This window comes from Dromiciops gliroides, chromosome 1 (assembly GCF_019393635.1).
Source record: "Dromiciops gliroides isolate mDroGli1 chromosome 1, mDroGli1.pri, whole genome shotgun sequence".
Lineage (NCBI taxonomy): Eukaryota > Metazoa > Chordata > Mammalia > Microbiotheria > Microbiotheriidae > Dromiciops > Dromiciops gliroides.
This window is the reverse complement of record NC_057861.1, coordinates 49,291,630-49,402,912: the sequence shown is the minus strand read 5'-3', so window position 1 is coordinate 49,402,912 and position 111,283 is coordinate 49,291,630. Positions and strand designations below refer to the sequence as shown.

The following is a 111,283-nucleotide window of genomic DNA, read 5'->3' as shown; positions in this document are numbered from 1 at the left end:
AACTTCCTACCTGGGAACCCAATCTGAGAAAAAATGAAAATAACCCAAGGTCAAACTACTTGGAAATTACACCAACTAATGTGGAACTGAGGGAACGAGCTTCCCAGAGCTCAGAGCTGGGAGACAAGTCTGAATCACAACAGAGACCAGACAATAAAAGCCTTCAGGAAAGGGTCGATCTGTAATTTTCAGTATCACCAAATGTTTTGAACCAGAAGGGTACTCAGAGAGCATCTCGGCAAGCCCCCCCACCACCCTAGTTTTGCCACACCAATACAAAGGCTGTGAGTTGCCCAAGGGCATCTAGTTAATAAGTGGAAGGACTAAGCAGGTCTTCCAACATCAAAGTCAAATTGTGTCATACACCTCCTATTAAATTGTATGTGATTTAAGGGCAGATATTGTGGGTTTTTTTCATCTTTGTATTCCCCTCATAGAGTACACAGCAGGTACTTAATAAGTGCTTATTGCATTGAAATTTGTTCTGTGGGGCAGCTAGGTGGCACTGTGGATAGAGCACTAGCCCTGGAGCCAGGAGTACCTGAGTTCAAATCCGGCCTCAGACATTTAACACTTACTAGCTGTGTGACCCTGGGCAAGTCACTTAACCCCAATTGCCTCACTAAAAAAAAAAATTTGTTCTGTTGGCTGTTTCCTGAAAGCTACAGCCATAAACTGGACCTAGGATACTCTGTACTGGGCCTGGCACAAGTACCCTATTAACTGAGAGCTGCTAGGTTGGCCCCAATGGCTCTGTACCTCAAAGGCTTCTAATTCTGAGGAAACACATGACCCCAAGTCCAGTGTTCTTTTCACTACAGAAAAAAGAGAAGTAGATTACTTACAGTAGAGACCTCCTCCCTAACACACACATACACATACACACACAGATTTTGGGGGGAAATCTGGCTTTGTTTTGGTTACCCCTCCAATCACTGTCCCCAAACAATGCTCTACATTAGTTCCCCAACATGGATAAGAAAGAAATAATGGGAATCCTGGAAGGGGAGACATCACTTCCTCTTAGAGTTTGTAATAGAAGCAGTATGGAGGTAATAGTAGCCAATCTGTTAGTCTTTTTCATTTTATTGGATTGTTTAATCCATTCACATTTAAAGTTATGAAAAAAATTAAGTTATGAAAGCTATGTTTTATAGTTTCCTCTATTTGTCTCTAATATTGATGTTTTTAATTAAAATTTCCCCTCTTCTGCTGTAAACACAATGTTGTGTTCCTTCAGTTACTTTACCTTAATCATTCTTAAAGTGGCCTCATTTCCACTGGTTCTCTTCCCTTCACCCCTGATTCCCTTCTCTCATTTGTTATCCCTTTCCCTTTATAGTTTAGCTTATAAATTCCTTTTTTCCCCTCCTTTTTCTCAGGTCATATAATTCTTCCCCCACCCACCTACTCCCCCCCACACCTCAATCAAGTAAATTCCCCTTTCCTTTCTTCTCCATCAACTAGTACTGTTTATTAGCTTTATAAATTTCATTTTTGTGCCCCTTTCCAAAATGTTTTTCATTCTCTTCATTATCCATCCTTTGTTTTTGCCTACTTTATACCCTCATTCTTTGATTCATGACCTTATAATTATATGGTGTTTCTCTTTTATCTGTATTCCTCATTCAATCAAAATTTCTAAGGTATCCATTATAGGTTTTCCTTTTTGGGCAGTTTCTACCACAGCCCCATGGATACCCCTTTTCATTGTTCTTCACATTCAGAACAATGCCCCATGGGAGAGCCCCTCCCCATCACATCCCTGATTATGCAGCCCATCACTGATTTATACCTTCCCCCCATTTGCCTCAAAATCTCCTCCCTAGATTAATGCTCTACTACTCACCTAGGTGCCAGTTGTCCCCTGGAGTTCAACTCCCCTTTTTCCAAGATAGGGCAAATAGACTTTTCAAGCACCGTATTCCCTAATCCAAACCCCACACAAGGTTCCCATCTCCCTTCACTGATATCCCTCTTCACCCAAAGGAGCATTTATCAGTGAACCCTCCTCTCAGCACTAGAGCAAGACTTCTTTCCTTTCTTCCTCTTTTCAATCCTTTCCTCCTCCTCCTTACCTACTCCCCTGTAGTCTCTTCTCTTTCTGAGACCTTCTTTCCTCATTGTTAGCCCTCAATATCACCCTTCTATGTCACACATTCTGCTCTGTCCACCTACTCCCGTCCCCACTTTCAAGTACTCTCCAATGTTGTAATCTAGTCCTACAAAAACAAAACAAACAAAAAAAACATTGATTCACCTGTAGGCAGGATGTCACCAGGCTCTGTCCATACTGCCTCACCTCTTCATGGTTACCTCCATCAGCTTTAAACCTTCACCAGTCTTTTTATGTAGATTTAGAAAGAAGTCTCTTACTGGTTTTTGTTTTCACTTTGTTCCTGTCCTTGGTTAATGCATTTTTCACTCTTCCTACATTTCTGTTGTTTGGAGGTATTGAAGAAGCAAATAATCTCTTCAGTTCTGGTTTTCTTTCTAAAAATGCTTCAAATGACTCTTTATTATAGAATGCCCATCTTTTTGCATGTATGGTTAGACTCAGATTTGCAGAGCTTCATTCTGAACTCCAGTGCCCTTTGAAATATATCATTCCATCTCTTCCTATGTTTTCTAGTAGGTGAAGGGTAGTCTTGCATTATTCAAATGTTCTTTCTTTTTTATTTGAAAGTTTTTCTCCTGATGGCTTGCAGAACTCGTTTCTTAAAAAAAAAATTTTTTTTAAAAGAACGTGTTTCTGAATTAAATTGTTAAATTTAACTACTGTTTGTCTTTAAAATTTGCAGCCTTGGCTTTGTTTTTTTTTTCTTTCTTTCTGGAGATTATCTGTGAATTATTTCCATTGGAATTTCATTTTTATGTTTAGAAGGTTTTGGGCAGTTCTCTTCTATTATAGTGTTAAGGTTTCTGTCCTATTGTATTCTTCTGAGAGACCTGGTGAACCAACAAGTAGGTTGTCTCTGTGCTTCCTAGTCTTTAAGTTTAGCGCATTTTTTCTGATAATAAGCACATTTCTCATAATATTTTTTCTGTTCTCTTCTTCTATGTAGTTCTATGCTTCTATGTGTTTGCATTTCCAATCTATTGTTCTCTCTTTGTTTCTTTGGTGAGGCTTGCCATCACAGATTCAAGTTTTTTTTATTCTGCTCATTATTTTTGCTGTTCAGGACATAGATTCTACTCTCATAATTTTCATTTCTCTTTTAAACCACTCAGGGGGCAGCTAGGTGGCACAGTGGACAAAGCACCGGCCCTGGACTCAGGAGGACCTGAGTTCAAATCCAGCCTCAGACACTTAACACTTACTAGCTGTGTGACCCTGGGCAAGTCACTTAACCCCAATTGCCTCACTAAAAAAAAAAAAAAAAAGGAAACCACTCAGGAACAGCATGTTGTGGCTCCACGTTCTCCTTAAATTCCATGAGATCCTCTGTACTAAACACAATGCCTAGCACATAGTAGGTACTTGATAAATTCTTGACTTAACCTGTCAGTATTATTGTGAAGAAAACAGAGTGATATAGATTGGACACTAATACAATTAGCTGGATTCATAAAAAGTTATGTGGTTGGATGCAAGGAGCAGTCATTAATGATCCGATGTCAATGTGGCAGGTCATTTCCAATGGAGGACCTCAGGCATCTAGACTATTTTAAATTTTTATCAATGATTTGGATAAAAGCATAGTTGGAATAGTCATAAAACTTGCAGATGACACAAAACTTGGAAAAATAGCTAATAAATTGGATGATATGGTGAGGATCCAGAAAAGATACCAAAAGGCTGGAGCCAAGGGCCAGTGCATCGGTCAAATCTTAACAGCGGAAATTCAATAGAGATAAATAGACTATCTTATGCTTGGATTTTTAAAAAAAATCACATTCCCAAGGACAATATGGTTAGACAGTCATTTGTCTCAAAAAAAAGATCTAGTAGTTTCAGGGGACAGCAAACTCAACAGGAATTTACAGTGAGATATCATAGCCAAGAAGACTAATGCAACCTTGGACCTTAATGAAAGGCAGGACTTCCAGGGACAAGGGGGCGCTCTGCCTCATTTGTGCTTCAGTCAGTCAGTAAACATATATTTATTAAGCACTTACTATGTGCCAGGTATTGTGGTAAGTGCTGGAGATACAAAGAAAGGTAAAAACATGGTTCCTACCCTCAGGGGCTCAAATTATAAAGGGGGGAAGGAGTAGTGGAGAAACAACATGGAAAAAAATGTACATCTAAGATGTATATAGTATAGGTGACAGATTGGGGTGGGGGGTAAGTTAAGGCTTCCTACACAAAGTCCTGGGTCTTGAAGGAAGCCAGTAGGCAGAGGTGAGGAGGGAGAGCATTCTACCCATTAGAGGACAGATACAAAGTCATCTCCACAGATGGAGGGTAGAGTGAGAGGAATAGCATGAAGGCCAGTGTTATTAACTCACAGAGGACATGGAGGGAAATAAGGTGCATCAGGGCTAGAAAGGTAGGAAGGGGCCAGATTGTGAAGAGCTTTAAAAACCAGAGGATTTTATATTTGATTCTGGAAATGATAGGGATTAAAACTTTAAAAATTAAACACTGCTAGATGAATAGGGAGTGACAAGATGAGACCTATAAAATTAAAGGTTGGAAGTGACCAAAAGACAGACACATTGAAATGTGAAAGGAAATGCTTTCAGATGAAAAGAAAACAAAGGGTCAGAGGCTGCAAGTGAAGAGTCTGACAAGAAAATGAACTTGACTCAAGGCACAGACCACTTCAATGTCTTTGTCTTCCAGCTACTTAGCTGCATTATGACCAACTGGGGAAGTCAAAGGGATGCTCATCAATTGGGGAATGGCTGAACAAGTTGTGGTATGTGACTGTGATGGAGTACAATCGTATTTTCAGAAATTACATCCTTTGACCCAGTGGTACCACTGCTATGTCTGTATCCCAAAGAGATCATAGAAGAGGGAAAAGGACCCACATGTACAAAAATATTTATAGCAGCTCTCTTTGTGGTGGCGAAGAATTGGAAATCAAGAGACTGCCCATCATTTGGGGAATAGCTAAACAAGTTGTGGTATATGAATGTAATGGAATACTATTGTGCCGTAAGAAACAATGAACAGGAAGATTTCAGAGAAACCTGTAAGAACTCACATGAACTGATGATGACTGAGCGGAGCAGAACCAGGAGAACATTGTACACAATAACAGCAACATTGTTTGATAAAGAACTGGTGATAGACTTGGCTTTTCTCAGCAGTGCAACGATCCAAAACAATTTCAAAGAACTCATGATAGAAAATGTTCTCAACACCCAGAAAAAAGAACTATGGATTATGAATGCAGATTGAACCATACTGTTTCTACTTTGGGGCTGTTTTTTTTTCATTCTTTCTTGTGTTTTTTCCCTTGTGCTCTGATTCTTCTTTCACAATACGATTAATGCAGAAATATGTTTAATATGATTGTACATAAATAACCTATATCAAATTGCTTTCCATTTTGAGGAGGAGGGAGGGACAGAAGGGTGGGAAAAAATTTGGAACTAAAAATGCTACAAAAACAAATGTTGAAAACTATCCTTACATGTAACTGGAAAATAATAAAATACTTTTATTAAATAAAAAAACTTAATTTAATTTAATAAAAGAAAAGAAATGACAAGGAAGGTGGCTTCAGAAAAACACAGCAAGACCTATATGAACTTATGCAAAGTGAAGCAAGAAGAACTGAGAGATCATTATGCACAATAACAGCAAGGTTGCAATGATGATCAACTGTGAAAGATTTGATTACTCTGATCAATACAATGATCCAAGATGATTCCAAAGGACTCATGATGAAAAATATGCTAGCCACCTCCAGAGAGAAAACTGATGAACTCTTGAGTGCAAATTGAAGTATAATTTCCTTACTCTATTTTTTATTTTTTGGCTTTGGGTTGTTTGGTTTTTTGTTTTTTGTTTTTGTTGGTTGGTTTTTTGGGGTTTTTTGTATTTGGCTAATATGGAAATGTTTTGCATTATTTTATGTGTGTAATTGATATATTGTTTGCCTTCTCAGTGGGTGGGAGGGAGGAAGAGAATCTGGGGGGAAGGTAACTTGTCCATGACTGATACCACACCCCAAGGCAAACTTGAACTTCATGAGGATTCTCTGTGGCAAAAACATCAAAACCTTGTAATTCTAAGGTTGTAAGTTGTATTGGTCACACATGTTCCCCCCATGGAGACTTGTTACCATTGGGCTATAAGTGTCTATGCTTCTTTACCATAGATTTTACATGATATGGGGCACTGTTTTGTTTGGCCTTAGAGACAAGAACTAGGAATGATGAAAAGAAACTACAAAGAGGAGAATTTAGGCTTACAGTCAGGAAAGCTTCCTAACAATTAGTGCTGTCCCATGGTGGAATAGGGTTCCTTTAGAGGTGGTGGGTCTCCAACTAAGAGGTCTTCAAACAGAATCTCAATTCCCACTTGTCAGATCCTCACCATTATGGATTGGATGAGATGTTTGGTGATGTCCCTCCCAACTCTCAAATACTGCAATATAGTGTCTTCCCTCTGAACTTATCTTCCCATGACTAATATGGTAATGTTTTACATAATTGCACATGTATAACCTATACTGATTGCTTGCAACCTTGGAGAGGGGGAGGGGAGGGAGGGAGGGAATGAGAGAGGGATAGAATTTGGAACTCAAAACTTTAAATAAATAAATAAACTTATCTTCCCAGAAGAAAAACTCAAGCTGTCAAAAAATTGAAAAAGTGAAAACTTAGGGACAACCATTGAAAATTGGGAAAATCAAACTGATTCTACTTCGTTGTTGATTTCATTTTGTATCACTGTCGACATTTTTGTAACTAAGTCATGTTTCATTTGTCTCAGAGTTTGGAAATTCATCTTTCCTCTAAACCACTCGCTATCTCTGAGTTAAGTTTAGAAGTCCAGTTCTCCTGCTAATCACTGTTCTATTCTTGCCTGCATCCTTAGAGGATACAGGTGGACACCAGGGAGTCTGGTCTGTTATCCAAGATAGTCTGGTCCACTGTTGCTAAACTGTCCTTGCAGGTGGACTCAAACAATGAACAATTCTCAGTGACAGGTTGGAAGGAGGGGTTGTTGCTGGCCCCTCATTCCCAATTTCCACCCAATCATATTATCCCTCACACCTGTGATGCTATAAGCTTTGTAACCAATCATACTGTATCTCCCATCTATGATGTTTGCCTTCTATTCTGAACTCTCCTCCTTTTGTCCATAAAAGAGAACTGTCCCTCTCATTCAGGGTTTTAACTTTTCAGGGGAGGCAGGGACTGTTTAATGGCAAATTCGCAGTTTGTCAATAAATTGATTGTGCTTAGAACTTTGTGCCTCAGTTTACCTTGATTCCAATCCTACCATCACCTTGCAGGACTTCCTAACAGTGAAGCTTCAGGCTTGAACCAGCAAGAAACTAGGAAAAATCTCCTTGAGGGGAGTGGTAACCTATGGGCAGTATGGCAGTGCCCTGGGAAGCAGGGGGAATTTAATCTGAAGTACCTCCCTCCAAACTACTTGGGAAACCATGAAATCCATGACGAATGCAAAATTCCTTCCCCTGAAATGCACATTTCATCCTTCCCAAGACATATGGTTGGGGAGGAGTTGGAGGGGAGAGAACACTTACAATAACTGTTATGCCTTCCCTTACTCCCTGATTCGGTTCTCTGTATCTCTTCATGTGCTATTTTGTTATCATTTTTAGAAGATGTGCACTCCTTCTGGAGGTGCCTGCCACAGATTTCTAGCAAGGTCTTTGCTTCTAACCTCTGACAGCTATGACTGATACTGTGACACAAGACCAAGAAATTTCCTAGGATTCTAAGACTGGGAAAGTTCTAAGCCTCTCCCCTACCAAAGGATACAATAATTTGGGGATGGGCGTGGGGAGGAATAGAGCAGAGGACAGTAGGGTTTGGGAGAGGGAAATCAAGGCAGGAATGGGGGCCAGATAGAGGCTGAAGGCCCCCCAGGGTATGGTGGAAAGGGTAACTTACCCTGCCCAGCCTCAAACTAGTCATGGGGAGGATGAAGGCTAACAGTGACCTGACAAATCAGGTCTGTAGGCAGCTGTACCCAGAGGGCTTGGGCCTCCTGGTCCTGAACTCAATGCCCAGCTGTTTTCTCCTTCTGTGCCTCTCTCCCCGGGCTGGAAAGGTAGGAAAAGCCAAGAAAGATAGGTGTGGTCAGGCAACCAGTCAATGCCAGTCTGGGTTAGGACTCTCCTCCCCCACCCTCTAGGGGAGTAGTTTCCAGACTATTTGACTGCATATGCCTATCAGAAAAACATTTTTGAGCATGGAATTTGTAGCAATATCTATATTCTTTATAAATGATATGTATATTGTTTTGGTTGTTCAGTCATGTCTGACTCTTTGTGATCCCATTGGGGGTTTTCTTGGCAAAGATACTGGAGTAGTTTGCTATTTCCTTTTCCAGCTCATTTTACAGATGAGGAAACTGAGGCAAACAGGATTAAGTGACTTGCCCAGGGTCACCCAGCCAATAAGTGTCTGCAGCTGAATTTGAACTCAGGTCTTCCTGCTCCGGGCCTGGCATTCTACCTACTGCACCACCTAGCTGTATTGCTACTGTACTTATAATCATATACATTAGAAAGCCTACACAAAAGTTGAAATGAAAAAGGATAAGATAAAGATGAAATAATCTGTGAACCTATAATCAATAGGAAGCCACGGAAATTTATTAAGTAGGGGGATTACATGGATAGACCTATATGCTTTAGGAAAACCATTTTGGCAGTGGTCTGGAGGAATGACTGCAGGCAGGAACACCAATTAGGAAGCTATTGCAATAGTCCAGGCAAAAGGTAAAGAGAACGGGAACTTAGGAGGTGTCTCTGCTAATCATGAAAAGGGAACAGATGATAAAGAGGTGTTATGGAGATAAAAATGCTAAGATCTGGCAACCAGACTTATATGTGGGGTCAAGGGGAGCAAGGAGTCAAGGATGACTCTGGGGTTATGAGAAGCTGGGTTACCAGAAGGATAGAGTAGTTCTCAACAGGGATATGGAAATCTGGAAGGTATGAGAAGTTTTGGTTCTGGGGGGGAAAGATGATGTAAAGGTATCTGTGGTGTAGAGATCCATCCATGCTTGCTCATCCTTCATGAGTCACCCTGTCCCACCCAAGATGAAAAGGGAGGTGGGGCACTGACTCACAGGTCAGTGCTCCCTAGCACAGAGCCCAGCCCTCCTAGGGGAGCCTACTACAACCATGAGTTAATGGGGGAGGAGGAATGGAATTTTCCCAATGGCCCTATACAAAATGCTACTTGGGGTACTCAGGTTGTAACTACCTGGGACACCATATCCCAGCTCAGAAGGTGAGAGGCGCCTTTGATGCTCCCTTCTGTATAGGGATGAACTACTTCTTGTCTAACTTTCCCAAGTCGCCCAAAGGCACAGTACAGTCAAGACCTGTTCACTAGCTGGTAAAGCAAGACCCAGACAAGCCACCTCCTGACCACACCACTACCAGGCATGTCTCAGTTCACAGCAACATTCATACATCTGGCGATTGAAATCTATGGTGACACAAAACATTGTGTGAATCTTCTCATTACTCACTTTCATCTGTGGACTGACCTCACTGTTATTTGGTCTGGGTTCATCCTCCAATGGTTAGCACCCCCTCCTACTCTCCCTATACCTAATTCTTTTCTTTTTTTTTTCTTTTTTTTTTCTTTTTTTTTTTTAGTGAGGCAATTGGGGTTAAGTGACTTGCCCAGGGTCACACAGCTAGTAAGTGTCAAGTGTCTGAAGCCAGACTTGAACTCAGGTACTCCTGAATCCAGGGCCGGTGCTCCATCCACTGCGCTACCTAGCTGCCCCCCCCCATACCTAATTCTGAACCTATACCTGCCAAAGGATGAACTCCCTTTTCTAATCTCAGTTGTCCACCCTCTCATTCCCATTCCTCTCCAGTGTCCCACTCCAGATCTATCTGACCTTTCCACTGTGCCCTCTGGAATGCCTGATCCATCATTAGCAAACATCCTTATACCACTTCCTCTCTTGTTCCTACATTCTGACAGTCATGATAACTGGCTCCCTCCTCCTGATATTGTATTCCTGGATTCCCTCTCCAGTAATGGTTGCATTTTCATTCATCCCCCACCCACCCACAACCCCCTCAAGGATTAATTGGTCCTTGCTAATCAGTACTACTCATACTCTCCTTCTACCATCTTTCACAACCTCTCACCCTTTGAAGTTCATTTATTCCATATGTGTCATTCAATACAGATTCTGGCACTATTATCTGCTGACCCTCAAAACATCATATCGCCTTCTCTCTCTCCCTCTCTTTCTCCCTCCCCCTCCCCCCCTCTCTCTCCCTCCCTCCCCTCCCTCCTCCCCCCCTCTCTCCCTCCCTCTCCTCCCTCCTCCCCCCCCTCTCTCCCCCCTCCCCCAATGACTTTGGTGCTTGCTCAGAGTTTTCTTCTCTGTCCCAAATCCTTCCATCATCCTAGGGAACTTCAATATGCATAATGACATTGCCTTTAAATACCCTAACTTCCCAGTTCTTCAATGACCATTCCACTTCAGCTCTATTGATTTTGCACTCATCCACATGTTCCACTCCCTTGATCCCATCCTCTCCTATCCTCTCCACTAGATCAGTTTCACCATTATCTCCACTCTCTTTAGTTTTCAATGTCTTCCTATCCACTGGTTCCTGCCCTGCTGCATGCAGACTTGCCTAAGTCTCCCCATCCTTAACAAATCCTTACTAGATGCTGCCCAGTTTCCCTGCTGTCTGCTTCCCATTCTCAGCCAGATACCTTGAAAAAGCTGTCGACAATCAGTGCTTTCACTTCCTCTCTCTCCTCTAAAGCCTCAGCACGCTGGCTTCTGCCCTCAACATTCAACTAACATTGCTTTCTTCAGAATTACCAAAGATCTCCCAAGAATAGCTAAAAATAGCATTTACTTAGCGTTTCGAGGTTTGCAAAGTACTTTACAACTATTATCTCATTTTATCCTCACAACTCTTTGATGTAGATACCATTATTCCCCATCGCATGGACAAGGAAACTGAGGTTGAAAGAGGTTAAGAGACTTGTCCAGGGTCATGCAGCTAGTGTCTGAGACAGAACTGGAACCCAGTTCTTCCTAACTCTGCCTCTACTCAATCCTTATCCTGGTTACTCCTGCAGATTTCACACTTTGGACTGGCTTCTCTGAGACACTCTCTCTTTGGCTTCATGAACCTACACTCTGTGGGTTTGCTCCTTTCTCAGTGTTTTGTTTTGTTTTGGGGGGCTGGTTCTTCATTCACATCATGATCCCTGTATATATCCCACAAGGCTCTCTCCAACCTAGGTTCTCTTCTCTTTTCCCTCTATACTCTCTCATTCAGTAATCTTATTAGCTCCTATGGATTTGGTTATTATCTCCAGTCAAGGGATTCCAGTATTTATATATCCAAGCCCTAATCTCTCTCCTGAATTCTACTCTCACATCATTTGGACATTTCAAACTTAATGACTGTTGGTGTTCAGTCATTTTCAGTCATGTATGACTCTTTGTGACCCCATTGGGGGTCTTCTTGGCAAAGATAATGCAGTAGTTTGCTATTTCTTTTCCTAGCTCTTTTTTTGTTTTTTTTTGCAGGGCAATGGGGGTTAAGTGACTTGCCCAGGGTCACACAGCTAGTAAGTGTCAAGTGTCTGAGACTGGATTTGAACTCAGGTACTCAGGAATCCAGGGCCAGTGCTTTATCCACTGCGCCACCTAGCTGCCCCCTCTAGCTCATTTTACAGATGAGAAAAATAAGGCAAACAGGGTTAAGTGACTTGCCCAGGGTTGCACAGCTAGTAAGTGTCTGAGGCAAGATTTGAACTCAAGAAAATGAGTCTTCCTGATGCCAGGCTTGGCACTCTATCCACTGTGCCACCTACTTTTGCTTCTACACAGGTACATTTGAGTCTTCAGGAGAAATGGTTTCCAATAGTAAGATGAAGAAGGTGGCTTGAAATCACTGCCCAGAGTGTCAAAGCAAATAGAGTGCTAAACCCAAAGTCAAGAAAACCTGGGATCAAATCCAGTCTCAGACACTGGCTGTGTGACTGTGGGCAAGTCACTTCAGCTGTTTGCCTCATTTCCTTAACTGTAAAATGGAAATGATAATAGCACCTACCTTGCAGGGTTGTTGTGAGGATTAAATAACATTTGTAAAAAGTGCATAAGAAGGGGCAGCTAGATGGTGCAGTGGATAGAGCACCGGCCCTGGATTCAGGAGGACCTGAGTTCAAATCCGGACTCAGAAACTTAACACTGACTAGCTGTGTGACCCATGGCAAGTCACTTAACCCCAACAGCCTCACCAAAAAAAAAAAAAAAAGTGCATAAGAGTGGATAGAGCACCATCCCTAGACCATTGAGTTCAGGACCAGGAGGCCCTAAGTTCAAATATGACTTCAGACACTTACTAGCTGTGTAACCCTGGGCAAGTCACTTAACCCCAATTGCCTTCCCACAAAAGCACATAAGACAGTAGGTGCTATATAAATGCTTATTCCTCTTCCCCACTACTATGTCTTTAAAAGCCACAAGACAACAATCAGAGGCAGCTCACTCCCAATTGTGCATATGCAGAAGGCTACCCCAAAGTCTCTCTCATCTTCTATCTGTATCCTCAATCTTGTCTTTCTTCCTCAATGTGAATAGAAAAAGCCAAAGAACTTAATCAAACATATAGATTAAAGCGAGTGAAAATTAAAATACAACATGTGGTTTGGCTCTTTTAGGAGGCTGAGCACAAACTTCTGCCCTTGCTGCTGCCAAAGTTTGGGGTTTCTCCTTTCCCCAGAAAGGCAGTGTGCTAAGTTTGATATCACCAGACCCAAGTTCGAATCCTGGTTCTGCCACAAACTACCCGTGTGAGCTGGAACAAGTCATTTTTAATCTCACTGGGCCTCATCTGTAAAATGAGGGGGTTGGATTCTATAACCCAGAAGGTTCCAATGCTCTGTGTTTCTTTTCTATGTCCTCCCTCTCTGCTCAGAGCAGAGACAGATGTACTGAAAGGCCTTTGTAGAAAAGTGCTGTGAAGTACTTTGGGCCTCAGTTATCACAGGAAGAGATTCTATACCACATTCCACACCATCCCACCTCCTGGCTGATAGCTAGGAGAAACCTCTTATCCAGAAAATTCCTCCAGCAACCCTAGGGGCAGATACCTGAGTCTTTCCTCAGTGTCCCAGGTATTCCAAGAGTAGAAGCCCAGCACTGAGGGGGAAAAAAAGCATTACTTTTTTTTTTCTTTTTCTTTCTTTTTTTCTTAAAGGTCCTCGCAGGGAACCAAACCTGGCAGTTGTCTTTCATGGTGGACTTGACTTTATTCTGGGCAGCTGAGTGGTGCCATGGTGTACCAGGTTTGGAATCAGGAAGTCTCAAGTTCCTGAGTTCAAATCTGGCCTCAGACGTGTCCTAACTGTGTAACCTTGGGCAAGTCATTTCACCCTGTTTGCCTCAGTTTCCTCATTTATAAAATGAGCTGAAGAAGGACATGGCAAACCCCTACAGTATCTCTGCCAAGAAAATTCCCCAAGAGTAGGGTCATGAATAGTTGGGCATGACTGAACAACAAGAACAAAAGATTTTATTCTTCATTTCTCTCTTTAGTGCCTAAAAGATCCATAAAAATGCAGGAGTGAAAAAAACAGGCCAAAACAGAATAGTTTTTCAGATAAAGATTATATTCATAATATAAAATGTGAAGGTCTGCACAGTACCTTGCATGGTTTTCAGACTGGGGCTACTTCCATTCATATGGGTACAATTCTAACTCAGGCTTCAGTGAGCTTATGTCTGTTTTTATTTATTTACTTGTTTATCTATTTATCTATTTATTTTTACGGGGCAATGAGGGTTAAGTACTTGCCCAGGGTTACACAGCTAGTAAGTGTCAAGTGTCTAAGGCTGGATTTGAACTTAGGTCCTCCTGAATCCAGGGACAGTGCTTTATCCACTGCGCCACCTAGCTGCCCTTACGTCTGTTTTGTTTTGTTTTGTTTTGTTTTTTAGTGAGGCAATTGGGGTTAAGTGACTTGTCCAGGGTCACACAGCTAGTAAGTGTTAAGTGTCTGAAGCCAGATTTGAACTCAGGGACTCCTGACTCCAGGGCTGGTGCTCTATCCACTGCGCCACCTAGCTGCCCCCCCACTTATGTCTGTTTTTAAAGCACACACTGACTATATGTTCCCCTGTGGTAAATAAGAGGAAAAGCCAGAGTCCTGGCCTTGAGGAGCTCACAGTCTTTCCACAGGGATAAGACTCACTAAACCATTCACAATATCCCTAGGTTCCCTGGGAGTATAGATATGGTTGGTTGGTAAGTTAAGTTGGGGCCAAAGCTTAGAAGACCTTGAATGTCAGTCAAAAGAGTCTGGACACTTAACACTTACCAGCTATGTGACCCTGGGCAAGTCACTTAACCTCAATTGCCTCACTAAAAAAAAAAAAAAAAAATCAAGTGAGAGTAACTGGGGGGAGAAGTTGTTGTTCAATCTTGTCCAACTCTTCTTTCTCCAGCTCATTTTACAGACAAGGAAATCCAGGCAAACAGGGTAAAGTGACTTGCCCAGGGTCACACAGCTAGCAAGTGTCTGAGGCTGGATTTGAACTCAGGTCTCCCTGACTCCAGGCCTGGCACTCCATCCACTGTGCCACCCAGCTGAACGATCCTCTCATTAATAATGGAAAAGGCCTGATAGGATTTAATCTCTTACATTGACTTTATAGTCCCCAAAACATTCTAATATACCTTATCTCACAAGAGTCCTTTAAGGATGGCTCGAGATTAGCCTCAGACATTCAGAGCTGACATGTATCTAGTTCCTACTCTACCCCCAAATTCCAGGGGCCCAATTTCAAAGGATCTAGAAGCCCAGAGAAACAACCTGCCCAAGATCAGGCATTAAAGGAGAGCCCAACTTCCCTTATTCCCGCCGCAGAGCTTGTTCTCTGCACATCACACACTGGGTCCTCTTTTCACTATATTCTGCTGCTCTCAATTGGTAGAGACAGGAAGTCCATAATGCATCCAGCCTATGTGACTGGAAAGTCAATAGGGGGCCAGTTAGAGTGGAAAGAACCCTGGAAGCTGGCCACCACCTTGAACCTGGGTAACCCCCTCTGGGTTGGCTTTACCACCAGGCCTTGACGGAAGAGGTCTTCCTCACTCTCTTCCTCACCTCCATCTACCTGAATCCCCAGCTTCCTTCAAGGCCTAGCTCGGGTCCCATCTTCTACATGAGGCCTCTACTCATCGCCCCAAATGTTAACATTCTCTCCCTCTGTTCCTTCAACAGGATTCAAGTTAGAGTTTTTGACTTTGTATGCCCTAGTACAACATCTTGCACGAAGCAGGTGCTTAATACCCTTACCTACCTCACAGGACTGCTGTAAAGACATGAGATAATGTATATAAATACTGCAAAACCATTCAATCCAAACATCCCATTATTATCGAAATAGAGAGGTTTCCACCAAAGTCCTGCACCAACAATTCATGCAGAGTGTGGAGTTGACCTTGAGTTCCACAACAAAGGAGCTCCAATGGGTCCCATCTATCAAAATGGAAGCAATTCCATATACAGACCCAATGCTGGGTTCTGCCGCCCATCTGGAGAAGCCCACCTAAGTCCAAAGAGAGAGCTCTTCATCTGGGTGGCTATGGCAGAAGGAATCCATCTTAGCACCTCATAAAGACTATTTACTAGTGGGTTGTGATCTGCCTCCAAGGGGCAACATCTACCCCAACAAAACCACAGATAAAGTGCTGAAGAGGAGCTCAGGGGATTGGGAATAGGAAGGAAGTCACCTCTCTGCATAGCGCTCTATACCAGCACGACCTCTGAAAAGGTCCTCTGACTTTCCACATGCCAAATAAGTGTTTACAAGCTCTACCTGTTCATTGTATCATATGGTCCACCCGGCAGTACCTGTGAAATGAGTGTTTTACAGACGAGGAGACTGAGGCTCAGGAAGTTTCACTGCAGTACAGGCACACACACCTGGTGCTAGAAGTAGGAATCACAGATCTTTTCTGATTCCAAATCTGGCATCCTTTCCATTGCTATGCTACTTTTCCCACCAAACCCCTTGGGAATCAGCAAGGTCAGGTTGGCTGAGTAACCTTAGACAAGTCAATTCCTCTTTCTGGACCTATTTACTTTTGAAAAGTAAGGTTCTTATCAGTTCTGACTTTCTATATCCTAAGATCCCTCCACTTCCGTGGTTTTTAAATTCTTGGTAAAAGCCCAGATCTCCATGGGAGGGACCCTGTCAAAGATGGCCCCAGGGTGACACCTAATGGTCACTGAGGGAAATTTCCTCCCAATAGCCCAACCTTGTTCATTGACCTGGAGCCAACACCCTGATAGAGGTACCCAGTCTTTCAAATCCCTCTCACCTTGACCCTATGAATAACTCTATATACATATACATACACATATATGCATATATACACACATGTACACATATACACATGTACCTGTTTGTCCTTCATTCTCAGAGGACTGTGACATCACGAGGTTACTGGCAGTGAATTGGATTTGAGGAAGGGCTGTGCATTCACCAGGCTCACTCTCTTCTTCACAGCCATCTGAGTCTGGTGGCAAGATATATGTCAGGGCGACTGGAGATGGCCCCAAATATTTAAGACAGTTGGGGTTAAGTGATTGCCCCAAGGTCACACAGCTATTTAAGTGTCAAGTGTCTGAGGCTGGATTTGAACTGAGGTCCTCCTGCCTCCAGGGTCAATGCTCTATCCACTCTTATGGGGGACCTAGCTGCCCCCGCACATGTACCTACACACGCATATATATATATATATATGTATGATGAAACAGCTGGGGAGAGACTGTGGCATGATCAGTTGCCAGGCTGCCAAGCGAAGGTTTCCTCAGTCTTTACTGTACCATATTCACCAAATCCAGGCTCCTTCCCCCCTCTCTTCCCAATCCAAATAATCAAAGAACCTAAGCTTCATAAGGGATGTGGGAGATTGAGTCCAACTCCCTTGCACAACGCATGAAAACTTTTGGAATATCTGAATGGTCCCCAGGCTTGATCCCCAGTGACAAGAAATGCATTCCTTCCCAAGACAATCCATTCCCTGGTCCTAATTGGTAAGTTTTTCTACAGAGTTGAAATTGTTCCCCTGTAACTTATTCGTTTTTCTGTCTCATTATACACAGGCATAGTATTCTAGTAAGAACCACCCTGGACTTGCATTCAATCCTGGCTCTGTCCCTCACTCACCTGGATCCTGAGGACACCCTTTACAACACAGCCACCTTCACAGGTGAAGATAAAATGAAAATTTATGAAGAAAAAAAAGCACTTTTGCTACTTAAGGAATAAGCTATTATAGAACAAATCTGCTCACTCTCTCGTGTCCCAGTTCTTCAAATGATTTGAAGATAGCGATCCTCACACACTTCAATTCTTTCTTCTCCAGGCTCAATACCCCCAGTTCCTTCAATTAATTCCCACAGAACAGTTTCAAGACTACAACTCCAAATTGATTTCCTGCAAACCAGTGGCATGACTGAGATCTCCCCATTGCCCTCCTCTCCTTTGCCTCCTCCTAGATTCTGGTTTCCTTTGAGACTCAGTTCAAGAACTACCCTTGCGGGGAGTCTTCTCTTCAGGCCACCTTCCACTGATTCTGTATTTAACTTCTATGGATTGAGTCAGGTATATGTTGTCTCCCTCATTAACACGAGCACTCCTTGAGAGCAGTTGGTTTTTAAAATGTTTTCTTTGTATCCCCAGTGTTTAGTATAGTTCCTAGCAGATATTAAGTGCTCAGTAAATGTTTATGATTGATGTAGGATTAGAAGTCCCAACAAGGTCACTGGTCAAGGATGACTGGTAGGGGGTGCGCAAAATCTAAGCCCATTTTTTCCCTTAATGAAATGCCTCTGGAAAGGCCTATTATATTTTGGGATCAGTCAATGGGGCCCCTTTGTCGAAGCCAGCCTCTGCACCTGTCACACCAAGACACCAAACAATTTCCTCAGGTCAGTCTTTCTTCACTAACTTGACTCGACATCTGACAACTGGCCTCTGGCAGTCTCTTCCCCATTCCTGCTTTGCCAGCGTCGAGAAATAAGTCCAAAGGGGCCAGAGCATTTAGGAACAAAATTTATTCCAATTTGAAACAGAGAATTTATTTCAGGAGAAAGATATGAAAATCAATTTCCATCAGGTAATTCTGGAATAAGGAGTCAGGGCCTGACATCAGAGCAAACTCCTGCTATCTCACCTAGCTGGAAGCCACAGGCACCCACGTGGCTAGCTGGCTGGCACTCGGGCCATCCCTTCTGCCCCGCCCCTCTACCCTCCCCCCACCCCAACACTCACAACAATACATGCATTTCAAATGACAAGGTTTAAAAAACAGCATCTTATATAGTATCTTTTTAAATAGGTTAATGTTTAAATTGTCTTAAATCAGGATTGTAGAATATACAAGTATTACCAAATAATTTCCACCACATTGGCACTTTTAAAGAATCTCGTGCACTACTATGAGGGGGCATTGGCACAACTATACTTCTTTAGAAAAAAGAGGGGGTGCTGCAGTAGATTTTATCTTTGTTGGGAACTTGGAACACCTGGATTCAGCAATGACAGAATAAAATGGTCAGCACACTCCAGAAGCATTTGAGAAAAATGCAGTTTATCAAGTGATGATTAAAAAAAAACCACACACACACATACAAACACACACACACACACACACACATACATACATACATACAGGAGGGGTACCTGGGAGGGGCAGTATGGCAGAGTGGTGCCCCACCCAGCTAAAAGCAAAGCCAACATCATTGAGAGGCAAAAAGTCAAAAGGTTTGGCTTGGGCAAGAGGAGAAACAAAGAGAAGCTGGCAGAGATGGACAATCTGGAGCCTTGGGCACTGGATTTTTATGGAATGATGTGGAAAAATAGATTGGCCTCACAGTGGGTCACCTTCTTTCCTGCCTCTCTCCCTGATCAGGTTGGCATGCTAGCATTGGTAGCCAGCTAAACCGTATGTCCTCAGTAGGGCAAAAGGGATATGGGGAAGGAATCCAGAAAACAACAGAAGGTAGGGTTTTGGGAGGTGGTCATAGGTTCCCACTCTATGACTGTCTTTCACATTCCCACTCCTCTCCTCGTGCACACTCTCCACCTCCTCTTGCCTGGAAAGGAACAGGTGTCTGGTTTTGAGTTTGGCACTTTCTGATGAGTGGGCATATTGGAAAATTCAGTAACTCAAACAAGGGGGCTGCACCAGTGGGGTAAGAATGTTTACCAATCCGTCAGACTTGGGTCCCTAGGATATGCTTGGAGAATCCCCAGAGATACATGATCTGCACCAGAACTAAACATTTACCCCTTTCTCCTCTTGGGCAGCAGGGCCCCCAGACAATTTCCTATCCCTTCTCTGGATGGCGAGTGGTGCTGAAATAACAACACACAGCATTCCCTACCAAATAAAAATGCATCCAATTCCATCAAGGCTCATGAAATCTCTACTGCATCAAGGGCCCCCTCTCTGGAGCCACTCAAGAACCTGAGGGGTTAGGGCAACCTGTCCTATTTGCTATCCTTCTACTTTTGGGGTCCTGAGTTTCCTGGTGTAGGTCCACCGCCAGCAATGGACCCCATGCCAGCCACTGGTACAAAAGGGGTCAAAAAGGAATGGGGCTTAGCACCATCTGCTCCCTAAGGAAGCTATTTGGACTCACCCCAAGAAGTTGGGTTTGTTTGGTGTATGGTTTAGGTTTCTGGTAAAAATCCTCTTATATGATTTCATGCTACAAAAAGACCTTTTTTGGCATAGATACGAGAGGGAAACTGGTTCCAAGCAGCTAGTCACCCCTAAATAGGATTAAAACTAGACAATCAGGAATGTGGCTGTTGTCTCAGATGCCGGCCTTGGTGTCCTTAGGCATGAGGCTACTGAACTAAAAGGCCGAGTTCTTCTGGGCAGGCGCTGATGGTGTGCTGCCTCCCACACTGCTTTCTGAGATGCAACACTGAAGTCCCTTGCCTCATTTATACCAAAAGGCAGGAAGGAGGACTGAAGGGATGAAGAGGGGTGGAGGAGGGAGGAAGAAAGGGGGGAAAAAACATGACAGCCAAAAGAAATGAAACAAACCACGCAACAGACTACTTGAAGTGTAAGCTCCAGACTTAGTGTTATGGATCAAAGGCATCTCCGGCGGTTCATTTCCCGTTACGTTTTGTGCAAAAAAACACTGAAGTAGTGTTCAGTCTACAATAAAACGATAAAGCCACTCTCCCCTTCCCTCCCCCTTGGGGAAAAAAAAAGAGAAGAGAGAAAGAAACCCGAACTGGGATGCCTTCTTTCAAACAGTCTGCTTTGGGGGAAGGGGTTCTTCATGCTCCATCCACCAGGGTTGGTCCTAAGTGCTATTGAAGCAGGGCACAATCCTGCCGGCAGCAAGGGCACGGATTTCCCATTGCTTCCAGCGGAGATGTCCCTCGGCTATTGGGTGCTGCTGTCTTCCTCAGTGGAAACCTAGGAAGGCATTGGCATTTGGCACCTCTATTGGCCTCAGCTTCAAAAGGACCCAAGTGAAACACTGGCTTCCTTTGGCACCTGGGATTCAGGCTGATCTGCAAGCCCTGGGTGTCCATTATGGTCCTAAGGCACCCAGCTTTCTTGCCTCAACAGCCTGATTCTGACTTTGGCAATGCCTGTAGACCCACCTCCCCTGGGGGGGGGAAAAGTGCCTGTGCTGCCCCCGACCTCCAGGCACGGGCAGCTCTGAACAGCAATCTGTGCAAGTGCTTTGACAAGGAGCCGCCAATGACTACTGAGCAGCCACATCGGACTCTCAAGTACAGGCCTGAGAAGCTTCTGAAGAGGTCCTCTTTCCTTCCAATAAAAAAGACGATTCCTTCCTTGTTCCCTCGAGATCACTTAAAAGAACACCCCTCCTGCTCATCTCCCCTGGACGGGCCAGACCGAGCCCCTGGGATCTGTACAGTTGCATGGCCTGACACAGGCCCTTCTGAGAAACCTCAGGCCTGGCCAGAGCTGCGTGTGAACGATCTGATTCCCCTGCCAAGGGAAGCAGCGTGCTAAAAAGCCAAAAGCAAAGGTGGGAGCTCAGGAACCCCGAGGAAAACCTTCAAACCAACCACAAGACTTTGGTGTTAGATGTGTGTGCTGAATCCCTCGGAACACTGGAACATCTTCACCACACCAAGAGGGGAGGCTTGGGGAAAGGGGCTGCTACCCGCTTACAAACGAGGAGGGCACAGCTTGGGAGATTCTTTTCCATCAACAGAGCATATATGAGTATTCCCCCCACCCATACCCACCCACCAAAAAAAAGACACAGTCAGGCACTTCCCAAGGGTTGGCAGCTGTTGCTTGGCCAAGCTCCCACCTTTTGGAGCCCATCGAACAAAAATACAGCCTGTAGCAAACTATATATAGAACATCAATAACTTAAAAAAAGAAGAAAAATCACAGTCTCCGTATCTTTTATAATCAAGAAGAAAGGAAAAATAATTTTTAAAAACCCAGACTATATTCTATGATGCATTGAAGGCGGCAGGGGGATGGCTTGTTGGGGTCTGTTGGTCATTGGATGGGTGGGGGCTTTTGCTTCCATTCTTGGGAGGAACACCACTCCCCAACCCCAACATCATCACAGTGGGCTGTGGAGCCTGGACCAAGCAGGGAAGAGGGAAGCAAGCAGGTCTGGTGATCTCGACAGAGGCCCCCTGGAGCTCAGGGAGGGGGAGGGGGTTGTATTGGTTCCCCCTGCCCCCAATAAGTTCAGTGAGTCCATAAAACTTGGCCAAGAGGTGGGAACTTGTAACCGAAAATAGGGTAGAGTTTTTTGCTTAGTTTTTGTTTTGTTGTTTTTTTTTTAAAAAAAGCGAGCGACAAAAAATCGAGCCCACGAGAAGGCCGCCTTTGCTGTTGGCAAAAGGTGAAGAGGTGCACAAGGTGTGGAGAAGAGTGAAGTGTATCCCCTGATAACTGTGAAATAAAAGCCATTTGTTAAAAATATGAAAAAAAAAAATCAACTACTCCTGTGGACAGAGACATGAGATCCAAGGTAACACTGAGCAAAATTCGCCACTCCACAGATCAGACAATTGGCAATCATTACATCATTAAAAAGTAAAGATATTTTTTCCTGTAATTTTTTTTTTCCAAAAAAAAAAAAAAAAAAGAATTTTTTTTTGGTCTTTTTCTTCACGTCGAGGCCTCTTAGGAGAGAAAGCAGGGTCAGACCAAGTTATATTCTTTCAGATTGAGCTGTAGGATGGTGTCTTTGACAGCAGCAAAGACAAAGCGGATGTTCTCCGTGTCTGTGGCACATGTAAAGTGAGAGTAGATGATTTTGTCGCTGTCTGGGTTTAAATCCACAAACATCTTGAGGATAAACTCCCTGGCCGCCTGGGCATCCCTCTGTGGTCCTAAAACAAGGATAAGGCAAAGAGGGCAAAGGGGTCAGTTATATTCACAAGCCAAGAGTCTTCAGGAAATAGATTCCAATATACCTTTCTAGATGCCAATGTAGGCCCTCCCTCCGGATTGGCAATGTGGCAATAATTCCATTCCATTCAATCAGAAGTTAAGATATGTATGCCGAACACTGTTCCAGGCACAGAACGTGGTGGGGCTAGTGCCTCTTGTGCCACTAAACTGGAATAAGTCATTTAACCACCCTGGAATTCAATTTCCCCATCTGTAAAATAAGGGAGTGGGCTTTTGTATCTCTAAGGTTCCTTTTGCCTCTAACAGTCTAAATTCTTTGTTCTAGGGCAGGGCTGCTTAACCTTTTTTTGGGGGGGGCCTCCTGAATTCCTTTGGCAGTCTAGTAAACCTTTCTCAGAACAAAGTTTTCAAATTATTGAAAGAAATGCTCAATTTCAGCTAGATGTTAATAAAAATAAAGATGCAAATTTATTTTCCTCATTCGAGTTTACACATCGCTGAATTCTATCCATAGATCCCTTACATGAATCCCACATTAAGAACCATGGTTTTTTTTTTTTTTTTTGAGGCAATTGGGGTTAAGTGACTTGCCCAGGGTCACACAGCTAGTAATTGTTAAGTGTCTGAGGTCATATTTGAACTCAGGTCCTCCTGAATCCAGGGCTGGTGCTCTATACACTGTGCCACCTAGCTGCCCCAAGAACCATGTTTTGAAGCATCTTCGACCACCAACATTCTATGCTCTAGGATGTCTCTGAGCCTAGCTTGGTCTATGATTCTATAAAATTCTAGTGAAACTGACATTTTCCAAGTCTTCCATCAAACTAATTCTCTCAAAAGTCTAGCTCCATAATAGTCAGTACTAATTCTGAAACAACAACCAAAAAACAAAACAAAACAACCCACACCACCCCACACTGAGATCATAAAAACCTGAACTTTATGAATGTCCTCTGACTTCTCTGTCTCTAACCATCCCACACTTCACTTCTCCTCTCCCAACAAACCACCTCATCTTGACACAACCTACTGTCTGTTGTCCAGCTGGGTCCTATTCTCAGTTCACTTGTCTGGGATTTCACTTCTCTGATCCATCTTCTCCTTTCTTTGGCACCGAGACTAAAAAGTTTTAAAGTATGGGAAACAAGCAAGATGACCCAGATATCTGAATGCAGGGAAGCAGATGACTTCATAAATAGGTTTTACTGAGACTTGGTCAAATAAGACCCATGACTAGATCATGGAGCTAGAAGAATATTTCTTATTCAAATAAAACAGGAGAGGTTAAAAAGTGGGGCAGAGGGGAAGGAAGATTAGTACCATATAACAGGAAGATATTCTGTATAACGAAATCCAAGGGCATTGAGCAAAGCTCAATGGATGCAAAAGCAGAAGCAATTGTATCACTGTAGTATATCAGAGACCACCCAGCTAGAACTAAGAATTATATGAAGGATTTGGGAAACAAATTATAAGATTGGCACAAAGGCATGATTTAGAAATGATGGGAAATGTCAACAGCAGGAGAGTAATCTCCCCCCACAATAAAGTAGGTAATAAAATTGATCTGCATTAATTAATTTCACCCTTAAAAAAGTAAAAGAACCAACAAGAGAAAATTACATTCTAAATCTGATTTCATGAGGAAAAATTAGTTACTGGGTAGAAATGATGAGAATTTTGAGAAGAAGTGACCATTCCATCTTAGAATTTGTGAAAAAGAAGGAAAGCAGGACAGCCTTGGGGAGTTAAAAGTTCAATGGGCTGAGAGAGAAAATAAGTTGGATCTCATGGACTCAGATTTTACAAAGAAATTCAGGTCAGAAGGGATAAAGAAGCTCTCATGAATCAAATTTTGAGGATGAATAGAAAAAATTCCAACGAGGAAGAAAAGGGGGAGTTGTTTAAAGACAATGATATAGATGAACAAGGAATTTCCAAAAACATAGATTCTGAAAAAGTATGGACAGAAGTTGGAAGCAAAGCCAGGTAACAAGGATGAACACCAAAGTGTACTATGGTCCCAACAGAGTAGAGTTAGAAGAACTAAAAGCTGGCAGGAGGACCAATGACAGAATATCTCTCCCCTCCTGACAGAGGAGTAATGGACTCAAGGTACAAAAGGAGACAGGCATTTCTGGACTTGGCCAAAGCCGGTATTTGTTTTGCTTGGCCATGTGTATTTGCTAAAGGGGTTTTGCTAGGTTTTTCTTTGTCTAGTGGGAGAAGGGGGTAGGAGGAAGAGAAAATAGCTTTGTTAGTTGGGGGATGGGAGTATTTTAGGTATCCTCGAGAAAAGAAAATTAGAAAAGGAAAAAGAACATGGCTCAATCTGGATAGGACAGTGATAACACATGAGAAATAAAAGGCTAGGTTGCATAACTCTTACTGTGTTTGTTTTGTCTTCCAAGAAAAATACTTTGCACGAGAAAAGACAGAATAAAACAGCAATAGGAATCCAAGAAAAAAGTAAATATTAAGAGAACATCTGTCTTTAATTTATCCAATAAGCATTTAATAAACACTTTATAGGGGGGCAGCTAGGTGGTGCAGTGGATAAAGCACTGGCCCTGGATTCAGGAGGACTTGAGTTCAAGTACAGCCTCAGACACTTGACACTCACTAGCTGTGTGACCCTGGGCAAGTCACTTATCCTTCGTTGCTTCACCAATAAAATATAATAAACACTTAATAGGACAGGGCCTCGGCCAGGCATTTATATACAAAGACTCCCCCAAAACCAGTCCCTGTCCTCAAGGAGTTTAAAATACATGGGGAGAGGGGCAGGAGGAAACATGGACAAATACACAGATAATTAATTACAAAATAAATTCAAAAAAATTGCAGGAGGGCACCAATAAATGAAGGAATGAGGTTGGAACTCATTCATGAGAAACACACTTACTCTGAGCTTGGAAAGAAGCATGAGGAATCTAACAGGTAAAAATTAAAAACAGCTCCATGAAAGTATGTACAAAGGCACAAAGATGACAAATGAGAAGTTTTCTCTAAGTTCTTAGCAGCGGAGGAACCACATCCTTGGGGGCTGACAGAACTGATATGATGACTGCACTGTCACTGTGACTTCTGAAAAGCTTTAGAGAGCCAGAGATATCACAGTACTGGGCAAATGTCCCAGTTTTCAAAAAGGGGAACAAGACAGAGTCTGCAAACTTTAAGTCAATCAACTTGCTTTGATTTCTGGAAAAATTCTGAAACATATTACTAAAAAGGAAGGCTAATGAACAGCTTAATAAAAGGAAGCAGGGATCAATAAGATTCAGCATGTCCAAAAAAAAATTTTTTTAATCAATAATAGATGGGGAAGCTAGGTGGCACAGCGGATAGCACACTGGCCCTGGAGTCAGGAGAACCTGAGTTCAAATCTGCCTCAGACACTTAACACTTACTAGCTGTGTGACCCTGGGCAAGTCACTTAACCCCAATGGCCTCACCAAAAAAAAAAAAGATTCAGCATGTCTTCATCAAGAAGGGGTCATACAAAACAAACCTTTTTCTTTTTTGGAAACAGTTGTTGGACAGGTAGATAGAGGAACTTGTGAGTATGTGTGTGTGTGTGTGTGTGTGTGTGTGTGTGTGTGTGTGTGTGTGTGTGTGTGTGTGTGTGTGTGTGTGTTTTAACCTAAACATTAGCAAAGCCCATGACAAAATCTTTCATGCTATTCTTGTGGAAGATATTTTGTGGACTAGATAACTAAACAATTAGATAGATTTGGAACTGGTGGAATGTCTAGAGCCAAAGAATAGTAATGGTTTATGTTTGATGTCAACTTGGAAGGTCTCCAATGAAGTACCCCAGGGATCTGAGCCAGGCCTTGTGCTATAGAACATTTTTGTCAATGACTTAGATAAAGGCCTAGATGGCATGCACTGGCAGAAGTGAGAAGAGACAGCTAACACACTGGGTGACAGAATCAGGATCCCAAAAGCTTTTGATGGACTAGAACACTGGGACAAAAATCAACAGGAAGAAGTTTCATAGGAATAAATGTAAAGTCTCACACTCAGATTCAAAAGATCAACTTAACAACTAAAGGTAGAGAAGGTGTGGTAAGAAGCAATTTCTGAAAATGTTAAGTCAATAATATAACATGGAAGCCAAAAAAGCTAATGAGATTTTATCCCACATTGAGAAAGAACAGAATATCTCTGACTACACTACTACAGTGCCAGTGCCACCTTATTCTGCTCTGACCAGACCACATCTTAGTTACCCATTTTAGAAGAATGTTGCTAAGTTTGAGAGGGTCCAGAGGAGGACAAGGAGGGTGGCAAAGACCAAATCATATAAGGATGGTTTGAAGGAACTGGGGAAGGTTAGCGTGGAAAAGAGAAGGCCAAGGGGAGACATTACCAACTGCTTTCATACATGTGAAGGGTTGCCACTTGCAAGAGAAACTGGACTTTCTCTTCTTGATCCCAGAAAGCAGGAGGAAGAGCAAAATATAGAAGCTGTAAATTTACACTGGAAGTCAGGATGAAGCCTCCCAATAATTAGAGTGAAGCTCAAGAAGAAGAGACTCCCTTAGGAGGGAATCTCCCTCATTAGAGATCTTCAGCAAAGTCTGGCTGACCCCGTGTTGAGTACATGGTAGGGGGTTGTTGTTCAGACAGCATTAGACTAGATGGTCTCTGAGATCCCCTGCAACTCTGGTTTTCTGTGATTCTCTGAAGTTTCAGAAAGGAAAAGCAGCATGTGTGCCCGAGCAAATAAGATCTAACGCCACTGAACAATACACAAAAGGCCTCACTTCTCAAGCTAGAAGCTGAAGCTACCACTATCCTGTTACAACACAAGTCTGATCACATTCGTCAGACAAAAGAGAAAGTTCCTTTCACTCCTGCCACCAGGTGGCAAGAGACTCCAAGGGAACAAGAAACTCACTGTCAGGTCAAATTCTCTGAGCAACATGGAACAGTGGGGTTTGGCCTCAGAGCAGAAATGGAGATGGTGGGTTAAGAAAGAAGGGCAGGGGGGCAGCTAGGTGGCACAGTGGATAGAGCACTGGCCCTGGATTCAGGAGGACCTGAGTTCAAATCCAACCTCAGACACTTGACACTTACTAGCTGTGTGACCCTGGGCAAGTCACTTAACCCCAATGGCCTCACCAAAAAAAAAAAAAAAAAAAAAAAGGACAAAGGCGACATGCATACTGAAAAGTACAAGTAAAAACGGGTCTTCCCTCCAGAGTGCTGGTTTACCACTAGCTTGTTGGACAGTCTCAACCTCAGAAAAGAACATACACACTTTGAAGCCAGGAACTGTTTATAAGCATTTTGTCTTTGTATGCCCAGAACCAAGCCAAGTGCTTGGGAGAAAGCAGGTACTTGATAAACATTCGTTCAACTTGAGAGGTGACAGGTTGGTCACAAGATTACAAAACCTGTTTTCTTGGTTCTAATAACAATAACAAACAAAAACAACGATAACAATAATATCAAGCATGTGTATAATTCTAATGGCCAAAATGGGCCCTGGAGAAAAGCTGAAAACCTACCCCTCTCTCCCTGCTCTGTAGGGGCTTCTAGAGTCTCAAGTGTGGGGGTGCACTGCACATACTACTGGGGCTGTTTGGATGGGCTCCCATATTCAGCTTTTTCTCTTCTACTTCTAGGAGAATGTGAAGAGAAGTGAAGAATATATACAGAAATGAAGGTGATGTAAATCCAAGTGATATCAATTAAAAAATCTATCTTAAAGGGACAATAAAAAATTAAGCACCGTCACCCGGTTGAACTTCATGTCACAGAGCTTTCATTAAGGAAGATGGTCCTACTCAGAGAACAAGGCTGAGAAATGTTCAGCCACTCTCTCCTTCTGTATCTCAAAAAAAAAGGCCAGAGAGTCAGTATTCCCAGCCTCAGAGGGGAGTTAAGTGATTAAGCAATTTATGAGTTTTTTAAAAAGTGTTTCAAAAGGGAAACATTAGGTATTGTTGTTATTCTAATTATCTAACCCCATGCTACATTATGCCTGTAAACCCTTCACGCTGCTTTTACACCACATCAAGGCAGTTTGCCTGGAAGAGAAGGGAACCAAGACATCTGTCTAGAACCAAGTCAGTTCTTCTCAGCAGAACTGGATTTCACATTCCTGAGCAGATGCACACAGGATGAGGCAGCAGTGATCCAAAGCCAGCTCCTGACATTGTAATTAGCACTCCATCTTTGCTTCTTTTCTCTCACTTTCCAAATGCTCATGGGTGAGCTCCCTATTCAGTTACCAGATCCCCTGATAAGAGAAAGGCTAAGAACATGCTGGCCTCTCCTTTTCACCGATTCTTAGTGTTGGTTTAAAAAAAATTTTTTTTTTAAATTTTAAAAAGACGGTTTATGGAGAGATTCAAAAGCAATGGACAATGAGAAGACTGGTGCCATCTCTCTGCCACTGGACACTCTCTTCCCCTCTCATATGCTCCTGGAGGGCTGCACATTGATGACACCCTCTCGTCCACAATGAATCAAGCTATTTTCTCCCTTATGGAAGCAGGCAGAGTACTGAGTGATAGGAATTCACTTGCACACCAAACCTGGCACTCCCTGACTGACAAAATGCCTGATGGCCTTGGAGCTGGCTGACAGCAGCCAGCAGAGGGAGCTCTCACTGCTATATTGCCCCTTCTGCCCACTGGCCCCATCCCCACCTGTCTGCCCCCAAACTGGCAGAACTGATACAACCCAGGCAACTCATCCCATCTCTCTGGCCAGCCTGCCATCCTCCACCTAATGTACATTCCTATTTCAAGTTGCCTGAGGTCAGTCAGATCAATGTGTCTCTATCACATCCTTCCATTTAACAATCAACTGATGCCAGATGGCATCACTGTTTCCCCAAGAGGCTTCAGGAGGAAGCTCAGCCAGGGCAGTGTTTGCTCTAGAAAGCACAACTTTTACTCAGGGTCAAAGGGAAAGCCAGTCTTGGCAAGAGGATTTTTCTACTTGCATGATAAGCCCAATGAACCCTTCCCCTTTAAAATCTTCCCATTAGCCTGAACCATCCCACCTAAGAGAAGTAGTAACTAAGGCAGGCCCCTCTGTGAAGAGAACTCTTGGCCCCTAGCTCTCAGCCTTAATGCTTCCAGGTCATATCCCTGCAGTTTCAAGGAAACACACTATTGCAGGCAGGCCTCAGACCTGGTACACATCTCCTGCAACAATTCTTCTGAATAGGGGGCTAATGTTATTCCAATATTAAGGTCAACCAAGCAGCCTATCTGGCTCCTCCAGCATATAGGTTTGTTTGTGGTCGTTATACAACACCCATGGCATCTTGGGCAGAGAGACCATTCTTTGCACCAGGATGGTCTCCTGAGGAAGCTTTTATGTCTATGGCCCTAACCACTTCTTGCCTCAGCATTGGCATCAATTATGGCCAGTGCACCTTGGCTTTTATAGATCCTAATGTATCCCTAATGTCAGATCCTAATGTCAGAATCCTCTGAGCCCTCTTCCTCCTGGGGAAAGGGGGTCTTGGGATAATTTCCTGTTGTGGATCCGTAAAACTGTGGTCCTTTCCATTCCTTTGTGGGGTACCTAGAACATGAGGTGACCCTGACTAATCTGACCTTAGCAATTGAAAATATTTCTGGGGCAGCTAGATGGCACAGTGGATAAAGCACCGGCCCTGGATTCAGGAGTACCTGAGTTCAAATCCGGCCTCAGACACTTGACACTTATTAGCTGTGTGACCCTGGGCAAGTCACTTAACCCCCACTGCCCGGCCAAAAAAAAAGGAAGAAAATATTTCTAATGAAAAGGCTTTGGGCCTTGAGGACCTCCAATAGTCCCTCCATTCTTTGGCCAATGTGGTAACAATTGGATAGCCTTAGACTGTTTACTTGCTGCTGAAAGAGTCCTTAGTGCTGCACGTGTGCCATGGCAGACACTGACAGCCAATCGTTCTCCAGCTCTCAATCCTGGACTTCCTGGCTATCTTCATACCTATCACCTTACTGTATGGACCTTGTATTTGTAACACTGTCACTTCTTTAGTTGCTTCTAGGTTTAAAACTTTGACCAAAGCCACAGCAATGCCCCCGTAACCCTTGGACTGCGCCCACCAAACTCTCTACTCCCTCTCTCCTTTAAGACAGGAACATCTCTACACCCCATTCTTTGGCCTTGAAAAAGCTACAGAAGATGGACCTTCGCCCCTTTCTCCCCAGAAACAGAGGGGGATATGTTATGGGAATGCAGTGGGACCCCAAGAAACCTAAAGATCCCAAACCACCCCTCCCCGCCAAGGAATCCTTGAACTCTCCTGGTGGAGGGGCAGCTCTGTCTCCCACCTCAGGAGTACCCTGGTACACTGATATGCAAGATATGGATAGGTGCTGCATAGCTTACTGATGCCCCATTATTCCAAAACCCCCTCCCGGTTGTTGCATTTCCCTCCCAGTTCTTTGTAATGCCCTTCCCTCTCTTTTGTTTTGTAAAGATACAAAAGACACTTACTAGCTGTGTGACCCTGGGTAAGTCACTTAACCCTCATTCCCCCCCTCCCCCCAAAAAAAAGAAGATACAAAAGACAGGTCTTTTACTCCAGTGGGACAGTCACCAAGGTGAACTGTTTCCCAGCCATATATTCCTCTCCTAATAAATTCTCTATTTTACAAGAAAATCTCCCCATTAGAGTCTCACCATCAAACTCTGGGAAATAGTCCACCAGGTGGGAGTACAAGATCTTATCTTCCAGCAGATCCTTCTTGTTGAGGAAGAGGATGACTGAGGAGTTCTGGAACCAGGGATAAGTGATGATGGTCCGAAAAAGGGCTTTACTCTCCTCCATTCGGTTCTACCAGGAAAGGCGAAAAGAGGAGAAGGAAGAACACACTTTGTTAAAGGAACTTTTCTTTTGGCTTTTCTTTGTATTCCCGGTACTTAGCATAGTGCTTGCCACAGAGTAGGCACCTAATAAATGCCTGGTGATTGACTAACTTTAGAAACATTTTAATAGAGGGGTAAAGGTCAATCCCTTGGTCACCTATATATAAACTCAGCCACAAAGGTCTCCCTCTGTTCTTAGGGAGCTCCTAATGATAAGCCCACAGAAGAGGAAGCATCCAAGCTGACAGCTAACCTCCCATCAGCACGTTTTTTCCAGTCCATGTCCCCAACTACTGCCACAGCTCATGGACAAACCAGAGCTCTAAAACATGCTCACAGGAATGAAAACCTATTTCCTGGTTTTCATAAGTTAACAGCAGAATTGCTAGAGCTACTGGTCACCCAGAGAGCCATCTCAAGACCAGGGAAAGTAAGTGAGGCAGCATGAGGATCAGTCAGAGCAAGTTAAGCAGCCTCAAGGAATTTATCAATCTGATAGCTCTTTCCTCCCAAGGGCAAGAAAAACTACAAATCCACCCACATTTACAAAGAAAGTAACACTGCTCTCAGAAAGATTTCATAATACTCTACAAATCCTGCATTCTCACAAGGACAAATTACTTAGTCCTACACCCTCTTTTTCTAGGTGTTTGAACCCAAATGGAAAAAGTAATGAACAGAGTGGGGTTTATTTCTCAAAATTCACCACCTCTGGGATCTGTAAAGACATTGGAGTTTTAGTTTTAGAGAGTGTCTTAACCTTTTCTGTCCCAAACTCCTTGAAACCTATGAACTCCCTCTCAGAATGTTTTTAAATGCATAAATAAAATTTATAGGATTACACAGAAAAGCAATTATATTAAAATCTAGTAATCAAAATATATTTTAAAAAATTTTTTGCAGACCCTATGTTAAGAATCCCTGGTTTACTGGAGGGTCTTGTGTGGGCTGATGATGAGTGAGATGAGCAGAACCAGAAGAACATTGTACACAGTATCATCAACATTGAGTGTTGATCTACTGTGATGGACTATATTCTTCTCACCAATGCAACGGCACAGAAGAGTTCCAGAGAACTCATGAGAGAAGAGGATCTCCAAATCCAAGAAAAAAAAAAAAAAAGAACTGTGGAGTATAGATGCTGAATGAACCATACTATTTGTTTTGGTTTTGGTGCTGTTGTTTTTTCTATTTTGAGGTTTTTCATCATTGCTCTGATTCTTCTCTTATAACATGACTAATGCAGAAATAGGATTAATGTGATTATGTGTATATACATACATACATATATATAACCTATATCAGATTACCTGCTGTCGGGGGGAGAAAAATCTGAAATTAGAAAGCCTATATAAACAAAAGTTGAGAACTATCTTTACATGTAACGGGAAAAAAAAAAATACTTTATTAATTAAAAAAAAAAAGAATCCCTGGTTTAGTGGGAAAAGTGCAAATCTCATTTCAGGAGACCTAGGTTTTAATCTGCTGTTTACTAGCCATGTGTTTGGGTTAAGTCATGTTACCTCTCAGTCTCAAGTTTTCCACGTATCCATGAATAGGGAGAATATGACTTTCACTATTTGTTCCCCACCCACAAGGTTAATGGAAGGAAAAGAGTTTGTAATATATAAAGGCAGAGATTACACATATTATTTAAGAACTCTTCCAATTCCATTTTCCTTTGTAAATATAAGTTACTGTGAAGGGCTAGAGTTCTCTACCTTGCCCTCTCCCTACCCCTATTCCCTTGTTCCAAAGGCTCACCTACCTCATTATCAGACTCCACTAGAACTTGGTCATATTCACTAAGAGCAACTAAAAACATGATGGACGTCACATTTTCAAAGCAGTGTATCCACTTCCTTCGCTCTGATCTCTGTCCACCAACATCCACCATTCTGAGAAGGGAAAAAACACAGGCTGGAGTGATCAGTAACTTCAGGGAAGGTCCCTATGTCTTCCCATTGTGAATCCATGAACAATGGGGTATCCTCTTAACAACAGTTCAGATCAATAATTGGCATGCTATCTCCCAAAGAAGAAAGTAAATGTTCCTTGAATATTGGTCCGGCAGAGGTAAGAGCTATTCAAGCAAAGGCTAGGTGACTAAGTGCCCAGGACCCTGGAGAGGGAAGAGGTGGGATTAGATGTCCTTTGAAAGCACTTTGAATTCTAGAATTCTGATTTAGGGAACTCAGAGTAAGTGCCTGGTCAATTACATCAAGCACCCAAGCTAATCCACTGTAAAGGCTGAATGGGCTCCTCCCCAAAGGGTGGCACTCAACACTGCTGTGCTACCTTAAAGGAAGGGAACCAGTTTAATAACACTGTTCCCTCTATGCAGCCCAAGTGAAGACCCTCGTAATAATGGCACCCAGACACTGGGTTATAGCAATAGCAGACCTGGGCCTCTACCACACACTTTCTAGAATCCCATTACTTACTCATAGTCTGTAAAAAGGTTAATAAAGGAAGCACCAAGTTCAGGTCACAGGCTCTACAACTACTTAACAATTTCCCCTAGCTAGTTAGTCTATGTCATAGTGATGTATTGGAGCCCTGGACCCAAAGAGAAAACGTTTTTGAAAGTAGTCTCAACAAATTTCATTAAGCTTCCCTACATTAAAGTTCTCTACTGGGTCCTATGCTCCAAAGCTGTGAGTAGAAATACATCAAGAGCTACATAGTGATGGATGTCTACTGTCCCAGCAGCTGAGCCCCCTGGAGGGACATGTGGCCAGGTTGAGATAACTAGCCATGAAGAGGCATCAATCACACAGAACTGGTAGTAAAAAGGAACACTTGGAGTGAGGGAGCAAGGAGAAGCCATTTTAAGAGGAGCTGGTCTGTGGGTCACCTGAAAGTTAGGTCAAAGGGCCTGGCTCTATTCCACAAGAGATCTTTTGTTCCATTCCCTAAAACTGGGGGCACTGCCCCTGAGTAGCAAGTAAACTCAGTTCAAACTCCCCAGTCAACATTTCCGTGGGCAACAGGCAAGGGGAAGAAAAGTATTTGCTGGGCACTGACCAAGACCCAGCCCAGCCTTCCCCTTTAAAGTCTAGCTGATCTTACTTAGGCTGGGATGATCACAGCCCTGCAGTTCTAAGTCTAGAGGTAGTCCCTTCACCAGACTCTGGAAGAACCCTGTACAAAGTTCAACCCAAGCACTGCCAACCCACACAGCAAGTGGGATCTAGGTACCTGAAGATGATATTCTCCAGGTCGAAAGGGTATTCTATGATCCCAGTTGTGGGAACTCGAACCCGCAGCACATCCTGTTGGGTGGGTAAGTACCCAGTGGTGGCAATACGGTCAACATCAGTTAGGTAGCTAAAAAACAAAACGAAACACAAAAGCACAGGAAGAAGGATCCTTTAAAAGGTCAGCTACATAAAGAAATCAGGAAGGAGGAGAGGAGAGTTATCCTCCTATGACTTTCAATGCTCCATGAAGCCCAAGTTGTGCCATCAGAAATGGGAGCCTGTTTTATGGACAGCACCAATGTACCTCCAGTCTCCCAGGTTCAAAAATCCAGTCATTTCCTTAAACACTTTTCCCTGTATCTCATATCCAATCACTAAGATTCATCATTCTACCTCTCTCTTTCTATTCCCACAGCTATTAATCCATACAGATCCTCACTACAACCCAACAGACTACTACAGCAGCTTATTGACCCTCCTTCCTGCCACCATCTCCCCTTTTATGTACTGACAAATCACTCTTCCTTAAAGCGCTGTTAAAGCCTTCACTAGCTCCCTAGTGCTTAAAGGAGAAGGTCCAAATTCTCGAGTCCAGCATTCTGGATCACCCACCATCTAGGCACTCCCTACCTTTCTGTTTCTCTCTTACCCTCCTTGCCACCATGTGCTCTACACAACATCCAAACTAGACTCTTTGCTGTCCCTGTTACACAACTTCACACTTCCCTCTACTCACACCAATTCCACATTCTTGGGATCCTGCAGCTCTGTTATCCATCTCCACCTGATGAAAGCCTGTCCTTTAGGGCCTGACTCAGGTGCTACCTCCTCAACAAAACCTAGTCTTTTTCTTCCCTGCTAGCAATGATCCTTCTCTCTTGTAAGCTCACACAGTGCTTTATTTCATCTCTCTGCTAAGCTATAAACTCTCTGCTTCCTAAATATTTTTAACTAAATGAGAAATAGAAGGAGAATAAATATACACATTCATTCCTTCTCTCTTCCTATAAGAGACTTTTCTGAGGACAGAACTGGCAGGAGGAAAATAACAGTGGCTCTAGGAAATTACTGGGGTTTTGGAGCCATACAGAGTGAGAAAATCTCAGAGAAAGAAAAAAAAAAACAAAACAAAATTTGTTCGCTCCTGGAGCTGAGGCCTTTCAAAGCACATGAGTATCACTTCAAATAAGTCAATCCTCTTATTTCCCCATATGAAGAAAGACCCATAGCATCTAAGACAATACAATTTACCAACTAGACTAATACAGAAACATGCAACGATCTGAAGGATGGTCAAAGTGATCAGCTTGTTGCTCTCCAATTTGGCTTCTCCAGCAGATGTTCTCACTTGGCCACCAGTGGACAAGAGTCAGTTGGAATAACTTCCAAAGGAACTGGTGCCAGGTGTCTATCCTATAGTCAAAGCCACCTACTATCTCCAACAGAGGCAGCTGGGAGAAGGAACCAAGGGGAATGCTGGGAATCCTCGAGATACCTAGTTGACCAGTCTCAGGAAAAAGCCAGACTGTCTGTATTTAAGAACACATAAGCATGTGTGTACACACACACACACACACACACACACACACTCACTCACTCTCTCACTCTGCCATATTAGTAACCACCAACTTATATAGGCACTCCCTAGGTTGTAATATTTTATTTTGGAAAGTGATAGGCTAACAATAAAACCCTAAATTCCAACCTTCCCATCCCTTTGGGAGTCTTGCAGGAACTGACCTGTTCTGGTCATTCTACAAACAAAACAGAGACAAGACCTGATTGGGGGCTGTCCTAATGTGGCAAGAGCCTATTCTAACAGAAAGAAAATAGGACAATTATTTGAATTTTCAGAAAAATCCAGCCAAGTACAGAGAATCTATCTGCAACTCAGACACAGTTTCACTTGTCACAGTTCCTGTTTTTCTACTAAGTGTCAGACAGATCCCATACTTACTATTTGGCTGAGTCGGAGAGCTGATATTCTCGCCTCCTGTCATAACACTCCTGGATTCCAGGGTCATTCCACAAAGTCTTAATTGCACTTACATATTGATGCTCAAATGTTGTGACCTTTTCAACATCCACCTCTCGAATCAGCAGTGCATTGGCCTAAAGCAATAGGAAAAAGAGAGGGTTAACTGTTTCTAAGTCTGGCCAATTTGTTCCCGTTTCTTGCCCAGGTATTAAATCTCACAGTCAGTTCATCAGGCAAGCTGTGAACATGACTAGCTACAGCAACACAAAGAAGCAATTTAAAAACTGAGGATTTCCAAAATCACTCAATTTTCACTTGAATATTCATCAGCCAGAAGAGGTTCATCACTATGTAGTCTTAGTTGCAATTATATCAATAAGGTTTTCCCAAAAGCATACCATAATGCCTCCAGTTAGATGAATACATCCAGGAATTAGCACAGCAATAGGGAAGGGCATTTTTGCTCAAGTTTGGGGGTAAAGGGCCTTTTGGTGTTTTGATGATTTTTTGCTGCACATATGAAATCTTGTTCTCACAAACACGTACACTTTCCCCAAAAAAAAAACAACAAACAAACCCAAAGGGAGTCCTAAATGACATTTCTGCCCTGATCAAACTGGGCAAAACCAGATGGAATTTTTACTAGGGAGAACATAACATACAATTTCCTTTCTTAGACCTGCTCCATTCTAATCTGATCAATGTGATTTCTCAAAAATATCTGAGTTGAAAGGGACTTAGGGGTTATTTAGTCTAACCCCTAGAGAAACATGTTGGCTGGAGCCAGAGATGGTCATCACCAGGATCAAGTTCCCACCCCATTTCAGAATTCCCATTATAAGGTTCCTAACGGAGTCTTCTGCTTGGAAACTTTCCACCTCACAAGGTAGCCTGTTCCACTGTAAGCTAGCAGTAGAATGTAAGATGTGTGAGCAAAGACTATTTTCCATTTTGTCTTTGTATTCCCAGAGCTCAACTCATCAGTTCTAGTTTTGCCTTCCAGGTGCCACATAAAATAAACCTGGTCCCTCTTTCATGTATGTTGTCTTTAAATTAAAGGCACAAATATTTAGCATAAATATTTACTAAACATCTAGTACGGGAAAGGCACTGTGCTAGCTAGATGCTACCAATGCAAAGACAAAAAAAAGAAAAAAACCTATTTCCTGTCATCAAGAGCTTATACCTTACAAGGGAGACAGAACAGCTACAAAGAGAAGTAAAAACAAAGTATTTGAGGAGGAAAGGAACTGACAATTGGGGGAGGGTGTGGATAAATCAAGGAAGACTTTACAGAGATTGTGGGATATGGATGTTAATAGGAAGTAGTAGAAAAGGAGTATATTCCAGGTGTCTGACACAGCCTGTGAAAAAGTATCAAGAGGTTGGATTAATTAGGAAAACTATAAGCATAATGGGCCATACATATCACTAACAAAAACAACAAAAATCATATGACTATATCTACAGAAAAGGCTTTTGATAAAATATAACACCCATTTCTATCAAAAACACTACAAAACATAGGAGTAAATGAAGCTTTTCTTAACACCAAGAGCCAGCATTATTTATAATCTATATCTAGTTTAAGAAGCCTTTCCAATAAGATCATGGATGAAGCAAGCAAGCCCATTATCCCATTATTATTCAATACTGTATTAGAAATGCTAACTATAGGGGTCAGCCAGGTGGTGCAGTGGATAGAGCACTGGCCCTGTTCAGGAGTACCTGAGTTCAAATCCAGCCTCATACACTTGACACTTACTAGCTGTATGACCGTGGGCAAGTCACTTAACCCCCATTGCCCCACCAAAAAAAAAAAAAAAGAAATGCTAACTATAGCAGTAAGAGGGGAAAAAAATTGAAAGATAAGAAGAGTCAATGAGGAAACAAAACTAACCCTCTTTGCAGACTATATGATGGCATACTTAAAGAACCCTATAGGATCAGTTAGAAAACTATCTGATTCAATCAACAACTTTGGCAAAGTTGCAAGATATAAAATAAATCCATTTAAATCATTAGCACTTCTATATATTACCAATAAAGTCCAGCAGGAAGAGATAGAAAGAGAAAATCCATTTGAAGTAACTGCAGAGAATACAAAATACTTAGGAATCTATCTACCAAGACACACCCAGTAACTTTATTAACACAATTATAAAACACTACACACAAATAAAGAAAGATCTAAACAATTAGAGAAATGTTAACTGCTCATGGCAGGCCAAGACAATATAATAAAAATGACATGTCTACCTAAAATTTATTTATCCAGTGCCATACCAATTAAACTGCCAAAGAATTATTTTATAGACCTAGGAAAAAAATAACAAAATTCATCATCTTCACTGGAAGAACAAAAGATCAAAAATATCAAGGGAATCAAATGGAAAAAATGTGAGGAAAGCAACCTAACAGTACCAGATTTCAAACTATACTACAAAGCAATGATCATCAAAACTCTGGTACTGGTTAAGACATATACCATTTGAGCAGTGGAACAGATTCAGTATACAATATACAGAAGTAAATGATTACTATAATGCAGTGTTTGATAAACCCAAAGATCCAAGTTTTTGGGACAAGAACTGACCATTCAACAAAAACGGCTGGTAAACTGGAAAGCAGTAAAGCAGACCAACATCTCACACCACATACCAAAATAAGGTCAAACTGGGTATATGATTCAGACATAAAGGGCAATGGCATAAGCAAATCAGGGAAACACAGAAACAATTATGTTAGATATATGGATGAGAAGATCTTATGAACAAACAAGAGGATGACAAGAGATGAAATGGATGATTTTGATAACCTGAAATTAAAAAAAGAGTTTGCACAAACAAAACCAATCAATACAGCCAAAATTAGAAGGAAAGCAGAAAATGGGAGGTGGGGGTGGGAAAGATTTTTACAAGTTTCTCTGATAAAGGTCTCATTTCTCAAATATATAGGGAACTGAGCCAAATTTCTAAAAATAAGAGCTATTCCCCAATTGATAAGTAGTTAAAGGATATGAACAGGCAATTTTCAGACAAGGTAAAATTTCAGATGAAAATATGCTCTAAATCATTAATAATTAGAGAAAAGTGAAACCTCCAAATGTAAAATACATCCAAGTATCACCTCACATCTATCAGATTGGCTGATATGGAAGAAAAGGAAAATGACAAATGAAGGAGGGTATGTGGAAAAACTAATACACTGCTGGTGGAGTTGTGAACTGATCCAACCATTCTGGACAACAATTTGGAGCTATGCCCAAAAAGCTATAAAAATGTGCATACCATTGACCCAGCAATACCACTACTAGGTCTGTATCCCAGAAATCAAAGAAAAAGGCAAAGGTTGTAGAAAATGCATACAAAAATATTTATAGCAGCTCTTTTTGTGGTGGCAAAGACTTGGAAATTAGAGAATGGACGAACAAGTTGTGGTATATGATTGTGATAGAATATTATTGTATTATAAGAATTGATATGCAGGATGATTTCTATACTTACATGAACTGATACAAAATGAAGTGAGCAGAACCAGGAGAACCTTGTACAACACAGTTAACAACAATATTGTAACACCGATCAACTAAGAAAAACTTAGCTACTCTGATCAAGATAATGATCTAAGACAATTCTAAAGGACCCATAATGAAAAATGCTACTACCATAGAGAAAATTGATGAACCTCAATCGACTGAATTCAGTGAAGACAAGCATTTTTCACTTTCTTGTTTTTTTAAAAAAAACATGACATAGGGGCAGCTAGGTGGCCCAGTGGATAGAACACCGGCCCTGGAGTCAGGAGTACCTGAGTTTGGATCCGGCCTCAGACACTTAACACTTACTAGCTGTGTGACCCTGGGCAAGTCACTTAACCCCAATTGCCTCACTTAAAAAAAACCAAAAACAAACAAACAAACAAACAACAACAACAAAAAAAACATGACATAAGAAATATATTTTGCATGACTTCACATGTATAATAGGGATGATACTGCTTGCCTTCTCAATAGGTAGGGGAAATAGGGCAGCTAGGTGGCACAGTGGATAAAGCACCAGCCCTGGATTCAGGAGGACCTGAGTCCAAATCCGGCCTCAGACACTTGATACTAGCTGTGTGACCCTGGGCAAGTCACTTAACCCTCACTGCCGAAAACAAACAAACAAACAAACAAAAAATAGGTAGGGGAAAGGCTAGAGGGAGATATAGAATTTGGAAGTCAAAATTTTTTAAATGAATGTTAAAATAGGGGGCAGCTAGGTGGTACAGTGGATAACGCACTGGCCCTGGATTCAGGAGGACCAGAGTTCAAATCTGGCCTCAGACATTTGACACTTACTAGCAGTGTGACCCTGGGCAAGTTACTTAACCCTCACTGCCCTGCGACATGCCCCCCCCCCCAAAAAAAAGTTAAAATAAGAACCAAGAAAGAGGAAAAAAAAGAAAAGGCATCATGATGAAAGATGAAGTGCCCACTTCAGGGAGAAGCTACCAGGCCAGTAGGCCAGCAGCGCAGTCTGACTGGAATATAGAATACAAGAAGGAACATAGTATGGCTAAGTAATCTTTTAAATGTTAGGCTAAAAAGTTTGTATTTTATCCTAGAAACAACAGAGACACTCTGAAGATTTCTGAACTGGGGAACATGGCCGGACCTATGCCTTTGGAAGATTATCTTGGCAGGGATGTGGCAGATGAACTGGAGAGAAGAGAAACTAGAAAAGGCACAATCTATTCAGGGGGCTACTAGAACAGCAGGACAGAATTGATGATGGCCCTAAACTAGGGTAAAAGTCATGCAAAGGTGAAATAAGGGAATGGATCTAAGAGATGAACTGGCTGGTCAACAAGACATCATTTGATTAGACAAGTGGACTGAAACAACTCCTGAAAGAAGCAGGAGGGTCATGGGATTAAGGGTATAAGTAGAAGGCTTGCTCTTAGCAAGCAAAAGAGTCATATACCTTTAGAGATTCCAGAAAAGGAAGAAAAAACAATGGCTGATGTAGTTAGGTAGCTAAAAAGCAAAAGCACAGGAAAGAGGATCCTTTAGCTCATCAATGGAAAGGAGAGAATTGGGAATTATCCTTCCATGATCTTCAAGCTCCTCAGGTCCTACAATGTGCCATCAGAAGTATGATCACAGGTGTAGATGGGGGTTAGGGTCATTTGACTCTCATTCAAATGAATAAGTATCTATTAAGTACCTAATGCCAGAGCTCTTGGATACTGGACAAAAGTTCAAATGATCTCTTGCTCTCAAGGAGTTTATATTCCACTGGAATTTACAGCAGATGGCTTCCATCAGTAAAGAATAAAGTTGAAAGGGAGGGAAAAGTTGAGTAAAGAACTTGTTGAGATGAGGATAATTCTTTGATGGGAACAGAGAGGAGTATACTGGGAAATGAAGGTCACATAAAACCAAACCTATCGGTAAACATTTAAAAAGCAAAAATAATCTTTTAAAAGAGTAAGTCAATCAGGGAAGAATAAAAGGATTACCCTATAGCAGTGAGGGCCAAGTTGAGATTAGATGACTTTTAGTGGATCCAGTTGGCACAGCTATACCACCTTCAATATTAGTTCACCATTGTTCCAAGTGTAAGTAGACAAGATATATGGTGGCAGTAACCCAGGAGTTTGGCATAATTGAAGTGGCAATAGAATAAGGGATGTGAGATTCATGGACAGCAGACACGCAACTATAGGATCAAGACTGTAAAGGGAGGGGCAGCTAGGTGGCGCAGTGGATAGAGCACCGGCCCTGGAGTCAGGATTACCTGAGTTCAAATCCGGCCTCGGACACTTAACACTTACTGGCTGTGTGACCCTGGGCAAGTCACTTAACCCCAATTGCCTCACTTAAAAAAAAAAAAAGTTAAAAAAAAAAAAAGACTGTAAAGGGAAATGAGACCTAATATAGGAGTGATGTACTAGGAGAAAGGAACTGGATAGAAAAATTAAAGGACATGTTTAAGAGCAGTATAACAGAAAAAGAAGTTATGGTCTAAGAGAGAAATTTCAGAGTTAAAGATCATGAGGATAATATAGTTATAGGTAATGGTGAGATTGAAAGTATGACACGATAAGGTCAAGATACAGATCATAGAAGTTGAGAAATTTGATGAACTGGGAGACTAAGATGTTTAAGGAGACATCATTGTGTATGCTGAAGGCTCCAAGTATGAGGATAGGGGTTGAAGTAAAGAGGAAGACTGTGAGCCAGGTTCTAAACTCCTTAAGAAAGAAAGGAGAGTGACCTGGGAGATAGTAGATAACTGAAACAAAGATCTGGGAAATGAGATAGAAACTACTGGAACAGGGGGCAGCTAGGTGGCGCAGTGGATAAAGCACCTGCCCTGGATTCATGAGGACCTGAGTTCAAATCCAGCCTCAGACACATGACGCTTTACTAGTAGTGTGACCCTGGGCAAGTCACTTAACCCTCACTGCCCTGAAAAAAAAATAGCTAAAAAAAAGATTAATCAGTCAGAAACTTCTGGAACAAAACTCAAAGAGTAACTAACAATGGCAGAAAGAGGATGTAGAAGAGGCAGTGAGGAGCAAGAAGTATGCCCACCTGGTGTGTCAGGATTATAGGAGGAAAACCCAATACTAGAGTGGATGGCACTGTCTTTAGGAAGGAGCCTAGTTTTCTTCTTTTTTTTTTTTTTGCGGGGCAATGGGGGTTAAGTGACTTGCCCAGGGTCACACAGCTAGTAAATGTCAAGTGTCTGAGGCCGGATTTGAACTCAGGTACTCCTGAATCCAGGGCCGGTGCTTTATCCACTGCGCCACCTAGCCGCCCCGCCTAGTTTTCTTGAATGAAAGGATGTGAGAAGACCAAAAGAGGAAAAAGTTGAGGATGGAGAAAATGTGTTAACAATAAAGTAGATGTTCTAGAAGACACAATGGAAGAGCAGGGCACAGGAAAGTAGGGCTGATGGTAGGTCAATGGGATTCTCAATTTAGTAGAAAGAGACTGAATCATTAAGACTGAGGATAAGGAGGCAATGGTTTGCAAGCTGTAGGAATAGGATAAGGGGACTACCAATTCAATAAGCATTTCTTATTAAGCAGCTATGTAACAAGTACTGCAGATACTAAGACAAAACTGATTCATGTCCTGAATTCAATGAGCTAATTGTAATGAACCTTTCCGGGGCATCCTACAACTTCACATCAGTTGTTTCATCCCTCTTTTCCCTCTCCAGCTGCACACTACTTTTTCTTTTCTTTTCTTTTTTTTTGCACACTACTTTCTGACACCCCAGAAGGGCTCTACCCTGAGGGATGTTGAATGATTTAACATAGTTCCATCATGTTAGAGCTTCCCTACTCCAGGAATTCTGAACTCCCAGCTATTAACCTTCAAACCCTCTATCCTCCACTAACCACTCCTTTATTACCAATCTCTCCTCCACTCTCACTCCTGATCTACCCACCCCTCCCCACTGTACTCTCTGGAATGCCTGCTCCCAAATGAAATGAACCTGCTTTCATCTTAAACCTCTTTCTTTCTCAGTCCTTCCACCTTCTTTTAGACACTAAGCTCTGACTCCCTCCTGATGACCATTTTGCTGGCCACCCTTTCCAACAGTGGTTGCATTTGTACTCAAAGCCCCCATTTATTGGTCAAGGTGGAGAAGTTTAAATAAATACTCTTCTCTCCCCACTACCAGAGCACTTCAAGGCTCTCCTTCTACCATTTCCTATTAACCTCTCTTTCTTTGAGGTTCATTCAATCCATACCTAATCACCCAAACAAGACTCTGGTAGCTATTATCTACCAATATACAGGACGTTTTCCTTCCTTCCTCAATGAATTCAGTGCCTGGCTCACACACAGTTTTTGTCTTCTCCCCGACTCCTGCCCTCACACTAGGAGACTTCAACATACATATTAACACTCCCTCAAACACTGTAACCAACCAGTTCCTCAACCTACTCGTTTCCTGTGACCCTCTCTTCTATCCCACTTCAACCATGTTAATAAACTCTGAAATTTCCTTCTTTGATCGCAAACTGTTGACATTCAACCTCTCTCCCTCAGCTTTGCCAACTCTAACCTTGTTCTGTCCTCATCATGACCTCCAATCTTTCTACCCCTTAGTTCTTTTCCAGTCCACACAGCTGCACCGGCTATACTTTCCTCCCCCATCTTGACCCTTTGGGGAACTGATTCCACTACAATGTCTTGTTCTCAAGTTCTTCACACTTTTATTATATTGCCAATCACGTCCTCCCAAGCTTCAACCTTGGATTGATTACTCCTTCAATTCATGGCTTTTGTTTCCACTCATATGCTGCTGAAAAAAGCTGGAGAAAATTTTTAAAACAATATTGATGGGGGCAGCTAAGTGGCACAATGGATAGAGCACCAGCCCTGCAGTCAGGAGTACCTGAGTTCAAATCCAGCCTCAGACACTTAACACTTACTAGCTGTGTGACCCTGGGCAAGTCACTTAACCCCAATTGCCTCACTAAAAAGCAAAATCAAAAACAAAACAGTATTGATGGGGGCAGCTAGGTGGCACAGTGGATAAAGCACCAGCCCTGGATTCAGGAGGACTGGAGTTCAAATCTGGTTTCAGACACTTGACACTTACTCTGTGTGACCCTGGGCAAGTCACTTAACCCTCATGGGGGGGCCCAGATAGGAAGGAAAAAACTATACATAACAGAAGTTCAATTCCATATACAATCTACTTTTTCATTCTTTATATGCTCTTATTTGCTGTTGCTTATTAAATTCATAATAACAAACATTTTAATGTATGCAAATGGAGTCTTACAAATCTAATCAAAAGAATTTAAATAAAGAATGAATGAGGGGAAAAACTTCCTAAGTTTTATACACTAAGTTATATACCACAGAGCTGCTACAATGAAAGAATAACAATTGATAGGGATTCACATGAAATATAAATCCAAGAAAGAAGCCAGGAGTTAAACTTATGACCTCAAATGCCTAGATACAGACTTTATAGCTTTAGCAATTTAACTAATGAAGGGCAGCTAGGTGGTGAAGTGGATAGAGCACCGGCCCTGGAGTCAAGAGTACCTGAGTTCAAATCCGGCCTCAGACACTTAACACTTACTAGCTGTGTGACCCTGGGCAAGTCACTTAATCTCAATTGCCTCACTAAAAAAAAAAAAAAAAGAACAATTTAACTACTGCAAAGAGGTAAATTCAAATTACAGGTATCATTGAGATTTATTTGGTGGAAAGAAACCCAGGAATGGACGATGTTTCTGACCAGGTATATATCTTTTAAAATAAACAATCACTTTTTAAGGGGTGTAAGGAGGAGTAGGAAGGTGGAGAACTACTATTTATTAAGAAGGTATGCATCACCAGGATAATACACTATGAACAGGTGGGATTTATACCAGGAATGCAGGGCTGGTTAAACATTAGGAAAACTATTAACATAATCAACCACATCAATAAGAAAACAAACCAAAATCATATGATTATCTCAATAGATGCAGAGAAAGCTTTTGACAAAATACAGCACCCATTCCTAATAAAAACACTAGAGAGTTTAGGAATAGGTGGAGCTTTCCTTAGAATAATAAACAGTATCTACCTAAAGCCATCAGCAAGTATTATATGCAATGGAGATAAATTAGAGGCCTTCCCAATAAGATCAGGGGTGAAACAGGGATGTCCATTATCACCCCTATTATTTAATACTGTCCTAGAAATGTTAGCTTTAGCAATCAGAGAAGAGAAAGGAATTAAAGGAATTAGAATAGGCAAGGAGGAAACAAAACTATCACTCTTTGCAGATGATATGATGGTATACTTAAGGAATCCTCGAGAATCAAGTCAAAAATTACTTGAAACAATTAACAACTTTAGCAAAGTAGCAGGATATAAAATAAATCCACATAAATCATCAGCATTTCTATACATGACCAACAAAGTCCAGCAGCAAGAGATAGAAAGAGAAATTCCATTTAAAGTAACGGTAGATAATATAAAATACTTGGGAGTCTACTTGCCAAGACAAACCCAGGAACTCTATGAACACAACTACCAAACACTCTTCACACAAATCAAATCAGATCTAAATAATTGGAAAGATATCAATTGCTCATGGATAGGCAGAGCTAATATAGCAAAAATGACAATACTGCCTAAATTAATTTACTTATTCAGTGCCATACCAATCAGACTACCTAAAAATTATTTTATAGAGCTAGAAAAAATAATAACAAAATTCATCTGGAAAACCAAAAAATCAAGAATATCCAGGGAAACAATGAAAAAAAAAACCTCAAAGGAAGGTGGGTTAGCGGTACCAAACCTGGAGCTTTACTATAAAGCGGCAGTCATCAAAACTATCTGGTACTGGCTAAAAAATAGAGTGGTAGATCAATGGAATAGGCTAGGCTCAGGAAATGCAGTAGTAAATGACACCAGTAATGTAGTGTTTGATAAACCCAAAGACTCCCGCTTCTGGGATAGGAACTCAGTATTTGACAAAAACTGCTGGGAAAACTGGAAGATAGTATGGCAGAAATTAGGCATAGACCAACATCTGACACCTTATACTAAAATAAGGTCAAAATGGATACACGATTTAGAAATAAGAGGTGATACCATATGGGTAAATTAGGAGAGAAAAGAATAGTGTACCTATCAGATCTTTGGAAAGGAGAACAGTTTCTGACCAAACAAGAGATAGAGTATATTATAAAATGCAAAATGGATGATTTTGATTATATTAAATTAAAAAATTTTTGTACAAACAAAAGCAATGCATCCAAAATTGGAAGGGAGGCAGAAAACTGGAAAACAATTTTTGAGGCCAATGCTTCTGATAAAGGCCTCATCTCTAAAATATATAGGGAATTAAATCAAATTTATAAGAATCCAATTCATTCCCCAATTGAGAAATGGTCAAAGGATATGAACAGGCAGTTTTCTGATGAAGAAACCAAAGCTATCTATTCCCATATGAAAAAATGCTCTAAATCTCTAATGATTAGAGAGATGCAAATTAAAACAACTCTGAGGTACCACCTGACACCTATCAGATTGGCTAAAATGACAAAAAAGGAAGATAATAAATGTTGGAGAGGCTGTGGGAAAATTGGAACACTAATGCATTGTTGGTGGAGCTGTGAGCTGATCCAACCATTCTGGAGAGCAATTTAGAATTATGCCCAAAGGGCGATAAAGCTGTGCATACCCTTTGACCCAGCAATCCCACTTTTAGGTCTTTTGCCCAAAGAAATCATGGAAGGGGGAAAGGGACCCACATGTACAAAAATATTTAGAGCCACTCTTTACGTGGTGGCAAGGAATTGGAAGTTGAGGGGGTGCCCATCAATTGGGGAATGGCTGGACAAGTTGTGGTATATGAATACAATGGAATACTATTGTGCTGTAAGAAATGATGAGCAGGAAGAGTTCAGAGAAACCTGGAGGGTCTTATGTGAGCTGATGATGAGTGAGATGAGCAGAACCAGAAGAACATTGTACACAATATCATCAACATTGAGTGTTGACCTACTGTGATGGACTATATTCTTCTCACCAATGCAATGGTACAGAAGAGTTCCAGGGAACTCATGATAGAAGAGGATCTCCAAATCCAAGAAAAAAAAAGAAAGAAAGAACTGTGGAGTACAGATGCTGATTGAACCATATTATTTCTTTTGTTTTGAGTGCTGCTGTTTGTTTTTTTTCTATTTTGAGGTTTTGCATCACTGCTCTGATTTTTTCTCTTGTAACAGGATTAATGCAGAAATAGGATTAATGTTATTATGTGTATATATATATATGTGTGTATATATCTATATCTATATCTATATGTATAGAGATATATAGATATAACCTATATCAGATTACCTGCTGTCTAGGGGAGGGGGGAGGGAGGGAGAAAAATCTGAAATTGTAAAGCTTGTATAAACAAAAGTTGAGAACTATCTTTACATGTAACGGAAAAAATAAAATACCTTATACATTAAAAAAAAAAAAAGAATGTATGCAAACGTAAGAAAATTCAGAAGTGAGACAGAATATAGAGTGTTAAAAGATCAAAGGAGATAGAAAAGAAATTTTGCCTATAGACCACCTAGACAGAAAGAGGAAATAAATGAGGAATTTAAAAAACAGATCACAAGCCTGGCACAGAGATAACATGGTAGTGGAGGAGACCTCAATTATCTGGACAACCACCAGAGCTTTCTTTTATTGGGGGGGGGGGGAGGGGAGGGCAATGAGGGTTAAGTGACTTGCCCAGGGTCACACAGCTAGTAAGTGTTAAGTGTCTGAGGCCGGATTTGAACTCAGGTCCTCCTGACTCCAGGGCCAGTGCTCTATCCACTGCGTCACCTAGCTGCCCCCTCGAGCTTCTCTTTTAAAAGTAAAGCAGGGGCAGCTAGGTGGCGCAGTGGATAGAGCACTGGCCCTGGAGTCAGGAGGACCTGAGTTCAAATCCGGCCTCAGACACTTAACACTTACTAGCTGTGTGACCCTGGGCAAGTCACTTAACCCCAATTGCCTCACACACACACAAAAAAAGTAAAGCAGAAAAAGGAACTTGGGGGGCAGAGCCAAGATGGCGGAGGAAAGACGTTAAGCTCACAGGGCTCCTGATACAATAACCCCCAAAATAGTAATAAAAGAACACTTGGGGCAGAAAAACACAAAAATATGGGCTGAGAGTTTTCTCCAGCTATAGATAGATTTCAGGGGGCTGTGCTGGCCACGAATAAAGCCTAACCCCACAATCGCGCTGACACACCAGACACCAGCCAGAGGAATTTGCCCCAGTGCTTCTGAATCGGCTGCAGCACCGGCATCTTCTGGAACTGAGTACGCAGTCGGACTGAGCGACTGGTGAGGGGAGGTGGGGGAGGTGGGGGGGGGGGGGTAAGTGCAGGGGTACCCGTGGATTGGGGGAAGGATTCGACTGGCCCACCCCAGCGGGCAACCAGGAAGAAATCCTGAGTGGTGGGAGACCCAGGTCGGGGAGGGGAGGGGAGCAGGGGAGCAATCTCATCTGAAGTTGAGAACCACACCACAGAAAGCTTTGCTGGTTGGTTTCTTAGTAAATAGGCCTGAGGTTATCTCCCAACCTGAGAACAGGCCAGGTGAGATTAAAGCCTGCCCTGCCTCAACCCAAAACACCTGGGACCCTCTGAAGCTGAGAACAGGAGTGGAGCCAAGAAGCAGCCCCACCCCCCCACACACACACCCCAGTGGAGAGTTTAAAATCAAGTGAAAGCGAGGCCAGGCAGACTGAGGAGAAGCCAAATCATCCCCCAGGCCAGGCTGTAGCTTGAACAGTGTGTCCTGGAAGCAGCACCACACTTAAAGAAGGAGTTAAAAGCCAAGAAATAGTAAGCCAGGATGAGGAGGCAGAGAAAGCAGAAGACCATCGAAAACTTCTTTGGGGGTAAAGTAGACCACAATACAACCTCAGAAGAAGAAGATAATAACAAGGTCAAAGCTCCAACATCCAAAGCTTCCAAGAAAAATATGAACTGGTCTCAGGCCATGGAAGCTCTCAAAAGGGACTTTGAAGAGAAAGTAGGAGAAATAGAAAGAAGATGTAGAGAAAAGGAGGAAAGAATGGAAAGGGAAATGAGAGCGATGAAGGAGAGTCATGAGAAAAAAAGTCAACAGTTTGAAAAGCCAAATGGAAAAGGAGATTAAAAAACTGTCTGATGAAAATAACTGCCTAAGAATTAGGATTGAACAAATGGAAGCTAGTGACTTTATGAGAAACCAAGACACAGTAAAGCAAATCCAACTGAATAAAAAAATAGAGGGCAGTGTGAAATATCTCCTTGGAAAAACAACTGACCTAGAAAATAAATCTAGGAGAGAGAATTTGAAAATCATTGGACTACCTGAAAACCATGACAAAAACAAAAGTTTAGACACCATCCTCCAAGAGACTGTGAGGGAAAATTGCCCTGATATTCTAGAAGCAGAAGCTAAAACAGAAATTGAAAGAATCCACTGATCACCTCCTGAAACAGATCCCAAAAGGAAAACCTCCAGGAATATTATAGCCAAATTCCAGAACTCCCAGGTCAAGGAGAAAATACTGCAAGAAGCTAGAAAAAAGGAATTCAAATACTGTGGAGCTCCAATAAGGATAAAGCAAGATCTAGCAGCTTCTACATTAAAGGACCGAAGGGCATGAAATACGATATTCCAGAGGGCAAAGGAACTGGGACTTCAGCCAAAAATCACACACCCAGCAAAACTGAGTATAATTTTTCAGAGGCAAAAATGGGATTTCAATGAGAAAGAGGTCTTTCAAGCATTTGTGATGAAAAGACCTGAACTGAATAGAAAATGTGACTTTCAAATACAAGATCCTGGAGAAGCATAAAAAGGTAAACAGGAAAAAGACTTCATGAGGGATATTAAAAGATCAAACTATTTACATTCCTACATGAGAAGATAATACTTTGACATCATAAGAACTATCTCAATAAGAAATTCAGGGGCTGCTGGGTGGTGCAGTGGATGGAGCGCCGGCCCTGGACTCAGGAGAACCTGAGTTCAGGTGTGACCTCAGACACTTGACAATTAATAGCTGTGTGACCCTGGGCAAGTCGCTTGGCCCTGATTGCCTCACCAAAAACCAAAACAAAACAAAAATTCTTCACAAGAAATTCACAGAAGACAGGGCTGAACTGAATATGAAGGGATGATATCTGTAAAGCATTTATGTTTTGTTCTTTGTAGGGCAGATGGGGAGGGGTGTCTTATGTCTGGGGCTGGATTTGAGCTTGGGGGGGGCCTCCTGGGTCCAGGGCTGGTGCTTTGTCCACTGTCCCACCTAGCTAATCCATGATAACATCATTAAAATAGGGTTGAGGTGTAGGAGGAATAAACTGGGAGAGGGAGAAGGGGAGAGATGGTCTGGAGGAGAGGTAGTTCACATGAAGGAAACAAGAAGAAAGCTTATGGAGGAGAGTAGAAGAGGGGGAAGGAGTTGGGGAGTGAGTGAACCTTAATATCATCAGAATTGGCTCAAAGAAGGACTAACATACATACTCAAGTAGGTATAGTAATATACTGTTGCCCTTGGGGCGGGGAGGGAGAAAAGGGGTGGGGTGGGGGGAAGAAGGGAAGGGGAAAGGACAGATTGGGGGAGAGAGCAGTAAAAAACAAAACACTTTCAAGGAAGATGAAGATGTTCTGCATTACTGCACGAGTGTGACATATGGAATTGCTTGATCTCATAGAGAGGGTTGAGGACGGAGGGAGGAAGAAAAATTTAGAACACAGAATTAGCTCGGGGACCCTGATCTCATTGGAGTGGGCTCATGGAGGGAATAGCTTTCATACCCAGTTGGAAGGAGCAATCTATTTAAACCTGCAGGAAAATAGGAGGGGAAGTGGACAAGGAAGGAGGGAGGGGGGGAAAGGGAGTGCAGAGTGAGGGAGAGGATAGTCAGATGTAAAGCACCTCTGAGGAGGAATAGGTAAAAAGAAGATAGAGTAAATGTCATGGGAAGGGAGTGGGATGGAGGGAAATAGTTATGATGATTGATTATAATGGCGAAATGTATGGTACCTACTTTGCTGGGCTTTTGTGAAGAAGATTCTCTGTCAAGCTTAAGGTACTATATAGAGGTTGTGATGAATAGGATGCTATCGGGAAAACCTGGCGAGACCTACATGAGCTGAAGCAGAGTGAAATGTACTGTATACAAAATAACAGCAATAGTGGGGGATGATCTGCTGGGAAGCATGTGGTTGTTTTCAATAAGGCAATGATCCAGTGTAATCCTGAGGGACTTATGAAGATTGCAGCCCATCTGCAGAGAAAGAACTGATAGTATCTGAAAACAGATGGAAACACATTAAAAAAAAAATTTTTTTTTTCATTTCCTCAATCTGAAGTTTGGGGTTTTTATGACTGTTTTCTCTCCCAACTAGCTAATAAGGGAATTTTTCCATGACTACTTATGTATAACTTATTTTGAATTGATTGAGTTCTTGTGGGTGGGGGGCGGGAATGGAGGGGGGAAGAGAAGTTGGAACACAAAGTTTTTTAAAAATTGATGTTAAAGTTTTGTTTTTTCACATATTCTGGAAAATAAAATTCTATTCAGAATTTTTTAAAAAATTAAAGCAGGGGGGCAGCTAGGTGGCGCAGTGGATAGAGCACCGGCCCTTGAGTCAGGAGGACCTGAGTTCAAATCCAGCCTCAGACACTTGACACTTACTAGCTGTGTGACCCTGGGCAAGTCACTTAACCCCAATTGCCTCACCAAAAAAAAAAGCTATTAGTAAAAGTAAAGCAGCAGGGGTGACTAGGTGGCACAGTGGATAGATAAAGCACCATCCCTGGATTCAGGAGGACCTGAGTTCAAATCTGGCCTCAGACACTTGACACTTATACTGTGTGACCCTGGGCAAGTCACTTAACTCTAATTGCCCCGCCAAAAAAAAAAAGTAAAGCAGCTAGCTCTTTTTGTGTTGACAAAGAAATGGAAATTGGAGGATACCCATCAATTGGGGAAGGACTGAACAAGTTGTGGTATATGATTATGATGGATTACTATAGTGTTTACTATAAGAAATGGTGGCAGGATGGCTTCAGAAAAACCTGGGAAGGCTTATATTAACTAATGCAAAATAAAGTGAGCAGAACCAGGAGGGCATAATACACATAACAGTGACATTGTAAGGATGATCAACTGTGAAAGGCTTGACAACTCTGATCAAGATAATGACCCAAGACAATTGCAAAGGACTCATGAAGAAAAATGTTACCTACTTCCAGAGAGAAAAATGAAGACTTGCAGACTGCAGCATACTTTTAAACTTTCTTCATTTTTTTTTTATTTTTTGTGTTTTCTTTTGCAATAAGTTAATATGGAAATGTTTTGCGTAACTTCATATCCATAATCGATATCATACGACTTGCCTTCTCAATGGGTATGGGAGAGCATGGAAAAGAAGGGAAAATTTGGAGCTCAAATTTTTTTTTTAAATGAATGTTAAAACTTTTTACATGTCATTGGGAAATATTTAATAATATATATGCATGTGAGTGTATTGGGTTTTTTTTTTTAATAAAGCAGCTAGCAATTTCTTGAATTACCTTAATGAAAATTCATCCTTAAAAAGGGAGAGGAACTCTGAAGGGGAAATTCTATTCTGGACCTGATTCTTACTAACAGGAAGGAACTGGTTGCTAGGTTGAAAATTATGGGAAATGACCACTTCCCTTCCAGAGTTTGTGACAGAGAAGAAGAAAACTGGGCATGGTCTGGTATGCTCCCCAGATTTGAGGAAAGCAGATTCTAAGGATGCAGAGGAAGGATAGGAACTCAGGATTAAAATTCTACAGAGGAGGTCAGTCCAGGAGAGATAAGAAGCTCACAAGAACAAAATTCTAAAAACCCAAAGAGAAATGATTCTGAAAAAGAAAAGTGGAATTTCTCTAAAGAGATGTTGTAGATACACCAAAAATTCACTAAGATTAAAAAAGAATTATCTTACATTTCAAAAAGATATGTACAAGGTAAAAAGAGGACAAAAATAAGAGCATGATGCTCCAAACAGTTCCAGGAATGCTAAAGCTCAAAATAAGTTTAACAAAAAGCTAACAAGACCATATAGGAGAAAAAAGCAAATACAGAGAAAAACTAGCACTGCTGTTTGGTGTGGCTACAAGGATAAGTGATCAGCAAAAAGAGGAAGAACTGCTCACTTCTTAACTTGTTTTTCCCTCCTCTGGTGAGAATGGCCTAGAAATAATATTTCAAGAAATTATCAAGGAAAACTGCCCTGATGTCTTAGACTGAGAGGGTAAAACAGAAATTTAAAGAATCCACTGACTACCTCCTGAAAGAAATCCCACAACAAAAACTCCCAAGGATATTATAGCCAAAATCCAGAGCTCCCAGGTCAAAGAGAAAATACTTCAAACAGGAAGAAACAATCCAGCTATTGTGGAGCCACAATCAGGATAACACAAGATGGTTTGGAATATGATATTCCAGAGGGCAAAGGAGTTATGATTACAACTAAGAATAACATACCCAGCAAAACTGATTATAATACTTCAGGAGAAAAAAATGGATAGTTAATGAAATAGAGGACTATGAAACATTCTTGATAAAAAAGGCTAGAGCTGAATAGAAAATTTGACATTCAAACAGAAAGAGAAGCAAAAAAGGTAAACACGAAAGATCAAGCTAAGGGACTCGATGAAATTAAGCTGTTTACATTCCTATGTGGAAAGATAATACATGTAACTCCTAAGAATTTTATCATTATTAGGGCAGTAAAAAGGAGTTTACATAGAGAGAATGAGTGTGAGCCTATTATGATTTCCAAAATAAAATTAAGGGATGAGAAAGAGGGCTGTACTGAAAGAAGAGGGAAGGGAGAGGTAGAATGGAGAAAATTTTCTCACAGAAAAGACACACTGAAGAAAAAGCTTTGGGGTAGCTAGGTGGCGCAGTGGATAGAGCACTGGCCCTGGAGTCAGAAGGACCTGAGTTCAAATCCAGCCTCAGACACTTAACACTTACTAGCTGTGTGACCCTGGGCAAGTCACTTAACCCCAATTGCCTCACCAAAAAAAAAAAAAAAAGCTACAGAAATGTTAGCTGTTTATTTAAAAATAAATAAATTATAAAAAAGAAAGAGCTTTGAGGGCAGGCAGGCAATGCTTGAACCTCCGTCCCATTGGAATTGGCTCAAAGAGGGAAGAAAATACACACACATTCATCTCTCTCTCTCTCTTTCAAAAGTGTATAGAAATATAACTTACCCAATAGGGAAATAGGAGGGGAAAGGGCAGAGCATGCTAACAGGGAGGGCAGATTAAACGAAGCAGTAGTTAGAAGGAAAATAGACTTTTGAGAAGGGACCAGGGGTGGGGGGGCGGGGGTTGAAGGAGGAGGAAGAAGAAATGAAGACAAAGAAGAAAACGGAATGGAGGGAAAACACAGTAATCATAACTGAGAATGTGATAAGCTCACTCAAAACAGAAGCAGAAAGCAAAATGAATGAGAAACCAGAATCTAAAATTATGTTTACAAAAGACACTTAAAGCAAGAAGACACATAGAGTTAAAATCAAGGTCAAAAGCAGAATCTAATGTGCTTTAGCTAAACTAAAAAAAAGCAGGGGTAGTGATCATAATCTTGGACAAAGAAAAGCAAAAACAGATCTAATTTTAAAAGAGATAATCGGGGAAACTACATTATGCTTAAAGGTACCACAGACAATGAAGTAATAAAATTTTTACAAGTTTCTCTTACAAAAGCCTTTTTCTCAAATATATGCTGAGTATAGAACTGAGTCAAGTTTGTAAAAACAGCCACTCCTCAATTGCCAAATGGTCAAAGGTTATAAACAGGCAGTTTTCAGAAGAAATCAAAGCTATCTATAATTGTATGGAAAAATGCTTAAATTGCATTTAGATTAGAGAAATGCAAATTAAAATAACTCTGAGGTACCACCTCATACCTATCAGAAAGGACAAATGTTAGGAGAGAATGAGAGAAAAATAGGTACAGTAATGAACAGTTGGTGGAAGGGTGAACTACAGTTCTCCAACCATTCTGGAGAGCAATTTGGAACTATGCCCAAAGGACTAGAAAACTGCATACCCTTTGACCTAGCAATACACCACTAGAGGTCTGTATCTCAAAGGGATCAAAAGAAAAGGAAAAGGACTTATATGTACAAAAATATTCATAGCAGCTCTTTTGTGGCGGCAAAGAATTGGAAATTGAGGGAATGCTCATTAATTGGGGAATGGTGGAACAAGCTGTGGCATATGATTGTGATGAAGTACTGTAAGAAATAACAAGGGGGGGTGATTTCAGAAAAATATGACAAGAACTATACGAACTGATACAAAGTAAAGCATTAAGAACTGAGAGATAATTGTACTCAGTAATAGGAATGTTGTAATGATGGTCAAATATGAAAGACTTGAGGGAATAAGTAGAGCCAAGATGGCAGAGAAAAGGTAGGGACTTTCCTGAGCTCTCCCAAATTCCCCTTCAAACAACTTTAAATAATACCAACTGAATCACAGCAGCAGTTTCCAGAGCTCTCAGCCCACAGATGGTAAAGGGTTCAGACAACAGCTAAGAAGCAGATTACAGGGGTGCTTTTGTTGCCATTGGGTACAGGACTCTGTCACATTGCACTGTCCATATGCAGATCCAGGTTGAAGTCCTGTGTCACAGTCCCTGGGTGAGGAAGACTTGCAGCCACAGGAGAACAGGGACCCTGATCATAGTTCCAGGGTAGAAAAGAATGCTTGTGGTCAATAAGAGACCAGAGCACAAACAGAGTAGTAAACACACCTCTCCTTAGATCACACTACCTTGGAAGAACTAAAACCTGTAACGACTAAAAAGGTTCAAGAGACAGTTTCTGGGTAATTTAATCATTTCATTAATAAAGCCAGCACATTATTAATAAAAGGGTGGTCATTTGGGCATCTCTCTTAGACCAAAGACAATCATGGCAGCAGGCTCAGAACTTATGATTTTTGGGAAAAGGAGTGGCAATCAATTCTGATTGGTTAATACAATAGGAGGTGAGCTATATTAAAATGAGGAGCTAAGAGTGACATGATGTCCCTCTTGGACAGAGAAACAAGCTCTATACTCAGACCACCCCCAGCCTTAGGCTATCTAGACAAAAGGATGTCTCGAGCCAAGCTTAATTAAATGGAATTCACCTGACAATAGAGATTCCTTGTAGGGTTAGGTTGGATGGAAAAGTTTAACTAGACCTTCACAGTTTGAGGTCTTGAAAATAGAAAAGAAAGGAGAAATTTTGAATCTCCTCAAACCATTAGTAATTAATAATCATTCTACTAAAAACTTAACGACTCCCCGAAAACTAGCTCTGAAAGCAGCTACTGAAGCTTTTGCCAGTGCCCCCTCCACCCCAAGAGCAGAGCCCAACTTTAATATCAAGTTAAAAGTCAAGGGGTTGGGGCAGCTAGGTGGCGCAGTGGATAAAGCACCGGCCCCGGATTCAGGAGGACTGAGTTCAAATCTGGCCTCAGACACTTGACACTACCTGTGTGACCCTGGGCAAGTCACTTAACCCTCATTGCCCCGTACCCAAAAAAAAAAAAAAAGAAGAAGAAGAAGAAGAAGAAAAGAAACAACTAAAATATCGTGGAACCACAGTCAAAACAGAGGCAACTAGGTGGCACAGTAGATAGACGACTAGGATTAGAGTCGGGAAGACTCATCTTCCTGAGTTCAAATATGTCCTCAGACACCTACCAACTGTGTAACCCTGGGCAAGTCACTTTTTGTCTAAGTTGTTCAACTATAAAATGAGCTAGAGAGAGAAATGACAAACAACTCCAGCATCTTTGCCAAGAAAACCCCGAATGGGGTCACAAAGAGTCAGACACAACAACACAAATAAACAACAACACAGGATCACACAAGCTTTAACAGCTTCTACATTCAAGCACAGGAGGGCTTGGAATATGTACAGAAGACAAAGGAGCTAGGATTACAACCAAGAATCAATCACCTACCCAGAAAAACTGAGTATAATCTTTCAGGGGGGAAAAATGGATGTTCAATGAAAAAGAGGACTTTCAAGCATTCCTAATGAAAAGAGCAGAATTGAATAGAAAATGTGACATTCAAATAGAAGACTCAAGAGAAGGGTAAAAAAGTAAACAGGAAAGATAAATCATAAGGGATTCAAAAAAGTTAAGTTCCTACGAGGGAAGATGATACATTAAAAAAATTATAAAAGTATTTTATTATTTCCAGTTACATGTAGAGATAGCTTTCAACATTTGTTTTTATGAGATTTCTAGTTTCAAATTTTTCTCCCTCCCCCCTCCCCAAGACAGCAAGTAATCTGATATAAGTTATATATGTACAATCACATTAAACAAATTTCTACATTAGTCTTGCTGTGAAAGAAGAATCAGAGCAAAAAGGAAAAGCCTCAAATCAGAAAACCAACAGCACAAAAAAACAAAAGAAATAGTATGGTTCAATCTGGACCCATATTCCACAGTTCTCTTTTTTTTCCCTGGATTTGGAGAGCCTTTTCCATCATGAGTCCTTTGGAACTATCTTCTTCCACTGCATTACTGAGAAGAAACAAGTCTATCACAGTTGATCAACACATAATGTTGATGATACTGTGTACAATGTTCTCCTGGTTCTACTCATCTCACTCATCATCAGTTCATGCAAGTCCTTCCAGGTTTCTCTGAAATCTGCCTGTTCATCATTTCTTACAGCACAATAGAATTCCATCATATTCATATACCACAACTTGTTCAGCCAGTCCCCAATTGCTAGGCAGCCCCTCAATTTCCAATTCCTTGCCACCACAAAAAGAGCAGCTATAAATATTTTTGTACATGTGGGTCCTTTTCCCTTTTTTATGATCTCTTTGGGAAAAAGACCCAATGGTGGTATTGCTGGGTCAAAGGGTATGCACAGCTTTATAGCCCTTTGAGCATAATTCCAAACTGCTCTCCAGAATCGTTGGATCAGTTCACAGGTCCACCAACAATGCATTAGTGTTCCAATTTTTCCACGCTTCTCCAACATTTATTATTTTCCTTTTTTGTCATATTAGCCAATCTGATAGGTGTCAGGTGGTACCTCAGACTTGTTTTAATTTGCATCTCTCTAATCAATAGTGATTTAAAGCATTTTTTCATATGGCAATAGATAGCTTTGATTTCTTCATCAGAAAACTGCCTGTTCATATCCTTTGACCATTTCTCAATTGGGGAATGCCTTGGATTCTTATAAATTTGATTTAGTTCCCAATATATTTTAGAAATGAAGCCTTTATCAGAAGTACTGGCTATAAAAATGACTTCCCAGCTTTCTGCCTCCCTTCTAATTTTGGCTGCATTGCTTCTGTTTGTAGAAAACCTTTTTAATTTAATGTAATCAAAATCAGAAGATGGTACTTTTAACTCCTAAGAACTTTTTTTTTTTTTTAAGTGAGGCAATTGGGGTTAAGTGACTTGCCCAGAGTCACACAGCTAGTAAGTGTTAAGTGTCTGAGGCCGGATTTGAACTCAGGTACTCCTGACTCCAGGGCCAGTGCTCTATCCACTGCACCACCTAGCTGCCCCCCAAACTTTATCATTACTGCAAGCAATTGGGAATATACATAGACGGAGGGCAGATATGATGGGATATCTAAAAGAAATTAAATGAAGGGGTGAGAAAGAGGGATTCACTGAGAGAAGGGGAAGGGGAGAGGTAGAATGGGGTGAATTATCTTACATAAAAGAGGCACAAAAGAGCTTTTACAGAGGAGGGGGAGATAAGGCAAGGGGGTGAGGCAAGGGGCACTTGAACCTTACTCTCATCAGAATTGACTCAAAGAGGGAATAACATACACAGAGGGCAATAAAACCTTACATACATTTTGACCAAACGATACCACTATGTCTATATCCCAAAGAGATAAAAAACAAAAAAGAAAAAGGACCAAATGTACAAAAAATATTTACAGCAGCTTTTTGTAGTGGCAAAGAACTGGAAATTCAGGGGATGCCCATCAATTAGGGAATGGCTGAACAAGCTGTGCTATATATGATCAAATAGTATTATAAGAAATGATGAGCAGGATGCTCTCAGAAAAACATGGAAAGACTTACATGAACTGATGCAAAGTGAAATGAACAGAACCAGGAGAATGTACACCATAATGACAATATTGTATGATGACCAATTGTGAATTATTTGGCTGTTCTCAGCAATACCATGATCCAAGGCTATTCAGAAGGACTTGGGGAAAAAATGCTATCCATCTCCAGAGAAAGAACTGATGGAGAGTCTGAATGTGGATGGAGGCATATTTTTTTTTAAACGTTTAAAAATTTTTTTAAATTTATGGGGCAGCTAGATGGCGCAGTGGATAAAGCACCGGCCCTGGATTCAGGAGTACCTGAGTTCAAATCTGACCTCAGACACTTGACACTTATTAGCTGTGTGACCCTGGGCAAGTCACTTAACTCCCACTGCCCCGCCCCCCCCCAAAGTAAATTAACACCAAAAAACAAAAAAAAATTTATTGGGGGGGGGGGGGAGTTGTCTCTTTTCTTTAACAACATGACTAATATGGAAATGTTTTGCATGATTGTTATGTGTAGAACCTATATCAAATTGCTTGACTTCTCAATGGTGGGGCGGGGACAAGATGGAAGGAGAGAATTTGGAACTAAAAATGTTTTAAATTTAATTTTAAGGGGCAGCTAGATGGCACAGTGGATAGAGCACTGGCCCTGGATTCAGGAGGACCTGAGTTCAAATCCAGCCTCAGACACTTGACACTTACTAGCTGTGTGACCGTGGACAAGTCACTTAACCCCAATTGCTCCACAAAAAAAAAAAAAACTTAATTTTAAAAACTATTTTTACATGTAACTGAGAAAAAATAAACCAATTAAATAAACATTTTTTAAAAAAAGACAATGAACTCTGGTCAATACAATGATTTAAAACAATTCCAAAGGATTTGGCAATGAAAAAATGCTATCTACCTCCAGAGAGAAAACTGATGAATTGAGTGTAAATCCAAATATAGTTTTCTCACTTTATTTTTCTTACTTTTAAAAAATATAAGGGCAGCTAGGTGGTGCAGTGGATAGAGCACTAGCCCTGGAGTCAGGAGTACCTGAGTTCAAATCCGGCCTCAGACACTTAACACTTACTAGCTGTGTGACCCTGGGCAAGTCACTTAACCTCCATTGCCCCACAAAACAAAAACAAAACAAAACAAAACAAAAAAAAATATATATATATATATATACAGCTAATATGGAAATGTTTTGCAAGATTTCACATGTATAATTGATATATTGCTTGCCTTCTCTCAGTGAGTGTGGAAGTGTGTCAGAAGGAAGGAGAGAATTTGGAACTAAATATTTAAAAAGAAAAAAGGCTAAAAATAAATAATTGGAATGGGGGGGAAGGGGGGGAACAGATGATACCAAACCAAACTTCTATTTTTAACAGAGATACTTAATTAGTAGACAAAGGAAATGCTGCAAATATAATTTAATTCGATTTTTAGAAAAGCCTTAGATAAAGTATCTCTTGCTTCTCTTATAGATAATATAGAAACATGTAGACTAAACCAACATTTCCAAAGCGGAGGCTGGGATTTCCTGGAGGGCCATGGCATCACCTCGAGGAGGTGTACGATGAACCAATCATAAAACAAAAGACAAGTTAAAACGCACCCTCAACACAATGGCTAATCATGGGATTTGTCTCTCACATAAACCACATCTAACCTCCTTCAATATTCCCCCACTCTCTCTCCCCTGCTCTTTGCAGGGCAAGCTCCCAATTTCCCTCCTTCTGAGCTAGGTGTCTGTCCTTTCAGGGCAGGTATAACTTAAACTAACCCCTTCCTACAGATGCCATTGAGAAAATTCTACCTAGCCCTTCTGACAACAGGTCACACCTTGTGGGAAGGCCTCTAGATAGAGTAAGAAAATAAAAGGCTAGATAAAGAGCAAAGCCTCCTTCCATTTCATTCTGAGTGAGTGACAGTGAGTCTCACAGTATATGAGGCATGGATGGATTATGGTTTGGATCACAGATATACATTATCTTTCCCTCCGTCCCCGTTACTGTTGAGAATACCACCATATTTCTGGTTAGCCAGTTCTTTCACAACGTCAGTGTCATTTTTCCACTCTTCACTCTCCCTTACACAGGAGTGTGCTGGTAAATGTTTAACAATTAGCTCTGGTTTTTGAATTATTACTATTTTCTCTATATTTCTGAAGTTTAGACAATCAACAAAATAAAAAATCAAACTTTGATTTGTAGTGTTTGCTCATTCTGGCGTATGAATATTCCCACTGAAATTTAACAACCTAGAGCTGGCTGTAGCTGGCTCCAGCAAACTGCCTTCACCCCCAAATCCATATCCAATCAGTTGCCAAATCTTATCAGTTCTACCTCCATGTGTCCCATAAGTCTACCCCTGTTACAGCTACCACCCCAATTCAGGATCTCATCACCTGTTACCTAGCCTCTTAGATAACAGCCTCCTAACTGGCTGCCATGACTCAAGCCTCTTCCCTTTCCAATTGTATATTCCATATAGGTGCCAAAGTGATTTTGCTAAAGTTTAAGTCTGTCCTGGTCAGCCCTATTCACAGCATGAGGATGGATGAGAATGGTAGTTAGCATTTATACGAGTACTTTAAGGTTTGCAAAGCACTTCACATATGTTAACTCAACTGACCCTCACAACAACCCTATGAGGGACACACTATATTATTATCCTCAATTTTTACATGAGGAAACTGCGACTGAAAGAAGTGACTTGCCCAGAGTCACACAGTGTTTGAGTGTCTAAGTGTCTGAGGTTGGATGCAAAGTTAGGTCTTCCTGATTCCAAGTCCAACCTGATACCAGCAACAAGAACAAATAACATTTATATAGTACTACATATACAGGCACTGTGCTAAGCGCTTTACAAGTACCATCTCATTCTGGGAGGAAGGTGTTATTATTATCATCTCTATTTTACAGATGAGGAAATTGAGTCAGGCAGAGGTTAAGTGATTTGCCCAGTCACAGCTATTGTCTAAGGCTGAATTTGAACTCAGTTCTTCCTGACTCCAAACTCAGTTGCCCCAACTAGCTGCTTTTCCCAAAAATCCTGTGACTCTCCACTGTGTCTAACATCAAATATTGTATCATCTTTATCTCATCTTTTTTAAATTTTCTAATTTTTTTAAGTTTTAGAATGTGCATGATTACTGGTACAGTAACACATGCACCTAACTTAAAGATTTAAATATATTAAACATACAAAATACTGGACTCGATGATTGCTACAGTCCCTTCAGACTCAAGATTCTGGAATTCCAAACCCAGTCTCCACAGTAAGCATCTTATCTTGTTCATGTTAAAGATCTCCATGCTCCTGTTGACCATTTCTTAAGGCTAATGCCGTTTTTAGATCCCACTCCATCTGGGCCACCCTCCTTCGGGTATGCTCCAACTTGGCCAAATCTCTCCCTGAAACGTGGGGCCCAGAACTGTCACTTGTCCTGCAGCCTAAGATGGAATTAGCTTTTTGACACTGTTGGCTCAAAGGGGTTTTAATCACACTGACAATGCCAAGCCACAGCAGGACTGAGAGCACAAAGCATGTGCACTGGAGACAGGATACCACACAGCCTCAGGACATCGCTAACAGTGATGAGTCTCAAATAAGCTCAGGAATCCAACGTGATCTCTTTGGAACTTGCCCCCTTTGCTGTTCTTGGAGAAGCTCTTTCCCTTCATGACCCATCTGACCCATCTATAGCTATACAAATGTCAACCTATGATGTCTCATTCTCCTTCCTCAATAGTCCAGACTGGAGAAAATCTCCAAAAGGTATGGAATATTTCTGATGCTAGGGAAACCTGACAAAATGAACAGAAGCTTGAGACAGTAAACTCACTTCACCGAGACTAAGCTGGATGCTGATGAGGTAACAAGAACAATAACAATGTCTGCTCCCCCGGTACAAAGTTGAACTGAATGAGAAAAGTTCTGTTCTTCTTAATATCCCTACTCCAATGCCTGCACACAACTGCAGGAAGGGAGGGGGGAGTTATGACATATCTGAAATCTAGCTCATTGGCATTCTCAAATCTTAAAATGAATTGGATTAATTTAAACCATATTTGTACAAAAAATTCATCCCTCCTATGCCAAGCTTCAGCCCAGAGCAAATTTTTGTGGTTGAATTATAAGCCCTTGAAAACAGATCAATAAAAGCAGCCAAAGCATACCCTCAGATACAGCTGTACTAGTGGATGTCACTCTGGGCCTACAGGCAGCTTCCTGTGTCTGTCTGAGAAGAGCTGTGGGTTCCAGTTAGATACCAAAGAAATCCTGCATCTAACTCAGAGAACTCTGCATACCCATGTTGGAAGAGAAAGTTACAACACAGCCAGACACCAGCACTATAAGGCTGGCTTCATTCAGTGCCAGCTAAACAATTTGCTAAGAGGCAGCTTTGGAGCTTCCTAACATTCCCCACCCCCCATAAACTAATCCAATAAGGAACAGCCAAGAGAGGCAGGTCATGGGCCAACTGAGTTTCAGCAGGTCTTCCAGCATCCCACAAGCAGCTGGCCCCCAACCCTTAGCCTTTTGTCCACATTTCCAGGCCTAGGGGTTTGCCTAACAATGGAAATGACATGCCTCTAGTCCTGCTTATACCATTATGTCTGCTCTATGAGCCTGAGCTCACACTGGGATTTAACACCTGTGGCATATGTCACTACAAGCACTGACAAAGCTGCCCAACTCTGTAACCCATACTTAAGGAGTGGTTATTCATTCTCAAAGAGAGGAAATCAAATCACCCAGAAAAGCTAACTACCAGGAAACCAGAACACTGAAGAATCTGGAAACATTCACTTCACAATTCCACTCCCAAAACAGGGGTATAAAGAGAAAACTCCACAATGGAGTTACTGAAGGAGAGGACTGCCTGGTCTCCGCTCACCTTGTTCTGCTCGTACTTGTAAAGAATCTTCAGGGTCTCCATGGCCCTGATCATGGACTGCATGGCAGTGAAGATGGTTCTGGTAGACCAACTTGTGAAGCCCCTCTTGTCTTCTTCAGAGTAGCCCGAACCATGGATTATCCTCATTTGTTTAATAAATGTACTCTTTCCACTTTCACCAGTGCCTAAAAGGAGGGGGGAGGGAGAGGGAGAATTAGATACAAGCATATCAACAGTTTATGAAAATGTTGTATTGAGAAAAAAATATATGCCACCTGCCTCCCCTATTAAATAATTTGGGAGAGGTTCCTAGCTGACCCCTGTGGGCTTCTTTTTTTTTTTTTTTAAGTGAGGCAATTGGGATTAAGTGACTTGCCCAGGGTCACGCAGTTAGTAAGTGTCAAGTGTCTGAGGCCGGATTTGAACTCATGTCCTCCTGAATCCAGAGCCGGTGCTCTATCCGCTGCGCCACCTAGCTGCCCCTGGGCTTCTCTTTTTAATCTAAGAAACTGCAAGAAGTCTTTTCAAGAAAGAATGTGCTGTTTACACCAAAGGCCATGGCAGTTCTGGTATTCAAAACCAGTACCATGTTACAGTAAACTCTCATGAACCTCAAAAAAGAAAATCTCTTTTTTCCTCTCCCCCCACAACCTATCAGACATGACCCCTATAAACACAACTGGGTAGAGTACCATATGTTGAATACCCAGTGAAGGCAATACCAAAATCTCAATCCCTGGTATGAGAGTGAGTGATTTGCCTAAGGGACTAGCCCCCTTAGGAGATGTCAACCACCCAGAAAAAGGCCATGATTGGCATAGCAATTGTGTTTTAAACTTCAGTTTATTCTTGCTTGTCTACCAAAAAACAATATATTTTCTAATTTATCTGTGTCTTTTGCCAGTCCCACTTCTGTATGGACTTTTGTAGATTTCTCTGTGTTCGATTAGAAACCAGAGAAGAAATCAAGCGATACAGGAAAGAAGTCTACTACAAAGTAAGGCATCTGATCTTTTTTTAGTAGCTCTGGGGAAAAGGCCTGGGCATATGGAGGTAAGGGGAGGGGAAGAGAAGAAAGTGAATTCATCAAGCATCAAGTGTTGGAGATTACCTGTGGATGTACCTTACCTACTACATTCCCTGATGCCTAGAACCAGATATCAAATGTTTCTGTAGAACCAAACTATTCGTTGAAATCAGGAGATAGATGGCCAACAGACCTCTATATAACAAATCCCACATAAATATGTTCTGAAGTCACAAGCTCAAGTGACATCTGTTTAGACAAAGCATGTACGTGTTACTAACAGGGCAGCTTGGAGACGTGATCCTATGTATACCCTCTCAAATCCAAACTTTCCTACTTTATCTCTTTAGAATCATAAAATATTAGCTTGGGCTGGGGCTTTAGTAGCCACTTTGTCCATCACCTTTATATTAAAGGTGTAAAAAACAGAGAGGTGAGTCAAGCCTAGGCCTCATGTCTAATTCTAAGTAGAATTATTGTTATTGTGTATGTTTTAACTCCTCCACCCCCCCAACTAGGGTTATCAGATTCATGAGAGGAATAGTTCTTGTTTCTCTTTAAGCCAACCTCTATGGCAAGCAAAGTATTCTATACATAGCAGATATTTCATCAAGCTTATTAAAATGAATGAAAACTATAGGCCTAGACTGAAAGGAAACAATTCATGAATGAGTACCAGCACTTAAGACAGAAGTTAAGGGAAAAAGAACACATTTGTTACATAACGGTTAGTAAAAATACTAAAAAATCAGGCAGAGGGGGGCAGCCTAGGTGGTCGCAGTGGATAAAGCACCAGCCCTGGATTCAGGAGACCTGAGTTCAAATCCAACCTCAGACACTTGGACACTACTAGTTGTGTGACCCTGAGCAAGTCACTTAACCCTCATTGCCCTGGAAAAAAAAAAAGAAAAAATCAGGCAGAGTCTGTTGGGAAGGCCAAGATTGTAGGTTTGTGCCCACCATTTTGGATGCAGTGACAGATCTTTTAACCACCAGAAGATCTGACATGCAACTATGCTAATATCCTACCAATTTAGCCTCCATGAAACCATTCTTATCCTCAAATCTGAAATTCTTTTTTTTTTTTTCATTGTAAAGAAATTAATTGTTATTTGGCCTGGGGCTCTGCAAACCGCATGGTGCTCCACCCCACTGGTTGTGGTCAGTTACCAGGGCTCTGGCACCTCACGTCATCACCATCCGCCGATGCCTACATGGGCCTGGTAAAATTATAATGATTGGAAGCCTAGTGAGAGCAGTCATGTGACTGTCAGAGCGGCCATCCCCTTGGCTGGGCTGTGTGGGGTGTTTCCTAGGTTTGGGGGAGGAGAATTGGGCATTCTAGGTGGAAACTGGAAAGTGCACAGGCGTTCTGCTGTGTATTTTCAGCTGATTCCTGGGTGTGGTATTTTTTTCAGGTATTATAATTTCCCTTTCCCCATTTTATTTCTTTTTTCCTTGATCCTACTGATCCTATTTGTGTTTTGTTTTTTTTTTAACGTTCGTTCTTGTTAAAATAAATCTTGTTCTGTTTTGAAGGAGGCTGCCGGTCTCCTTCCTTGCCCCAATATTGCATGCGAGCCACTTAGCTAGCACTCCCAATTAAAAATTGATCCCCACATCATCTTATCTCACATTATTATGTACTCCTCCTCTTACATATGAAAGACATTCTAGATTTAATTACAGCTACATGAAAACAGTTTCTTCTCCCCTAATAGACTGTGAGCTCCATGAATGCAGGAACTTGGTCTTACCTTTGTACCCGCCAGTGCTGAGTATAGTATGGTGTATACTATAAATGCAGATGTTTAATAAATACATGACAAGAATTTTATGTTGGGTCACAAGAGTTTTGGGTGCTAGGGTATAACTGAATTAAATTGAATATGTTACTGATAAGGGGGGTAGTATGGTACAATGAAAAAGAACACCAAATTTGGAGTCAGAGGACCTAGGTTCACCACTTGTGTGACTTAGGCAAGTCACTTCATCATTGTGAGTATTAAGGTTCCCCATCTGCAAATAAAGGAATTGTATTAGGTGACTTCCAATGTCCTTTCCGACTCTAAATCTATGGTCGTAGATCACTGAAGGACATAGCCAGTTTTGGTGAAAATCTCATCTTTTTTCCTATTCAAAGGAACAGGAGGCAACAAAGAATGTGTTCCACTGAGGAAAGAATGGCATGTGGTACAGCCAAATGTGAAAGTATCAGTCCTATAACAAAACTATTCCCCCCCCCCAAAAAAGTAGGAACAGATTGAGATGACAAAATATTCAATTCAACCTTAATTAGATAGAATCTGTGTACAATGATAAAAATGAAAACGAGGACTCCAATATCAGAAAATTAGAAAGTAGGAGCATCATAGGCCCTGGACAGGACTTGAGTGGACAAGATAAATATTTTAAATAGCATCCAACAATAACAGACATGGGGATGGGAGAGAAAAAAGGTAGGAAGCAATCTGATCTATAATATGATACATGGAAGACTCAATCTGGATGAAAAAAGGAACTGAATATTTCATTTGGCTATAAATTTCACTGTACCCTAAGTCACAAAAATAAAGGCTGCTGCAGTTCCAATTATCCAGATGCCTCCTGGATAACAAATATTAATTAGCTCACATTAAGTATCCATGATGAACCAGGCACTAAACTTAAGAATTGAACCTTCTCTTCTAAGATAGTATAAAGAAATGTGTGCCTGTATGTTAATACATATACATATAAACACAAAAAACAAGACTATTCCACATTCGACCTACAAATTGTGACAAATCTAAAGGACAGTGACAAATGACAGCATGGAGAAGAGGCAATATGGTTGTGTGGAACAAGCACTGCATAGTGAATTGCCCAGAAGGGCTGGCTTCTAGTCACTTACTAGTTATGAACACACTATAACTTACTTTGGACAAATCATTGCCCCTTCCCTGGGCCTCAGTCTCCTCACCTGTAACATAGATAGTAAAGCCCTCTCCCTGACTCAGTTGTGGTGAGGATTAAATAGAGAGAGAGACAAAGTGCTAGAAAAACATCATCTTTGGGGGCAGCTAGGTGGCGCAGTGGATAGAGAACCAGCCCTGGAGTCAGGAGGACCTGAGTTCAATCGGGACTCAGACACTTAACACATACTAGCTGTATGACCTTGGGCAAGGTCCACTTAACCCCAATTGCCTCACCCCCCCCCCCAAATCACCTTTGTAAGCTATTCAACAGCAAGATTGTTCCCAATAAGCAAGGCCAAATCCTCTTTTAAAAAAATAGTAAACAAAATTAATAGCTTAGAAAACATTCAGCCAAACTATCACTAGTTAGTGAAATAACCACTCGTATTTATGAAATGTTCAAAAGCTTACAAAGTCATAGTTTCAAGAATCTCTCTCAATAGTTTTGAGATTCAAATGGGAAAACAGGAAAACTACTCCTTACAAGAAAAACTGGTCTGATGCTTTGAGGCTAAATAAGATACCATTAGCCCAAAAGATATAAATATAAACAGTAACTATACAAGTACCTTGCATTTGTGGCACTGACCTCATTTGATCCTGTAACAGGTCCTTTTTAAAAAAGGGCAGGTATTATCCTTCCCAGTTAATAGAGGAGAGGAAAAGAGGTCCAGGGATATCTGTCCAAGGTCACAAAGGAGACTGGATCAGAACCTAGAGCTTCTCGTTGCTTTCTCACTCAAACCGTTTTTTAACTAATTTCACAAAATCAGAAGGATTCACTGGCCATCATATCATAGGAGACAGCTGACCTTACTTTACAGAGCATCTTAAGTGGCTAGGTGGCACAGTGGGATAGAGTGCTGGGCTTCATATGACTTTGAATCCTACCTCAGACACTTAATTTCTCTCAGCCTCCATTTCTTCATTCTAAAATGGGTATAAGGAAATAACACCCACTCATAGGGGTTGTTGTAAGGATCAAATGAAATAAACATTTAATGAGCTTGCAAACTTAAAAACACAATATGAGTGGCTAGGTGTTACTATCACAAAACATAATGAAGATAGTAATCCATATGACTGTCTCCTGACAATGTGGCTAAGGCTTATTCCCGTATTTCCTAAGGAAAGTTCGGGACTGCTGATCATCTCCAGGTGGTCACATAAAGTTAAACAAAAATTAGATACATTATACAATCATGATTCCTGAGGACCCCACCTTCTACCTCCTGACAGCTCATAAATTGCTACATAGAATGAGACTTACATTTTCTGGACACAGCCATGTGGGAATTTGTTTTTGCTTGAGTTTTTGCTCCCCACCCCGCCACCTCCAGGGGACAGGGGGTAGGAAGTAAGAAAGAAAAAATTAATAAATATAGTTTTTTAAATGTTGAAACAAAAAATAAACATACAACATAAATCATAGATGAATGACTGAGGGCCTTCGGAAATCATTCAACCTCAACACTTCATTTTTGAAAAGAAACTGAGAGAAAAGACCATATCTGGCCTCTTCTCAGAGCCCCTAAAGGCAGAGAATGAAGTCTGCTTCAGGCCTACAGTTTTGTGGCCCAAACCTCCCAGCAGCTGGGTGCCGAGCACATGAAGCTCTGAGGAGCTGAGGCTCCTGGGCCTTAGGTCCAAGCAGGCCTGAAGAGGGCCTGGGTTTTGGGAGTCCAGCTGGGCTGGAGTTTGCCTTTAGGCACCCGAGGCGATCCCCATGAGCATGGAGCTCCAGCCCCAACTTGAAGTTTGTGTTTTGTTTTTGAAAGCTCATGTTTAACAAAAGCATGTTTAGTGGGGAAAGAGGACACTCTTACTCCAGCATAGGGTTGGGGACTAGGTGCCGCAATCTGATTGTTTGACCTGGTACAATCTGATTGGTTGTTACCAGAGCAGTCTGATTGGCCAACTGATACAATTGATTGCTCCTTACAGTTACCATATATGGGAGTTGTTGGTATTATACAGCTGTGATTGGTTGTTTTTGTAATGCTGTATGTAAATGAAAACTGTAATATGTTGGTCCAGAGGGACCCTTGAGGGTATAAATAGAGGTGAGGGACCTCATTTCAGTGCACTCTCCAGCACATTCAGAAGAGTGCCCATCTTTGTGACCTGCTGCCTGCTTGGATTCTTTGAGCAGATGCTCAGAAGTGAGAAGTCGATTGATCAAGCCCACAGCAAATTAGTGAGACTAGAATCCATCTCTCATTCACAATCCAGGGCTCTACCAATTACACCATGCTTTATCTCATTTTATGTGTCCATATTCTTGACTAGTAAAACACAATCCTCCACAAAATCAAGGTAGTCTAGGGAAGAAAAACCACTATGTTTGATACATAGAGAATAGACAGAATCCATGTGGCCACTTGGAATTTCCTAAGAGACATAATTAAAGTGAAACAAACCATTTTTATCCAGAAGAGGAATGCTGAAGACTAAAACCCACCTAAAAAACATGACTTCACAAAAGGATGCTCTAAAGATCATAGGGATAAAGCAGTATCTATACTAAAACTGGAAAGGGAACCAAAGAAAACTATGACAAATCAACGAAAGCTTGTGGGGAAATATGGACGGCAAAGCTGTGAACAGCTAGCAACAACAAAAAGTCAAGCAACAGGTAAGGTTGTGGAAACCTGGGAATGAATCAGAGGAGGGGAACACAAGTAACTGAAACAATGGCCAAATGCCTACGAGCTGCAGAAGTGCAAAACTCAGGTCCTCCAACATTCTAGACCAACCTTGACACACTGCCTTCCTTCTTATACACCATCTTCAGAACTGGACTTTGCTCTAAACTTGTACATCTTCTGGAATAACTGCCCCAATGCCTCCATATCCTCGCCCTACTGACATCCGCTTACCCATTCTTAAAGGACAAGCTAAAATACTAGCCAGAAAATCTTCTGGTTGTTGCCAGCCTCAAACTCAGATAGGTAGCCTTATTCATACTTCTTATGTAATTCAGTTTATTTTGTACCCTAGCTATTTATATAATATGTTTCTATCATTCCAGTAAATTGATTTGAACAAAGGTATGAGCCCTGTTTTATTCATCTTTATATCTCCTAGCACAGACTCTTACAGAGTGGCCTATTGTTGGAATGAATGAAACAAAATGTACATGAATAGTAAAGATACAGTTAAACCACAAAGAGTTCAAAGCTATTAAATACAACTAAATAAGCAGTCTTAATTACTTTAGCAAAGTTTGGTAGAATAAATAATATTTACCTGAGACCCTACTATGTGCAAATTTGAGATGGAAGAGGATCTTCCTTTCCAAAAGGAAAGCTCCCCCTAAGTTCTCAAGGAATTCACTAGCTAGTAAAAAAGATGCCTACATAATTAATCATAATACCAAATAAAATACATGAACTACAATGGCAGTTGGGGACAATGTACTTGGAATGAAACACTTGGAGCTGGAAATCAAACCCATCAATTCTTGGTCCAATGTTCCTAGAAAAGTCTTTTTTTCATCTCTTTGAGCCTCACCCTTGGATCTGTCAAATGAGGATAAATAATACTTATATATTACAAAAAGGTATTAGGAGAATCCAATTATATGTGTGTACAAAGCACTCTGTTCTCTATAAAATGCTATGTCAATGTGGCATTATTATGTTGAGAGTACTATGAAAGAAAGGTTGGGAGATGCTTCTGATAAATATCAAAGCCATTTTAGTATATATGGCAGTAAAACCCTCCTCTGAAGCACATTCCTATTCACCACAGGTCAAATCCCCACCCCAAAGCTCAACACATCTCTTTCACAATAAAGTGGATGGGGTATCCCTTATCACTAGCACCAGAACATAGATACAGTACCCAGCAAAGTAGATATCCAAAAAACAAGATACTCACCTTTGATAAATTGATGGGCGTATGCACCAATTGATAAATAGTCAAAGGATATTAACAGGCACATACATACACGCATACACACACACACACACACACACACACACACACACACACACACACACACTCACACATATATATAGTCATATAAAAATGCTCTAAATCACTAATGACTAGAGAAATGCAAATTAAAACAACTTTGAGATATCATCTTACACCTATCAGATTGGCTAAAACGATAGAAGGGGAAAATGACAAATGTTGGAGGGGATATAGAAAAACTGGAACACTAATTCACTATAATGTGGAACTATAAACTGATCCAACCTTTTTGGAGAGCAATATGGAATTATGCCCAAAGAATTAGAAAACTGTATACAGCAATATCACTATTAGGTCTGTTTCACAAGGTGATAAGGGAAAAATGAAAAGAACTTATATGTTCTAAAAAATATTTATAGCAGTTTTCTCTGTGGTGACAAAAAACTAGAAATTGAGGAGATAACCATCAACTGGGGAATGGCTAAACAAGTTGTTTACTGCTATGCTACAAGAAATGAGAGACTAGGGGGCAGCTTGGTGATGCAGTGGATAAAGCACCAGCCCTGGATTCAGGAGGACCTGAGTTCAAATCCGGCCTCAGACACTTGACACTTACTAGCTGTGTGACCCTAGGCAAGTCACTTGGCCCTCATTGCCCTGCAAATTAAAAAAAAGAAAGAAAGAAAAAAAGAAATGAGAGGCTAGAAAAAAGATGGACTTATATGACTTATATGAAATAATGAAGCCTGAAATGAGTAGAACGAAAAGAGCACTATACGTTAACAGCAATATTATTCTAAGAACAACTTTAAACAACGAAGTCATTTCAAGTATTATAAATTCTCAAATCAACTACAAAGGACCTATAAAAACGATATCCACAACCAGAGAAAGAACTGATAAATAGAAGTGTATATATAGTATGGTTTTCTGTGCATGCCTGTATATGTATATTTGTGTACACAAACATTTATGTCTAATGACATTTTGCCTCCTCTGAGGCAAAATGGGGAGGGGAAAAAATGCACAGCAGAGAACAAAAGAAAACTTAGAACGAAGCACTAAAAAGCAGAGTGGCTTTGAAAATTATGTGTAGTATTTAATACATAGTTTTTCCCAAAAAGTAAACAGTGTAAAATGGAAATTCGTGGTTTTATATTGAATACTCTTTTTATGCAATGCTGAGTGCATGGAAATGTTCCTTTTTCAGCCTTTTGTATTTCAGTACAAAATGAATTTTTTTAAAAGAAAAAAATTAAAAGGTATTACTATGTTGTGTTACTATAAATCATAACCCACATTCATATAGTTCTCTATCTTCCAAACCTGTAAAAGTTTAGTTTTCAACCCTATAAGGTAGGTAGTTATTATTATGCCTATTTTACAGATGAGTAAACCAAGGACAGAAAAGTTAAGTGGTCAGTCAATAAGTGGCCAATTCAGTATCCAAACCTAAGACTATTTAACTTTTGTGTGCTTTACACACTACAATTAAACTATACATTCATTCATATGCTATTATCAAAGTATTATGAAACACAGAAATTGTAACAAATATTGAATTAAGCACCCTGTGCTCAGTGGTGAGGAAGATATAAAAGCATACAATAGATTCTAGTCCTCATGGAACAGCTCACAGTTCAGTAGGCACACCAAATCATCATCTGGAAGAGGAGGGCAGAAAAACAGATATAAGCAATAAAACACTGAGAATTAATCTTTCTTTTCTTTTTTTTTTTTGTAGGCAATAAAGGTTAAGTGACTTGCCCCAGGGTCACACAGCTAGTAAGTGTCAAGTATCTGAGGCCGGATTTGAACTTAGGTCCTCCTGAATCCAGGGCCAGTGCTTTATCCACTGCACCACCTAGCTGCCCCTCTAGAGTCATCTAAAATGTTATCTGAAACAAATTAGTCATGTTGCAGGATATAAAATAAAAACACATAAATCATTAGCATTCCCATAACCCTAACCAACAAAACACACAAAGAAGAGACTAAATGAGAAATCCAATTCAGAATAAATTCAGAATGTATAAAACACTTGAGAATCCAACTACCAAGAAATACCCAGAACTACATGAACCCAACCACAAGATACTTTATAAAAATTAAGGCAAACCAAAATAATTTGAGAAATATTCACTGCTCATATGTAGGTCATATCACTATAACAAAAATGATAATACTACTAAAATGAATGCTTATTTATTGTTATACCAATTAAGCTACCAAAGCTTATTGTGGAGCTAGAAAAAAATAACATTAGGAGTTTTAAAAAGGCCAAGAATCTCAAAGGAAACAGTAGGTAGGAAAAAGTGGGAAAGGAGGTCTAGCAGTATCAAATTTCAAACTATACTAAAAAGCAATAATCATCAAAACAACTTGGTATCAGTTAAAAAACAGAAAGGTCGAGCAGAAGAACAGATAAGCCAACAAACACAGTAGCATAGTGTTTCATAAACTTAACACCCCCCCCCCATTCTACTAGGATAAGGACTTACTATTCACTAAAAAGTAGCTACAAACATCTTACAACATATATCAAGATAAGTTTCAAATGAATATATGGCTTGAGGGGGTTAATTGATATCATAAGCAAATTTAGAAGCACAAGGAAAAAATTTACCTTTTGGCTGTTATGGAAAGGGGAAGAATTGATATCCACACAAAGGACAGAAGATCATAGAAGATAAAACAATTTTGATTATATAATATTTTAAAGCTTTTGCACAAACAAAACCAATGCAGTTAAAATTAGAAGAGAACAAAGTAGGGCCAAGATCTTTCCCACAACTATGCCTCAGAGATCTAGAAAATGTAACCAGATCAAGTAGATTGGGAAATCCAAGGAGGGAAAAAAATCAGATTCCTTTTTTCCAGTCCAGGTTAGCACAGGGAGGCAGAGAAGTCTACAGACACCGGGAAAAGGATCTAGTCAGAAGAGGATAAGCTCTCAGGCTTTCCAGACTGAAGGAGGGCCTGCTCAAGATGGCGCACCAGGGTATGAACAGGTCCCAGACTTCAAGAAAGGAGCCAAATTTTGCGTAGGGAGCAGGAGTCGATATCAAAGAGTAGCTCTGTTGATCACTCCCCAGTACTAGGTCATAGATCCAGTGCAGCCTGGAGAGGGGACCTGTGCCTAAACACAAGCAGCAAAAATACTCAGAAATATCTAAAAGCTATCTGAAAGTGTGAATATATTAAATAGAGCTAAGTCTTTGACAAAAATTCACTTAGCAAACATTTGCTGAATAAATGGTCCTGGGCCAGAAGTGATAAAAGGCCCTAGATCTTGAACTAATAAGCAAAGAGCAGCAGCAACTGGGGCCTATGATCATGGGAGGGGACGGGGGTCTGTCTCACATCCTTAGCCTGGCCTGAAGACTGCAGTTGAATAACCAGCGCCAGAAGCCCAGATCAATGTGGAACTGGCAGTTCTATCACTATGAACCCGCAGAGCTTTGCAGCTGGCTGACTGTACCTGAATCCAGCAACAGTCTACTGGAGTTCCAAACAAGGACAAGCCCACAGTTATGTTGTTCAGTTCAAAACCCAGGTTAGGAACTTGCAGAACTCAGACCAGGAGGTCAGTACTCAAACTGAATTATCTATGTGCAGTGAAAACTTGTAGCACCTCACCCCAAGCTATCTTTGAGATCCTGAAATAACCCTTCACTTGATACAGGAAAAAAGCATCAGCAGTAGCTGAGAGAACACAAAATAGGACCAATTAAAAACCAGACATTCACTCCAAAATTGAGTAGAGCTGGACCCTAACATGAAGTCCAAATTCAGGAAAGCTGGAAAAATAAGAAAATAAAAAAAGAATCTCCCCAATAAAGAGCAATTATGATGACAAAGATGCTTCAAGACAAACTCAGAGAAAAAGAATAACTTTAAAAATAAAAAAGCACATCATGGACACAAGTTCAACCAGAAATCCTGAAGAGACTGTTTTTAAAATGAGCTAAAAATGGTGTCACAAATTAAAGCACCACAGAAATCAACTAGGAGGAAAAAAAGAGTAAAAGGGGAAAAAAAACTTAAAAAAAAATGAGTTACAGAAGAATTGGAAAAGAAATAACATTTCAGCACAAGAAGTACAAAACCTTACCCAAGCAAGAAATTCCTTGAAAATTAGAACACATCAAATAGAAGTTTAAGTTTATGAAAAAACAGAAGTATTAAGTTATCTCATACGAAAACAAGTGACCTGAAAAACAGATCAAGGAAAGACAACTTAAGAATCACCAGCCAAAAAAAAAAAAGGGGGGGGGGGGGAGTTGTAAAAACGAAAGAAAACTATCCAAATCCTACAAAACCAGAGAAAAAAGTGAAAATAGAAAGAATCCACTAGTTATATCTTGAAAGAAATCCCCAAATCATCATGGCAAAAATCTAGTGTTTTCAGATCAAATAAAAAAATGAAAGAGGCCTCTAAGCATTCCTGATGAAAGACCAGAACTGCAGAGAAACTTTGATATAAAAACACAGTAGTCAAAGTAGTCAAACATAAAAAAAGTAAATATGAACAAGCAATCATATGGAATTAAACAAAAATGAACTGTCTAAATTCTAATACGGGGAGAGATAATAACGTCCCCTCAGAATTTTATATTACCATCAGACAACCTCAACGGGAAGGGAAAAGGAATACACTAGGTGGAAGAAACAGAGAAGGTTGGGAGAAGTTACCACACATAATTTAGGTACACAAATAGAAAAGACTCTCTCTCTCTCTCTCTCTCTCCCTCCCTCCCTCCCTCCACACACACACACACACACACACTTATATATGTATATATATAAATAAAAGAAAGTACTATATAGAGTGGTCCAAAAGTCTTAGTGCAGTTTTAAGCTTTTAATAGCTTCAGAACTGCACAAAAACTTTTGGAACACCCTTTACAAATAAGGAGAACTGGGAGCAAGAAGGAGGAGATACCTGAAACGGTCAAAAAAAAAAAAGAATATGTGCAAAGGCATGCATATATACACACACATATAAACACATACTTAACTAGATGCAGAAATACATTTCACTCAACAGTGAAACAAGAGGTCAAGAAGAAAAAGGAAAGGGGAATTAGATGGTAGATTAAGGGAGGGATCTGTCCTAAGAAAAACAAACTGGGGACAGCTAGGTGGCACAGTGGATAAAGCACCGGCCCTGGATTCAGGAGGACCTGAGATCAAATCCAGCCTCAGATACTTGATACTTACTAGCTGTGTGACCCTGGGCAAGTCACTTAACCCCAATTGCCCCACCAAAAAAAAGAAAAGAAAGATAAGAATCTGTGAATGCACTCTGGGAGAAGGACAGAAAAGAGGGGGGGGAGCAGAAGTAAATTTATATCAAACCTAACACACGGGTACTCATTCCTCTCTCACCGCCACATTATTCTTTATAAAGAGAGGGCAGGAAACTCTTATCAATATAATGACTAACCAGATTCCAGAAGATCCATGATGAAATATATGCTACCCGGGGGTAGCTAGGTGGCACAATGGATAGAGCATGGGCCCTGGAGTCAAGAGGACCTGAGTTCAAATTTGGCCTCAGACACTTAACACTAGCTGTGTGACCCTGGGCAAGTCACTTAACCCCAATTGCCTCACCCCCCCAAAAAAATAGTATTAAAAAAAAGAAATATATGCTGCCCACCTCTTGACAGAGACATGACGAAATGAGGGGGCAGATTAAGATATATATGCATTTAGGGCCAGCTAGGTGGCACAGTGGATAGAGGACCTGCCCTGGAATCAGGAGTACCTGAGTTCAAATCTGGCAGCAGACACTTAACACTGACTAGCTCTGTGATCCTGGGCAAGTCACTTAACCCCAATTGCCTCACTAAAAAAAAAAAAAAAAGATATATATGCATATATACATATACATCTATATATGTATGTATGGATATATGTGTGTATATATAAATACATGTCTGTTGTGTGTATTGTGTATATATGTGTGGTATTGATGGATGGATATATGTGGGTGCATGTCTATGAATGACATAGCCAATATAGTTATTTATTTTGCTTGACTATGCATATTTGTTACAATAATTTTTTGTTTCTTTTACAAAGGGAAAAAGGGGATAAAGGAAGGAGAAAAAATCAATTTTCACTAACAAAAAATAAAAACGGGGGTTTTTGTGGGTCAATGAGGGTTAATTGATTTGCCCAGGGTCACACAGCTAGTAAGTGTCAAGTGTCTCATGCCGGATTTGAACTCAGGTCCTCCTGAATCCAGGGCCAGGCGCTTTATCCACTGAGTGCCACCTAGCTGCCCCATTTTTTAAAGAGGGAGTAGGCTTAATGGACAACTGGGGGGGAATCTTTGTAACAAGTTTCTCTGACAAAAGTCTCAAGATATATAAGGAACTAAAAAAAAAAGATATATAAGTTACTGTTTCAAATGTATCCTAAGAGTTATTCCCCAATTGATAAAATGATATGTATAGGCACTTTGCAAAGGAAAAAAAATGCAACTATTAAAGCCATATAAAAATACCACAAATCAATAACTGTAGAAATGCAAATTGAAGTAACTCTGTAGTTCCACCTCACACCCATCAGCTTGGCAAAACTGAAAGAAAATAACAAATATTCGAGGGCTTTAGGAAAACAAGCAAATTAATGCACAGCTAAGTGTGGTTTTGAATTGATCCAGCTATTCTGGAAAACAATTTGGAAATATGCCCCCCAAATTACTAAATTGTGCATTCACTTGACAAAGAGATACTACTAGGCCTGCACCCCACAAAAAATTCAAAAAATGAGGGAAAGGACCCATATATACTCTTTTTGTAGTGCCAAAGAATATAAATGTTATGAATATCACTGTGCCATAAGAAATGGTGAAAGAGATGGTTCAGAGAAACCTGGAAAGACCTTGGAGAAATAGATGCATAATGAAGTGAGCAGAAATAGGAAAACAATTTATACAACAACATTGTAAAGACAATTTTGAATGACTTCAGAATTCTAATCAAATGGAAGAACCAGGGGGCAGCTAGGTGGTACAGTGGAAAAAGCACTGGTCCTGATTCAGAAGGACTTGAGTTCAAATCTGACCTCGGACACTTGACACTTACTAGCTGTATGACCCTGAGCAAGTCACTTAACCCTCAGTGCCCTGAAAAAAACAAAACAAAACACAAATGCAATGACCAACCATGATTCAAGAAGACCAATGATAAAGTATGCTATCCACCTTTGGACAGAAAAGTAATAGACTCAAGATCCAGAATGAGACATTATTTTACATGGCCAATGTGGAAATTTGTTATATTTAACTATGCAGATTTCATACAAGGTTTTTTTTTCCCTTTTTTTCTTAGTGAAGTAGAAAGAGAGACTATACCTAACATCCCCTTCTCCCACTTATTCTTCAATCCAGTGACACTAGCTTCCTTGCTGTTTCTCACAGAAGACACTCCATCTCCCAATTCTAGGCATTTTCACTTTCACCCCTAGCCTACAGTGTTCTTCCTCTTCATCTCAATTCTTAGCTTCCCTGACTTCTTTCAATTCTAAATTCCTTCCTTCACAGGGTAACTGGGGAAAAACTTTTGCAGCAAGTTTCTGATAAAGCTTTATATCCAAGATTCATCAAATTCACCCAAATTTATAAGAATGAGCCACTCCCCTATTAGGAATGGTTAATGATGCGAACAATTTTCAAAAGATACCTGAGCTATCAACAATAATATGAAAAAATGTTCATCACAAATAATTAAAGGAATATGAATTAAAGCAAGTTTGAGGTCCCACCTCACCCATCAGATTGGCAAAATAATTTTTTAAAGGAAAACTGCAAGTGTTGGAGGGGCTACAGGGAAATATGCACACTAATGCACCATTGATGAATTGGTTCGGCCATTCTGGAAAGCCATTTGAAACTATATCCCCAAAGTCAATAAAATGTAAATATTCTTTGAACCTACTGATAGCCTACCCTGACTTATAACCCAAAAAGATCAAAATATTTATAGCAGCTCTTTTTTTTGTAGCAAAAAACTGGAAACGGGGGGCAGCTAGGTGGCGCAGTGGATAGAGCACCAGCCCCTGGAGTCAGGAGGACCTGAGTTTAAAATCCGGCCTCAGACACTTAACACTTACTAGCTGTGTGACCCTGGGCAAGTCACTTAACCCCCAATTGCCTCACTTTTTTTAAAAGGGGAAAACTAAGGGTATTGTCTAAACAAATTATAAATATAATGTATGAATGTAATATGATATATTAATAAAATATTATTTAGCCATAAGGAATTATAAAATGGTTTCAGAAAAAAACTGAGACTTCTATGAGTGAAGGGGGCAGAATCAAGAAAGCAATTTATAAAATAACATTATATAGAAAAACAAATTTGAAAGACTTGACAACTGATCAACACAATGACCAGCCACAACTCCGAAGGGCTCATAATAAAACACACCTCCAACCTCCTCACAGAGAGGTGATTGACTCAAGAGCTAGAATGAGACATACAATTTTGGACAAAAATCAATGCAGGAATTTGCTTTGCTCACCTATGAAATACTATGATGAGTTTTCTTTTTTTGTTGTTCAAAGGGGTGGAAGAGAGATAGAATGCTAGTTAATTTTGAAAATAGTAATTTATTTTTAAAATCACATAATACTCCTTGAAATAGTTAAGGGCCATTTGCTAATGCCAAATAACTTTAACAACTCATTTCTATAGTGCTTTATGGTTTTCACAGTGCCTTCCGAGAAAGGTAATAAAAATCACATTAATGGCTAGCATTTATATAGCTCTTTACAGTTTGCAAAGTACTTTACATGTTTTCTCAATTGATCCTGAAAACCATCCTGTGAGGTAGGTGCTATTATCATCCCCATTTTATAGATGAAGAAACTGAGGCTGAGAAAGATTAAGTGTCTTCCCCAAGGTCACATGGCTAGTTAAGTGTTTGGGGCAGGGACAGGATCTGAACAAGTCTTCCTGACTCCCAAGTCCAATGCTCTAAAGTGAAGAGATTTGCCCATGGCCACACTGAAACATTGCTGAAAACATAACCAGGGACTTCTTATGAGCAGCTCAGTGCTCTATTAATTCTCCATGACTGCCTTTAGTTTCCTGAATTCAAATGCTCTCTTGTTCAATTTTCTCTAGTACTTAGCATCCCAAAACAAGGCCAAAGGGGGAAAGTAGTATTAGAATTAAGCATGCCAGTTACAGAGTTCTATTAAGATGAAAATAGAGCCTAAAATTTAGAGCCATAAAAAACATCAACAGGCCCTGTGCTAAACCCTGGGGACACTAAAGAGAAGAAACCAGAGTTCTTGCCCTCAAGAAGCTTACTTAATGAGGAGACACAAGCAAACAAATATATACATGCAAGGTATATACAAGATAAATAGGAAATAACAGATAGAAGGCACTAGAATTAAGAGGGGTTAAAGAAGGCTTCCAGTAAAAGATGGAATTTTAGTTGGTGATTAAAGGAAACCAGGGATATGTCATCATCACATTATAAAGTCATAAACAGGGGCAGCTAGGTGGCACAGTAGATAGAGCACCAGCCCTGGATTCAGGAGGACCTGAGTTCAGGTCCAGCCTCAGACACTTGACACCTATTAGCTATGTGACCCTCACTGCCCTGAAAAAGAAACAGAAAAAAAAAGTCATAAACATCTGAACTGGAAGGAACCCTTCAGATCATCACACTACAACCAATTAAGTTCAAAAAAAATGCTACACAATTTTCACCAGCTAAACAAATTTCTGTTGCTACACTTGGCTAAGAGCAAGGAGACTACAGTTCAAGCCCTAAATTACCTCTGTCCAAGACTACACAGTTATAGGCATGTCAATAACCTCACTATGCCACAAGTTTTTACATCTGTAAAATGGAAGAAAAAAATTTGCCTTTATTAATCACAGGGATTTCATAAGATAAATAAATATAGTACACTTGGAGCTCACTGGAAGAAAAGTTTCACCGGAAATTTTAAAGTTATTACTTTTATTTTTTGGTAAGGCAATTGGGGTTAAGTGACTTGCCCAGGGTCACACAGCTAGTAAGTGTCAAGTGTCTGAGGTTGGATTTGAACTCAGGTCCTCCCGACTCCAGGGTGGGTGCTCTATCCACTGTACCACCTAGCTGCCCCACTAGTCAGTATATTCATTAAAATAATAACTTCTGGGGGCCCCAAATTTTGTTGTTGCTGTTGTTGTTGTTTTTTTGGTTGGACAATGGGGGTTAAGTGACTTGCCCAGGGTCACACAGCTAGTAAGTGCCAAGTGTCTGAGGCCTGATTTGAACTCAGGTCCTCCTGAATCCAGGGCCAGTGCTTTATCCACTGCACCATCTAGCTGCCCCCTGAGGGCCCCAAATTTAAGCCAATTGTCCCAAGTGTGCCCCCAGTGTGAGCTCAGGCCATCTGACCCCTGCTCTTCTTTCAATTCAAGAGCTAACCCTCTGCTGGTTCTTGGGACCCTACAAAAGTCAAGCCATCAGGGAGCTGACAGCTATTGCACGGCTTTACCATAACAAGGCCTTAAATACCTGAAGTTCATACATGTGTACCAACAAGTTGGGCAGTTATTTAGGCTTGAGAACATTTTGTTGGGGTCATAGAAAGTTCCCTAGTGGATGGATGCTAAAACAAATCCCAGGCAATCCTCTTTCCATCTAAGAGTGTCATTTCCCTTAAATTCCTACTCTCCAGGAAGCTTTTACTTTTGATAGAATCTAGTCCAACCCAAACCTAATATGAATGGCCTCTTGCCTCTGACCAAAGATCATCTGCCTCTCTGACTTGAAGACCTGAAGCTGACCAAAAACTTGCTCCCTCCCAAGGAAATACTTCTTGGCTAGATCTGAATATTAGAAAATGTGTTCTGGGCAGCTAGGTGGCGCAGTGGATAGAGCACGGGCCTGGAGTCAGGAGGACCTGAGTTCAAATCCGACCTCAGACACTTAACACTTACTAGCTGTGTGACCCTGGGCAAGTCACTTAACCCCATTGCCTCACTAAAACAAAAACAAAAAATGTGTTTATAATGTCAACTGCGATGTCTCCCTGGCAGTTTACATATATACAGGTCCTACTTCTGCCCTGTAGGACCAAGCAAAGCAAGTATAATCTCCTGTCACATGTAAGTCCTTCAAACATTGAAGAGTAAAATCCTATTCCCCCAAATTCTCTTTTCCAGGATAATCCCCAGTTCTTTTCAGCATTTCAGGTGGCATAGGTCTTGAGTCCCACACCAGATGCATCTGCCACCTTATAGTATTAGCATCTATCTACCCCTCACTTCATTATATATAAGTTAGTGTTATTTGTGCTATCTACACATTCCTTGAGGCCTGGGACAGCTAGGTGGCACAGTGGATAAAGCACCAAGCCCTGGATTCAGGAGAACCTGAGTTCAACTTGTGGTAAAAAAAAAAAAAAATGAAGTTTTTTTTTAACAAACTTAGCTTCAGGACACTTGACACTTACTAGTTGTGTGACCTTGGGCAAGTCACTTAACCCTCATGGCCTGGGGGGGGGGGGGACCAAAAACAAAACAAAACAAAACAAAAAACCCCATTCCATGAGGTATGGATGTTCCTTACCCTATTAAATCCATTTTATCTTTTTACAATGAATAACATATTTACATAGTACTTTACATTTACAAAGGACTTTCACATTATTTAATTTGATGTGAGGCAGTCTAATGTAGTGGGAAGAAAACTGGATTACAAATCAAGACACCTGTGCTCTAGTGGTAGCTGAACCACTGACTGACTATAAGGCATCTCTTTAAAAATGAGAAAACTGACTGAGAATTAGTCCAACTATTGAGGAGACTAATTTGGAACAAAACTCAAAAGACCCTAACCCTTTGAAGCAGAGCCCCTCACTACTAGGCATATACCCCCAAAGAGGTCATCAATTACAAGAAAGGCCTTCCATGTACGTACCCCCCACTTTTTTCATGGAAGCAAAGAACAGGAAACAAAATCATTTCAGGAACAGCTGAGCAAAATGTGGTACATCACTGCACTATAAATACAAGAGTGAGTATGAAGAATTCAGAGAATTACAGAAGATTTATATGAAGTCATGCAAAATGAAATGAGCAGAACCAGAGAAAACAATATACAAGGCTACAACAATACAAATAAAAACAACAAAGCCCTGATACTAAATGTTGCATAATTACAGTGACCAAGGTTGACCCAGAAAAAGTTGATAAGGTATATCTTCTTTGAAAGGTGGTGACCTGAATCTTACCACCAGACACAGATGCTAAGTTGGTTGGCTTCACTGAACTCTTTTTCCCCCCTCCATATACATTCTTTTTTTATAAATTATATTTTTGGGAAAGGGAGGGGAAGATATATTTAGAATTGAAGATAGGAAAACAGAATATATCAATTTTTTTAAAGACTAGGTTGGGGGCAGCTAGGTGGCGCAGTGGATAAAGCACTGGTCCTGGATTTCAGGAGCACCTGAGTTCAAATCTGACCTCAGACACCTGGACACTTACTAGCTGTGTGACCCTGGGCAAGTCACTTAACCCCCATTGTCCTGCAAAAAAAAAAAGACTAGGTTGGACTAGATGGTCTCTAAGTGGGGGCGGCAAGCATGGCGCAGTGGATAAAGCACTGGCCCTGGAGTCAGGAGGCACCTGAGTTCAAATCTGGCCTCAGGACACTTGGCACTTACTAGCTGTGTGACCCTGGGCAAGTCACTTAGCCTCCACTGCCCCGCAAAAAAAAATAAAATAAAAAAGTGGATGGTCTCTAAGTCCCCTTTAAGTATGGCATGTATGAAGATCTAAACCTCCTTCTTTTCTAAATATTTCTCATTCAAAAATGATCCCCACAACAATCCTGTTATACAGGCAATACAATTATCATTATCCCCATTTTCAAGAAGGCAAAAATTCCTGTCCAAGGTTAAACATCTAGTAAGTGGGCCAAGCAAGGACTTGAACCAAGCTATTCTGATTATCAAACATGGCTTTCACCACTACAAACCAAGTGCTTCATTAGTTTAGTGCCCCTCCTTACAAGAATAACTGCACTGATAGCTGGGGATACATCTCACTTGAACCAGCTAAGTAAATAAATGCTCAGTACAGTGTCATATATTCTCTGTGCACTCACTCATTAAATGTTTAAGGAAGAGTGGATTATACTACTAATGAAATCCAACAGCTGGGACAGGCAAAAGTCTAATCTGTTCTCCATATTCTTCCTCTTAAAAGTTCATTTCTACCACAGAAAACACATAGAACTTCTTTAGAAAGTGAGGAATTCTGAATCTCCACCCCTGAAATCAAAATGGAAGAGAGCTAACCAGGAGAATTAACGTCAAGGCCTGGAGCTCCCAGTAAACACCTTCTAGACTGTAACAAGAGAAAATGGGAGGAGCAGGAAGGGTGGGAGGCAGAGGAAAGTCTAAAGGACACTCAACATTTCAGTGTGTTTTACTAGCATAGTACAGCTCCATGGGGCAGGGTCATTCATTTCTGGGTCCCTTACTAACACTAGCACTTGGTTGTGTACATCGTGACAACAAACAATTGGTGAATTAAATAAAAAATAATTACTATGTTTTATCAGTTATATTTGTTACATATCCCCCTTCTCATTCGTTGGGTCACTATAAACAGTTCTGAGCCATTAAAGATACAAAGATAAAAAACAATTCTAACAATCTCAAAACTAGCAGGGACTTCAAAGGTCATCTGGGATTAATTCATCTGGGGAGCAGGATTCTCTTCTTCAGAGCCCTCCAATTTCTCTACTTGAACTTCTCCAGTGAATGGATTTCACTGCCACAATACATAGCCATCATTCCACTGCTGTTCAGGTCACAACTGTTTGGAAGTTCCTTTTTTATAAGTCTCATCCCCACCCCCCCCCCCACCCCCCCACTAAATGGGTATGGAAGGAAGGAAGGATAATCAAAGGCAGAGGTAAAACTCTTACAGGATTTGCTACAGGGAACCAGCTATAGAAAGTCCTGTTAGGCCTAATATTTGAGAGGAAGTAACAGAAGATAAGGCTTGAAAAACAGGCTGAAACCAGACTGGAAGACCTTCAGCATTAGGTTGAAGAGTTTGGACTTTCTCCTGTAAGCAATAGGAAGTTCCTCAAAGACTGCTAAGCAGGAAGGATGTGATGAGGGGCTAAGTTTTAACAAGACAATTCTGGCCAGAATTAATATGGATTAACCTAGGAGGCTGAATTTTCTCAATGATATCAGCCCTTACAAGCAAATCCCAGAAGCTCTAACGCTTCTAACAAATGGGATGTTTCAACATCATGACCATCGAAGAGAAGCCAAAAGCTAGGCCTCCTTTCCAGGCTAACAGAACACAGAATACTGAGATGTCACATATACGTTCTTCCATGATGCTGTTGCCTTTTAGGAACTTTCTGCATACTCTCTGATTTGGGACTATTCTTCTTAGCATTCCCAAGAAAACAAAATCTTCTGTTAGTGATATGCCAGTCACTAAGCAATCTGCAGCCACCATCTAAGCAGGGTTCAGAGAAGATAAATCCTGTCTAACAAGAGTCTTAGTGATAAAACTGATAAGTTATAAGAAAGAATCAAGTTAGGAACTCCCTGCACTACAGGTAAAGTGAAAGTCAAGGGTAAAGGGACCAATGATAAAGATTGTACCTCTGACCTCTCACAATCTTATCACCTAGAGCAGTGTCAGAGTCTGCCAAGGGATGGAGTTTCAGGTCTCTCCTCCTTATATTCCTAATGAGTTCAAAAGCTCAGTCATTCTATACTGCACCTAGTCTCCTTTTCAAGATTTGTTACAGTTTCTGCTACTGTCTCAAGATACCAGTCTTAGGACTTGTCCTAGTTAACAATCTTGAGAGTCTATAATGGTTGGGTTATTTGCAGTTGTTGGTCAGTCTTATCAGTGTGTCTGACTCTTCGTGACCCATTTGGGGTTTTCTTGGCAAAGATACCTAGAATGGTTTGCTACTGCCTTCTCCAGGTTACATTTAGGGAAACTAAGGCAACCAGAGATTAAATGACTTGCCCCGAGTCACACACCACCTCTGAACTCATCTTCCTGACTTCAGATCTGGCACTCTATCCACTGTGCCACCTAGCTGCCCAATATACTAATCAATAATACTATCAGATCAGGGGCATTACTTGCCCCGCAAAAATTAAAAAAAAACAAAACCCAGATCTAACCCTGGGAGGTACTATGTCTACAGTGGAAAGGGGACTAGTTAGTAATGAATTAAAATCATGCTTCTGACATTTACTACCTGTATGAGAGACAGACAAGAGACACGGAACTGAGTTAGATGGCACATAAGGTTCCTTTCAGCATTACATCTATGAATCTGTGGTCCTGTGTGCTCCCAACTCTTCAGTGTTTCTGTGATGAAATACAACATCCTCAGGCAGGCGTTTAAAAGCCCTCCAAAGTCTAGCTCTAATCATCCTTTGAAATTGTAGTGATGCCTCTGTTCAGCCACACTCATTCTGAAAGGCTTACATGTGACCAGCTCCATTCCAATGCACAATGAGTGGGGGGCTTATTATAACAAAGTTGTTTTGGGGGTTTTTTGGGTGAGGCAATGGGGGTTAAGTGACTTGCCCAGGGTCACACAGCTAGCAAGTGTTAAGTGTCTGAGGCCGGATTTGAACTCAGGTCCTCCTGACTCCAGAGCCGGTGCTCTATCCACTGCGCCACCTAGCTGCCCCACAAAGATTTTAAAAAGAGGAAAAGCAGACAGCAAAACCACTTAGCAGACTGTGTCTGATGGTGTTTGCAATATTCCACACTCATAATGGCCCCCAAGTCTGTAATGAGATAAGCACATTTTCACAGATCCTCTCAGGGCCAAATAACAAATCACACAGCTTTCAGTTTTGCTTCACTGTCTTCCCATTTATATTGCAGCCATGCTGCGTATTGTTTTCAAGGTTCTAAGTACTTCACCCAGTCATATAAGTCTTCTAGGCTTTTCTGAACTCTCCATATTCATCATTTCTTATAGTATCCATTCTACATTTTTATGCACAGTGGATAAAGTGCTGGGCTGGGAGTCAGGAAGACCTGAGTTCAAATTTGACCCCAAATCCTTATTAACTGTATGATTCTAAGCAAGTCCATAACCTCTTTGCCTCAGTTTCCTCATCTGTATAACAGAGACCCTAATGGCATCTCCTTAGCAGAGGTTACTGTGAGGCTCAAATGAGATAATAATTGTCAAGCATTAGCACGCTGCCCGACACATCCTGGCACTTCCATATTACTATCTTTCAGACCTACACTCCAGGCAAATTCTGGCCTCCCAACCATTATCCAACTTAACACATCCCTTAGCATCTGTAAGTTTGTTAAACACTCAGCTCAGCCCTTACACACTAAGCCATTCTCAATACTCCCAGTGTTAAGCTCCCTTCCTCAAACTACTCTGCATTTATTTATGTATATTTCTAAGCTCTTTAAAAAAACGAATACACACATACCCCCACCCCACCCCCTTCTCCCCTCACACCTAGACCAACTGCAATAGCTGCTGGTGGGGCTGCCCTCTACAATGTATTCTCCACTCAGCCAGCTAGGTGGCATGGTGGATGGAGTGCTAGGCCTGCAGTCATTAAGGCCTGAATTGGATTCCTGCATCATGACCCTGGGCAAGTCATTGGTGCTCTGCCTCAGGTTCCCCAACTACATAATGGGGATAATACTAGCACCTATCTCCCAGGGTTGTAGTGAGGATCAAATGAGCTAATATTTGTAAAAAGTTTAGTACACAGGGGCACAGCTAGGTGGCGCAGAGGATAGAGCACAGGCCCTGGAGTCAGGAGGACCTGAGTTCAAATCCGACCTCAGACACTGGATACTTACTAGCTGTGTGACCCTGGGCAAGTCACTTAACCCCAATTGCCTCGCCAAAAAAAAAAAGTTTAGTACACAGTAGGAGCTTAATTTATTCCCTTTCCCCTTCTCCCTTCCCACTCTACTGCCAAAGTGATCTTCCTAAAACTCGAGAAGTCACCTACTCCAGAGCTTCTTAAACTTTTCCCACTGCCACCCTTTTTTGTCAGAGAAATGTTTATGTGACTCCAGGTATGTAGGTATATAAAACAGATGTACATAACCTTTTACTGTTGCCAAATTGTTTGTGACCCCCCCCCTACACATTCAGTTATGCAACCCCATATGACCCACGGTTTCCTTCCTCATCTCCACTAACCGGCTTCCCTGGTTTCCTTCAAATCCCAAGTAAAATCTCACCTTCTACAGAAAGGTCATTTCCAATTTATCCTGTATATAGCTTGGCTGTACAGACTTGTTTGTATGCTGTCCCTCCCAACAGACTGCAAGCTCTTCGAGAGCAGGGACCGTCTTTCACACTGTCTGGCACATAGCAGTGACTTAATAAATACTTACTGACATTATAAACCATAACTATGATTACCAATAATTGTCAATAAATGAGGAAGCTGGACTGGCCTTGAAGGTTACTTCCAATCCTGACAGCAAAATCTATGTTCTGAGGTCCCTTTCAGTTCTAACTATGATTCAGTCAATAGCACTGTAAACAGCTCCCCAAACTACTATTACAATAAGCATTCACTAAGCTGGTACACAATGTGAGAACTGATGGAGAGGGTTCGTTTTAATCTTTTGTGTACATTGTATTTAGCAATAATAACCCAGGGACAGCTAGGTGGTGCAGTGGATAGAGCACTGGCCCTGGATTCAGGAGGACCTGAGTTCAAATCCAGCCTCAGACATTCGACATTGACTAGCTGTGTGACCCTGGACAAGTCACTTAGCCCTCATTGCCCCACAAAACAAAAAACAAAACACATACACAAAAAAAGAAGGAACCTGAAAGAAAAAAAAAGTCAACAATAATAGCCCTCTGTATTAGTTTAGAAAATGTCTCATACAGATTACCTCATTTCATAATCACATCTGTGGACAAGGGTTATGATCCCCATTTTATGGGTTAGGAAACTGAGGCTCAAAGAGATCAGGTGATTTGCCTAGGGACATATGGCTAATAAATAGCAGAGAAAGGACTAAAGCCTCAAGTCTTCCTCCCCTCCACTCACTAGTGATCCTCCTGAAGTACTCCTCTGATCAAATCATCCCCTACTCTAATAAACTCCAGTGCCTTCTATTACTTCCAGGATCATGCATAAAACCCTCAGTTCAGCCTGCCCACTCCCACCTTTCTAGACTGCTTCCACCTTAGCCTCCTCTGTGTCCTTTGCACCAGTGACTCTGGCCTCCTGGCTCTTCCTCACACAAGACCTTACATCTCCAGACTCCAGGCATCTTCCCAGGTTGTTCACCACACCTAGAATGCTCTCCCTCCTCATCTCTACCCCTTGGTTTCTGAGGCAGCTTTCAAGTCTCAGTCACAATCCCATCTGATTCAAGAAGCCTTTCCCAGAGTGCCTTAATGCCAGTACCTTCCCCTAGAGATTACCTCCAATTTATCTTGTATAAATCTTGTTTGTAAATAGCTGTTTGCATGTTGTCTTTTCCAGTTCAATTGTGAGCTCTCTAAGGACAACTCTGTTTTTGCCTCTCTTTGTATACCCTGAATTTAGCACCAGTGCCTGATATATAGTAATCACTTAATAAATACTTGATTGGGGGGGGGGGGCAGCTAGGTGGCGCAGTGGATAAAGTAACGGCCCTGGATTCAGAAGGACCTGAGTTCAAATCCAACCTCAGACATTCACTTAACCCTCATTGCCCTGCAAAAATAAATAAATGAATGAATGAATGAATGCTTGATGATTTAACTAGAATCCAGGTTTCAACTCCAGGTCTTTTGCATTAGCAAAGCATTCTCCAGTACACCAAAGATGCTCCATAAGTGTTTGAGAATTAATAGGACTTGGATGGGGTTCAAATTCAACAAACATTTAGGAACTGTGGAAATAGTTAAGAAGATAACCAAAAAGGTGATGGTAAGCTAACAACTTTGCTATGGAGGTTGGTCATCATGGATGGCTTAAGAGAACAGGTACTGAAAGATTATACCATCTAGAAGTAATTCATAGAGAAGAAAAAGACCTCCAAATCAGGAAAAGGAACACTTAAGTGAATGCTTGTAAACAAAAGTCAGTGTTTACAAACATACTCAAGAAAGGCACTACCATTAAGGCTAGCAGTTTTTGAATTTCTGTTGAAGGTACTACACCTCAAAGCCATTTGGACTCTTCCCTCCCCCTCAGCATGTGTCAATTGTCAAGTCTACCCCCATAATATATATGTACTTCATCCATCCATCCTTTTCTCTCTATTCACATAGCTACCTATCTAGTTTAAGCCCTCATCACTTCCTACCTAAAGTACTACAAGAGCCTTCCACTGGTTTCCCTGACCTAAACATTTCCCCTCTCCTATCCCTTCTCAGTGATATTCCTAAAGAACAGGTGCAACTATGTCACTACAGGATCACAGAATTTGAGAGCTGAAAGGAAAGCTCAGTGGCCATCTTGTCCAATACACCGGGGGCAGGGGCACACAAGCAATACTCACTGTAACCAACATACCCCACAGAAGTGCCCATTCAGCCTCTCTGCTCAAGAAACCCCAAGAGCTCTTCTTTTTGCCTCTAAGATCAAATACAAATTTTTCTATTTGGCCTTTTTAAGGTCTTTCACCACCCAGGACCAGCTTTCTAGGCTTAACATATATTACCATCCTGCAAACACTCTATATTCCAGTCAATTGGCTTACTCTTCCCAATACTCCCACCTGTATGTACCTTTGCATGTGCTGACCTCCCATTCCTGAAATCCATTCCCTATTCATCACCGCCTTTGAGAACCCCCAGTTCTTTCAAAGCTCAGGTTAGTAACCAGACTTTTGGGGAAGCCTATTCTGATTCAATCCAGTCGCTAGTGCCCTCTCCCAAGAAAATTACTTTAATATATTTTGTATTTCATTTTCTCTTTCAGTGTTTTTTCCTGGCCCAAACAGAATGTAAGCTGCTTGACAACAGAAAGTTTCCTCCACACCCCATTCCCACCCTCTCCACCACCACCTCCCCAGCTCTGTATCCTCAGCAACTAGCACAGTGCCTGGAATACAGTAAGGGTTTAATAAATAGTTGACTGAAATGAACTTCTGTCTTAATTGAAGTGAATTTCTGTCACCCCAACACAGCCATCCCTCTCTGATTTTTATGTACATCTAACTGCATTTGAAATCAGTTCAAAACAAACCTTTCTGTATAAAGGTATACCAAAAGGCACTATGAAGGCCCCACCACCAAGATAACTTTTGATTTCACTGTGCACTGCTCCAAATTCCCAGCACTAGAACAGTGATTCAGAGTAATTAAACATCTTTTCAGTGCTGCTGCTGATCCTGTTCTCTTACAAGGAACAGCTACACCACAAAAATCAGAAAATGAAACCTTCTGTGGTTAAATATCTAGTGGCACCCACTTCCTCACGTGCTCACCACAAAACCACCCCAAAGCAAGAAAAGCAAACGCAAAGAACAGGCCAAGAGCTCCAAAGTGCTTGGATAATTCACGGAAATTAATTTCGGGGCTGGGTCACTGGACTGAATTTTGAATAAGAACCCAAAGCAACATTCCTAAATGCCCTGCTCTAACACACATATTGATACTGCTAAAGAATATTGATTACTCTGGCTGGGCTAGGAGTTTCAAACTCTAAAGGTCAGAATTATGGTTTAAATGACAATGGAGGGGGCAGCCAGGTGGCACAGTGGATAGAGCACCAGCCCTGGAGTCAGGAAGACCTAAGTTCAAATCCAGTCTCAAACACTTGACACTTACTAGCTGTGTGACCCTGAGCAAGTCACTTAACCCCAATTGCCTCACCAAAAAAAAAAAAGAAATGGAAAGAAAAAATGAAATATTTCAGCTAATTAATTAACCTAGAAGCCCAAGAATGGATCCAAGAAAAACAGCATTTTTGCTATTAAAGTTAAGGGTCTCTTTTCCCACTCTAACTATGAAGTGAACAAGGAAAGAATGATTTGCCCAGAACTGAACACAGCCAGTCAGAAAGTAGCTTACACTTCTTAACACTTACTGTGACTACACTGATGGAAGAGGACCACTTCAGTAAACACTCAGAAGGAGGAAGAAAAGGATGGCTTCTTTTGCAGAGGCTACAGCCCCACTATGCTCCCCCAAAATCCCTATGGTCCACACCCTTCCTATTAGGCTAACCACACCCCAAGCTGAATTTCATGCTTTTTAGTATTCAGGAGGAACCAGGGGAAGTGTGCAGGAAACCTGGAAGAAACGAACTACAACACTTCACTTAATGATCAAAGAGTTATCTGAGCCCAGCATTCTTGACACTTGCAGAAACAACCATTCCTTACCTATGAATACCAATGGTAAGTTCATAATGATCAATTACATAGAAATATAATCAAGTTATAAAATAGTAATGACGACTATGAGGGTTTTAATCTTTTGTCCACCATCTCAGGCAGCGGGATAACAGGAGTACAGTAAAAGTACTAGGTAGAGACTCAGAATCCTGGATTCACGTCCTAATTCTGACAATGACGACCCCATGAGTCCCTACCTACAAGCCTCAGATTTCTCACTTAAAAAACAGAAACAGTATTTCTGTTACCAGGGCAGCTAGATGGTGCAGCAGATAGAGAGTTGACAATGGAGTCAAAAAGACTCCTCTTTGTGAGTTCAAATCTGGCCTCAGATACTCACTAGCTGTGTGATCCTGGGCAAGTCACAAAACCCTATTTGCCTCAGCTGCTTATGTCTAAAATGAGTTGGAAAAGGAAACGGCAAATCACTTCAGTACCTTTGCCAAGAAAAATCCAAATGGGGTCATAAAGACTCGGACAGGGGCAGCTAGGTGGTGCAGTGGATAGGGCACTGGGCCCTGGATTCAGGAGGACCTGAGTTTAAATCCGGCCTCAGACACTTGACACTTACTAGCTGTGTGACCCTGGGCAAGTCACTTAACCCCAATTGCCTCACCAAAAAATGTCAAAAATAAATAAATAAATAAGAATAAAGACTCGGACACAACTGAAAAATGACAGAACTGAATTTGTATTACCTATCTCACAGGGTTGATGAAAACAACACTTGGAAGCTATGAAGAAAGGACCCTCAAACCATAAACAACTGCACATGGCATGGTGAAGAAAGAGGTAGCCTTGAATCCAGAAAGTCTTGCTTGTGACCTAGACTGGCTGTAAAGCCTGGATATCACTCAATCTCTCAAAGCTCTAGGCAACTCTTTAAGTTACAGAGAAGGGTCTAATTTTCGGTACTAGAGGAAGGTTCCTCACCTGGGAGTTCTCTATACCAACAAAATCACAGACGCAGTCTGTATCTTCCACATGGCACTTTCCATTATCTCATTTGATCATCTAGACCACACTGTGAGGTAGGCAGCTGGTGGCACAATGGATGGAGTAATGGGCCTGAAAAGGAAGAGCTGAGGTCAAATCCAGCCTCAGACACAAACGAGTTGTATGACCCTTGGCAAGTCCCTTAAGCCTATATCAGTTTCCTCATCTGTAAAATCAGGATAAATAATAGCACCCATCTCCCAGGTGGTTGTAAGGATCAGATGAGATAACATATGTAAAGTGCTTAGCACAGTTGCCCAGCACAGAAGTTTGACTGTATAAGTACCCCATTCCACAAAAGAGTCAAGTGAGGCCCAAAGAAGTTAAGCAACTTACCTAAGTCATACAATTAGTGTTGGCACTAAGGATCTTCTGATTCTAAAGTCAATGTTCTCCAATCCAACTGCCTCTAAAGGAAAGGAAAGTCTATAGCTCCAAGTTGCATTAATCTATTCCACTTTGTTTTCAAAACAGGTCACCATAAATTCTACAACTAACCTAATGCATTTTCCCTTTTCCTCTCAAGAACAGAGTTGAAAATGCCGAGCAAAACAACTTCCATTAACCACTAATGCAACCACCTCAAGGGCAAAAAAGTTCTGCCATCTGATCCACCACTCAGCTCAGGAAAGGAAATGAAGGAACCATACCACCGAAAATGAGGGAGCAATTAAGATAGCCATCTTATGAAGGTACAGGATTGACAGCCCAATTCCTAAGGTGCTGCCATTAGCTTTTTAAATGGGCCCTAAATGTCTCACTACTACCAGAAAGGAAATGAAAATCCCAAGCAAATTCAAATGCTAGCCCCCACTCCCAGGAAGTGGCACTGTGGCTACACTCAACTCCCAAAGATCCCTCAAGATGCCATGGTCATCTCTACTTACCAAAGCCCTCCGGCTTTTCTCTGAAGCTCTTCTAGTCAAATGTAGACCAATCGTTAGCCACCCATCAAGGCTACAGAAATGAGTGGTTGACCTGCATCCTTGAACCCGACTTCCATTTTAAGCCAAAAGCACATGCAAGAGACACCAGACAATTCACACAAAACCACACATCCCACACTTCCTCAGTCTCACGGGACCTTACTTGGGTGCCGACTGCAGCATTATTCTGATAGCAGCGATTCAAAGCGTCTCACTTTCCCAAGGCTCAGAAACTACCACCTCTCGGTGACTAACAACATAACAAAACCTTTTTTCAACCCTTACAAACACAGCAAACTATGATGACTTTCCTTCCAGGTCAGTCACCCCAAGGAAATAAGTACATCTCAGAAGTATCCTTAAACACCCAAGTTTGCTCCTTTCCTCCCTAAAGACACAACCTGTTCCCCATCACATCTGAAAACAAGGAATAACCAATGCTACACAGGGGTGGGGAGGAGGGCCGGAAACCTAGGGGAGGTATTCCGCTCAAGGCTCCCATCTAGCACCAGGGACAGGGGAGACACTCATTTTGCTCCTCCGTAAAATGAGGGGGGTTGGATTGGATGACTTCTGAAGTCCCTTCAATTCTGCCATTCCTTGCTCTAAAGGTCTCTTTCAGCACAGATATTCTGATTTCAGGGCCTACTACTAGGACTGAAGTGTCCATATCTCTACGGACCATAGAGGCAAAATCTGACCCCGCTAACCTCTTGAAACGTATCCCTGCTGCCGAGCGCACAAAATCAGCTCGCTGGAAATCAGTCAATCTAGCCAAGGGACATTAAACTCGGAAGCTCGGTCCACATTCAGTTTACTGTCCTCCCTTTGGCCACAGGGGTCAGATTTTTTTGAGGGGTGGGACTCTCTGTCTTCAAAGATGGAATTTCCTGATTCTGTCCCTGCCGGCCCGGTTGACTCGTCGCAAAATATTCTCAGAATTTGAGAAAGGGGTGGGGGCCGCTGCTTTACAAATGACCTCCACGCATCTTGGGGGAGGGGGTTAAGTCCTTCAACGGGCCCTTATTTTCACTGACAACAAGTCATAGGCAGGTGGCAAAACGTAGGTACCTGCAACAGGTGTGCCCGGGGAGGGGGAAGAGGCCCGAGACAGGTTCCTTCTCGAGGGCCCAGGATGACGTGGGGTACGAGAGGGGGCTCGGGGAGCAGGGGGCGGGGGGGGGGGACGCGGGGTAAGGGGGGGGACGCGGAAGTCGCTCGGAGCCTGGGACTTCCTCCAGAATCTTTGCTGCATTCTCGGAGAGGGGGAACCGACGGAGCTAAGGGGAGGGGCAGGGGGGCTGGGGACCTCTGAGCAGCCGGAGCCGGACGCCCAGGGCCAGGATAGAGCCAAGGCCCTGGCCGAGCTCAGGCCGAGGTGCGGGTTTCCTCTCCCGGTGGTGGGTGACCGATGGCTGGAGGGAGTAGGCAGGGGCCTTGCCGCACGGGTGGGGAAACTGAGGCAGGGAGGGGTCGGCGGGGCTCACCGAGGAGGAGCAGCTTGAGCTCCCGCCGGGCGTCCCGCTTGTCCCGCCGCAGCTGCTTCTCGATCTCGGCGTTGATCCGCTTGGATTCCTTCACCTCGTCGCTGAGGCAACACGCCATCATGGACTCCAGAGTCATCGTCCCGAGGCCCGCGGGGCCGCCCCCGCCGCCGGCGGCGCCCCCCCGCCTCACCGAGCCCGAGCCCGGGGGCCTGGGCCTGAGCCGGGGCCTGGCCTGGCCGGGCCCCGCCGCCGCCGCCGCCGCAGCCGCTGCCTCCGCGGCTGCCTCAGCCCGAGCCCGGGATGGGGGACCCTGCGCCCGCCTCAGCCTGGAGCTCAACGGCCTCCGCCGCCGCCGCCTCAGCCAAGCGCCGCCGCTGCTGCTGCTGCAGCCGCTGCCGCCGCCGCCGCCGCCGGCGCCTCAGGCCAGCCGAAGCCCCCTCCCTCCCCCCCACCCCGGGCGCCGTCCCCTCACCGGCCACCGTCCTCCTCCCCCCCTTCCTCAGGCCGACAGCCGCCGCCGCCGTCGCCGAGACCGAGCGACCAGGGCCGGACAACCTAACCCCGCGGCGCTGAAAACAAGCTCGTCGCGAACGGGCAGGCGCTGCGGCCAATGGGAAGCCGGCGGCGCCCCCCCAGCAGCCGGGCGGGGGGCGGGATTTCGGCGGGAGGTGACCACTGGGGCGGGGCGCCGGCGGCCGCGGCGACGATGGCGGCCGCGGTAGCGGCAGCAGCAGCGGTAGCCGCGCGCGGGAGGGGAAGGGAGGGGATCGGGGAGGGATGGGGAGGGGAGGAGAAGGGAGGGGAAGGCCAGGGAGCGAGGCGGGCGGGCGCGTTTGGTTGCGCCTCAGCGAGGAGGGGAAGGGGCAGCGCGCAGGCCAGAGCTCCCGGGGCGTGGCCGCTCGGGATTGTGGGAATGTGGAGGACTCGCCAGCCGCCGCCGCGGCGGCCCGGGGGGGGGGGGGCGGGGGGGAAGGGGAACTTATGGGGAGGGCTTCGGGAAGTGCGTGCTGACTCGAGCCCCGCGCGGATGAACGCGCTCCGCCGACTTCCGTTTGCAACGCATTCGGGAGCGGGGGAGACAGAGTAGTTGGGGAAGAGGACGTTTCCTGCCCCGACCCTCGCTCTCCCCATTATACAGATGCAGAAGCAGAGGTCCGGACACGGAGAGGCTGTAGTGGGCGCGGGCCTGCCCCTGGCTGGCAGTGTGGCCTCGGAAAATGCGCCCCTCACCCTGGGCTACCATGTGGGGGAGAGGAATCGGAAGCCCCGGGTTTGACTCCCTGCTGTGACACCTTGGAAAACTCCCCTTCCCTGCGCCTCTTCCTCAACCTATATTAAATATGAGCGTTTATAATTTTGTCGGGTTTTTTGAAAAATTAATTCTCAGACTATGTGCCTCGGTTTCCTCAATCTGTAAAGTGGAAGAATACTACCGAACAAACTCAACAAACTGGAGTCAGGAATACATTCTCTTGAAGCCCACAAACGTTTATTAGCCCACTGATCGGGGGGAGGGGGCACAAAAAGCCCCTGATCCCCGAGGGCTCGCGTTCTACCAGAGGAGCTCGAACTACTTGACATTTACATAGCGTTCAAGGTTTGAAAGGCACAAGAATCCTCACGTTCAGTGGTTTGTGTGACCCTGGGATAGTCCCCAGAGCTCACGCAGCCGCTTTTCTTACGTGAAAAATAGGGGTCATGAGAGTATGTACCTCCCAGGGTTGTTGAGATCAGATGAGATAATAGATAATGAGATAATAGACCTTTTGCTAACCGAAAAGCACCGTGAATGTGGGCAGTTATTATTAGCTTCCTTCAGTGGAATGTTAGATCCCTAAAAACTGGGACTTTCTTTTGCCAACCTTTGTATTTCCTTATTCTGGCACACAGTAGTTGCTTTATACCTGCTTATTGGATCTAAAAAGAGAAAGGGCTTGTGAGCTCATTTTTTGGATCTAAAAGCCTTCCCAGCTTTGAAAAATTCTGATTCCTGACTGCTCCATAAGTATAATCAAATCTTCTAGAAAAGAGGAGACAATGCAGCCCCTCCTTTCTTTGCACAGGTCGGGGACTATGGGTATGGAACGTGGGCTATGGTGTCAAACTCAGCTAATACGATGATGGGTTTTGCTGAACTATTTTTCTCTGGGATGACTGAAGAGGAATCTTCAGAAAGACTTCTGGTCAACTTTCCCGGTGAAGAGCAAAGTAAGCCTCTCAATCCTGAACTCCTTAGGAAGAATGTTTCTTTCACTCCAGCCATTTTCTGCCCTATCAAAATAGGGAGCCACGGAAAGTTGAGTAGGGAGTGACATGGTCAGACCTGCACTCTAGGAAAATCATTTTGGCAGTCCTTTTGGAGGATGAATTAAAGTAGGCAGGGACTTGAGACCGGAAGAATAATAATAGTTATTGCAATAGTCCAGGTGAGAGTAGAGTTCCTGAGCTAGGCCAGTAGCTGTGTGAGTAGGTAAAAAAGGAAGAGTTGCTGGCGCTGCGGCTGCAGCAGCACACCCCGCAGGGCTACTTCCCCACTTTTACTCTCATTGGCAAGACAGGTTCCCTAGGGACAACTGACTACTTCTCCCCTCAGGGTTGTAAAGATAACCCTGAGGGGTTGAGACTATTAGAACAGTCAAGAGATCTCCCCAGTGTACTCCCACTGATTATAAACCAGACTTAATTAGCTTTCAGAAAGGTTATTTACTCAGCTGGTAGGGCAAGAAAGATCCTCCAAAATGGGTGTGTGCCCCTCCCTTGCAGACTTAACCCTCTGGGGAAAATGAGCTCAAACGTAGAGTGTGCCTGTGGCCAAAAGGTAATCTCTCAGCCCCTGGTTACCAAGAAGTCCTCTTCTCCCTTCCTGGGAGTCCTCTGGAAGCTTCCTAGCGATGTAGTTCTGTGCAGAGCTCCAAGGATCACTGCTATTACAGTGCTATAGCAAACTTTCCTCAGATGTCCCTCTCCGCTCCCCCCCCCCCCCCATGCAGATGCCTTTGACCACTACAATTCTGGTAACATTGCTTCAACCTGCAGTGGGCCCTGCTGCAGAAACCAATGGGAACACCAGCTCCTGTGGCCTTCCAAAGTTTACGAGGTCATCATCTCATTAATGAGATGGTAGGGAAAGAAGAAGGATAGGCCTAGGAGAGATGGAATGATTAAAAATTCTGATCAGATAACCATCCATCCCAGTGTGTAGCAGAGGCAGAGTAGAAAAGTAGGTTGTAAGAGCTGAGTATATTGAAGAAGTAAAAAGTTAAGGTATCTGAGGAGACTTCAAATATGTTGAAATCTAATAAAAAGGCAGAAGTTGGGGTAGAGAAGGAAAATGTGAGCTAGACATTGAACTCATTGAGAAAGGAAGGAGACAGATCAAAGAAAGAAGGACCCACATGTACAAACATGCTCTTTTTGTGGTGGCAAAGAATTGGAAACTGAGGGGAATGAGTTGTGATGTATGAATGTCACAGAGGAAGGTTTCAGAGAAACCTGGGAAGACCAGTATGAACTGATGCACACTGAGGTGAGCAGAACCAGACCATTCTATCCAGTAACAGCAATATTGTAAGGAAAATCAACTGTGAAAGACCTAGGAATTCTGATCACCACAATGACGAACCAGGATTCCAAAGGTCTCATGATGAAGCATATTGGTTTCCTGCTGAGAGAAGTGATGGACCTAGAGTACAGATTAAAGCATATGTTGTTTAATTCTTTCTTTTTTTGGACATGGCTAATGCAAGAATTTATTTTGCATGTCTATACAATGAGAAAGGAGATAGGACATCCAGGGAATTGGTAGATAATGGCTCCTGGAATCTTAATTGAGTGATAAATTTGGATATTGTGGGTCAGATGTGCCCAACTGTGACCCCATAGCTAAAAGTCCAAAAGATACAGGAGTGGTTTGCCATTTCTTTCTCTAGTGTATGCCCATTTTACAGATGAAAAACTGAGGCAAATAAAGGTTAAGTGACCTGCCCAGGGTCACACAGCTAGTAAATGTTTGAAGCTAGATTTGAACTCAGATCTTCCTGGCTCTAAGACCTGTGTTCTATCCACTGTACCACCTGGCTGCCCAAATTTGGGCAGCTCCTCCATGACCTTCAGTTAGTTGGGGGTATGAGGGAAGATACAGCCAGTAATGGAAGGGGTGTCCCCTGGACACCCCTGCAGTATCATCCAAAAAGAACCAAAGAGGAAGAGGCCTAAAATGAAACGAAATTTGTCAGAAAGACCTGAATTCAAACCCTACCTCAGACAGGAACTAGCTGTATCACTGTGGGCAAGTCACTTAACCCTGTTTGCCTCTCTTTTTTCATCTGTAAAATGAGCTGGAGGAGGAAATGGCAAACCATACCAGTATCTTTTCCAAGAAAACTCCAAATGGGGTCACAAAGAGTCAAATAGGACTGAACTACAACAAGCACCCAATATCTACATTGTCATTCATGTTTGAAAATGAAAGTGATATAAAAACAAAAGATAACAATACTTTATTTTTAAAAGTCTGGACAGCTAGGTGGTGCAGTGGATAGAGCACCAGCCCTGGATGCAGGAGGACCTGAGTTCAAATCCGACCTCAGACACTTAACACTTACTAGCTGCGTGACCCTGGGCAAGTCACTTAACCCCAACTGCCTCACAAAAAAAAAAGTCAATGATTCTAAGATATCAAGGTGGTTTAAAAAAAAAAATTCCCTCGATTTACTTCTCCCATCCTATCTTTCCTTACTTTTCCAACCCCTCCAGATTTAAATTCATTGCCAGGCACTGTACTAGTCTTTGGGAATATAAAGGAAGGAAGAAAGCCAGTAAGCCAGCCCCTGCCCTCAGGGAGGTTACTGTACCATCTGGGAATACAGTCATATACTCAAATAAGTACATTTTTAAAATAGGGTGTCCCAAAAGTCCAAGTATTATTTTTGTAATTTTTTTTTTTTAGTGAGGCAATTGGGGTTAAGTGACTTGCCCAGGGTCACACAGCTAGTAAGTGTTAAGTGTCTGAGGCCGGATTTGAACTCAGGTACTCCTGATTCCAGGGCCGGTGCTCTATCCACTGTGCCACCTACCTGCCCCCTATAATTTTTTATATAACTTGTAACACTGTACAAAATAAATATGAAGTCATTTCTGAGTAGAGCAATTGGTGCAAGGGGGGGGAGGGGGAGGAAGGTTTTGCTCACTTTGAGCACTTCAAAAATAACCTTCCCTGGAGAACCTGCACCCTCTGAGCACCAGAGCTTTGATGGAATGGGATGGTAACCTCCCTCCCTGTTTACCTGAAAAATATTTTAATTATATTTTATTTTTTTCAATCAGCAAAAATCTACCTTCTATCTCTCACAACCTAATCTCCTTCCCCAATTGAGAACAAAAGAAATGGTCCCCCTGTATAACAAACATGTTTAGTCAAGCAAAACACATTTTTCCAAATGTATATGTATACATATATATACATACATGTATACATATATATGTATATATATATATATACACACACACACATACATCTCATTTTGTACTCTGTCTTTCACCTTTCTATCAGGAAGGGTGTGCTTCATAGTTAGTCCTCTGGAATCATGGTTGATCATTACACTCATCAGAGTCCCTATCTTTTTTTTCTTTTTGTCTTTATCATATTTTGGTCATTGTGTTAATTATTCTTACTCTACCCTACTTCTAATTCTCCCTTCTTTCCCTTACCTCCTATTTTCCTGTTGAGTGTAATGTATTTCTTTATTTGTGTGTATGTGTATGTGTGTGTGTGTGTGCCATCCTTGACCAGTTCATTCAAATGTCATCTACTTCCTCCCACCCCCTCCTCCATGTTTGTATAGTTGTCTAGTTGTACACCCTCATTATGTGAGATAATTTTCCCTAACCTTCCTTTCCCTTCTCCCCATAACATATTCCTCTCCCCTCTCTTTCCATTCTTCTCTTAAGATCATTAAGATACCACAGAACAACTCCAGGCCTTGACGCCATATATAAACTCAGATGATAGGGATGGGGCTGGGGGTGGGGGGCAGGGAAGATGTATCATCTCCCCTTAGAATGTAAAGTTTGTCCTTGTTTGGTCCTTTATCATTGCTTATTTGTGTTTACTTTTTTATGTTTCTCTTAACTCCTCTGTTTGAACTTGAACTTCAAAATTTCTCTATAGTTGTGGTCTTTTTACCAGGAATGCTTGGAGGTCCTCTATTTCATTAAAGATCAACTTTTTCCCCTTGTGGCATTGTACTTAGCTTAACTGGGTAAATTATTCTTGGATATAAGCCCATATCCTTTGCCTTCTGGGATATCATCTTTTTTTTTTTTAAGTGAGGCGATTGGGGTTAAGTGACTTGCCCAGGGTCACACAGCTAGTAAGTGTTAAGTGTCTGAGTCTGGATTTGAACCCAGGTACTCCTGGCTCCAGGGCCAGTGCTCTATCCACGGGATATCATCTTTTAAGTTCTCCACCTCTTTGTGGTAGTGGCTGCTAAAACATGTGTGATCCTGACACACAATTAGTAGCTTCTTAGTTCCTGAATTGCTTCTTTCTGACTGCTTGCAGCATTTTTTTTTTCTTTGACCTATGAACTCAGAATTTTGACTGTCATGTTCATAGGAGTTTTCATTTTGGGGTTTCCTCGAGAAGTTGACTGGTGAATTCTTTCTGGTTTTTTGCCCTCTGGTTCTAAGAGATTGAGGCAGTTTTGTTTTAAGATTTCTTGAAATATGAGGTTTAGGCTCTTTTCTTAGTCATGGCATCCAGGTAGTCCATTGATTCTTTTTTTTTTTTTTTTGGCAAGGCAATGATGGTTAAGTGACTTGCCCAGGGTCATACAGATTCTTAAATTCTTGACCTTCAATCTATTTTCCACATGAGTTGTTTTTGCTTTAAGATTTCCTCTATTTTTTCAGTCTTTTGACTTTGTTTTAATATTTCTTGTCTCACAGGAGTCATGGGCTTCTATTTGGTCCTTTCTTATTTTCAGGTAGTTTGTTGCTTGGTCAAGGTTTTGTACATCTTATGCCAGCAACTTTGCAATTCTTTCTTCTATAGCTCTCATTTCTTTTCCAGCTTTTTCTTCAAGCATTTCCAATTTTTTGTCATTACATTTATAAAAATATTTTTAACTCTTTCATCCTTCTAGCGGTTCTGCTTGAATTTGTGCTTAAATTTTCCTTTGAGGCTTTGCTTGTAAATGTTTTGAAGTCATTCTCTTATTCTGGATGTATCTTGAACATCCCTGTTGCCCTAATAACTTTTTATGGTGGGATTCTTTTTTGTTTGCTCATTCTTTTAGTCTACTTCTTGACTTTGGACTTGATGTTAGGGCTGGGCTCTGTGCACTTCCGGGAAGGAAGATGTGAGCTGGTTTTGCTGCTGCTTTCTTGGGGTATTGAGTGTTGGGTTATTCTAGGATTTGAGGAACACCTTAGTCTGGGGACCCGAAAGATTTCCGTGTTCCCAAAGTGGTCTGATTCAGGGTAAAGTCTTAATTGCTATTCCCCCTCATCTGAGCTCTGCCCATTCTTGACCTTTGTTTGGATCTTAGGAGGAGTAGCCTGCGGCTACTGGATTCAGCCACTCTCAGCCAGCTGGGAAGTTCTGGCTCACAGTGACAGAACTGCAGGCTCCCATTTGGTCTAGGATTCCTGCCCTGGTTATTCTTCTGCCGGCTTCAGATTGTGCTAGAAACTGGAACTGAGACCCAGCTCTGCACAAAGCAACTGCTAGTTTCTGAATTTACTCCTTGCTTGAAAAATAGCCCAGGATCCTTGGACAGTCCCTATCCCTGAATTCCCCCCTAGGCATGGGGTGGAGCCTAGCTCCCCTCCTCAGGCTGGCCTGCATCTCTGATCCAGAACTGGGTGGTAGGAGACAAAGCCTCCAGGTGGCCCTTGTCCTGAACCTGCATGAGGTGCCCCAGTACATTCTGACCCTCCTTTTGCCCCGGTTCACAGCTCCTTGGACACTGGAGTGCTCTTGCCAGCCCAGGGCTGCTGGCCATACCCCATCCCCAGGATCCACAGGCCTCTCAGTCTCCCTATGCTGACCTGGGCGGGAAAACGAATCCCTGGCACTTTTTCTTGGATTTTCCCATCAGGATTCAGTCTGGCGCGTTTTCTAGATCTCTTTGGAAGAGCTTTAAGAGAGAAGAGACCTGGCTCTCTCTCCTTTCCCTACTCTACCATCTTAACTCCACCTCCTTCCCACCTGAATCGTTTTTCATCTTGTGTTCCAATCTTCGCCTGAGGATCTCAAGTGAGAGGGTTCCCAGCAGCTCCAGCGGCAGCCTGTTCCACACTTAGCTGTCACTGTTGAGAAAGCCTTTCCTGCCAAGCACCCCCATCTGCCTTCCTGCAATCCTTGTTCCTGCAGTATGTCTGCCCTCAGAGGCCAAGCAAAACAAGTCACATTCTTCTGCGTGATTGCAGTCCAATACTTGAATGCAATGATTACATCTCTCTGAAATCATGTCTCCTTCAGGCTTAACAGCCTCAGTTCTTGTAAGCAATCTTCATAGAGCAGAGCTGCAACTGGAGTTAGGAAAAATCTAATCCAGAGATTCCTAACCCTGGGCTGGGGAAACTTAAAAAAAAAAAGAGTGGATAACAGTATGGATTTCAATCTAATTGCTTTCCTTTGTAATCCATGTGTTTTGTTTTATGCATTTAAAAACCTTCTTCTGGGAAGGGGTCCCCATACTTCCCCAGACTGCCAAGGAGATACAGAACACAAAAAAATATTTGAAACCTCTGGCCTAGTCCAATCCTCTCCCTCATTTTATCTTATTTTCCCCTTATTTTGCTGACGAGGGAACTGAAGTTTTGGAGTGAAAAGACACCAGCTTGTTACAAAGTTACTGGCCTATCACATGAGCTGTTCTCCAGATGCCCAGTGAGGGCTCCTTCCTCTGCCTGTACCAAGGGCTTGTGTGTTCCTCACTCCCTGCCCCCTCTCATCCCACTGTGATCCATCTAGTCTTGTGCTCCAGTCTTGGGGTGCTACCTCTCCCTTCCAAGGTCCCATTTTCCCTGAACAGTCAGTGTGACCTTTGGACCAGCCCATAGGCAGTGTCCCCTGCTAGCTTTAGATAAAGTGGGGGTTATTGAAGAGCAAAGTCTAGGTTTATTAGTCCTGGGGAGGGAGAAAGGCAAGAAAGATGAGCAACTCGAAGATTCCTGCAATGGCTAATAACCCCAGTCAGTCCCAGGGAGGGGCAAAGAACTCTGACATCTGCCTTTCATGCCCATCAGCACTGGCTCTGAAGATGTGAGATGGTTGTGTACACAAGTGCAAACAGAGAAGAAATGATAGTAATAGAGACACGGAGTTGTCTCAGTCAAGAAGACCCAGGGGGTGGGGGGGTGGGGGGGGACACTAGGTGGCGCAGTGGATAAAGCACTGGCCCTGGATTCAGGAGGACCTGAGTTCAACTATGACCTCAGACACTTGACACGTACTAGCTGTGTGACCCTGGGCAAGTCACTTAACCCCATTGCCCTGCAAAAAAAAAAAAAGAAAAGAAAAAGAAGACCCAGGTTTGAGTTTGAGTCGTGTCACTGTGACACATACTGTTTGTGTCACTCTCAGATACTCAATCCACAAGTTCTAATTGGGGATATATCTCTCAAAGGGGGAGCTACAGGTAAACTAGGGAGATAGTCTTAGCTTCCTGGGCCAATGAAGGATTGTGCCTAGATCAGTTATTAACCTGAAATCCAAAAACCCCTTGGAGGACCATGGATAAATTATAGGGGACTTGTGAAATTGGATGGGGGAAAATGACACCTTTGCTTCAATAGAATTGAGTTTCTTTCATAGTTTGTTGTTGTTGTTATTGTTGTTTTGGTGAGGCAATTGGGGTTAAGTGACTTGCCCAGGTTCACACAGCTAGTAAGTGTCAAGTGTCTGAGGCCAGATTTGAACACAGGTCCGCCTAAATCCAGGGCCGGTGCTTTAGCCGCTGTGCCACCTAGCTGCCCCTCTTATAGTTCTGTCTTTTATTTTATGCGTTTAAAAACATTCTGAGAGGAGGTCAATAGGCTTACACAGAATTCCTTGCCCAAGGGGTCCAGAGGCTCCTGGAGGCTGCCTGCTCCTGGGGGCTAGAAGCCACCTAGACTGTTTGCCCTAGGGGCCCAAGGGCTCCCCCAGGCTGCCAAAAGGGTTCATAACATGAGAAAGGTTAAGAAACCCTGGCCTGATCTCACATCCTCCTGCCTCTGGCTTTCTATGTTCTATTGAACTCCAAGTGTCAATCTCCACCCCCCCCATCCCTAGCATTTATTTCCCTCCAAACTCTCCCAGCTGGGTTTCTCTGGCCAGAAACAAAATGCATCTAATCAGCATCCCCTCAGCTCCCTTTGCCAAAACCAGAGTATTGGGCCAGCCATTGTTCTTGCCCTCTCTGGAATGAACTAAAGCTCCCTGCCTGGCACCCTTTGGGTATTGGCCCTTGAGCTCTTCCCACACCCAGGACCTGTGCATCCCTCTGCTCCCCAAAATTCCCTTACTCAACCGCATAGCCAGCCTCTGCTCAGACTGTGCACCCTACCCAGAGCTGGCCTGGCACAGCCCCATCTGGGCAGCAGAGAGCAAGTTTTTTTTTGGTTTGGTTTGGGGTTTTTTGTGGGGCAATGAGGGTTAAGTGACTTGCCCAGGATCACACAGCTAGTAAGTGTCAAGTGTCTGAGGCCGGATTTGAACTCAGGTCCTCCTGAATCCAGGGCCGGTGCTTTATCCATTACGCCACCTAGCTGCCCCCCAGAGAGCAAGTTTTGAAACAGAAATTGACAGGATTTCCCAAGTCTCCCCAAAACAGACCAATGGGGGGCAGCTAGGTGGCGCAGTGGATAAGGCACTAGCCTTGGACTCAGGAGAATCTGAGTTCAAACCCAGCCTCAGACACTTACTTGCTGTGTGACCCTGGGCAAGTCACTTAACCCCCATTGCCCTGCAAAAAAACAAAAAAACAAAAAACAAAAAAAAAACAGACCAATGGCCCTCAGGCCAAAGGAAAGGGCTTAAGAGGGGAGAGACAGAGAGGGAAGGGGTCATTTCTACCTTCCCATCTCTCCATCCTCTGAAGCAGAGACTTCATGCCTGAGCCTCTGTGAGGACAACAGATGGGAAGGGGCTTTGGGGGACCAGTAGTACCACTTCCTGGCTCTGGTAGCTCTGGCAAGATCCCTCCCTTCTCTGAGCTTTGTTTTCCTTCTTTGAAAAAGGGAGTTGGTATCACTCATACTACTGACCTCCTAGAGCAGCTGGGATCCTAAGAGATCACGTAATGATCACGAGTGAGGTAGACCTGGAAATGACCTTAGGACAGAACTTTTCTTGAGAGATAGGAGAGAAGGGAAGAGAGAGGCTGGGTGATTGATCAGAGCCAACTCCTAAGTTTCTTAATGCCTCCCGCTAACTACCTGCCCCCAAACCACTATGATACCACACCACACACACACACACACACTCTTCACAGGAACCTCTAGCCCAGTCAGCTTCTTGTCTAAACAACCCTGTCCCAGCGGAACTGAGTGACTCTGGAGGGAGTACCCAGGGCAAGGGTTGGTTGCAGAGATGGTCCCTTCCTAGGGAGTAAAAAAATGTCCCAGATAACCTAAGCTGTTGCCTAGTCCTTCATTCTGTTATCAGGAAGGCAGTGGTCTTAGGAAGGACTTAAAGAGCCATGGCATTTAAAGGGCCACCAGAACATAGAAAATTAGAATTGGAAGGCTGCCTAGGTGGCACAATGGATGGAGCACAGGCCCTGAGTTCAAATCTGGCCTCAGACACTTGATGCTTACTACACTGTGACCCTAGGCAAGTTATTTAACCCCAATTGCCTAGCCAAAAAAAAAGACAATGTAGAGCTAAGAGGGCCCTTAGAACAGAGCTGGGAGGGCCCTTAGAACTCATAATGTCAGAGCTTAGAACATGTAATGTCATGGCTAGGAGGGCCTTTAGAGCATGGAATATCAGGGCTAGCTAGGAAAGACCTCAGAGCATAGAACTTTACATGTTGGAGCTGTTCTAGCTCTGGATCTATGATGTAATGTATGATGTTAGTAAGCTCTTTCTTAGGCTGCTAGGTGACACAATGGGTAGAAGACTCAGCAGGGAGTCAGAAAGACCTGAGTTCAAATATGACCTCAGATACAAGCCACGTGAGCCTGGGCAAGTCATTTAACCCTGTTTGCCTCAATTTCCTCATCTGTAAAATGAACTGGAGAAGGAAATGGCAAACCCCTCCATTATCTTTACCCAGAAAACCCTGAATGGGGTCACGAAGAGTCAGATACAACTGCTTTCTTCTGTTAAGCAGAAATTTACCTTCCTGTGAGGGGAGGTAAGCATTGAAAGGTGTGTTTGGGGTGGGGAGGGGATTGGGATGGAGGCAGGGAATGGTAGAATTTAGTGTTCAAATATGATGGAAAGGGAGTGGCTCCTTATCCTTTCTGATCAATCCATGAAGGCTTCCAGGAGGAGGCAGCATTGTCATCTATATCTGAGCAGAGAAAGAGGAAAAAGGAGGATGGAGGAAAACTGAGGTCCAAGACATTGGGAGTACAATTGGTCCAGGCCCCAGCCCCAAAGAAGCTGGACTTCTGTTGCTATTCCCATTGCCATTTGGGCCTTGGACCCGGAAGCTGGAGGGGAAGAATGAGAGACAATGGAAAGGAAGAAAGGAGGGAAGGACTTGTAGACGCCAGTCCAGGCTGCTTGTTCTTGGGAAGACTCTGCCTCCCAGTGGACACACTCTGCACCACTGCTTCTGGAACCGAGACCCTGTCCCAGGACTGGGGGGCCCTGGAAACCCTTTGGTTGTTGGGGTGAGAGGCTGGGCTTTTGTGCAGACTAAACCAGAATGAATGTATGTGTGCTTGCATGAATAGACATGTTCTTGTCTCTGTTGTGCCTGCTTATGTGTAGTTACGTGGTCACACATATGAGTTTCTGTCCATGTGTGTATTTCTGGCTACATGTATGTCTCAGAGTTTGCTTGTGGTGTCTACACATGTGTATCCATGTGTAAACTTGTACCTGAGTATTTTTTTTAATAAATCAGTATTTATTTGGGTTTTTTTGTTTGTTTGTTTGTGTTTTTTTGTGGGGCAATGGGGGTTAAGTGATTTGCCCAGGGTCACACAGCTAGTTAGTGTTAAGTGTCTGAGGTCAGATTTGAACTCAGGTCCTCCTGAATCCCAGGCTGATTCTTTATCCACTGCCCCGTACCTAAGTATTATGCAGACATTCAAGTCCATTTGTGTACATATGTTGTGTGTGTGCTTCAGATGCATTCCTGTCCAACATAGATCTATCCCTGTATGTAAACAGCCCCACCTCAAGACCTCAAGTAGGGAGTGAACGATGAATAGGCAGGTCCCTCTGTTATTAGGACTGGTCAGAGGCTTATAGGAAATTAGAGCATACGGGACCTCAGAACCCAGAGCCAGGAGACAGAGCAAGAAGACACC

General features: G+C 42.1%; 1 protein-coding gene across 1 annotated transcript; it reads right to left on the bottom strand.

Annotated features, from left to right (window-relative positions):
* Positions 1-18,219: 18,219 nt before the first annotated feature.
* Positions 18,220-98,161, bottom strand: GNA11 (G protein subunit alpha 11). Its single transcript, XM_043994619.1, has 7 exons — positions 97,805-98,161; positions 65,114-65,298; positions 36,573-36,727; positions 34,614-34,742; positions 33,181-33,310; positions 31,227-31,380; positions 18,220-22,543 (listed from the first exon to the last, which is right to left on the bottom strand). The coding sequence occupies exons 1-7, from the start codon at positions 97,938-97,940 to the stop codon at positions 22,353-22,355; spliced, it is 1,080 nt and encodes a 359-aa protein (XP_043850554.1). The 5' UTR covers positions 97,941-98,161; the 3' UTR covers positions 18,220-22,352.
* Between the last annotated feature and the right edge of the window lie 13,122 nt (positions 98,162-111,283).

Coding starts and splice junctions, on each gene's coding strand:
- GNA11 (XM_043994619.1), bottom strand. CDS start 97,940: ATGACTCTGGAGTCCATGATGGCGTGTTGCCTCAGCGACGAGGTGAAG. Junction 65,299..97,804: donor GCTCAAGCTGCTCCTCCTCG/GTGAGCCCCGCC, acceptor CCCTCCTTTTAG/GCACTGGTGAAAGTGGAAAG. Junction 31,381..33,180: donor TAGTGGAGTCTGATAATGAG/GTAGGTGAGCCT, acceptor CTTTCCTGGTAG/AACCGAATGGAGGAGAGTAA.